Raw genomic sequence first — 144,179 nt, 5'->3', positions numbered from 1 at the left:
AACTGAACATTCTAGAAAGCTAAATTTAGAGAAGAAATATTTAGTCCTAAAAACTAACAGCTATCAGAGTTGTTCCTTGAAAAGTGTTCTAACATCAAAAGAGTGAGCTCCAACCTTAGTTTCTGCACAAAGCTATCACGTGGGCATTTCTTTTCCATTAATGCTGTATGGCACAGAGATCAGCAAATAATTCTGCATGACAAGAGCTGCATTTTTAACATATGAAATGTTCTGCAACCAAGACAAGGTCTCCTGGCTATTGTTGGAGTTCCAGTTCATCGACCTTTTGCACCAACTATCCTAATGACCACTAGGCGCATTGGGAGTAGAGGTAACTAGTGAGGGTCTCCTTTACCTGTCCCTGCTTTCCTCTACTACTTCCTGTAGTGAGTCAGTCCTCTTCCTTTCCTCCTAGAGAGAAGATCGAAACATCTCACTCTCTCCCTAACTATTCATTATGTAGCTGATAGATAGGATAAGTCTTTCCTATCTCAAATGTAAGGTAAAGGAAAAGTGTGCTGTCTAGTCGGTGTCAATTCCTGGTGACCACAGAGTCATGTGGTTTTCTTTGGAAGAATACAGGAGGGATTTACCATTGCCTCCTCCCATGCAGTATGAGATGATGCCTTTAGGCATCTTCCTATATCGCTGCTGCCTGATATAGGTGTTTCCCATAGTCTGGGAAACATACCAGCAGAAATTTGAACCGGCAACCTTCTGCTTGTTAGTCAAGCATTGTACTTAACCAATAAATCAATTTAGTTTAGACTCTGCAGTGATCTCCATGCGTGTTACTTAAATAGCGGCAACAACTAAACTCTGCACTCTGTAACTGGAGGGGTAGCTTCCTTGGTCTTTGCTACGAGGGCCCCATTTACTGAGAAATGAAACTTAGATTTCCATCCCTTGAGCTAAAGCAAGACAAGTTGTGTCAAGCTGTGGCCACAAAGTGGTCCACCTCTGCTACCTTTCAAAGAAGTGCATTTCCTAGAAACAAGCAAGGACAGGCTTTTGCACACTGGAGGCATGTTAAGCTATCTGCCCTCAGTCAGTGGTTGGCCATTCATGAGTCAGGCTGTAAGAGATGCTGTGTAGATAAGGCAGGCTGCTCCTCCTCCTCCTCCTCCTCCACCCTATGCCAGAACTTGCATGTTCATGCTTTAGGGGTACCTCTCTTCATGCAAAGGCCACCTAGACCACAAACCAGGACTAAATTATAATTTTGGAATGGATGTTAGTCAGCAAGTGTAGCAATTGGCCCTTCCTTACCCTAAAGAGTTAACTGGAAGTAAACCCTGTCCTGTCTGTCAGGCAGTGACCTCTAGGGATCAGCCACTCAGCACACAGTGACCAGGACCTAGAGGGGCCTTGAGGCAAGACGTGAAGAGGTTCTTTGTTCTCGTTGAGTTGGAGCCAGGCAGGGGAAGTAACAGGTTGGCTGGCAAAGCTATGGCAGCAACCAGGAACTCTGGAGGGGCCTGAAGTCTCTACCATGGTTTTGGTGAATTCAGGGGGAAAGCCAGGGCTTGGCTTCGGAGAAAGGTTTAACTAGGGAACCATGTGTTAGGTAGCTGGTGTCAGATTTCTTTATTTTAGTGCTTTGCAAGTCCTTAAAACTGGTTTATTGTGTAGCAACGCTAGCCTGAATCCTTTCTTTCGAACAGAGGGGCTTTTGTATTTTCTTGCATTTATGTTCTATGCAACTTAGTAACCACAATATTTAAAGAGCGCCACTTCAAACAAACCAGCCCGAGTGCTTTTTGGAGGTAATCTAGTAAAGTACCGAGTGTTTCTTTTTCCTGTAATGGAAGCTGCTAAAGCCTCAGACCAAAGCAGTCTGTAGTCTTTTGAATAAAGTTTTCTCTTTTTATGCTTTGTAATTTCTCCTGCCTCTGAGTGGATTTTTAACTCAAGAAAAGGGGGTTTTACTCTGGTGCAAACATGCCTCAAGGTTAATTGTTCAGCAACCTACCAAGTTTTCTCACCATGTGTAGGCTGCAGTTGGCAGGTATTTTTCCATTTGGTAAAAGAGAGTTTTCCTGGAATTTTGCCCACACCAGGGAGGGATTGAACTCTGTTAAAAAGTGGGTGTGGTGCAGCAATACCAGAGGAACAACATTTTGTTGAGCAAATATGGAGGGAATGAATCACCATTTTTCTTCCCCCTACGTGGGCTGGCTTTGAGACGAAGCCTGGGCCTAAACCCGCCATTCGCTAGTCGCTACAGTAAGGACATTTCTCCTAAAGAAAAACCTGCTCTATTTACTTTCAGTTAACCATAAGTCTTCTCTGAAATGCCAAAATTGGGAATAATTCAACTGATACAAAGGAATATTGATTGATTGATTGATTTGATTTGTATACCGCCCTTCCAAAATGGCTCAGGGCAGTTAATACTCAAGGAAAATTTCAGAGGAATATTCCAGCAGATAATATACGGTAGAAGCCCATCAGAGGAGAGGAAGAGCCCATCTGCTTCCCATTCAGTACTGCCTGGTGTGTGTGTGTGTGCGCGCGCTGTTGGCTCCTTCTGCTGTTTCTTGCCTGCTCCTTGCTTCCCTTGTTGTACTGCAGTCTGCTGCCTCTGTGGAACATCTGTGGGGAGTGCAGGACTGGGGCCAGGGGTGAGTGACTCAGCAGTTCCTGGTACCATCTGCCCAGCTCTGGGCCTTTTATAGGAGCGCTGCCTGTGGCAGCGGGCCTGCCACTGAAGGGGCAACACCAAAGGGTTGCCCCTTTGGGGGAACCACTTTGGGGGATAACGAGGGCAAGCAGTCTGTCTGGCTCAGGATTCTTCATGGGTGTGTCAAAGTGGGTGGCTATTTTCATTCGGTTTCTGTTTTAAATCCTGGGTGAGTTTACTTTTAATGTGTCTGGTTCTGGAGATGGGGAGACAGGGGGTGTATCCACTAATTATGGGGCAGCTATCCCACTGGTGGTGGGGAATAGAAGAAGTAACATTGACAGCTCAGCAGGCTGTTGCAGGGGAAGGGAAATCAGAAACATAATTGCTGTTCCCCCTTCTGGCTGTCCTGCCAGCTCTTTGACCTTGGAAAGCAATGCCAACCACTCACAGAGCCTCGCCTTGTTCCTTTGTAATGCCAGGTCAGTCCAGAATAAACCTGAAATCATCAGGTTTGGATTCTGGATGAAGGATCTGATCTGGTATGTATCACAGAGACTTGGTTAGGGAGGCTGGTGGCCCAGTCTGGGTACTCTGTTGCGCAGGAGAGGGGATGTGGGCAGGGTGGTGGAGTGGCTATTGTTTATAAGAACATCTCCCTTGCCAGGATCCCTGTTGAAGTGTCTGACCATATTGAATGTGTGTATTTAAGTTTGGGGACCAGGGATGGACTGGAACTTCTGTTGGTGTACCAACAGAGTCCCTAACTGAGCTGACAGAATTGGTTTCAGGGCTGGTATTGGAGTCTCCCAGGCTTGTAGTGGTGGTGGACTTCAATGTTCCCTTTGGGGCCAATTTGTCTGGGGCAGCTCAGGAGTTCATAGCGGCCATGACAATGATGGGCCTATCCCAAGTGGTCTCAGGACCAATGCACATTGCAGGTCACACACTTGATCTCGTCTTTCACTCTGAACAGGGAGGTGTTTCATGGGTGGGGACTCCTGTAATTTCCCCATTGTCATGGATGGACCACCATCTGGTTAAGGTTGAACTCATGACATCCCACCTCTGCAGTGGTGAAGAGCCCATTAGGATGGTCTGCCCGAGAAGGTTATTGGATCCAATAGGATTCCAAGAAGCCTTGGAGGGATTTAGTGTTGGCTCTGCCAGTGACCCTGTTGACACTCTGGTGGAGGATTGGAACAACCAACCCAGTGAGGTACACATCTTGTCAGTACAATGAAGGGCCTGTATCCAGGTTCCCTTCTAAAATGAACACAGGTGCAGTCATTCACACAAACACACATATGAGTGTACAGACATCTGTACACTCATACAGCATAATGTCTGAATTGGGCTATTACGCACTGCTAATGTGATTCTCTTCCACTCCCTGTTTATCTCCAACAACCTTTTGAGGTACCTTATGTAGCTCTTCACATTGCTGAGCCAAAAGGTTTGTTGTAGGCCTGTGCACTTGGATATATCCAAAATCTATATTGGAACGATACTGGCAATTTTGGATATATTGGAAATAATTCCAATATGATATTTAGAAGCCTATATATCATATAGGAATTATTGGAACTGCTCTTGGAATATAGGGGAAATTATTGGAAATATACTAGAAACACTGGAAATATAAAATGGCATCCACAGCCTGCTTTTGGCTCCTGACTAAAGTTAGAGCAAGTTTTTGTTTTGTTTTTTAAAAATAATTCACAGTTTGAAAAATGGCTGCTAGGGGTGTGCATGAACTGGTCGATGCCAAACCGGTTCACCTCGAACCGGGTTGGTTAAGTGGTCTGATCATGAACCAACCCGGAGGTGGTTTGATCCATGATCGAACCAAACCAAGACCGGTTCAGGTGGACTGGTTCAGCATCCAAAAGGTGTTTGTGTATGCGCGCACGCACAAAAGATGTAAAGTTCTTACCAGGCTGGCATGGCTGCTGGCACTGCAGCTCACGCCCCTACCCCCAGCACAGCCCAAGCACACGGCAATCCCCCTTCAGTAAGCCACCTGTGCGGCAGCGGCACGGTTCCAGTCTCCGCTCATGCACATCCACGGAGGCCAGAAGAGGGATTGCTGCGCAATTGGGCTGTGCCAGGGTGGTGAGCAGTGGTGCTGGCAACTACGCCGGGCTGGTAAGAACTTTAAACTACTTCTCTTGCTGCCCCACCCCCACCCCCCGTTGAGCTTTAGAGGATTACTCCACCCCTTTGCCTGTAAAGGGGAATCCTCACTGGAGGATTCCCCTTGAACAGCCAGACCAGCCAGTCAATTCAACCAAACCAGTTCGCGGGCACGTGGTTCAGTTCGAATTCGAATCAAACCACGATTTTATGTTTGTGCTCGCTCCTAATGGCTGCCATCGTCTGCCAGCTGCCTGCCTGCTTGCCTGCACAGTTACCCATATTTTTATGAATATGACCCACAGGTGAGTATAATACACAGCTGATTGTTATGCAAACACCCTGCATAGTACATACCCCAGCATAATATCATTTTGTTTGTATTGGATGCTCCTCCTGAATGAGTACAGATGGCAGGAGCCATGATGACCTCTATTATTCACCACCCCTTCCCCCTCCCCCCACAAGGTTATCCATTGCATAATATGCACTCTTGCCTTACATACTACACATTTTCTTTGTATTATTTGCTTCTCCTGAATAAGTACAGCTGGCAGCAGCAATGATTCGCATATTGTTCACCCAAAGTTTCTTTTGGTTGTTTCTTGCATACCCATGCTGCTACAAAAGGCTCTCCTTCATGCTTTAATGAAAGCAATCTTTTACAGCAGTGTGTGGGTGCAAGAACACCTTGCTAAGCAAGGACAACAACAACAAAAACTTTGGGTGAACAATTCCACCAATCGCAGCTGCTGCCAACTGTACTCATTTGGGAGGAGTGGATAATATAAAGGGAAATGCATAGTTTGCAAGGCTTGCAAAGGAGTACCTTGTCAAACAAGCAAACAAATCAGTTAACAGTAGTGGTGATCATGGCTGCTACTATCTGTACTCATTTGAGAGGAAAGGACAGTACAAAGAAAATGCCTATCATGCCGGGATGAATACTATGTAGGGCTGCATATTGTGCAGAGATGCCATCTATGTAAAAATTATCCTGTGTACCCCACTCAATTCCTTACACACACCCTCCTGGGATGCAAAATCTTGTATAACCCACAGATTATAGTTGTGAAAATACATTATTTAATTATTTAACCTTAAAAAAAAAAAGTAATGTAGTCTTGGGTGTGACATCACTTTAACTGTGATTCTCGGAAAATCAATAAATGGTCCGATTTACTTAAAATTAAATACGCAGAGTTCAGTCATCCTGTATTACACATGTTCCAGATCAGAGTTCTCTGAACAGCCATTCCGACTTTCCCCCCCAATTTCCCCACAGACCTCTGTGGGGAATATTTCCAACTTTTATTGGAAACCCGATAATGATATGATATCTGATATGATTAAAAGTCCTTAAATCAGATTCAGATACTTATCGTATTGGATCAGATCCAATATTTTTGGGCAGGCACACGCCTAGTATATGCTGATCCTTCTCTAGCCACCAACCAGTTATAATGGTCTCTGTCTACCAATGGCTGCAATTCTTCTATTGGCTCTAGTGATCATTTTTCTCCCCCATACTCTTATTGCCTCTCTTCATCTATCCAAAAGTCAGAAACATATCTCAGCAAGCACACACATACACAGATTGAAAAAGGAATTAAAATATATACCTTTGCATAGTCACTCTAGGAGTGACAACTAGTTTTGTTGTTGTTTTTGTTTGTAGTTTTGGGGAGCAAAGGGATGGCAAACAATATTAGGGGAATGAGAATCTTGCTATACATTGAGGCTATTCATGTGTACGTGTAAAACCAGGCTAAGGGAGCCCAGCCTGGCTTTCATGTGCAGGTGAACCGCCGGGATTGGGCTGATCCCATCGGCACCATGTCGGCGCCCCGCCTACAAAGCCTCCCTTCAAAATGAGGTTAAGGGAGCAAGCGCTCCTTAACCTCGTGTGACCAATTGTCTGTCAGCTGTGGGTGGAAGCAGCTATGGCTAGAAGGCTCAGGGAGGGGAGGAGGATCCCCATAATGCACCCTGACACCCCGACCCTCAGAGCAAGCGGCAGCAGCTGGTGATCATCTGGCCGAGTGACCCGCCCGCCCAGAGGCAAGGACTTGATCAGCTGTGAGGAGGCAAGCTTTTCACAGCTTCCTCCCCTTGCCCCGTTGGAGCCCTTTCCCTGCTTGCGAGAAAGGGCTCATTAAATACACTGCTAAGAAAAAAAAAAGGTGAACCCCTAGGATGATCTGCATGTTTGCCCAATTCTTATTCAAAACAAGGTTAGATCCTAAGCTAAACCATGGGAACCTCACTGAATAAGTAACTCAGGCAAAAATGATATATTTTGAATATTCATCTAACAGAAAGATTAAACAAACATCCTTGTGTGAAAAAGTATGTGAACCCTTCATTCAGTAACTGGTGGGACCTCCTTGAGTAGCAATAACTGCAACAAAACGTTTCCTGATTATCAGTATCTCACATCAGCTTGGAGGAATCTTGGCCCATTCTTCCATAAAAAAACTGTTCCAGCTCTGTGACACTGAAGGACTTGCTTGCATGAAGAGCTCACTTCAGGTCTTCCCACAACATTTCAATAGGGTTTAGGTTGGGACTTTGACTTGGCCATTCCAAAACACAGAATCTCTTCTTCTTCAGTCATTCTGTGGTAGACTTACTTGAATGTTTAGGGTCATCGTCCTGCTGCATGACCCACTTTCAGCTGAGCTTCAGCTCTTGGACAGATGGGCTGACATTGTTCTCTAGAATTTTTTGATATGCAGCCAAATTCATGGTTTCATCAATGATGACAAGCTGTCTGGCTCTTCTCTTCTCCCAGGAAGAGACCGTTAATTGGCGGGCACCTTTGAATGGAGCGCTACCTCCCCCATCCTCCTCCCCATGCACGCACACTCCTTCCCACTCAAGTAAGCCCCCTTCCCTTTCCCCCTTTTCTGTCTGTGAAGGGCCAAGCAGCTCTCCCTACACCTGTCTCTGCTTTGGGGGGGGGCTCCCTATCCTCCTTTGCCCCCCAGGGACAGTACCCCCTCCCTGAGTGGGGGGACAGCCTCCCATTTCCTAATTAGTATTTCACATTTTCTGCAGGGGAGAGCATGGCTTATCCTTTCTTCTCTATTCTTTGGTGCTTCAGGGCCATACTCCCCACCCCCCAGCCTTTGGGTGGGAGCAGCATCTCTTCCTCTAAGTGGGGGGTCCTGTCCCCTGCTTTTAAACAAACTACTGAGGCCTCCCCCATTTGAGACTTAAAGGGGCAATAGCCCCCTCCTTGTGGGTGGAGAAAGGGCCAGAGGGCGGCTTTTTCCCTATGAAATTTTTGATGCAATTTCTCCCCTAAGTGGTGTGGGTGCTTTTCTGCCTCTCCTTGCCTGTCCTGCAGGGAGTGAATTGCAAAATCTCCGGGGGGGGGGAGACTGCCTCTCCCCTTTGAAACTGGGGTAGGGATGTGAGTTTCTTTTCAGATAAAAAACGTTTTGTGCCCAAAACAGGCCATTTCGGCTGTTTTGTAGCCAAAACAAAACACCCAATGCTCAAAACAGAAAATTTTGTAGCCAAAACAAAACGTCCCTGTTTCGGATACAAAATGTTTTGGCTGTTTTAGAACTCCATTTTGCAATCACAAAAAGTCTTTCTCCTTCAGTCTCCATTTTGAGTTTTGACATCTGTTTGAATTTCCGGCCCTTCCAGCCTGCAGATTGGCCAGCGAAAGCATGGGCTGATCTGCTGGCAATTGCCTCCTTATTCCTTTTAAGGAAATTTAAGGGTAAAATATACCCTCATTGGCCAGTGAGCACACTGCGTGGGGCAGTGTGCTTTTCACTGTTGTTGTTTCACACTGTTGTGTGTAGATCAATTGCATTTCTGGGGGGGGGGGATGTGGATGTGCATGACCTTTAGAAATCTGCCTGATCTTTTCCAAAGCTCTGCTGTTGTTGATGATGTGTGATGTTGATGTTATTTGGGGTGGATTTGGGGCAGAAAGGAGGCTCTGGGGGCAGAAGAGTGGGTCAGGTGGTAGTGCCCCAATGGGTGCCTGCTGCCACCCAGATTCCAAAGGAATTAGAGAAAGGGCTGATTTTTAAAGAATTCCTGAAGTTTACATGTCTTTGGGGCAGATTTGGGGCAGAAAGGGGGCCTGAGGGGCAAAACAGTGGGTTGATGTGCAAATAAATATTTGTCGTATTCGTAATGTTGCCATAAAACCTAATGAGAGCAATTTTCTTAATGTGTAGAAATTTAAAACATATTTATTTCAACAAACCCATGAAAGGCCCTTGAAAGGAAAACAAACTATCTAAGGAGACCTCCCCCAAAGATACTGAGTCAGTGTGGGCTTCACTATTAGTTCGCAAATCTTCAACTGTAAATATAGGGTTTGGGGGACGACCCATCTATGGTGTTTTGGTTTCATGTGTGCTTTTCAACTTCTGCTCCTCATACCCTAGTCTTTTAATGAATCTGTGGGAAAATGACTGACACACTTGTTCAGCAGGCAATTCTGAACTTTAAAAGGCTTTGAGAAACCACAAAAGGTCATGATGGTGGGGAGGTTGGGTGAAACAACATGATATAATACTGTTTAACCTTTCCGCCTATAGTATACTTAGTATCTATGTTATAAGCAAATTTTGAGCAGAGCCTCTGAAGATGGGTTTGGGGCAACGTGTTAGATGCAGAAGTGAACAAAAGGCCTTTCCTCATCTGGCATTGACTTGGTGCATGTGTGTTTGAATCTTGGGAGGAGCAACAGCAGGTGACAAGGAAAGAGGGCCTGATACTTTAAGAAGAAAATGAGGCGATTCTCACGATTGCCCCAAAGCGGGCTAAGGGAGCCTAGCCTGCTTTTGGGTGGTCATGTTCAGCAACGGGAGCCATGCAGCTCCTGGCAGCTAACTGCCCGAAGTACCCCTCCCCTAAGACAAGGTTAAGGGAGTGAGCGTTCCGTTAAACCTCCTCTTTTTGCTCGTGTGTTGCCATGGCACACGGCAACACATGAGTAGATCCCCAATCAGGAGGCTGCAAGCAGCCTCCTGGGCTCGGGGTTCTTTCCAGAATGCTTCTTCCGTGCAGTCTCTCTGTGCGGCCTCCGACCCCCGCAGCCCCCGCCAGCTCTGTGACAGAGCCGGCAGTAATGTGGGCAGCCGATACGGCCAACCAGGGCTAAGCCCACTCTCCCTGCAAACCCCCTTCCAGCAAGTCTCACTGATCGTGAGACTCGCCTCTATGTCAGGTAACAAAAGAATGCCAGGTGTGGGTCAGCCACCAACTGTCTGACACTGTAGGATAAAAGGCAGTGATAGACAAGGAGGAAATGGGATCAATGAATGGCGAGTGGAACTGTAAGGTAGGCAAGCAATGAAAAAGCTCTGTTGGGGTTGGACTCACTATTAGACCAAGGAAGAATACTTTAAGATTCTCTCCTCCCTTGTAGACAATTCTGTGTTAAATCTCTTCCACAACGGTTCTGAAGCACCAAGATTTTAAGTTATTGATGCTAAGGTGGGAATGGCCGGGCAGTGAGGATATATTAGAAGAACAAGCAGGTTTCAGAGCAGGTCAGTCCACCATAGTTCAATACCTGATTTTAAAGCATTTGGCAGAAAAATATATTTTGAGACCCCAGGGAGCTTTATTTGTGGCTTTTGTTGGGTTTTAAAATTGGTATTTGACTCCAAATCTATGGATAGATTCTGGGCAAAACTGGAGGCCTCTGTTATGGATTGCTGGTTACTTGCAGGCCTCCGTATGCTATATAACAACATCAACAACTATTGAAGGTGACATGCAAGTAGGGCCACTTATCACGTTCAATTCCTGTGCAGAGGGGAGTGAAACAGGCATGCATACGGGTCCCCTTATTTAATTATTACATCAATTCACTGGTACAATTTCTATTAAATTCTCACTTCCATCCACCAAAGTTGGCATCTCACCCAATTTCTGCACTGCTATATGCATATCTTATCCTTCACTGAAATAGGCCAAATCCATTGGCCACTCCAAATCCATTTAAATTCAATTCAAATTATGGTATTTGCCAAGAGATTTATCGAACATAAGTGCTTATTAATGATTAATGCTTATGAGATTGAACAAGTTAAATTATAAAAGTACCTATGTGTAGTTTTCCAGGTCAATGGTTCATGGAGGGCCCAGTCAGCATATGTTACTCAAAAGGTGCAAAGAAGTGCTTTACCCCTACTAAAGTGGATTACAGCCTTTGTCTCAGAGCAAGCTCATGCGAGGGAAAGAAATGCTGAATAATCTCTGCTTGAGCTGCCTGGCTAGGCTTCTCCTAAAACTATTCTATATTCCCAGTAAGTTTAAAATGCTGCCGCTGCCACCCATCTTATCAACAGAGCTTGAACCTCTCTGTGCTTGGTGTGGAATCCCAGGGAAACTCTCTTTGTTTTGCTCTTGGGCAAGTACAAAAATCTCCCATGTGCAAGCCTGCACATGGTGAGAAAACTGATAGTTTCTGACCATTTGAGGATGTGATTGCACCAGAGGAATCCCCATCCCCCCCCCCCGTTTCCTGAGTTAAAAACCAACTCAGAGAGCCTTGTAAAAAGAAAAGAACTAAAAATACCCAGTTTTATTCTATTACTACAGATTGTTTCTGTCTGAGGCTTTCTCAGCTTTTAAATACAGTTAAAAATACTTGGAATGTTACAAAAAAATAGGTTGTCTTTTATTCACGCTTAACTGTTTTAAGGGTCTTTTGCAATGCCCTAGGTAGGATGGGCGTAGGCTAGTGCATCTTATTTTAATTATGTTACAGGTAAGCAATAATAGACCAGTATCAGGAATACGAAAAACCATGCACACAAAAGAAATAGAAATTCTAATGCAAAGTCTGACTCAACAGACTTTTCTCTAAATTAATCTTCCTGAAGCTAAAGCCCAGGCTTCCTTTCCTTGAACTCACCAAACTCCAGATGAGAATTCAAGCTTCCTTGCCCTCCTTTCTTTCAACAATCTACAGAGTCATTCTCCTGCTGCCAACTTCCATGGCCGCATGTCATCCTGTACACCTCCCGCCTAGCTTCTTTCTCTAACAAAGACCTCCCTTCATCCTGGCAACGGCTCTCTAGATCCCACCCACCTGGTATGCCAGTTGGCTGAACCCTGGATTTCACCAGCCTGTCAGTCAAGACAGGGTTCACTTCAAGTTAACTCTTTAGGGGGAGGGGAGTCTGATCACTACACTTACTTAGTTAGGGTTTCCCCCCCACCCCTATGGAAGTAGGCCTACATATATCCTCAGGGATTCAAGTCTTCCAGGACAAGGTGGTGGCTCAGTTAACCTATGGTGCACAGCTGTGTATTTATAGAGATTTTCACCCCCTGGAAGTAATACAATCTAAGTTTCCTAGAACAATCCTGGGAGCACCCAGCTGTGCTTCTAATGCCACTCTCAGAATCGGAGTGGGACTAGTCTCACTTGAGGCTTGTATTCGTCATTATAATCAACTATTGGCTTAAACTAAAATTTAACTCTATTGGGCTGATCCTCTCCATCCTAATAGACAGTTATGAGTCTGGTTGGAGGAAAGCAGTAGGGGAGAAACTTCAGAGCTACAGATTTTCTCCACTGGTGCCAATTACCTTAGATTTTTTTAAAGGCAAAGGAAATTCTGCAGGATGTACCCTTGAAGGAGGCAAGGGTCTGGATTATGTGTTCTGCCTCTGTAGGGAATTTTAGCACAACGTTTGCTCTGGCAAAATACCTATAAGACCTTTCTCTCCCAGGATCATGGAGAGTGTTTATGTTGGCACGCTTCAGTGTGTTGTCTTCTGCCCTTCTGGAGGGGAGATATTTATGCATACCTTATTCCCAATGTTTGTGCCCCTGTAGTTAGGTTATACATTAATCAGGAGAGCATTATTTTACTTTACTGTTTGTTCTATGAGGACATCTATTCTTCATTTATATTTCCAATTTTGACAGATTACCTGGGCAAGACAGATGATTTTTATATACTCATCTCCTTCTTTCTGACACCAATGTTGAAATTATAAAGTTGTAAGATTTTTCTCTATGACATGTAGTAGAAGGAAGCAACAGGTTCTCAATTAATTGTATACAGACTGGTTTTTTTGTTTGTTTTTTTGGTGGCACTGGGTATTGTATTTGATTTGTTGTATTGGTACTAATATTCTTGTGATTTTTGTTGACTGGTATTGGACCAGAATAAAGATTGATGCTAAGCGTGGTGGTGTGGACTCAAAAGCTGCCACTAATACTATAAAGAGAACCCGAATTTTTTTAAAAAGTGATCAATGAATAGCATAGATCTTCAAAGACTGAGAGCAAAACAAAACAGGTTTTCTTTTTAGAAATTTAATGTCAAGACTGGTGTATAAATACATAAAGACATAAATGAAGACATGAAGTATGCTAGATAGAATCTAGCAATTTCCTTTTCTTTCCTTTACATCCCATCTCAGTTGCCATACAACCCAAAACAGTCTCCATGAATGGGTCAAAATTCAGCTTTTCTGTTTTTGTATCTTCTGGGGTAGTTATGAATAGTTTCTTATGACACAAATGCCTACTTTGTCTGCAGCCAAAGTTTTCCTGGATCCCCCTGCAGAGTAAGACGTGTGGCTAAGCAAAGGAAAGGTTGGTGTTGAATTTAAAATGAAGATTCATTTCAGGCCTTTTTTGATTATTTCATTGTCAGAACTCAAGTCATGGGTATCTGATGGGCTTCCTACAGAAACAATCATTATAGCCCATCTTTGTAGACCAGGTTGTCCCACGTAGTGGCTTGTGTTGCTCAGGATTCCCAACAGTCTGTATGATTGTGCTAGATTGTTGTTCTTTCTAAAGCATATACAAGCCAAAGAAGGTTTTTGACTCTTCAAAATTCACCAGTGTGACTTCAGAGACACTCACGTACAGACTGTCTTGCCTGGAAAGGTTGAATATGGCACCCAGGTAGCTACTTCTGCCCCACATGTGTCTTGCCACGCAGTAGTTAATTTTTCTGTCTTCCATCAGCACTTGAATGTCAGGATACGTTGGATTTCTTTTGAAAATCATGTGTTGAAGAGGTTGGTTGGTGCAGGTCTGGCCTCGAAAGAACACTTTGGAATACACAAAGTAGAGTCCAGCTTCATCAATCACCAGGCCCTTGTTTTCAAACCAAACACCAGAGAGGAAGGCATGTCCATAGGTGCTCTCCCATTCCAGTGGAAGAGACTTCTGGTTTGCTTTGCCTAGACACATGAAATGTCATTGTGAAAATATGGCAACAAGGAGTTTTTTCCTCAAGCCCCACTATTGTGCAAGACATTCTAATATTTCTGGGGCAGTACTTGTGGTAAAAGAATGGTTTTCTATAGAACACTGAAGGGTGCTGAACTGTAAACCTTGATCCTGAAAACCTGGTGTTCCTTCCAGGACAAAACTCATAAGAGCCTATCCCTGCAAGCAGGTATGGCTCACCCAGGACCCCATCCTTCTACCTGCCTGCATGCCAGAGTCAAAAGTTAGCCCTGCCCATCCCCTCCAAAAGCAGATGCTTCCAGAGCAGCTGCCAGGCTTTGCCTGAATCACTGGCTATTGAGGACTTCTTCTCTGCACCCAGCCAATCCCTCTGGTAGCCTAGAATCTTTCCATACAGCAATAAAGTATGGAATATTCAAAGCTTCTGTGCAAGTTCCAAGCGCAACCATACCCCCTTACACATTTTATTTATTTATTTATCATATCTTTATACCACCTGATATGTACATACTGCTTCTTCCCCTCTGCACACAGACTGAGCAGGGATCTTGCACAATTTTCACAACACTGCCAAGCTAGCTTTTGCATTCCAACAGCCCACCCTTTTTCATTACCACTCTTGTGGTATTTAGGAAAAAGAGTGGGCTCTTCTCAGAAGGCAAGAGCTCTCTGGGAGGTGGGTGCTGCAAATCCTGCACGAGATCTCCAGCTGGTGTGTGTACAGATGGTAAAATCCTGCTAGGAAGGAGAGTGGAAGCCTGCGTATATGTGGGGAGTAAGATCGTACTTGGAATTTGTGTGAAAGCTCTGAATATGCCACACTTTATTAACATATGGAAAGATCCCTCAACTCACACCTGGATTCTAACTTCTCCCATCAGCAGGATTCAAGCATTTGTTTGGGCCAAGTAAAAACTTGTAACATAGGCTCCCCTCCCCTACTCCACATCATCCCACTTACATACAATCTCACAAGTCATGAAATGCATTATTTAAAAAAAAATATTGCCATTTTTGAGCCATGGCCCAGGTGGGCTTTTCTATTCCCCAGATCACTCCCCCACCTCTTTTTAAAGACGTCCTGCCTGAAGAACAATAGCATTTGGAAACTTAGTACCTATTTTGTAACTTGCTTGTTGCTAGTCAATCCGCAACATAGACACTTGCTGTATACCAAGTCAGACCATTGGTGTACCTAGCTCACTATTGTGGACTCTGAGTCAGGATTTTATCATTGCCCAACCTGGAGATGCCAGGGACTGAATAAGCCAGTCTTTTTATATCATTTCTCTGCTGGAAATCTTACATTTGAGAAGAAAAGCGAGAAAGAAAATACAGGAAGAAAATTATGCCCATCTTATTTTGGTCCTGACCTTTTTAGTTTCCACATTTGTTCAGCGGTCAGGATACCAGATAGATTCTATCTCTCAAAAACTTGGTTATGTGTTAAGGGCTGGGTCTTTGAAAAAACATGCATCAGAGTGTAGAGCACTACTAACTCTTCAGAATATTGCTTGTCCTACTTGATTTGCTCCAGCAAATCTCACAGTGGATACCCCATAGGTCAGTGGTGTAGTGAGAACACAGGCTGCCCCCATCTTCACACACCAACTGATGGTGAGGGGGGCCCTGATCACCTGCTGGCTGATCTGCCATCCCTGCTGCCGCCACTTGCTGTCCTGCCCACTCCCCTGGCACCCAGGTGGTGAGAAGTGGGAAAGCCCCAAATGTGGCCTTCTTGCTTCCCAGCAGCCCAGAGCTTGCTAGGAATGCAGGATGTGCATGCACTGCAGGTCTTGCATTCCCAGCAAGCTGTGGGCTGCTGGGGAGTGAGAAGACCCCATTTAGGCCTTTCCTACTAGGGAAGTGCACAAAACCAGTTTGCCCAGTTCGGTTCAAGTCCAAATTGGACTCGAACTGAACCAGACATATTTGTTTTTGGCATCCCTGAACTTGGGGCCCAGTTTTGTTCAAATTCAAACCTGTTTGGACCCGGTTCAGGGGTGCCAGACACGTTAAAATTAGGTGGTTGTTTTTTAAAAGGCAGACAATGGCTTTGGGTTCTCAGGGGGTGCTGCTGTGGGAGGGGATTTCTCTGGTGGTCCCCCCTGCCCCCACTGGCCTCCCCCAATCTCCTATGGGCCATTTTGGCCATCTGTGAGTGCATGGTGGCCATTTTTAAGGCCGCTGTGCTTGCACGCAGGCCATTTGCGTGGCCGGATTTCAACCTGCGCAAGCGTAGTAGCCTAAAAATGGCTGCCAAACACTCACAAAGGCCTGGAACAGCCCATAAGAGACTGGGGGGAGGCCGAACCACCAGAGACACCCCTCTCCAGCTGCAGCAGCAGCACCCGTTGAGGCCCCCAAAGCCCTCTGCAGTAGTAAGTCTGCCTTTTAAAAAAAAGACTTTTAATGTATCTGGCACCCCCCAAGCCGGGCCCAACCTGGCCCGGGGGCTTTGGCTCGACCTCAGGCCAAACTGGGCTCAATTCAGTTTGAGACTGAGCCACTCGAACTGAGGTTCAAGCTCGAGCTGGCTCGAAGTTGAGCCAGCTTGCACACCCCTGTTTCCCACTTCCCACCAGCCCAGGAGCCAGGTGAGCGGGCAGGATGGTGAGAGGTGGGATGGCCAGGTGAGTGGCCAGCTGGCTGGTGTAGGGAGAGGTGAGGTGAGCCAGGGGAGTGAGTGGATGGGCCACCGAGCAGCGGGCTGGCCCAGCCGCAAGATGGCCAGACAGCCAACGACTAACTGGCATAGGAAACTCGTTTTTGTCTCTTGTTCTTAGTATATGTCTGCCCAATTATAGCTTCACCCCTGCCATAGGTAATACATACCTTTCCATAAGTATCCTCAAGCATGATTTACAAATTGTAGGTCACTAGGACTAAACTGTACAGATATGTACAACTTAGCCTTAGGTTTTTTCCCTTCATTATAATAGGGTTGCTGCTTTGGCCCAGTTCATGTGCTTGGACCTGGTAGTAGTCATACTTGCACCAGCTTCTGAATGATGTGCACCAATCTCTGCTCTCTGGTGGATCAGCCCTATTGCTATTGCCATGACCTAGGTCTAGCAAAGACATGCCTAGGCTTACTCAACCTCGACAATATCACCCACAACTCAGCACTTAATCTGGGGGGCATTTACTAGCCAACTAGCCAATCTGGGGGGCATTAACTAGCCAACCCCGCACAGAGAATCTGTGCAGTCTTTGGGGCCGGCGGTTACCTTCCCCCCCCCGCCTTCTGCCCCAGTCTCTGCTTCCGGGCCCAGCCCCCTCCCCTCCCCACTGCCACTTCTGCCGCCACCACCCCCGCCACTTTCTTTCCCCCCTCCTGGGCCTTGCCTCCGTAGCCTGGCAAGGCACCTCTGGCCTCCACGGCTGGGCCGCCCCGGCAACCAATCCTCCTGGATGCCTCAGCCAATCAGGTGCATCCGCCGCCCAGCCAATCATCTGGGCTCTGGGACGCACATTCCAAGGCACACCCTGGAGAATTAATAATATAGATGTAGCAATGTGGCAAGGAACACCACCTCAAAGATGCAGCTCCCACTTTTAAACTGAGCTGCCAGAATACCATAAAGATTCCAAGAGCACATCTACGGGCAGCTGTACCTCAATTGAGCTCACAGACTGCCCTATTGTCCAGGGCAAAGCATGATGTCAGAGGGGCTCAACTGTGTCATGTTGTCCCTTCTCTTTGGGGTAATATGTCCTGGGCTTCCAATTTGGCAAGTAATGGCTACATCTGGAGAAAAGGACATTCAAAATTACTCTAAGAAGTCACATAGTGGAGGTCAAGCTCCTTAACGAATAGATGTTGACTCAATGGGCTTCTTAAGAAATGTTTCTTCAAATGCCGTAGACAAGCAGAGCCCCAGCAACTTTTTTCCTGCTGCTACCACAACTTCGGAAGTGGGACTCAGATTTGTGAGCCCCAGAAAGCTTCTGCTCTGTGAACACAGCCCACAGAGCTCTCTCACCTTTTCCGGGCAAACCTGTGGAGGAAACTGCTCTCTTCCCCCAATGATTACAAAGCAGAACTTGTTAATGCAGGATAGTAATTGTGGTCTGCATAGTAAAGCTAGGACCCCAAGAGAGCTCCTTGTGCCTCTGAGGGTTGCCCCGATGGGAGATTACAACTTTTTGCAGTATAGTGCTGGGAAGAGCCACACCAGGTGGGACTTGCCTTTCCTTCCTGAGGGGGCTTCTTTTCTGTAGGGGCTCTACCAGGATCTGGGCCTGGCAGCCTTAGTTGTCTGAGGGCCAAACTGGTAACAGACCAGTGTTTAGGAACCTGGAGGACCTTTCCCATCTAAAAAGTGGTGTGTGGGGTGAGGAAGACATGGTTTAGAGGAGAAATAGGGGGTGGGAAAGGAAGATATGCTTAATATTTCCCTCCATCTCCCCTGCACTCCCCCACCCCCATTTCCAGATTTCCAGAACTGTCTTGTACAAGCAAGAGATAAATACTGCTGGGAGTATGTGGAATGCAAGGGGGAAAGAGCCCCGCCCTTTCTCACCTCCGCTGTTTCTCCCCTCTACCCACTGCTTTTAGAGATTCAGTGGAGATTGCAGAACATCGTTTTATTCCAAGAACATTTTCAAGGTAACCAAGAGGACATCAATCCTGCCACCCCAATAGGTTCCATAGCTGCATTAGCCTTCTATGTCATCACTGTCTGAAGGATGACTTGTTACCCTTTATGCTGCACACCTGTTAAATGTGCTCTCCTCTTGACTTTCTTTTCTGCTGTTCCATTCCGAAGTCCTGTATTATAGTAGAGAAAAAGGGGGGAAAGGTAATTAGATACTGTGTCAGCTTGGAACATAACACAGGATTATATCAGGAATAACAATGAACAAGACAAGGAACTGAAAACTTAAGACTAGCTATGCATGTTCCCTCTTCTGGGTGGGTCTAGGGATGTGCAAAACATTTCAATGTTGAAATGTTTTGACTCAAAATGGGCTGTTTTGAGTATTTTGAGCTTGAAACAAAACACCCTTAAATAAAGGGCCTGTTTCAAGCTAGGAACAAAATGCCATTTCAATTTGAAATGTTTTGACGTTTCAAGTGCCATTTTGGAGGCCCGTTTTTCCCTTGCAGATTGGTTTTCTGGCACTATTTTCCGACTGGCTTGTGATCTCCTTGATTTTTAAAAATTTGTTTAAAATCACTTGCTTGCCCATTTCTTTTGTGGTTGGGTGGTAGGTAGCACCCATCATTAGAGAAGTGTGAACAGTTTTGATGTTTGAAAAGTTTGAAGTCGAACCGATTAGAAGGTTCAGGGTTGAACCAAACCAGACCGAACACCCCCTGACTGTTTGGGGGGGTTGCGAAAGGTTATTTTAAAAAAAAAATAAAAATAAAAATGTTTTACCTTATCCCCCTTGGGGATATCCCCCTCGGGTAGTTCCTGGAGCTGGGGGGGTCTGCAGAGGTTCCCCCTCCCCCTGCCAGCTCTCTTTATGGCCCCCTCCGGCCAGTTTGGCCAATCTTCGGCCGGTTTCCAGCCTTCTCCCCTCAGCGTGGTGGCCATTTAGAGGCTGTGTGCCTGCGCAATTGGCCTCTGCGTGGCCTGGGAGACACGGAGATGTGGCGTGTGCACATTGCGGAGACATGACGTGCGCACAATGTGCACACGCACAAAAGGCTTTCTGAAGCCTTTTGCTGCCAAGAGGGGGAAGGGGTGGCAGGGAGGTATCCGGCTGCCCCAAATGCTTCCCAAAAAATGTGCGCTGGTGGGGGGAAAGTGGCGGGAGGGGTAATTACACCCTCCCCCCACCCTTAAAGGAACCCCCACCCCGGTGTTCGAACTAACAGACCACCCCATGATCAGACCGGTCTGGAGGTCGTGCACATCACTAAAATGGATGTCTAGAATGACCTGACAGATGACACAACAAAGTCACTCATTACAGTCCAGAAGCAGGAGTCTTGGGTGGGGAGCAAGCGCTTCCCTTCAGAGCAAAAAAAGCTACTTCCTCTTATCTTCCCACAGAAAATGTTGCCAATGCTACAATGACTAGGCCAAAATTAAAAAAGTTAAGGACTGTGCCTCAAGGACTAGGAAGATATTCAAGACTGGGAACCATCACCTGCATCCTGTTTCTTTTTCATTTACGCACATGGCCCTCTTGGGCTAAGGGGAAAAGTCAGGCCAGATCTGCAGATATCTCAGAAGGAAAATGGATGCAGAAGTAACATGAAACAGAAAGCATTTCCTTTGCCAATTTCACTGTCCACAATAGGCAGGAAGCTAGTGAGCTGTACAGTAGTTGCTGCTACTGTGTTTGTGGCCCCAAGAGCAGCCTCTTGTGAGGAGCACTGCCCGAGAAGCAGTTCATGATCTTTTCGCCTTCCTCTCCAATCATCCACTCTCATGGGACTGTGCAGGAGCTGAAGGGGTCCGTCCAGGGGTGTAACTATAATAGGGCAAGGGGAGATAGTTGTCTGGGGGCCCACTTGTCTGGGGGCCAGAGGCAAGTCACATGCCTGACTCCCCCAGCTACACACCCGCCTGGGCTTCCTTCAGGCATATTTATCCTCTGAAATTGATGTGTGTTAAGACCTGGAGCTACCAGAACAGCATGTCTTTATCTAGTACCATTAAATGACTTGCATCATGCACAATTAACAAAACCTTTTAAAAAATAATTTAGGATGATGTTCTATTGTGGCACATAGGTGTTTATATATATATATATATATATATATATATATATATATATATATATATATATATATATATATACACATACACATATACATACACACACACACACACACACACACACACACACTGCTTTTTGTTATCACTATTCAGCCTCATTTAAGATTTATTTACTTAGCTGAGCTTCAGTGAGGGGGGGGCATTTTAAAATCTTATATCTAGGCCCACTCCAACCTTGCTACGCCCCTGGGTCCATCTCAGCAAACCCTTTTATCTACTGCAGGCAAGACTGCTTGCAGAGTTGCTGAATAGGAAAATCTTTGTGCTTGTGGTGGCTAATTGTAGCTGGGCTTTCTTTCTATAAAGTGGTGATCAAAATAATCCTCTGCTCTCAAATCAGTTCCTTTCTAAAATTGCACAACGAAACATCTGGAAGTCCACTGTGGATCACTGAGAGTTCTCTGACACGAGGCATTCAAGCTGCCTATATAAACAGGATGGAAGAGCAAGAGGAAGGCTTCGTCTCCCCTACATACCCTGCCTGGGGAAGGTCAGTTTGAGCCAAGAGTTTGAACCTAGGAGTGGAATTCTAACTCAAGCTGCCTAGGTCCAGCACTGCATTCACAACACCTTCTGGTTTAAAGGTTTAATATACTAACAGCCATTTTTTACTCCCCCGCCCCCACCCACAGACTATCATGTGCACAAGAATATCATGTGCTGTATCAAGACAATAAACTAGCAAATTATATTTAAGACACAGAACCACAGTGCTGTCCAATCAGATACTCTCTTGATAAAATATCCAGTCATTCCAAATACTCACTCGTAGTGGATAAAACATACCCTTCCTCAAACCCACTCATTGTTTCAGAGCAGCACAGGCAATTTATAAAGAGTAGAAAGGGAGAAGCTAAATCTGCAATCAGAATACTCCCAGAGTTTTTTGATACTTAGACCTGACTGTTTCATAGAATGTCACTCAAATAATGCAGTTAAAATGGCCCGGGTTTCCTTTGCTGTCAGAAATATACAATTACTATTCCAGACAAAAAAATAAATCTGAAGATCATAAAAAACACAACTAGAGTGTTGAGAAACTCAGGGACCACATCAATCAGGACACAAGAGACTCTGTCAGATGCCTTGTGCTGCTGCTGCCGCCACCCCTCCCCCCCCACCCCAAACAAGGACTTCTCACCTTTGAGCATCTCAGGCGATTGAGGCACATGTCCAGAGCTGGAAAGCTGTCAAGGTAAGAGTCAAACATTTATACTTAGGAAGAAAAACTACCCCATACCATTTTTAATGAGGGGCCCCACATCCTCAGGATCTGCAAATCCAGGTAAGCTTCAGTGGCACAGGATAACCCTTTGCCCAGTTCAAGATGTGCCCCCAGGTGCCTCCTCTTAATTTTTTCATGCACTCAGGTAAGTGAGTGGTAATTACCTCTTTCATTGACTCGAGTTCCTGCTGCAGATGGAGGATTTGAAACATTGCCAACCCAACCCCAGTGAGGGCAAAGAAGGTCAGCAAAAAAACCACCAGGAAGCAGAGACACGTGCCATCCCTCTTGTTCTGCCTATGCTTTTTCCTCTTTGGCACAGGCAGAGGGGGGCGGGCATCCTGATGGGGCACAATTCCAATGGGACACAACCCTGGCGAGGGAAAGTCAGAGCCAGAAACTGCACTGCTGTTTGTCCAGAAGACCTGGGGATACATATAATGCTGGTTCTGTTGCATGGCCAGGAGACACTCAAATTGGATACCCGAGACTCTGAATTCTTCACTCACTCCTGCTGAGCCAAGTTCAGATGCTGCATCAAAGAAATGTTCTCTTCCTGTGCTGCATCCCTCACACGACACCTGCACCCACCACTGCAAAGCGTTTTGGCTGACAGCAGAAAACCTCAGAGAGTGTACACCCACTGCTCTGATGCATGATAGTGTAGCCCTGCCTGCAGAGAGTGAAGAACATGAGCAAGCCCCAAGGCAACTCCAGCAACTGTAATGGAAAAGATGCCCAAGCAAGCTGTTTATGTGGAGCCCAACATGGTAACACTGTCGTTACACACCTGCTCCCCTGCTAACTGGGCAAAGAGGCACATTTCTAATGTGGTGATTCTCTTTATTTAGCAGGGGGAGAGTAACTGGCCCTATCCACCCTCGGCACAGTATTTCCAGTGACTGTTGCTGGTGTCTGTCTTATGTTTCTTTTTAGATTGTGATCCCTTTGGGGACAGGGAACCATCTTATTTATTTATTATTTCTCTGTATAAACTGCTTTGGAAACTTTTGTTGAAAAGTGGTATATAAATAGTTGTTGTTGTTGCTCCCCATTTTGCTGAGGAGTGAGAAGTTCCAGTGGTGCAACCCGACTCTGACCCTTGGAGATCACTGGAGGCTTATGGTGCCTTTGTAATATTTGAACCTAGGAAGCTCAGAGCTGCCTTGTACCAAGTCAGAGCACTAGTCCATCTAGCTCAGTATTGTCTACATAGACTGGCAGCAGCCTCTCCAAGGTTGCAGGCAGGCATCTCTCTCAACCCTATCTTGGAGATGCCAAGGAGGGGAACTGGAATCTTCTGCATGCAAGCACACTGGTGCTCTTCCCAGACTGGCCCCATCCCCTAAGGGATCGTATAGTGCTCACACATGCAGTCTCCCATTCAAATATAAACCAGAGCATACCCTGCTTAGCAAAGGGGACAATTCATGCTTGTTACCACAAGACCAGCTCTCTCTTTTGCTAATAACCAGATTAGGCAATAGATTGAATTTAAACAGCAAAGCATTCCTACAAGTCAAGCAACAGGTTACATCAATTCCTGGGGAGCAGACCCTTGCACCCAAAGTAGACCTTCAGTTCCCTGCTCAGCTTCTTCAGATTCCAGAGTCTCCAAATCTGTCGTGTACTGAATCTCAACAAACCTGCTGTTTCTTTTCACAGACCACAAAAAAACTTGGCTGGGGGAGAGAAGGAGGATGGGTCACGTCACTCACTCACTCACACCCACCAGGTAAAGGATGTGTGTCCTCTTATAAGACCTTTGATGGCTTCCCCCATCTGGGTACCCACAAGTAGGAGTGTGTCCGAACCGGTCTGGAGGCCGGTCTGGAGGCCTCCGAACTGCCGGACAGGTTCGGACCTGGCCGGTCTGGGTCCGGGTGGGGGGGCCTTTCTTTTAGGGCGGGGAGGGCTTACTTACCCCTCCCGCCTCTTTGCCCCCGCCAGAGGCCGTATTGTACCTCGTAAATGGGGCGCTGGAAACCAGCCTCCCCCGCCGCCCCCCCCCCCGCGAGCGGATGAGGGCCAAAAATTAGTAAAGTACTGCCACCGTCCCACCCTCCCTCCCTCTCTCACCCCGCCCCCCCCCCGAGTGCTCACCGCATTGTTTCCAGAAAAAGAGAGGAGCTCGCGAACAGAGCTCCTCTCTCGGCAAAGTCTGTAGCCCAACTGGGGCCTGGGGCACGCGCGCGCTACGACATCTAAAGGAACTTCCGCCGGTGGCCCGATCTACCCGGCCTCATCCCGCTGGGTAGACCAGGCCTCCGGCGGAAGTTCCTTTAGATGTCGTATCACGCGCCCCAGGCCCCAGTTGGGCCACAGACTTTGCCGAGAGAGGAGCTCTGTTCGCGAGCTCCTCTCTTTTTCTGGAAACAATGCGGTGAGCACTCGGGGGGTGGGGGGGAGGGAGGGAGGGGGGAGGGCGGGACGGTGGCAGTACTTTACTAATTTTTGGCCCTAATCCACTCGCGGGGGGGGCGGCTGGTTTCCAGCGCCCCATTTACGAGGTACAATACGGCCTCTGACGGGGGCAAAGAGGCGGGAGGGGTAAGTAAGCCCTCCCCGCCCTAAAAGAAAGGCCCCCCTTCGGTGCTGGTCCGGACTGCTCCGGACCATGCACATCCCTACCCACAAGTTCACTACACTATGAAGATACTAAGTTAGGAGCTGAAAGTTTTGTTTCCAATTCATGGTTCTGGTTCAGTCACTTGCAGCAGAACAGCATTTTGTTTCCTGATCTCTTCCCTTAGAACTTGAATACTTGTTGCCTGCAATATATTCTACCACTTTCAGCCTGCTGATTCAAAGTAGCTGGAGCTTTCCAATCATGGAAACACCCTGCATCAGCTTACGGCCTTTGCCTCTTCAGGTGAAGACTGTAAATGTGATGGACCCTCCCAGCAGGGAAGAATGGCTGGTGCACGAGGGGCAGGGGAGGGGAGACTTCCACCTCATTTTTTGAATGTAACATCTGGATGAAGCTCGTGTGGATGTGGAATGTGTTTGAGGTCCTTATCTGAGCTGTTTCCTCACACTCACATTTTAAAAAGCTCCTTCCCAATTGCTTAGCAGGAAAGAATATGGAGATGGAAAACAGGAGGGGTGGGATTGAGTCCTGTGATTGGGCATTGGGGAATATTAATTATACTGCTCTGAGGGGTTGACAAACCATCTCTGACTAATTTTGGGGCTTGTGTGAGGAACCCTCAGATCTAAAGTGAGCAGCTCTTTACAGAATAAATATGTGCCAAGCTTCGGTCTTGGAAATGACTGACAGAGAACTGTAGTTCAAATACACCCAGGTTTATTTGAGGGTTTAGGGGTACAGAAGAGAAATTTTGATTAATAAGCAACACAGTATTAACTAGTAAAACTAACAAGGCTAATAAATCAATAGGACTAAATTGAAGCTACGAAGAGGCACTTTGGCTTGAGGTCAGAATTAAATCTATTCAACGCTGATCAGATAAACAGTCTTAGAGAACAGCTTTAGACTTTAAAGGGGATCAGGAAAAGAAGGGAGCTGAGATTTCAGGGTAGGGATTAGTATACCTCACTTCCTTCCAGTGGTGTGTATGGACACTTGTTGTTTGGCTGATGCTGAGGAACCTTTCTCCTCAGGGGCAGGCAGGGAGGCAAGGAGGCAGGAACAGAGACCTGGGTAACCCTCATGGGTCAAGCGTGCTGCACAGATCAAGCTTGGGAAAAGGGCTGATCTGGGAGGCGGAAGTGGGATGGGCACAAGAGTCCAGGCACAGCACGGTAGTATAGCAGATGCCCAGGCACATGAACATGAAACAAGTAAGAAGAGACACACCACTTGGTGGTCTCAAGGACAGAAATAGGCCACATCTTGCCCTATGGCCAAATGTTGACCATACCTTTCTGCTGAAAAGGGTGACATCTGTGATGGACAAAATAATACATTCTGTTCTGTTCAAACTTTGTTGGGTGTGCTCTAGAAGCACAATGAAGTGAATAGGCTTGTGGAGGGAATGGGCACATTAGAGCTTATCTCATGTGGTCAAGATAACCTTGATAGGTGCTGGAATGTTTTAACAAGTGTACCTCCTGAGCCTTGGGTCTATTAACGCTTCTGTTAGAGATTGATGAGGCTGCAACCTCATTATTCTTAACATTATTCTTTCCTGTGAAGGCTAAAAGCTCAAAGCTAATCTGATGTGCCAACATAGAGGAGAGTATTTGGCCATTCTTGTTGGAAGAATAGCACTTAATTACCTTGTGTCTAAATTGGCTTCCTCACCTGGGCTAAAATCAGAGAGGGGAGGAGAGGAATAGTCCTCTTTCAGTACATACCCGTGTGACTTAGCTCATGTAAGCAAAATGGTGAGCCCCTGATCTCGTGAGTTCAGAGAGACAAAATGGAAACTACAAGCCTGTTGCTTCAAATCAGATGTAAGGGTGCTCCTGGGAGCCCCTAAAGAGGTTATCTTGGCAACAGGAATGAAGACAAAAATGCCTGGATAGCAACAATGACATCAGAGGCAAAAATAGAAAAATAAGATGGAGTGTGGTGGGACAGACAGGACTAGAACCACAGCTCACACTCCACAAAGCATCCCTCTCACCACACAGCCACAGAAGCAAGAAGCCTAGAGCACTGATCCAGTATTGAATACCAGGACTAGTGGGGGGGATATAGATGAAACTAATGCCCACTTTACCATGCAAAATGACTCAGAGCTTTGAACTCTGGATGTGGCTTCTGAGCAGAAAGGGCTGCGGGAACACCCCCCCCCACACACACACACACAGGCTCACCTAAGACAGTGCTGTGCTAGAGGCAGAGGAAGTCATGCACAGACCAACTGTACTGATTAAATAATGTTTGTTATTTTTAAAAAAGAGTCAAATGTTGAGTTAAAATATAACAAAATAAAGTACTGTGTTCACTACATGCTTCCTGTGCTGATTATTTAAACATACATCATCTCAAGGCACCAAGTAGTTCTTTGGTGCAGACAAACTAGTTACTGAGGCTAGTCTCTTGAACAACAGTGAGGTACCCTGCTACTTGCAGTGGATGAAAGGCTGGTGGTAAACCTAAGGTTAAGAAGCAGGGGCCTTGAGAACTGAGTACCTAGACTGCAGGCTGACACACAGTTCTCCTGATCTCCAATTCCGGCTTCGCCAGAGTGGCGAGTTGTATTTATTCTCAGTGTCCTATTTTTAGCTAAATATGTCTGCAATAATAGTCATAATGTATATTATGCCAGTTAATATATGTAAATTTTATGCAATTTGTTACTGCAAAGTGGGGACTTGTGGGGTGAATAGCACTCACCGTTTTCACTTTTTTGGCAATGGATTGCAACTATTTTTGCCCTCTGGACCTGGCAAAAGGGGCTTGCAAGGAATTGCTTCCCAAAACATCGATTCACCCCAAATGTGACTATTTCCTGTAAATAGCTGCTTCAGGAGCAAATGTCTGCTTTAATTAAAAGGTAATTACCTTTAAAGCCCAAAACAGATTAGGACCAGGTTACCTGGGAGAGCGCCTTCTTCTGCAGGATCCCCACCGCACATTAAGGTCATCGAGAGAGGCCCGTCTCTGGATGCCGCCAGCTCATCCAGCAGCGCCTCAGGAGTGGGCCTTCTCTGTAGTCACTCTGGGCTGTGGAAAGCACTCCCTATAAACATTTGTAGCTTAACTTATGTATCAGCTTTTGAAAGAGCTCTTATACAGAAGAAAACAGAAATCGGTCTAAAGGGTTATGCGGCACTAGATGGGAAAATAAAGGAGAAAGTGAAGGAGTACAAAAGTGAACGGGTTTTCATGAATCCTTCAAGCTGCAGGAACGTAAGCAGCTGACTATGAAGATGGTGTAATTGATTAATCAAAATAATGTTTGAATATTTTAAATTGTGTTAAATCATTGCAGGTTTAATCGTTTGTTTTATTGTGGTGTCGTATTTATGGTTGTGAACTGCCTAGAGCTTTGGAGTCAGGCAGTATATTAAATAAAAATTAATTAAATAATTAAATAAAGGGGAAATGTCTGTTGGAAAACGCTCCTGTGGGAAAGTGCTAACTTCTCTCCCCACCTGTTTGAAGTCCTGGTCCTCTCCCCAACTCCATGGCTGTTTTTTGTGGGGGAGGGACACTTCTGGTATTATGTCAGTCTCTTCGTGATAGGCTTAATTTAACATGTAGTTTGGCCCATCTTTCTGAAAATAGTTTTGTCTATTTAGCCTAACATGTCATTATTTACATGTATTTAGCCCAACATGTCAGGAGTACGCTTTCATTGAAGTTGAACTAGTGAAGACACCGACTAGTGCTTATGCCACCCAGCAATACCAAGCTGAGGGAGATTGACCTCAGTCTGGAAACAGTGAGTTTCATCTGCCCACAGTAGTTTGTGATCTGGCCTGTGTGCATCAGGGATTCCACAAGCCTTGGAACAATTTGACCATTAATACCTCTGAAGTCATTCCATGCCATTTCTGTTTTCCATTTTCTATTTACTGCTAGAGTTTCTTTGTATTATTGAACTGAAAGAGGGAAAAATATGTTCTCTATCATGAAGCATACTTACTTTAAAAAATAAAATCACAATTTCAGCAAGAGGAAACCAGAACAAGAGGCATTCAAGCCAACATTTGGCTTGTAAAACTTTAGTTGAACTCTAGCACAATTAAATCCCCACGGCCCTTTTCTTGAAGGACTGAGGGAGAATCTCTCTCCCCCTCCTCATCCTGTGCTCTCTGTCTCTCTCTGCCCCCCCCCCCACTTGTTTCCGTTTCTCTCATGCTGCCTACCTACTTCTCTGCTCCAGCCCTCTCCCCTCCATCATGCCATCTGACTGACACAGGAGAGACAGCTACTACTCTTTCCAGAGCTGCCGCTCTCTCTTCCTCAGGCTCAGGTCCCACCCCAGCTTGCCATCTAGTCTGACATGCAACTTCAGGGAACACATGCTCCTTCTCAAAGCGCCTGCACGATATCTTTCTCTTGCAGGATAGGAGAGGCTGTCCCTGACCACAGCATCCATGCTGCCACCACTTCCCAGCTGGTCTTGTGGTAGGCAGCAACACCTTTGCTAAGCAGTACACACACTAGTTTGCATTTGGATGGGAGACCACATGTGAGTGCTGTAAGATATTCTCTTTAGGGGGTGGGGCCGCTCTGGGAAGAGCACCTGCATGCTTGCATGCAGAAGGCTCCAGGTTCCCTCCCTGGCATCTCAACCTTGGTGAAGCTGCTGCCAGTCTGTGTACACAAAACTGAGCTAGATGGACCAATGGTCTGACTCAGTAGGAGGCAGCTTTCTATTTTCTTGTCATTACTGGAAGCAACCATCTGTTGCCATTTTGTTCAACTGTAATTGCATGGCCATTACCTCCTGGACCACAAATGCAGCTGCCCCAACTGCTCTGCTTTCCTGCTCATTCTAAGGCCATGTCCCCTTTCCATCTGAGCTTGCATGCTCGCTCTCTCCCTTTTGTGCTCACCCTTCTTTCCACTCACCTACATATGCATTTGCCATGGTTTTCACCCTCCCACCTCCTCCAGGCTGACTCATATGCTGTTCGTGACAAGACTTCACCACCACAAGCACAAGTGTTGTGTTATGCCCACTGAGGAGAACTGGGGGTACAGGCCCCTGTTTGTTAAATCCTTCACACTCCCCTAAGTTTCCACTACTATCGACTGTTTCCAGGGAGGCTGGCCTCCTATGCGCCTCTCTGAACCCCCCCAAACAAGACCAAGGGCCACTTTGGACATTTCCTGGTGGAGCATAAGGGAATTCTCCACCCTGCCCCCAATTCTCAGTCACACGTAACCAAGCAGTCCATGGTAGAGCAAGTGTAGTATAAAACCCAGCAGTCCAATGTTATAGTAAAAAAGTAAGCAGTTTAGTTTATTATAACAAAAAAGATACAGAGTTTACAGGCAGGAAAAAATAGTACAAAAACTCAAAAATATCTTTTCCTGACTTCCTGATCCGGATGTTATTTAATCAGGAGGCAATTTTCTTGATGTTGCAAAAGGTAATTCAGAATCTAGTTCTAAGCAGGGCTGGGGCCTTTGCCCCTTGCCAGGAACCAAGACAGGCCACTTCCCTGGCAAGGCCCAGCAAAGCCTCTGAGTCCCTTCTCTTAGGAAAAGAACTCCCCGAAGAGCCTCTCAAAAGATGCCTATCCCATTTTCCTTACTTAAAGGGAACACATCATGAGAAGCTTAACTGAGCAGGGAGGGGGTGGGGGGGAAGGCTGACTTGGGGTGGGCAGGGTGGGTATGGGGAGTGGGGGGAAATGTTTGTAAACCACATAATGCCAAAAACTGTAAATAAAAAAGTGAGGGGGAACAGATGTGTAGGATGAGCAGGTTCTATGGTAGGGGCTGGCTCTGCTGTCCAAAGAACGGGAACGGGAACAGGCTCTACGCAGTCCATCATAGTGGCTTGTCTGGTTCTTTCCATAGGAATGATGTTCCAAGTCTGTGTAAGAGTCTTCTCAGTGCCAATACTCCTCTCGTTGTCGTACTGTGCAGTAATTCTGCTGGCATAAGTCATAGGGATTCTCCAGCCTGAAACTGCTCCTATTGCGGTAATAAGTACAGTAGTCTTGCTCCCATCCACGATGTGTTCCATTCCATCCCCATCCCCATCCCCACCTTTGGAATAGAAAGTCTTTAGGAGAGTGATTCCTCCTGCATTCCTTCAAGCAGTATTGGCTTTCATAAGAGGAGGCATATCTGTCCCAATCTTGAGCTCTGAAAATTCATTTGTTAATCCAGGCATTAGATCAGGTTTCCTCCAGATGTTGTTGAACTACAACTCCCATCACCCCCAGCCACATTAAATTGTAGCTGGGAATGATGGGAGTTGTAGTTCAGCAACATCTGGGAGGAACCTTGATTGGGAACCATGGCATTAGGTTGTATTTAATTCAATGGTTTTAATGTGTATATATTAACTTTGTAATTGCGGTTCTTTGACATAGTCTCTGTCTTTTACACAAAGACAGAGATCATTACACAAAAATGTTCAATTGATCATTGCTCATCTCTGAGGAATCCAATGCAGGCTTCTTCAGAACTGGTCTAATAATTGCCTCCTAACACTGCTTAGTGAGTATGTTGGCCATAGTCCCTCCACTCTTTCTCAAAGAATTCTCATGAGAAGTTCAGTGCTTCTAAGCAGCAGCCAGATGGACCTCAGAAAGTAGAACTCTGAAGAGTATTCCAATACTCAGGCCTCAATATGGTATGTTAAAAGGTAGGTGACAGGAAACACCTCAGATTTTTTGCAGAAGATACTGCCTTTCACCTTGTGTTTGATTTAAGGCCCTCATCCTAACCTTCTTGAAGGTAATCTAGAATATGTCAAGCATTTGCTTTAGTGGGGCAAGTGTTTTAAATCTCAGTCCCACAAAGGTCCTCCACATAGCATTGTAAATCCTGTATAAGTTGTCTGTGTCATTGGGGTGGCAGGTCTGAATGTCTTATTCTGAATAATCACAAGTCTTGTATGCTGTCCTATGAGATACCAAGCAAACCCAGTAAGTGTGGATTGAAATGGAGAATTGGACTTTGTGATATAAAGGGACACTCTATCCTTAATCTGAAGCGAGTCCTCATACTCATTTTTAGGAGTTTGGAGAAATTGAGGCAGTTCCCATGATCAGTGGGAGCCACCTGGGGAGGGTTTGCGGGGAGAGTAGGCTTAGCCCGCTCTCCCCACAGACGAGCAGTCAGTCTGCTCCGGGCAGCAGCAGTGGCCACCCACATGACTGTGGGCTCTGTCACAGAGCCGCAGGGGGCTGGGGAGCTTGGAGGGCCATGCGGCCACCGGAAGCTCCAGCATGCGAGCGCGCAGGGCATGCTAGAGAGACCCCCGAGCCAGGAGACTGCTTTTCAGCCTCCCGGTGGGGGTGGGGTCTACTCGCGGCAACTCATGATTGCAAAAACCAGGTTTGCGGAGCTCTTTGCGGGTGACCTTCTTAAGAACAACTGGGCTCGCAGCCAAGCCTAGTGGTTCTCACAATGGTAGAAAATCGGGCTAGCCCAATTTTCTACCATCATGTGAATAGCCTCATTATGTCCTACCTGATCAATGTAACTTGTGCTTCTTGATTTTTATAAGAACTTCATTCTAGATTGGAAGCAGAGGAAAAGCATAAGGAAACCTCCTTAACCAACTCTAGGGCAAGCTTTCTACTTACAGAGTTAATGAATCTCTATGCTTGCTGAAAAATATTTTAAAAAATATTTTCTCTGGAAGTGAAAGGGTCCATGGATTTTTGTAGGGCTTGTTCTGTCTCAAATATTTCCTATTCAAAAGACCACTCTTTTGGATCTAACCCTTTACAGCTTGGCAAACTTGCTTTGATGTTCAGACCTTTAACGTGAATATTAATTGATATCAAATAAATGAGAGCAGAATTGTTTCCTTGTTAAGTCTATACCGCCCTTCCAAAAAGTGGCTACGGGAGGTTTACACAGAGAAATAATAAAAAAACTAGCTGACCCCGCACAGAGCATCTGTGCAGTTGTGCACTGAGCCTGTGGCATCCCCCCGCAGCTCGCACGCACTCACCCCCCCTGCAGCTCTCTCACCCCCTCCACAGCTAATGCACGCTCTCGCCGCCCCCCACAGCTCGCTCATTTAATTCACACAACGGCATCCCCCTTCTCCTGAAGGGGCTCCTTTCTCCCTCACGACCCATCTTTTTGCAGACTCCTGCCTGCTATCCTTTTATAGATAGATAGATTCTTTTCCTCTACAATCAAGAACATCTTCTGACCAGTAACAGTTGCATTCCAACTGACCTTAACCATCATAAGCTCCTCTACCTTATCTGCATAGGAAATCCCCACTGCCCAATCAGGTGCTTCTGCTTGCAAACTCTGTCAGCCAATTGCCTCCTTTCTACCACGTCCCCACACATGGCCTATCTTGGAGAATTAATAGTATAGATAAGATGGATCCCTGCGCCCAAAGGACTCACAGTCTAAAAAGTAACATAAGATAGACACCAGCAACAGTCACTGGAGGTCCTGTGCTGGGGGTGGATAGGGCCAGTTACTCTTCCCCTGCTAAATAAAGAGAATCATCATGGTAAAAGGTGCCTCTTTGCCAAGTTAGCAGAGGTTTACCACTTAAGGTGGTCATCCTTCTGTACTAGAATCCTTTGAGGCTGTAGGCAGGGGTTCTCAAACTTGATTTCCAAATGTCTGCAACTCTCATCCCACCCACAATGGTAAGTTGTCCACTGTCATTTCCCCCAACTGTCCCAGGAGAGAAGTCATTTGATCTGGCATATGCTGATTATCACTTCCAGATTCTGGAAGTACTATACTGATGAGGTGGAACCAAAAGCACTTGTCTACACATCCCTGCTTCTTATCTCATCTGATGGTGACCTGATGAGCATGTCATTGAGGTAGAAATGGGTGTGTCTCCAAACAAGAGGTGGGCCACTATTGTAACTATCCGTTTGTAACTTTTGGAGTGGGAAGGGAAGATTTGTATCATTTCTCTTGGTAGGCGAAGTAAGGGACCACGATTCAAATAAGAACATGGAGGTACGTTTGTCTAAGCCTGGCCTATTGAGGCAAGGGAATCATCTGGTTTGAACACTTCTGCTTTCCACTTTCCAGTGTCCTACCTGGAAACACCTGCACTCAACAAATTCAGGAATTTGAGCTCTAATGTCACTCTTTTTTTTCCCCCCAGTACTGTGAACAATTATGGAGTAAATGCTTAATGCTTGGTGTGACAATACTGCCTCCATTGCTCCAATTGCCAGAAGATCTCATAGCACCTGTGGTACAAAGGTATTTTTCTAGGAGAAGTCAGTTATTGGTTGGGTGGTGGGGAAATGAGCACGCTAGTAAATCAGCCTCCGCCATCTTTCATATCCAGTGCTCTATGGAGCAAAGTTCCATGTGAGGGAAACAGTGGTAGCACTAGAGAGAGAAAAAACTGAGGGCACAGAAGGAGCAAAGTACACTTATAGGTAGATGAGCTGTGCCCTACATATTAATTTCTAAAACAGAAATGGAGGCACCAGGGGAAGGGGAAAACAAGCTACTTGGGGGTATACTTGCCCACCCCTGGAGCCACTGTTGGAGGGAACATCCAGTAACTGGCCACCTCTCCCAATTGACTCTAGTGGTCTGAGAATAGGAAAGACACTGGGGAATGACTTTATTCCCCTGGATCTTTTTAAAGCAAACACTGGCTGGTGGCTACTGGTCTTGGCCTCCCTGTTTACCTTTGACTGAACAGCCTATCTCCCTAAGGATTGCAGAGTGGCCATTATAATTCCTATTTATAAGAATGGCAACAGGGATGATCCCTCAAACTATAGATCTATTAGCCTCTTAAATGTTATCAGTAAACTGTATGCCAAACTTCTAGCCTGGAAGTTCAAAGACTGGATCGATCAGGAAAACATTCTAGAGCAGCAGCAAGCTGGTTTTAGACCAGGCAGATTGACTACTGATCATTGCTTGGTGTTACAGCAGCTAGTTGAAAAGTATGTGATCAGTCCAAAAGGCTCACTTCATTCCACATTTGTTGATTTTAAGGCGGCTTTTGATTCAATCTCCCATACTTCTCTCTGGTCCAAACTTAGCAACTTGACAATTGATAAACGTTTACTGCTCTTAATTTATAAACTTCATGACGGATCCTCTTTAAGAGTTAGATGCAATCGTGCTGGACTCCTCTCCAACATTATACCCACTAACAGAGGTGTCCCCTACGGCTGTATATTGGCCCCAACCATGTTTAACGTTTATATCAATTCATTTATTCAGCACTTACAAAGCTTAGATATACATGCCTCTAAACTGGCAAGCAGGTGTCTTCCAATTCTGCTATATGCGGATGATGCAATCATCCTTTCTCAAACTCGGGTGGGTTTGAAGAGAGCCATTGGTGCTTTGGATCAACATTGTAAAGAGGAATTCTTGGTCATTAATGACCAAAAAACCAATATAATGTCGCCCCCCCCCAACATACCTAAGGTCTATAAGTGGACCATTGACAATCACATAATTGCCAGCGGAAAGAGGGCTGCCCATGCCAAATACATTGCTGATCCTGCCCACAGGAGTGCAACAGCTATCCTAAGGTGGTATCATACTCAAGGCAACAGCTTTTTGCCTACTGCTATTAAACTCTTCCAGGCCACATTGGCACAACTCCTATATGATATGTCACTCAGCTCATATATCAACTTTGCGCCGCTTGAGTATGTGCAATCTAGGTTTCTCCAGTCCCTTTTTGTTACACCCAAGTGTGTCATCAATGCTGCACACAGAGTGGAGGCTGGCCTGGTGACAGACCAGATTATGGATAACAGCAGTTAATTATTGGCATAGACTGAATAGTATGCCTTTGGGGCTGATTCTTCTTACTCTAAGTGACAATTTCCATTCTAGCTGGTGGAATGTATCACCCACAAACTCCTTACTTGTAGCCTATCTCCGGGCAATCTCTGCATGTTAAACAGGGAGAGGGCCAAATAATTGATTGCACAATGTTTTTTTGATCTAGAACAGCAATTCAAATTTGATTCACATTCCTATGTTTTGCAAGACCCTAACTGAAATTGATGGGGGAGCAATGGCACCCTACCTTTATACTCTGACATACCCGGAATATTGCAGGGGTTTCTCAAGGTCAAGATTTAATGTCCTCCCCTTGGCACTCCTTGAGGACAGATATAGTAAAATCCCCACTGTATGTCATCTGTGTCCTTGTGACATGGAAGAAATAGAAACACCACATGTGCTTTTGTATTGTAGATTTTATTCTGATATGCGTTATAATTAGATTTTGCCCTTTTTACTGAAATATCCTGGTCACACTGATGACTTATGTTAAATTGCTTTTAGCAGATCAAAGGTATCACGTCACCTATAAAATTGCTAACGTTTGCTTTTTAGCTTCTAGACTGTGGCGGACTGACAGTAAATTGACTAGTTCTGTTCTGCTTTTGATGTATAAACAGGTTGCTCACCTGGAACAAATTATCTGGAGGTGATCCATTGTATTCATAAAGAATGGGTTCTGCGCCTGTGCAGGGACCTCGCAGACTGATTGACTAGCTCCTCGTGCCGCCACCAACTGCCCTGCACGTGATCGTGCTTCCATTAAACAAGGCAGTTGCAGCGTGTCTTCCTCAGTTTCTGTCGACCACCAGTGACAGTTTCCATACTGACGATCTCTTTTGCTATTTTCCATTCCTTTGCCTTGATTCCACGGGGAGGCTGGGTGGGTATTATAAATACAACGGATCACCTCCAAATCATCTGTTACAGGTGAGCAACCTGTTTATCTGGATAGTGATCTGTTGCATTCATAAAGAATGGGTGACTAGCCAGCTTCCCCTTCTGGCGGCGGGTCATCAAGGCAGGACTCTCTTAAGAACACTTCAGCCAAACTCCACATCCTTTGATTGCCGAATGTCTAGAACATAGTGCTTTACAAATGGATGGCATGTCTTCCAAGTAGCCGCCTTACAGATATCCGGCATTGGCATCCCCGCCAAATTTGCAGCCGATGTTGCATAAGCCCTCGTGGAATGTGCTCTTATTGATCTTGGGGGCTCTACACCTTGAGAGTTGTACGCCAGCCTTATTGCTCGTGTTATCCATTGGGAAAATCATTGACGCGTGACCAAGGTGCCCTTAGTCTTCCCTCGATAAAGTACAAACAGCTTGTTTGTCTTTCTTATTGACCTGGTAGCTTGAAGATAGTGTAGCAATGCCCTCCTCACATCCAGTGAGTGCATTCTTTTTTCCAACTGTGACTGAGGACCCTGGAAGAACGCAGGTAGCACAATATCCTGATTTATATGAAACTCAGTGACAACCCTGGGTCTGAATCTTGGGTCTAAGTGCATAATGACTTTTTGCGGGTAAATCAGGGTATAAGGGCGGTCAGCATGCATCGCTGCCAACTCGCCTACCCAACGTGCTGACATCACTGCAATTAAGAACACTGTCTTTAACGTCACAACTCTTAATGTGGCCGCTGCCAGCAGTTCGAATGGCTGTTCTGTCAGCGCATTTAAAACTTAACGTCAGATCCCATTGCTGCATGGGCCGCCTCAACGGCGGGTACAGATTATTCAGTCCTTTCAGGAATTTCTTACTTTCAGGATGTGAAAAAACTGCTGTCCCATCCCAGCCTTTATGCTCTGCCGATATTGCCACTAAGTGCACACGGGGAGAGGTGTTCACCAAACCAGACATCTTTAATGTAGTCCTATAGAGTAGAACTTGTTTGATTGTCGCCTTCCTTGGGAAGAACCCCTGACATCTTGCATAGATCTTGTATCCCTGCCACTTACTTGTATAATTACGTCTGGTCGAAACTCTCCTACTAAGTAGTATTTTACGCATTAACCTATTTTTTAATTATTACATTTACATTAACCTATTTGCCAAGCCGTCAACTTCAGTGTGTTTAGTTGTGGGTGCAGTATCAGTCCTTGGGCCCGGCTTAACAAGTCTGGGTATTCTGGAAACCAATGATATCGCCCACGGGATAGCCTTAGCAAGAGTGCAAACCATGGTTGCCTGGGCCACCATGGGGTTAGTAGAATCCCCCTCGTTCCATCTTGGAGTATCTGCGACAGCACCCGGGATATCAGTGGTTGCGGAGGAAACATATAAAAGAAACCCTTGGTCCATAGATGTTGGAACGCATCGCCCAGAGAGTTCTCGCCATGTCCTGCACATGAACAAAACCTCTGACATTTTCTGTTCACAACAGTCGCAAACAAGTCTATCTCTGGCCTGCCCCATTTTTGAAAACTGGTTGAAGGTAAACCTCGTTTATCTCCCACTCATGATGCTGGTTCCGTTGCAATTTCCGGCTTAGCTCGTGCGCCTGGACATTGTCCTCCCCCCTGATATGTAACGCTGTGGGGAATATATCCTGTGCCATGCTCCAGTCCCATATCTGCTTCCTCAGCTGACACAGGGATCGGGACACCGTGCCCCCTTGCTTGTTTAAATAAGCAATGGCGGTAGTATTGTCCAAATTTACTTGTACCACACCCCCTGTCAACTGGGGTTTGAAGGCCTTCAACGCTAAGAACATAGCTAGGAATTCCAGGTAATTTATGTGTCTGCGCTTCTGCTCCTGGGTCCACTAACCCTGAACTTGATGATGGCCAAAATGCGCTCCCCAACCCCAAAGGGAGGCATCAGTCATCACCCAATGCGTTGGCGCTCTGGGTTGGAACGCTATCCCCGCATGTAGATTGTTGCGCTGGGTCCACCACTGAAGTGACTCTAACACATGACCCGGGATCAGCAGCAACTTCCTCTGATTGTCCAGGTTTGGGCGAAAACTCCATAGGTACCACAACTGGAGGTCGCGCATGCGAAGACGGGTGTAGGCCACGGTTGTGTTGCAAGATGCCATCAACCCCAGCATCTTCTGAATGGCTTCCGCCGGTTGTTGCAGCATTCTTTCGAACAAGAACACCAGGGCTCTGATTTGTTGGTATCTGGACTCTGGCAAATACGCCTTCTTTTCCTCCATATTCAGCACTGCTCCTATGCAATCCACCTGCCTTTGAGGGATCAAGTTTGATTTTTTCCAATTCACATTGATTCCTAATGTGCCCAGGGGCTGCAGGACAAGCTGGATCTGAGAAAGTAACTTTTCTCTGTTGCTGTTCACAATGAGCCAGTCGTCCAAATACGGATATATCATCACACCCCTTGTTCTTAAGAATGCTATGACAACTGCCATCACCTTTGTAAATACACGCGGGGCCGTTGAGAGGCCGAACGGCAAAACCACATACCGGTATGCTATATCGCCTACTGTGAAGTGAAGGTATTTCTGGTGCCCTTCACGGATCCCCACATGAAAGTAAGTGTCCTTCAGATCCAGAGTGATAGCCCACTCTTCCTTCGCCAGGAATTGTAAAATTCCCTGTAGAGTTATCATTCTGAATTTCCTTGTATCTATAAAGCAATTTAGATCTCTCAAGTCCATTATCGCCCAAATCCCCCCATCCTTCTTGGGGATTTGAAAATATCTGGAGTAAAAACCCCTCATTCTGTCCACCCACTGCACTTGCACAACTGCCTGTTTCGCGAGTAGTACCTCCACTTCCTCTCTTAACACCTGCGTTGACCTGGTGTATTTTACACCTTGAAAAGGTGGCAAATTCTTGAACTCTATTATGATTTTCAGTACCCATTGATCTGATGTTATGTTGTGCCACGCTTGGGCATGGCTTGCCAATTTGATGGAAACATTGGCCATCACAAGGCTGGTGTTGGGAGCCTCGGGTACTGAGCTTGGTGTTACTATGTGCTTGTGCTGTGGATGGACTTGAACTTCAAAGAGACTGCTTTGTCTGCTCTTTGGTTGGTTTCTGGCCCTTCGATTTCTGAAAATAGGGCTTGTTTCTTTGGTAAGGTCTATTCTGTTTCCTGTACTCCTTCCTCTCCTGCCTATAAGAATAATGGTTTTGCTGTCTCCCATAGGAGCGTCCACGAGATTGCTGTCCTGTTGAAGTTGTAGCCACCATAAAGGACTTAGCTGTGAACTTCATCTTCTTCCATGACTCCATCGTGTCATCAGTTGATTCCGCAAACAATCCTTTCCCATCAAAAGGTAAGTGCTCTATCTTATCCTTCATTTCCGGTTGCAAGTTTGTTGATCTGAGCCACGCATGGCGTCGCAAAGTAATAGCTGTGGCCATGGCCCGCAACTCAGTCTCAGCCAGATGTTTACAGGTACTAAGCAAGTGCCTAGTCACCACAGTCGCTTATTCATAAGTCTGTGCTAACATCCTCTGCACGTCTTCAGGGGACATTGACGACGAGTCCTGGAAGAATACGTCACAGAGGTGGTGTGCATCATACAGGCAGAGTAATTTGCTATCTTGATAGCGAGACTAGAAGTGGAATACACTCTCCGCCCTAAAACACTGAGCTTTCTTCCCTCTTTGTCGGCGGGAGTAGTGTGGCGCTGTCCACTCTTCGTAGATGCACACTCAACTACTATTGAGTTCTGATCTGGATACCTCACGAGGTAGGTGCTCCCCTCTTGTATCACCTTCCAACTTTCTCGAAGTGGCCGTAGATGTCTGCAACACCTCCCACGCGGACTGAGCTGCTTTAGATATAGCTGGTATCATTGGGAGAGATACTGGGTAGGTAAGCTTCACTTTCGCCATCATATTGTATACGGGATCCTTCAGGTCCAATTCAAGCAATTTAACCTCAAGGCCCAAGGCCTCCGCCATTTCCCGTATTTGAGCGTGATATGCCTTCAACTCCTCTGTGGGAGAAATGGAAGTTTTCGGCGCTACCTCTGAAGGGGGGTCAGGCTCATTAGGCTCAGGCAACTCACCCCCTTCAGTGTCTGACACATAAGAGGTATCCGCGTCACTACCCCTACTGCTCAAAGTGTTATGCGCAGAAGCAACACTACCCCTAGGAGCAAGACCGGTAGGGATCGAAGGCAAAGCCTTCTGCTGGTCTTGCAAAACAGCCTTTGGCTGGTTTGTCGGTTTAGAAATGTCGGTTGGCTTTTATGGCTCTACAAGCCGCTCCTGCGCCCTCGGTAGCAGTGGAATCGAATGGGAATGACGAAGTTCCTGCTGTGCCTTCCAGACTTTATATTCTGCATAGTCTGGCGGACAGATTATTTCAGGGCTATGTCTGAATCCACAAGTATGTGTGATGCGCCCAATGTCCATCAAGATGGCTGCAGCCGCATAAGTCGGGTGCGCTAACATAGGCATGGGTCTAGGAAGACTGTGACGCTCAGTTGTCGGGCCACTAAAAGTCTAATTGGGCTCGTTGAAGCAGACACGAGGCGATTTGACTCTTGTGGCCGCAGCGGCACCCTCACCGGTGACAAAGAAGGAGTTTTGGGAACCTCAGCAGTAGCTACACTGAGGGAAATAAGTATTTGATCCCCTGCTGATTTTGTCCGTTTGCCCTCTGACACAGAAATGACCAGGCTATAATTGGAATGGTAGGTTTATTGTAGCTGTGAGAGACAGAACAACAACAAACAAAGCCTCAAAAGCCCAGTGCCCAAAAGTCAGCGATGGATTTGCATTGTAGTGAGGGAAATAAGTATTCGATCCCTTCACAAAAGTTGTCTTAGTACTTGGTGGCAAAACCCTTGTTGGCAATCACAGAGGTCAGACGTTTCTTGTAGTTGGCCACCAGGTTTGGACACAACCCAGGAGGGATGTTGTCCCACTCCTCTTTGCAGATCCTCTCCAAGTCAGAAAGGTTTCGAGGCTGATGTTTGGTAACCTGAACCTTCAGCTCCCTCCACAGATTTTCTATGGGATTAAGGTCTGGAGACTGGCTGGGCCACTCCAGGACCTTCATGTGCTTCTTCTTGAGCCACTCCTTTGTTGCCTTGGCTGTGTGTTTTGGGTCATTGTCATGCTGGAATACCCATCCATGACCCATTCTCAATGCCCTGGCTGAAGGAAGGAGGTGCTCACCCAAGATCTGACGGTACATGGTCCCGTCCATCGTCCCTTCGATGCGGTGAAGGTGTCCTGTCCCCTTAGCAGAAAAACACCCCCAAAGCATAATGTGTCCACCTCCATGTTTGACGGTGGGGATGGTGTTCTTGGGCTCATAGGCAGCATTCCTCCTCCTCCACACACGGCGAGTTGAGTTGATGCCAAAGAGCTCGATTTTGGTCTCATCTGACCACAACACTTTCGCCCAGTTCTCCTCTGGATCATTCAGATGTGCATTGGCAAACTGCAGACGGGCCTGTACATGTGCTGCCTTGAGCAGGGGGACCTTGCAGGCACTGCAAGATTTCAGTCCTTCACGGCGTAGTGTGTTACCAATTGTTTTCTTGGTGACTATGGTTCCAGCTGCCCTGAGATCATTGACAAGTGTCCCCCGTGTAGTTCTGGGCTGCTTTGTCACCGTTCTCATGATCATTGCAACTCCACGAGGTGAGATCTTGCATGGAGCCCCAGACCGAGGGAGATTGACAGTTATTTTGTGTTTCTTCCATTTGCGAGTTATCGTGCCAACTGTAGTCACCTTCTCACCAAGCTGCTTGGCGATAGTCTTGTAGCCCAGTCCAGCCTTGTGCAGGTCTACAACCTTGTCCCTGACATCCTTCGACAGCTCTTTGGTCTTGGGCATGGTGGTGAGTTTGGAAGCTGAGTGATTGCTTGCTTCTATGGACAGGTGTCTTTTATACAGGTACTGTAACAAGCTGGGATTAGGAGCACTCCCTTACAGAGGGTGTTCCTCATCTCAGCTCGTTACCTGCATATAGTGAAAAGACACCTGGGAGCCTGAAATCTTGCTGGTTGATAGGGGATCGAATACTTATTTCCCTCACTACAATGCAAATCCATCGCTGACTTTTGGGCACTGGGCTTTTGAGGCTTTGTTTGTTGTTGTTCTGTCTCTCACAGCTACAATAAACCTACCATTCCAATTATAGCCTGGTCATTTCTGTGTCAGAGGGCAAATGGACAAAATCAGCAGGGGATCAAATACTTATTTCCCTCACTGTAACTGTTCCAACATCTCTACAGCAGCAAAACCATGGAAGGTCGACTCCGATGGTGTGCCCTCACTAGACTCCAACAGAGCCATCAGGGAAGTCCTAGCCTTAGGTAGAGCCATCTCTTCCTCTAACACCCCTTCTCCAAAGTCCATAAACTCCTCTGGCCGATAAGTAATCAGGGGTGTTGCTGCTGGAGACTGAAAGGGTGTCCGTGCAGGAGTCAAGTCCTTCGCTGCTCGATGCTGCACCATGGGTTGTACTTCCTTTAATGTCGTAGCTATCGATATTGACATGCACGGAGCATTCAGTCCCTCCATGGGCGCTGATCTCTGTGTTGACGCCGAAGCTGATGTCAACATTACTGGCTCCGTTGATATCAACCCCAGTGCTTCCATCGATACCAAGTTCGGTACAGCCCTTATTGCCGATGCTGCCGCCGCAACCGATCTCGACGCCGATCTCAATGCTGAGGGCGAACCGTCCGATGACGGGGAGCTCTGCAGCACCCAAGGTGACGGGGTTATCTGCAAAGTAGTGTCCCAATCCTCAGCCTCGGCTTGCATATCTATAGGCGAAGGTGTTCTACTGTGAATATGAGTTTTTTAAAAGTATTTTTCTAGGTGGTGAGGAATTGCCCTCCTCATCCGTGGAGGAGTAACGAGCCTTCTTGTGCTTATGCCGCTTCTTCCTCACGGCTTCAGGATGTTTAAACTCCTGCTCCATAGTGGCTTTAGACTGCACACTTGCAGAGTCCACTAACAGAGGAACCGATGCTGAAGACACTGTCTCACCCGACACCGACCTCGATGCCGAAGGTCTCGTCGTTGGGGGTCGAAGCGCATCCTCATAAAGTGCCGCCCGCAATCTCAGTGCCCAATTCTTAAGAGTGTTTAGAAAAAGAGCAGCAGATTTTGCAGTTCACCGGGTTGTGCTGCTCTCCCAGGCATAGCAAGCAGGCGTCATGGGTATTGGTAGAAGTTAACTTCGCTCGGCAGTCAATACACCTTTTAAATGTTGTTTTACCCGCCGGCTTTGACGCCATAGTCCGATCAGCCTCACGGCTAATCCTAAGCCCGAAGGCTATTATTTAGGGGAAACCAAATACGTGTCCTATAAAACAGTCCAAAATCGAGTACCAGTACGTTGTTCCGAATCCGTTCCAAGTCTTTTGCCGTAGTATCAAGAATAATTTCCGAGGAGCTAAGTGATCCGAGGTCTAGATGCAATGGAGGTCTAAAAGAAACTGAGGAAGACACGCCCCAACTGCCTTGTTTAACGGAAGCACGATTACATGCAGGGCAGTTGGTGGTGGCATGAGGAGCTAGTCAATCGGTCCACGAGGTCCCTGCGTAGGCGCAGAACCCATTCTTTATGAATGTAATGGATCACTATCCAGATCATCTGTTATTTTTAACTGTGTGCCTTCTTGATCTCCTGCTGAGCAAAGAGGCACCTTTTAAAAGTGGGGATTCTTATTTAGTGGGGGAGAGCAACTGGCCCTATCCCTCCAGTGGCTGTTGCTGGTGTCTTTCTTATGTTTATTTTTAGATTGTGAGCCCTTTGGTGACAGGGAGCCATTTAATTTATTTATTAATTTATTTCTGTATGTAAACCGCTTTGGGAACTTTGGTTGAAAAGCAGTATATAAAAATATTTGTTGTATTGTATTCTTGCTGGCATCTGGCCATAATAAAGATTGGATTGGACATTATTGGTCTGGTGTCAGTTATGCAATCTGCAAACTCCTTCTGGGGATTCTGGAGGGCTTTACTAGGCTGAGACACTAGCAATACCTCTGTTTGGACCAAGAGAGCATTTAGGTTCCCTGGTCTTGTTGAATGCAGTCAGGGGACAGATGGGCTTTGTGTAGTGTCTAGGAGCCTTGCACCTATGCATGGCAGAGGAACTGTGCAGCATTCCAGTGCCTAGTGGCAAGTGTTCCCTCTTTAGTATTCTGCTCTGCCAAGCTTTTCAGGCATTCAGGAGGACTCTTTCCCTCTTTGGGAGGCAAATGTGAACTATAGTGTACGAGAAAGATCTGGTTGCCCTCTAGCAGCTCAGCATGTTTCCAAGATGGGGTTGCTCTCTAGGAACTCAGCATGCTTCCATCATGCCTGTTGAAGGTGGCCCCAAAACATTACTCCCTCCAGTTATCTGCCTAACTCACACAGTGGGAAGGGGAAAGTTGGAAAGGCTGCGCAGGGGGATGGGGGGGGATAAGATGCAGGACCTGCCAAAAAATGGAGCCCCCCCCAAACCCTACTCTTGTTGTCCAAGGCAGGACAACAATTAACAGATGTTCCTCCAACTACTGAATTGGTAAGTTGAAATGAACTCCAAGTTCACCCATTGAGAAATCTTACCACTAGATTAATTTACAAAAGAAAAATACACCATACATTTTAAAGACAAGTGTTCAGATTTATTTGGAAATTCACAGTTTCTAAATGGCACTACAAATTTGTAGTTATTACAAGTTCTAGTGCCACATTTTGTATGCTTCACTCAAATAGTATAACTCTTCGATTTCATTCTGGTTTGGACCCCCTTTCTCAATCCATGTTCTAAAAAAAAAAAAAAAGAGAGAGAGAGAGAGAGAGAAAGAAAACAAAAACCTAGGTCCATGTCTGACTGGCTAGCTGTGCAGACTAAGTACATCACTGTAAAAAGGACTAACATGAAAGCTGCAAAACAAAGTCACATTATGCATGATATCCAGGAAAGGCATTAGCTCTTTAAGAAAAATAAAACCAGGAGGTACTACTGAAAGTGCTCAATAAATTAAACTTCCACAACATGAACACCAAACCTCTCAGAAGGGCTTTCCTTCACATTCACTCTGATGTACTCACACATTCCAACTATGCAATAAAAAATTAATTCATATAAAGTACACACACCCACACGTGTTAGTCAATACAAAAAACAAACATTAGGGACATACCTTTTGGAACAGAATATAGATCTTGAAACTTGACAAATTCACTGGTGCATTTCTACGTATGGCCATACGTGTACACAGAACCGGTGTAAATTAGTTCTTTTGCTTGATTTTTTTTTAGTGCAGGAAGGCTACTAAAGATCACAATGGTGATTATCGTGGTTAATAAAGTCAGTCTAGGTAACAAAGGCATGTATGTTAGTATCACATCCTGCAGGGGTGCTGTACCATGAGAGAAGGCTATCAACTGCTACATCAGATGTACGTGGTATTGGCCACAAGCAAGTCTGCAAAACAAAGATCTGAAGAGAATGTCTACCCTGACCTGCTTCCCACAGTATCCAAGCCAGATTACTGAATCTCACTGGAGGCCAACATATTCTTCTATAGCACTGTAGTGTTTCATTTTCAGAAGACTAAAGATACAAATACAATTGTTCCTCCTTCCAGTGGCATTATAAATAGACAAAAGGCACATAAATATGGGAAGGTGCTAGAAATAGGAACACAGCAAAATGGGAAAGGTTTATGCTTTCAACTCTGTTCCACCCAACAAATAGGGTTTCAAGACCTTAGCAATTCTGAAAAACACTGTATAAAATGAGCCCTCATCCCACAATCTCCACCCCTCCTAAAGATGTCCATAATAGGAAATCAGCTCTGAAAAAGCTGAAGCTTTTTAACCAAGCATGGTTATTTATGCTATCCTATCTTTTTTCTCTTTAAAGTCACCATAATTTACGAATGCTTCCCAATGAACCAGCCTCTTCCTCCCAGACAGTCACTCAAATACAAGATTTGTCATACAAAAGCTCTCATTGTGAAGAGTTCAATTAGCTTTAAAGGTGCCCAGAAACAGTTGTGACACCAAGTGTTCCCACAGTTAAATCCTTGTTTCCTTTGATGATATCATGCAGGCTTGGCAAGGACCCCGTCTTAGTCTGCATTAAAGTTTTTATGAGCTTCTCCTGTTCTGGGGCTTTAGATCGCCTTCGTTTGAGTGCTCTCTTCTCAGTTTTTGTCTTTTGGATTTGTCCATTGCACAAACTTGTGCATGCTGAAATGCCACAAAAATAGGACTCTTCAGACTGTGATGAAGTTTCTGAGCTTCCTTCTGACGGGGGACCTTTGTAGGAAGAATGGTATACCTCGCCAATATTAGAGAAGTCTCTCTGGTTTGTAAAAGGCTTCCTGCCTTTTATTTCTCCATTGGCTATTGGATGTACTGGCTCTGCTACTGGCTTGACAGTTTCGATTTTTTCACTTTTATATTTGCAACGTTTTTTCTAAAAAGAGAAAGAGGAATAGGTAAGCAGCAACCTTTCAAGGTTGTTTAGCTCAGAGGCATGTCCACTTTTGTCACCTTCTGCACATTCTCCTATTCAAGCAGGGACTGCCATGGGGTGGAAACACCATGCTCTATTTAGTTACAATAGATTAAAAATAACACACACACAGAAACTGGGCAAGTTAAGAAAAGCTAGTCTACTGGTGTTCTCCTTTGTAAGATGGTATGACAGACTAGCCTTAGCATTTCCCATGGAGAACAGCCATGTGATTTAGGAAGCAGGTGTGGCCCAATTTCCTCCCTGGAAGCAATAGGTGGGAAGGGGAGGAGCCTAAGCTCTACAAAATGGTTTAATCCAAGCACCAGGGCTTTCTGGCCAGCAGTGTGATGTGTTTTGTATTTGCTTGGCTATTGTTCTTGCTGTTGCTGTTCAGGATATTTGTATAGAAGCTATTATATACTTTGAAAAGTTTGTGGGTGTGTTTGTGTGAAATAGACATAATTTCCGATTGACATCAAATTTTGCATACACAATCCTGCCACTGAAATTAGTTGAATGAACTACTTTTTTTTCACCAGAATCTGTTGGGGGCAAGGCTTAAATATTTTTTTGGGGTGTATTTATTTTTAGAAGAAATCCTGAATATAATCATCAGATTGAACTGTTATTGTTCTGAACAGATTTTTAACACTCAATTAAAACACATCATACCCAAGAGAAACATAAGATCTTTCTCAGATTCCAACTTTACCATATATGGCAATTATTCAATAAAATGAATAATAATGTTTGAAGTCGACATCCTACAAATTTCAAACTGTTTTTACTTCCCTTTTGCCAGCATATTACATAAATTTCTTGAGTGTTCCTATATGTTAGATATAGGAAGATGCTGAAAGGCATCATCTCATACTGCGCGGGAGATGGCAATAGTAAACCCCTCCTGTATTCTACCAAAGAAAACCACATGGCTCTGTGGTTGCCGCGAACAGACACCGATTTGACGGCATAACTTTATCTTTACTCTACACAAAATGACTTTGCCTGGTCAACGACAGGCCTCACCTACTAGTATATAAATTTTGGCCAAGGAAACATAATACATCTGTTTGGATTTACTTTCGTAGTTTGTTTTTGAGACTAGCACAATGGCAGGCTAGCCACTACACAAAGTACCTTTTTTTCTGGTGAAAACTTCAGTGGTTCTACAATGTACAACTCATCTGGGCCCACTAAAAGGAAAGGAAAGTTATACAAATACATTATTATTTTCACACAGTTGATTATTCTTCATTTAGTAATTTAAGATAACATTAAAATTGAATGCAACTAGAAAAACTCATCTTGAAGGACCAGATATGAATGAAACTACAACTCAGTTCTGAACATGTTCTTAAATCAGAACACGCACTATTATGCACATGGCCTTAACACAGTACCTATTGCTTGAAAGATCTCAAGAGGAAGAATGCAATAATTAGTAGCCTTCTCTTGCAATACTTGATTGCAAGTACTCTGTGCCCAAGATCTAGGGAGCTTGCTATTTGGGAAAACCCTGCTCACCAGGTAGGAGCAAGTTGCATTCACTGTGACAGCACATTAAAAAGGTCACTTGATAAATAAATCCAAAATAATTGCCACCCGCTGGTTTTGTACACAGGCATTCACAAGCATGAAAAAGAAGGATGGGAAAACCCCGCTCTTCCCAGTCTTTATCTGGGGAATTCTAGTCTCAAATCAGCATTTGTTTAGGAGCATTAAAGGGTTACCAACTTCCACAATTATGCTGAATATATGCAAAGACCAGAAGATCTTTTCTACATGCAACATGGAAGCCAACAAACAGACAAAATACAGACAGAAATTAGTATGATGGGGAATTGTGACAAAATGAAGATCTCCATCTTAGCTCGAGAATGCCTGATACTTCCGTTCCACTTGAGTGCTCTGAATGGGGGACATTCCTCCCTTTTATTACTGAATGAGGACGCTACTAGCCTTTTGTCACTGAAGCTACTGAGCCATCAAGCTATAGTCTTAAGCTTTTTTTCACGATAGTGACCAGTTCAAAGCAGTAACATGTGAGTTCAGACCCATAAATGAAGAACCACCAGTTTGAAGGGAAAACGTCAACCCTGGATTGGCCTAAAACCACTATTCCATCAGAGAGACACTGGCTCTTTCCACTGGATCCTAGAGCTGTCTGTCTCTGGAAGAGTGGGAAAGTCAAAGGGCCAAGACTCCCCAGCCTTTCTACCACTAGTCCAATCATGAGTTGCCAGTAACCAAGCTGCTATTGGTGTTGTAAGGGAGATGTAGTAGAGATTAATGCTCTCAGCCAAGAACTTGCCTACTGCAAGACTAAGGTAAAACTCAGTGCTAGGTAGTTTATTAATGGTCTTGTATTTTCTTTTGAATTCCTGTGTGCCTCTTTAACTCTCCATTTCCCCCACTACCTTATTCGGGGTGCAACCTTTATTTAATAAAATTTACACACATAGATGTGGCTTCAGTGGGTTACTTGCAAAACTCTTCCCTATGTGCCTTGTAAGGTCAAACGCTACTTACTGTTGGTTTGTTCTTAGAATAAATATATTGGTTGTTTAAAGCTGGGTTGTGTGGACTCCAGCTGTACAGTGCCTGTTAAGTATCAAGCCAGACAATTCTAAGATTGTTGCAATTAGTGTCTAAGCCTGGTCAGTAGCTTTAGACCAGCCTTTAACTGGTGGCAGCCTACCCTGAAGGAGTGGCATGCTCCTAAAACTGGGATCAGAGCATCTCTCTTCTGAGGGTAGAACCTAGGAAAGCACAGAGTAACCCCTGAGTCTGTCACAGGAATAAGCTGCATAACCACAGGAATAGCTCCCTGACTAATCTAATACTCTGCATAACCACAGGAATAAGCTGTGGTTGTGCAGAGTATTAGATTAGTCAGGGAGCTGCACTTCGGGTCAATGGGAGCCATCACTGGCTCCTGGGGCTTACAATAAAGAACACCGGAATTTAAGTAGCCTACTACCTACCACCACCTATATACTGCTTTCCAACAACAACAACAACAACAACAACAACAACAGGTCCAAAAGCAGTTTACATTTAATAAGAATATTGAGAAGATGGTTCCCTGTCTGCAAAGGTATCACAGTCTACAAAGAAACACAAGAAAGATACCAGCAACAGCCACTGGAAAGATGCTGTGCTTGAATATGAGTAGTTGCCCTCTCCCTGCTTAATATACAGAGAATCGCCACTTTGAAAGGTGCTTCTTTGCTTACTTAGCAGCCTAGCTGTGTGCAAGATTTGAGCTTATGGATAAAATGAGGAAGAAAAGTGATTTGCTGAAATGCAAGAAACAAGTATGATGTCACAGGAATTGCTGACAAGTAAAGCTATTTGACAGGAGAAGACCAGAAAATTGTGATTACACTATTAAATTACATTTTATTCCACTCTTCCTCCAAGGAGCTCAGAGCAACATACATAGTCCTTTCCTCTTTATCCTCTCGCAGCAATCTTGTGAGGTGTGTTATGCCAGGGGCGGGGGGGAGAAAGAGGGAGAGATTGGTCTAGTAGGCTTCATGGCTGAATGCAGATTTGAACCCAGATTTCTCCATTTCTAATGGGACACTCTAATTACACTGACACTAAGGTAATGTGCTTTGAACAAACAAAACCACTGTTACATCTGAACACTGTTACATCTGAAATAAGGAACAGTGCTTTGATGAGTTTCAGAAGTGCAATGCTATAAAACCATACAAAAGCTCTCTTCCCAAAGAGCTTTGTCTTTAACATTCATGCATTTTAAGTAACTTTCCACTATCAGTTCTCAGTAAAAGAATGAAGTAGTAGCTAAATTGCTTATTCTCTTACAACTGTGTTTCCCAACTTCAGAAGGGAAGTGGAAGCCCCTCCGATTGCACAGTGCTGCCACGACAACTAAAAAATCCCTCTGGTGAGGAGGGGCTGCCTAGGCCAGAGGCATGTGGTGGAACTCAGCTGTGCAGCTACCCAATCAGGCGAACTCTGGAAAACCTGGCCATCTAGTGGAGGCATTTAACTTAGCAGACAGCCAAATACAACTGAGCTCTTACACTACCACAAAATGAAGGCTGTCCTGTAGTTGAATACAGTACAGATTTTATAGCAACAAATACGTGAACGACTGACATTCCTACCTTCTTTGTTGTTTAGCTGAAAAGACTGAGATCTAGTGAGCGGAAAGGAGGTTCTTCTTTTCAAACTCATATCATCATAGGAAGACACACATCTGTAGGCAAACACACACAGAATAGCTTCATCTGCAGCTGGGGAATAAACATCCTCTCCTTCCTGTCAATCCTTAGAATTTCTCTGCCCTAACCCCAGCAAGCCACCCACATAGGAAAGATGATCAGAAACCCCATAAGATCTGTCATTTAGACTTTTCCACTCCCCTTAATACAGGAGCTTAGCGCAAAAACATTTCACTTCCAGCTACATACTGTAGGCATATGCAAGTTTATAAGTGACCCAAGAGAACTGTCTCATAGAGCTTAGGTAAGCAGATAAGCCCAGAGATCAATAGGACTACCCAAAAGCACATTTGAAGAGTTGCATCTCTATTGTGAGAGACCCATCCAACTAGGGATATCTTAACACATCGTTCCAAATCTTTGCTGCACTAACAGTATTGATGGTACTGCATATGGCCTTGTGAACATCTCCTTCAAATGTAGCAATGGTAACCTCATGAATGAGAGAATTAGTTCTTTCAGACAGGTTTTGATGATGCCTCTAAATCTATGTTCTGTGAGGAGAGATACACTTATGAAAAATTAATGTGTGTATCAATGTTTGGTACTGGTACAGATACTGTATATGTGCACATGCAGCAAAACTTGAAGATGAGCAACATCATGCCAAGCTACACTCTACAGAGCTGCACACTTGTTGCCTCAGTAACATAATATTGCGTGTGTGCACGCACGCGCACACACACACACCAAATATGGAACAACCCCCAATTCATACCTCTAGGTTATCATACCTTGACAAACTTGTTCATAATTGGGTCTAAGAGCTCGAATTTGGAGACAGAGTGCATGTAAAAGCACAACTATTTATGCTAGGTTTTCATCAGGGTAAAGTTGATCAAGAGTTGTGCTATATTTGAAGTGGATGTCTACAATGTGATCCCTGTGAAAATATCATCAGCAATGATGGGATCTGTCTAGCTTGTGCAGCAAAGATTCTTTGAAAATACATATTTGATTAATATTCCAAGTTTAATAGGTTTTTCACCAGAAGACACAGCTATTTACATTTATTCAAGATAGGCCTATTGATCTTAATAAGTTACCTCTCCTGGTGATCTGCAAACTTCCACATGGGTATAATTTCTATCCCCAGTATGCAGTGGATATTTAAAAATGAAATATTTTGGCCCTACCCGTTGCCAAGTTTCTGAACTACAGTTAAAAGCCTCTGTAATAATCACTCCACCAAGATGAATTGATTTCAGATGACCTATAGAAATATAGTGATGCTGTACATTTCTGGCCTCATTCTACTGCTTCCAATATCCTGGCTAAGCAGAGGGAGTATTTTGTAATAAATGATGAGTGAAGAGATGTGTTGGCATACAAACAACAGAAAATGCTTCAAATGCTAGAAACATAAAAGTTGAAAAAGGATAAGTTACCTTTTGGGACTGGGATAGTGGTTACTTCTGGGAACTTTTGAGAAGTAATCATCATTCAACTCGGACTTATTTTTGCAACGCTGCACAAAAAGCATCAAACCTAAGATGGCACAGAGTATCAAGGAAATCACAAGATAGCTTTGTCGATCAGAACCCTAAAAAAAAAGAAAAAGATTTAACATGTGATTGAGCAGGTGCAACACGAGAGTCTTCATTTACAGAGTAAGAAAAAGGGCCAATAGTCAACCTACAGTTTTAATGTTTGTATTTCCAATTTCTGATTCTGGAGACCACTAAACACACAGGTCTAATTTCTTTAGTGTACTGGAGCATGTGCCTTGAACCAGGCCTCTCAGTGATCAGGTTCTGGTGTCTAACCAACTCTCAGTTCCCACTGCAAGCCTGCCAGATTGAATTCTGTGCACTAAGGGAATGATACATATTGTAGTCCTAGCTTGCTCATGTACTTCAACCCGCAAGTGCCTGGTTTTGACTGCACACTTGCTTCTGGACCAACTGAATTGACAGCTCCCAGAACCTAATAAGACCAGACATTCAAAAACAAAACAAAACACCCCAAAACAATTTTTTCCTCTTCTGAAGTCTCTGGGTTAGCTTCTAGCTCATCAGGATGTCTACCATGGATGAACTACACATTACACAATACCTGCAGGCAATCATAGTTCAGAAGCTGCAAATTTCCTGGAGGCGGGAGCAGCACTTTGCAGCAGAGAAGGGGTGGGGCAGAAGGGATACTTCCCCTGCAGCCATTTCCACCCCCAGCAAAACTCCCTACTCCCTTGTCATTGTTTATCTTACAAAAACTGGTCTGGAAACAAACAAGGGAGGAGAAACAAGCATTCCTAACCCCAAAGCAAAGCTCCTTATCTCAAGAGTGCGTTGTAACAGTGCGGGCCATTACAAATTACATATAATTTGGCCCCTAGATTCTAGGCCAGTTACTGACTCTAGAGGGCCAGTAACTTTGCCACAGAATTCTTCAAATGCTGAGATATGAAAATGAAGCACACCTTTTAAAAAGCCAAGTCTTGTTTGTCAGAGATAAACAACAGCTTGCCATCATCAAGCTCACAAGTACAAATATTCTAGATGAAATGCCTAACACCACATTTTTTTAAAAGTGCTTGTTTCAATCCAGTAAAGTACAGCCTATTCAAAGAGAGATTGTTGTGTTGCAAACTACCTCACCAGACAAGGGGGGAGAAAATACTCCTATACCCAGCAGCTTGGGCTGCATACATAATTCTGACCTCTAGCAAAAGAAACCAGCAGCAAGCTGTAGCCATTCCCCCTACTGGAGAACCTCTGCAGACACCTCCTTCCAAGTGGACAATAGAAGGTGTTTTGAATTTGAGGCCATTTGTAATCTTGAAGTGAACATACTTTACATGTGCATTTATTTACAGTGTATGTGACCAATCACTGACAAGCATCCAGACGAAATATGCACAACGGGAGGAACAATTTTTGCCAACCTCTTTTCCTCTGCAGCCCATTGCATCCCCTGAAATTATGTCCTTGTGGGTTGTATATTTTTGGGTGGTGCAGAGGGAAGGGGAGAGTAACAAAAACTGCTCCTCTTCTGTTGCACACCCAGAACATTTTTTGGTACATGCAACATTAGTCTGGATGTCAGTCATGGTCTCAAACGAAGTTTTTACATTTTCTCCCATCCTTCCCATAAGGAGGATGCTACAAACTGTGTGTTAGATCTCCCTGCCCTTGAAATAATTACAATTCCCAGGTTTCTTTGGAGACCGATACTTCGTTTTTGGAAACTAGCTCTACTTTTGTACTGTAGACATGCCCTTAAAAAGAAGAAAGAGCTCATAATGACAGACCAAGATCTTCATCAGGAATCTTACTCATTCAGTCTTTAACAGAAACTCTTAACAGAACTTATCTTAACAGAAGAGGCACAAATGTGCCATTTTCAATTTGTCCTCAGTTTGGGTAGAGGTCTTCCCTTTACCCTAATGCTGTACTTAAAACTTCAGCCAGTTAATGTCTGTGGTACCTGTTCTGTTCTAGAAATGTGGAAGCCAAAGCGTGCACATTCTCTCACACTCACTCACTTTTTCGGAAGGAAGAATAGTTTCCCCTTTTTCTCTTCGCCACGAAACAAAGGCTGGATAATATATATTTTATATTTTAAGAAAGTTAAATACTTAGGAGGGACTTTCTTATATAGGATGATCAATGGTATTATGTTGGTTACATTATTAGAGTGTTAGATTTTGATCTCTCTCTCTCCAGAACAGGAGTTCCTTCTTACTAAAAATGTTTCGTTTACCACAATATCATTTTAACATCTATCACACCTTTACGTGTTAGAACAAAGGACAAGACAGGTTACAATGAATAAAAATTACTACCACAGATTATCAAAGCACTGAATGGTTAGTGTGCCAATTTGGACAATATACCCAAGCTGGCCCCCCCATGAGCATGTTCCCCTCCCTCTACCAGTGTGCCTTCCCCTTTTTAATCATGTGATTGGTGGGAGGGGGGCTCAGGGTCACTGTGAGAAGGAGGTTCAAACAACTCTCTCATACAATTAGAAGGAAAAGTCACACTGGTCGTGCTTATGCACATCTAAGTGCCCGGCAGGTGGACTGGTTTTGACATATTGTCTAAACTAGTCCTCTACGTTCAACTTATTTATCCACTAGGAAAAGGACATACTTTTGTAACAGAGCACAGTAGTAATGCTCACACTGGGTATATTTGTAACTGAGTAAAGAAAGTAGCATAATCCAAATACTAGTTTACAACCTCATTTGCTACATTGTACACAGTGGTCTGCACCCAAACTGTGAGGTTACAGTCGCTCTGGACTTGCAGAGCTTTGCTGAACAGCAGCTCTCCAATGCTGAATGACAAATAGCCTTCAAGAGTGAGGGGAGTTTCATATTTAGCTTGGGATACAGCAAGGGGCCACTTGTTCCAACTAAAGATTTCCAATGAGGTACCACAAGGTGCTTGCTTGAACCTCAGGCTTAAATCCCAGCTAATGCTATTTCATTTTCTTAAAATGGAAAGCAAACTTTATGTCAGCAGAACATATTTCCTAAAATGTTGCCTTTGGGAAGATTTTTCTCCACAGCTTCAAAAGATTTTTCATCTCTATTTAGTGGTTTAGATTTTTCCCAACAGTCTAATCCCACAAGTACATCATCAGAGATAGCTATTTGCAAGGGGGGGGGGGAGGCTGAAACTTTCCTAGGCCAATGGATGCCTTCTACTGGGGGCGGGGGGAGAGACACACACACTAGGTGAATGTGCACAGCAAGCAAGCAGTAGCTTTTGAAGAGTGAGAGGCTCCACCAGAACTGGATTGTCTTGTCACGACACCATTCAGATGGACTCTGGTGCCATTATGCTTTCAGAAAATGCTCATACAACCATGAAGTGCAGGATATGCTTAAACACTTTCAGCCTGTCCAGTTCCATCAGTATTCCTGTGCACAGAAACAACTGCAGCTATCACAGGATAGGGAAGAGGGGCAAGAATCCTTGCTTACCAAGATAGAACCCAGATGATGATTCATGGTTGCTAGGCACTGCCCTCTCTCAGAAATGGTAGGGGGCTTGGATACTCCAGCCCACACAATATAGCAAATAAAAATGGGTTGTCTAACATTTCAGCAGTCCTCATGCACCTCTCTTGTTTTCAGAGCAGAATATCTAGCAGCTAGTCGCTACAGTGGACCCATGGCACAATCTATTTATAGATGATCACTAATCTAGTGGCCAAGTGAGAATCTGTTTAGTTTGAGAGGTTCAGGAAGAGATATTTTCACCTCCTGTGAGTCTTGTTCTATGGAACATTTTTGCCCAGGAGCCATATGGGCCAACTTGGCCCAAATCTGATCTATGGCATCAGCCACCCACCCCACTACCCGCCAAACATAGTAAGAATGTTGTTGTATATAACACACACAAGTATTGCATTGCAATCTACAGCAGAAGTTCCAAGCTTATCATCCCATATGCAAGGCACTTTGTCTGCCACACGATTCAAACGTTTACCTCTCTCTTCAGTTCAGCCACTGTTGATGACAGATTAGAAACAAGTTGTGTCATGTTGGTCAGCTGTGCTTGTAGAAGTTGGATGGCCTCAGTCTGCTTTAAGTCCTATGTGAAGAGAAGAAATTAAATATTTTCCTCTTTCATTAACTATTTCACTGAACATGAATGTTCCTTTGTTGTCAAAGATGGACAGCAACATGAGCCATAAGGTTTAAGTGCCAAGGAAAAGAATAAAATGATCTATTTGTGGCTCCACTTAAGACTAGACCAGACCATCTTGACCTTTTGCTAGAAGACGTTTTTGTATGTTGTGTACTATGTACACAAATTCAAGATCACAGCTCCATTTAACCCCCTTAAAAACCAAGATTCTAACAGTTCAAGAAACAAAACAGGAATTAGCCAGACATCTTGAAGCCACAGAGAGACTAGGCAGGAATTCCGTAAGTCAAGGAGGGTGATCTGGGGGCCCTTTACAGCAACTTCTCTAATGGTTGGCAGAGTGAAATATGTTTGCATAACTTATTCAGAGAATAGAAAAACTATGCAAGACTTCTCCATAGGCTGCTGCACTAAAAGTGAATCACAAGATGTTGCTATAGGCAGCAAAAATGATTTGGTATGATCCTGAGAAAGGACTTTTCATTTTCCCAAGTTAACAAAAATTAGAGCAAATGTTATCACAGTTGACTGCAGACTCTCTGTCATCATAATCAAAAGTTTAAAAATAAGACAGTTGTGTATGTGTGTTACGCTTTAGGCTTAGATGGGTGGTCTTTGCTAGTTTTTAAACCAGGAGCCACTTTGGCAAAAACACACACACACACACACACACACACACACACACACACACACACACACCCTTCGATGCAAGAGCCACTTCCCACTGAGCTGACCTCTGCACAGTGTTACACTTTTCTCAGTGCTGGGTGGAACCTTTAAGAGACGGAGTGCTCTCTCTCTCTCAGGAAAACACTGGCAAGGGGTACTCTTCCCAGCACTCCATGCACACCTTCCAAGACAGTGCAGGGGCTCAAGGGCGCTCACTTCTCTGAAAGGAGCCTCCCGGCACCGGGCAAAGTGCACGGTGAGAATGGCAGTTTTCCGTGTAGTGCCACTGGACTGTGCAGTCTTTAGGTTTAGCCAAAGCTTCTCACTGGCCCAAGCAATTAGTCAGGGAGTTGCACTGAGGGTTGTTGGGCACCACCGTTGATCTTTGGGCCTCACAATAAAGAATACTGGGTTAGGTTAACAGACTGGATGAGTCAAGGTGCAGTCTTGTTCTCTTGAATGAAAATAAATCCACTGGACAGTAAGAGGAAAGCGACAGCTATTAGATAAAGGGGAAAGAACCACCATTACTTCAGTCTCACCACTTCCAAAACAGAAACAGGGAAACTATCCAAACAAACCACGCATTGATGGCTTCCTATAAACCTATGTGAACTGAAGTGGTAAACAAATCAGAACTTCACTCCACAGACTGATGTTATTTTATGGCCATGCCCCTTTTGTGTTGCTACCAGCCTCTAAACATACCTGTTGTTCTGCTAGGCGTGAAGTGTTCTGAAGTTTCATTATAGTTTTATTAAAAGCCTTCTGCATTTCTTCCATTTGTTTGCGGTATCTAAAAAGTGAGTCAGATACAATTTTAGAGAGCACCCACTCTTCCATCTTCTATTAACCCAACTTCTCCCACATCACCACCACATAATGAGAAGGGCAATTGACCTTTTGAGCCAGTTTCTTGCACTTGCCCCCTTCCTTAAGCGGATATGGAAACATCCGATCTTGATTAACGAAGAAGAATCCTTTCCCAAGCAATCAGCTTGCATATACATGCTTAAGGTTCCGACATGTCAGATGTACTACTTATGCAAGTGTAAAGGGTAGGAAACCCAACCCTATTGCAATGGGCCAGATATTTCTGCATATTTTACAAGCTCCTGAATTCTGCTTCATAGTACAAAAGGTCTGTCTTTTGTACCATAAAGCAACATTCAGATGCTTGTAATAATATGTAGAAAAATTTGGCCCTTTGTAATAGGGCTGGGTTTCCTACCCTTTACACTTGCATGAGTAGTACATCTGACATGTGCAAATGCCAAACTCTGATCATATCTGTTGTGGGCATGCCTGCTCTTATTCAGAAGCTTCGAGACCACATGTAAAAAGCTTTTCAATGCATAGCGGAGCCAAGTGAGCAAATATTCCCTTTAAAATGTTTCAAACAAATTCGCTCACACACAGATTAAAGATAACCTCAGTAAATCCAAACTAAGTTAAGAAAAAAATATCAATTTTTCAAGTAAGAAAGATCTCTTATTCCTGAAAATAAGGAAGACTCCCATTGCTACTCATACCTTTGACTAAGTTCTTCCAAATAGCGGCTGCTGAGAGACATATTTACTTCCAGGGCTTTAATACGGTTGTTAAGTCTCATAAAGACAGACTCTTTTTGGTTGGATCCATGAACAAGATTTCCATTAGCATAACCCAAGTCTGTGGAATTCTGCAACTCGGCATAGAAGTCCGTAGCAGTTCGTGGCAATCCACCAGGAACAGGAATAGAAAGAAATGTTTCCTCAACTGTCTGTTCATCATCTTTGATTTCCAATGATGACGATTCTATAATATGAGACACCACTTGCTTATCTATTTCTGAAGAATCAACTTTTGGTTCTTTGTCATAGCTTTCTATGGCAATTGTACATTCAGATTGTGGAACAGTCTCTGTTGGCTTTGAGATCATTTCAGTAGAGGCAGTTTCTTTTGTCCTAGTTTCCATGAATTCAGTTACAATGCTGGTTGTAGACTGCTTCTCTGTAACAGAACCTACAACTCCATCTTCAGAAGGGATTTCTTCTGGGGGAGGCACTTCCGGGGTTTCCAATACAGCTTCATGTTTTGTAGGCTCTGAAGACACCTCAGTTGTAGACAGTGACTTAGCTTCTGTTGTAACATCCAAGAGGATAGACTGAGACACAGTCTGTGGATGGCTAGGCTCCAGTTCAAAAGTACCCTCTGTCTGATTGGCCAGCGTCTCATTCACCACAATATTTAAGACCCCTACAATAGTTTCGGATAGTTCTGCAATTAAAGTGTCCAGTTTTTCTGGAGAATGTTCATATACTGAAATATGCAAAGATTTGGTCGGAATTAGCTGGGCCTGCCAAGATGCTACAGAGTGGTATTTTTCCCAACTGGTATCCATTTTGGTGTGGTGGCGTTCCAGAGTCATTATTGCTGAACACCATTTGTATAAATATTCTGAAAAGCTGGAAATGCAACAAACTGTCACCAACTCATAACAATAGATTTGCGTTTCAGACTCAAACCATGACATTTCTTCCTCTTGTTCATCACTGGGTAGCAGGGTCACTGTTGACTGACTTGCTTCTTCTTCATATTCATGGACTAGCTGAACAATTGGGCTTTCTTTTGTCATATCTACGACTAATGGGTCCTTATCAGTTTGTGGTATCTCTGAAGTAACAAGCCTATAAACAGAAGTTAAAAATTAGATTATCAAGATGCAGCACATCCCTAGGTTGGCTGGCCAGGGCGGGGGGAGGGGGGAGAGAAAGAGAAAGGAGTACCAATTTCCTTGAATCAGCCAACTCAGTAGTTACAATTATTGTTACTGTGACTGAGGTCACTTGAAATTATTTTCAACCAACTACTAGAATGTACAATTCTTACATTTTTATCAGTTTGATTACAATTGTTTTGGCAGAAAGGTTGATTGCCCAATGTGAGCCTAGATGCCTGGCCTGAACTGGGTAGGGTAGATTTTGCTCTCTGCCAGGCAGTCTTCCTCATGGTTATTCTGCTATGTCCAGTGGTCTTTGACTCCTTAGACCAGAATGCTATGGGGTCGCTGCCCACTTTATGGGGCTCAGATGCCAAGGCTGTCCACTCAGACAAAGAGCTATATAGCAAGTAGGAAGAGCCCTTTCCACCTCAGAGTCTCCAGCAGCAAATTTAAAAAACAACTCCAACTCCAATTTAATTCAGAGGGAGGTGGGAGAAAGAACACTTGCCCCTCAAAACAAACAAGTTTGATAGAGTTCTGCTGAAGCCCTGTTCCTTGGAGTAAGGCAGGACCAGAACTGGGAGTGGCTATCTTCCACTCGATGAAGGGAAGAATCTAAGTGTGCACAGCCCTTTCTTCTGGAGCAAACAGGAAGTACAACCTGCTCAAAAAAGGTCCCCTCCTCCACTGTAAGAGAAACAAGCTTTCTCTGGTGCAAGACAAGATTGAATGGTAGAATGGGGATTTAAAGTGCTTGAGCATTTTGAGGTTGACTGTTGGGATGGAGGGGAAAGAAAAAGAAATTATAAGTTTAGGGTGGGGACCAGGGAAAGGGTACTTAAGCTGCAGACACGTGGGAGAGAAGAGGTAGGAAAAAAGGACAGAAGAGAATGAGGTGAAGGCTAACACATTTTCTTGTCTAATCTTAATGTTAGTTCCTCTTGTGTTTGAATTCATTCATCTACTAAGATCCTCTGGGGCTGGGCAGACTAAACATCCAATACATACACCACTTACTCTAAGGAAGGAATGGTGGTTGGCTCTGGAAGTTTGGGTGTCACCCTGGCAGTGGCAGTTGTATTTTCAGGGATACTTTCATTTCCTGTTTAAAAAACAAAATCAAGAGAACCAAATTCAACAGAAAGGAATCATCAACTAAAGAAGATTAGAAGAAGTGAATGGGCTGCAAATAGACCAAAATAGATCAAAACTTGTTTTTTTAAAAAACCAATTTGTCAAATTAAACTTAAGTATAAAAAAGAAACACAGGTTGCTTACCCGTAACAGGTTATCTGGGATCATTCACATTAAGGGTAATGCACCTGCGCAATAGCCCCACAGAAGGGTTTCATAGTTCTCTAGGTGCTCTGAAGCTCCACTCTGTGTGTACAGAGCGCAAGCTCACCACCAAAGAGGTGGCAAGAGAATGTTCTGGGCGAAAAATGCAACGAGGTTATTAAAAACCTTTCTTTAAAATTGCCTGTCCAAAATTAGCCTCAGCCACTGTTTGGACATCAGTGGCATAGTGCTTTATGAATGATAGGTTAAAAGGCCATGTGGCTGCTTTACAAATGTCCATAATGCTAATTCCTTGAAGTTTGTAACACAGGGAAATGAGTTCTACAAGCTAATGAGAAATTTTTTTGTCTGGAAATAGTATTGCCCTTGTTATGACCTCTGAAGGCCTCTGTCTTCCTGAAGCCTTTGGTTCTGTCCATATAGAAAAGAATGGCTCTATGGACATCCATAGAGTGGAGGGATCGTTCCAGAGCAGATTCAAGAAAAACACAGGAAGAACGATATCCTGGTTGACATGGAAGTCAGAAACTATTTTAGGCATAAAAGAGATCAGTTCTCATTACTTCTTTGTCAGGAAAGAATTGGGGGGGGGGGTTTGTAACCTTAATGCCATTTTTAGGGTTATCAATTTCAGCAAGGAAGAGGCTTGAATGGTGCCTCTGTCAAAGAAGAAAATACTAAAGAAAGGCTCCAAGGTTCTATGTGTTTCCTCAGTGGGGGAAACAAATTCATAACACCTCTTAGGAACCTCTTGGAGTCAGGGTGAAGGTTGAAGGATAGATTTTCCCCCAGTTAACCTGGATACCAAGGTCTTGGAGCACTGTCAAAATGTACTGGGTGTGGTAATTTAAGGAGTCTTTCATTGTGCAAGTCACCAGACAGTTGTCCAGGTACGGAAAGATGGAGACACCTTGAGTTCTCAGATAGGCATTGACAACACTCATGAACTTTGTGAAAACATGAGGTACAGTGGAGAGACTAAAAGGGGAGAACAGTATATTGGTAGGCTAGTTGTCCCAAGGTGAAACATAGAAATATTCTGTGTTTGGGGCGAGTACCAATGTGAAAATAAGTGCCTTTCATGTCCAAAGTCACGAGCCATTCTTTTTCTTGTGACTTCTTCTAGTACTGGGAGGATGCCTTGTAAAGTGACCATTTGGAACTTTTTTGGATGGACAAATTTGTTGATCCAGCAAATAAGTCTAGGATTGGACAGAGGCCTCCGTCTCTTCTGGGAACTTGAAGTAAAATCCCTTCCTTTGTTCTTTTAGAGCAGGGATGGGGAACCATGGCCCTCCAGCTGTTTTTGAACTACAACTCCCACCATCCCCAGCCACAATGAGAACTTTCACTTTTTTAAAGTAGGAGTTGTGTGGGTGTATTTCATCCTCAGGAAGGTGGGTATAGTAGTGAATCTGATTGTGTATCTGGGGGAGATGATACTTAATACTCAAGCATTGGATGTGATGGCTCTCCAGCCAGGGACAAGTCTGGTGGAAGACTGGTCTGTAGAAATAGGTACTGTTTTGACTGGTCCTGCTTTTTGGGATTTGTTTTGTTTTTTTAAAATCTGTTTCTGGTTTTGGCCATAGGAATGTCTGGGTTTGTACTAGAAAGGCCTTCTGTAGTCCTTGCAGTCTGAGTTGTACTGGAACTTTTGTTTCCCATACTTCCTGATCAGTTGAGAATAAGATTGTGGCATAGAGAAAGATGTAAAGTCTTGGCCATGTACTTTGATTTTTTCAATTTCTCCATGGTATCATTCATTTGGGAGCTGAAAACATAGTCTCCGTCGAATTGGAGGTCTTCTATTTTCTCTCTCATGTCCAATTGAAGATTTGTAGATCGTAGCCAAGCATGGTGTTGAAGAAATATGGTTCCTGCTAGTGAGTGTGATTCCATTTCAGTCAGATGTTTCGCTGTGCTCAAATGCTGGCAGATTTGTATAGTACATCTTTAAACTTCAATTTCAGAATTTGAGGGGTATCCCTGAGGTCATTTTTAAAGTTTTCCCATATGGAATAATGATATTTTGCCATACAGACCAATTAGCAATCTTGATGGTGAGGCAAGAAACTAAACTGCATCCCATGGAGTCCAGTTTTCACCGCTTTCTACTGCAGCTGAGTGTGTTCTGCTAGATTTGCTACTAGCAGAAAAGTAAGTTTGGGGCAGGATGTTTAAAAAGAAGAGGAGAATCCCTCTCTTGTAACCTATAAAAATTCTCAAGATGCTTAGATGCCTAGGTGGATTTGGAGGAATTGGCAAGAACTGGTAACATTGGTAATGCAGAGTTAGATGCCAGGAAGTTTTAAACCAGATCCTTGACTTCTGGGGCTTGGAATTTTAATTCCAAGCCCAAGACTCAGGTAATTTCAGCCACTTGTATATGGTATGACTTTGTTTCCTCTACTGGGGAATTGGAAGGTGGGTTTGGGACATTCTCATCTGGTGAAGGGTTGGAAGGATTCTTCGTTTGTACAAAGCCACCTTAAGGAATGGATAAACAGGAATAGCAGTAGTTTTGAAAGAAAGAAGAACCTGCCAGGAGCAACGCAGGACTGTAAGAACTGGGCGGGGTCATCCCCGTCGAGCTCTAAAGGCTTCTATTTAGCTAATTAGCATAGTCCTGCCCAGGAGCACGTGACAGGGATAACCCATCGAGATGCCTTGATTGCAGCAACCAAGAACCTGAGGTGTACTCATCGTCCAATTTATTTTCTTCAGGAACTGTGGGCTGATTCTGATCCCTCAAAGGAGGAAGGATCTGGACATCTGGAGACTTTGGGTGAGTTTGAGAATCCCCTTTTGGACCTTTAGGAGGTTCTAAGGAGGGTTGAGGAATGGGAGGTGGATTTGGTGGCTTTTAAAAAGTGGTAAGTTACTTCTCCTGAGCCTGTGGAGTAGTTAACTTTGGGTTTTTTCAGCTTCTACAGTCATTGTCATATGGGAAGAATGGAGATGACCTGAAATAAGGATCTCTAAATTTACCAAATGTGTAAATATAGCCAAGATCCAGGGCTCCCAGGAAGCTCCTGTAGTCCATATGTTTCCTAAAGGAAGAATAGAATAGTGCTATCTCTCCTTCCAAGGGTAAGTAAGCATGCAGGATGGAGAGGAGGATCTCTCTTTTAAAACTATGTGTTACTCTAGTAGGAGATGCTGACTGGGTTTTTGGAATCTGTACTAGACCTGAGCCCAGGTCTATCAACATCGAGATCATGTATGGAAAATCCTTTGAAGGTGGAACCAGAGGGTGTATTATTTGTAGAACCCAGAACTGATTCTATATCCTGTAAGAGAAGATGATCTTTGGCTATTGAAGGTGTAAAAGGAAAGTTGATGCCAAAACTGGGAGTAAGCGTAGCACTCTTTGCAGGCACAGCATGGGCTTCAGGCTGTATTGTGGAGGTGCTGACAGTCCCTACATTTATATGTTTCTTATTTCTGCTTGACAAACATACATTGTCCAGGTCTGCTTTTTATTACAGGATAAATTTATTTAAACACAGTGCTTGCCCTGTTTTACTCTATAAGTGTGTGTATACAAACATTCCTTTGCTTGGCATTTTTTCCAGTCTACCTCTCTTTCTTTTGGAAGCATCTTTCCAAAAGATAGATAACTCCCTTCTGCTTCCATTATCTATACTGTATTATAGTTCTTCTATTTGACAACATGTTTTCAAATCTCTCTACTCTATTTAAGATACATTCTTATTGTTTCTCTCCCCCCACAAATCTTTCCTGGATTAAATAATGTTATTTGATTGCCTTCTCCTGGGGTTCAATTTATGCTGCTGCTGAGGGCATAGGTGCCGAGAAGAGTATGAACACTCTTTTAGGGAAAAGCAGAGAGAAACCCCCTATTTGTGCAAAGCAACCACAGCTATTTTGAAAAACAGTTTAATCCAACAAGTTGTCTTTATTTACCTTGATCAGTAGAGTGCTCTTCAGTTTTTGCTCCAAGTATATTAGCAGCAATATTCACCATATTTAAAATGGCATCTAAAAGAGAGAAAGAGAGCGATTGATTAATGAGGTGTCTTCTCTTTCCCTGCCACCAACTAAGAAAGCTTGTAGAAAACTGGTCTTTTCTAATGTTGCTCCTTTCCACTGGTATTTTTGCCCCGCTGTTTGGCATGCAGGTCTTTTTTTAAACAGGAAGTCATGTACACTAAGTAAGAGTGTGCATGCTAAATGTGGGTCTCCATAACAAGGAGTGGTCAGGACATCCGTTTAGATGTTTAACATTAAACTGGAGCGGGCTGGATAGAATGCACTCTGTCTTCTGTATTCAATGACAAACAAAAATGAACTGGAAGGGAACACTGCTTCAGCAATCATGTCAAGCTATCACCAAGCTTACAATCACCATCCAGAACAATAAGCCATTTGCCAGGGTACTTAGAAGAAAACTTATCTTCATTGAAAAGCAAACTATTGCCTGCACCGAGATCCAAGAAGTCAAGTTAAGAGAGAGATTTGGAGAGACCAGAAAGTAAACAAGTACAGAACCAGAACTTAACATCTGTTGCCTTGAGTCCAAACCAGAACAGAATATACCTACCCACAAAGGAAGTTGATTCAAAATAAGTGGTTCAGTTGTCAGGTATTCTAAAGGTGCTGCCAGAGAGGGCTCTCTGGGACTAATACTTTTATCTCATTTATATACCTTGGTACAAATGCCGGTTCCCTTTCAATAAAGAGTATTTTTGTACTCTAAGACCTGTACTCACTTGTGGCAGAACCAAGAAGATTTTTTGAAGACTTCTCTTCCCCCACATTGTAGTCCAAAGGATAATCTGTTCAAGAGGGAAGAAAGTAGAAGTAAGTCACAAACATCCTTACCTTGAAGGACATTTCAAAACAGTCTGACCCATATCTGTCTACTTAAGAGTAAGAACAGACTAGAATAGCTGAGGCTGGATCAAATTCCCATTTTTTTTAAAAACAAAAAAGCCCTGTAAATTGTATTTCCCACTAACACACCAAAGTCAACACAATAAAACATTTTCATATTAAAATCCATGTCAAAATTTGGCAGTGGACTATGGCTGTCACTGCAGCCCATCTGTGGGTTACAGCTCTGGGGAGGAGAGATCAGGCCAGGCCAATGTTCCCTGCCTGTCACAAGCAGAAGTGGCAGCAGCTATGCTTCAGAACAAAGCAGTTACTGCAAAGAAAAGAGCGTGAAGGAAGACATGGTGTTACCACTGCAACCCACCATGGCAGGTCTTGTGCCTTGCCATGGGAGCATCACTAGGAGCTGTCCAGCCCAGAGTTTCAGATCCCTCTTTCTACAGAAAGATGGGGCTGGTAGTTCAGCACAATTTGTAAAATTCAGTAATTCCCCTTTTCTCCCCAGCCAAACAGTTCCCAGTTAGGGTTTCCAAGCCCTGAACCAAAAAGGGCACAAACATATTTTTAGAAGGAAAGTTTTCACTAGGTGTAGCTTGTGTTATCAGTGTTATAGTGAAGGGAGAAGTTACAGTGTCTCCCCTTTGCAAATTTTAAGACTGTGCCATTGCAACAGGAGGGTCTGGCCCCCTTGGCGATATACTGAGACCCACCTGTTTTCAGTTTACTTAGTCAGTGTTTAGCCCTTTTACTTTTGAAGACAGAAAAACATGCAGAAAATACCAAACACTCATTAAGAAATACATCTACTCTTACCTTCAACAGTCCTGACCAATGAGTGCAAAAGGTGCTTGGATAACTGACCAGCACTAGAAACTTACTTTTAAATTGTACTAAATGAATGTTATAGGTCATATAATTAAATCACTTCAGATGTATCAGACTATCTGTATTTACGCACGCAATGTTCTGCAGTGGATTGGACTGCTCCCTTGGGCTACTATATCACACGGTTATTGGAAAGGGGTCTGCAAAGCTGAGCCCCCAAGGCTGGGTTCTAAAAGCAGAATTCTGAGCTAAAGCAAGCTGAATCCTGCTAGTTGCAGGCTGCCAAAGTTACACATATTTGAATAGTTTATTCTGTTTCTGCTTATCTTGCAGAGAGTAGAGGGGCTATGCAAGGCGCTGAAGCCTTGGCCTCGGGCTCATGGAAGTCTTATTCAACTATTTCTCTGACTTGCAGGATTTCATCAGGTATGGGATAAAAATGCTGTAGTGACCCATCTTTCCTCCCTCTAAAGAGTTAACAGGAAGTGAACACCTGTCTTGACTGATAGGCTGGTGAACTCCAGAGCTCAACTAATCAGTCCAACAGGTAGCTGGGGCCATAGAGTTGTTGTTGGAATTTCTGGGAACAAGAAAGGAAGTCTTTGCGGACTAGCAAGAGGTCAGATGCCTCATGACGGAGCTGCAGGATAATCTTTCAGGGTGAGAGACTGGTAGGAGGCTTGATTCTCATCTTGGTAAGTTCCAGGGGAACAGGAAGCCAAGCCTAGTGGCTTCAGAGGTTTAGAGCAGGAGAAAGTGTTAGACTTTGCATTAGAAACTTATATTTCTTTGTGTGTGCACTTTGCATTTCCCTAAATATAATTTATACAGCCCTAAACAGCTTGGGCCCTGGGTATTTAAAAGAACGTCTTCTTCGTTATGAACCCCAACACCCTTTGAGATAATCAGGAGAGGTCCGTCTGCAGTTTTAGCTTTTTGTTTGTTTGTTGTAAACTGCCCAGAGACATGAGTTTCGGGTGGTATAGAGGTGTGTCAAACAAACAAGCAAACAAACAGTTATTTGCAACTAAGTAATTAAATTTTGAAGTGTGCCACCCCAGCATCACTGGAGGGGCTCTTGAAGTATTTTGTAACTAATTAAGTATTTTATAGTGTTTCTAAGAATCTAAAATCCTCAGACAGAACCAGTCTGTAGTAATTGAATAAATGTTTTTCTTTGTTCTTTTTACCTTTTACAAGCCTCCATGGGTGGTCGGGGGGTGGGTGGGGAGAGATGTCCCTCTGATGCAGAAACACATCTCAAACAGCTTGGCCAAATTAACAATTAATTCCAGGCACAGGCAGACGCACGCAGGGAAGATTTACTCTTGCCTGCTGGCAAGGGGGAGGAAAAAAGGTCATGGGGATTGCTAGTCACCACAAACGCCATTGGAAAAGACTTTCTAAAGCAGTGACGTGGTGGCAGTGAGATTTACCCTACCAGTCTTTTTCTTAGCTTTCTAGACTTGGAAAATTAAAGATTTTTTAAGCCAGCCAGTCTGCATCTCAAGGGATGACTCAGTGCTAGACACAGACCAATTTTATTTGGAAATTATGCTGGTCAATTTTAAACCTGTAAATTTCAGATAATGTGGCGAAGTTCTGTTTTGTGGCGTCGAAGCTCCGTAAAGACTGTATTAGTAATTTGAATAGTTTGTGATTTTGTAAACTTTTGAAATTTTTGAATTTTCTTAATTATTATTTGTTAATCTGGTCTGTGACCGCAATAAACATATTACTCCTCCTCCTCAGTGCTAGAGTCTTTCCTCGTGCTGCAGAGCTGACTCAGACTGGTCAGTGAGTTAAGCATTAACTTGCTGAGGCAGGTAGGAGAGGAAAATTCCTTCTAGCCTATAATAATTTGCTACATATGCCTTAAAGCATACTTTCAGAGCTGTAAAGGCTGGGAACTTGCTTTGGTGTATTGACCACCCCACCCTCTACCTCTGTGGAAGCTGAATTCAGCACCCAGTACCATTGCTGTTGTGCAGAATTTCAGCATCCTCCAATTTCCAACTCTTCACCAGCCTTTTCCTCCCAAGTTCCCACTCTCGTTTAGATACCCTGCCTGCCCAGCACTCCTGCCTCTCTAATTCAAAACAATGAGCCCATCAAGGAATCTGCAGCCTTCCTTCCAGAAGACAAGAAAGCAAATGCAACTAAGTTTAGTCTTAAGAAATGACCTATTGGTTTCTTACCATAGTCTTCATCAAAGAGCTCTTGTCTTTCAGACTGGTACTGTGAATCGGCTATTTCTTCATATTCTTCAACCATACTAGTTCCAAATACCCTGTAAACCACATTTTAATTACTGAGCAAAAATGTGGCAAATGTGGCCAGAGAAAGTTGGTAAAAGCTAACTGACATCTTATGTCAAACAGGTACATTGCATCTACCTCAATTTTCATATTTCAAGCCTTAGCTACTCCCATTTATTTCTTCATCTAGTCATAAACCACTTTATCTGTAGGTATGCTTATACATAACTTGTTTACAAGCTTCCATACTACTATTTTTTAATATGAGTTTTCTCTACAAATTCAGTAAGTTCCTAAGATATCTGTTAGAAAAACTTGAAAAATTCAATCCATGTACATGGCTTCTGCAAATAATGTCAAGGATAAAGCCCAATGGTGGTGTTTTGTTTTTTTTTTTTTTTTTTGCATTAGCAACAGAATACCATGTTTCAGGGGCTCTTGTGAATAATTAACATCTGCTTGAACATTTCATGGTAAGTTACCTTATAAGGCTTAAAGGACAAAAATGTTCTGATCCAAAGTGAGACACCAACTCCACCTAAAGAACAAAAAGGATTTAATGACAGGCCTTAGAAAGGGTGAATTAACAGTTCTTGTTCAAAAATCAAACTCAAGTCTGCAGTTGATGTTTATATTAGCCGTGTGATTATAACAGAAAGAACTGTAAGAAGCTTTAGTCTTGCCATGCATTAGTGTGCTGAGCCACAGAATATACCCAAGCCCTAGGCATTCCACGTTTATGAAGATGTTGCTAACCTTTAAGTACTTGATGAACATCTGAAGCAAGAGAAAGGGGAAAAAAGTGTCAGTAGACTGTATGCATGCCACAGGCAATATTGGCTACTTATGCAACCAAGAACTATACAACTGTCTCCCCCCACCCCCCAAAAAATCACACCTAAAAAAGATAAAGTTTCAGGGAAGAAAAAAAGATACATACTAGGCCTACTACATGCAGAGTCAACAAATTTCAGTTTCTTGTTATAGGACCACACACTGACATACGTCATACTTTATAGTGAACAAGAAAAAAGTGCCAATTTGCTATTCCCCAAGCCTCTATCATCTTTGGGATGCAATCTAAATACATTCCATTGGACAAAAAATAATTGTTTGGGAAGACATTTGGATGAAATCTAAGGAAAACCATAATGCCGCTTGCTAGTATAAGCTACTGATTTCTACCCAATTAAAATGGGTTCTATATTTTTAAAAAGCAACTTCAATTTGTGCATGAATATATTCCGTTTAAGAGGTCATGTTAAAACTACAAGACTGGAGCTCATAGCAGAACACATGCTTTGCATGCAGAAGGTTCCCAGCATCTCCTGGTAGTGCTGGGGGAAATCCCCTGTCTGAAACCTAGGAGAGCCAATGCCAGTCACTGTAGACCATACAAAATAAATGGTAAATAAATCTATGGTCATCTTCAAGAGGATGAAACTTGTGGGGGAAAATTGCTAGCTTTGCTAAATTAAAATAAATAATTCTCTTTCACCAAATATATTGCATTTATTTTTTATTTTCTAGATTGCTGTGTCTTTTCTGGAAGATTTGTACTGCAGTCAATAGTTCTTTACCTTGAAGGATTTTTATGTTTGCACTCACATTCAGATTTCTTCTTATTTCTTACAATTTATGTTTTGACATGATTATTCTCCTTATGGCCAAGTTCAGAAGGAACACTAAACTACTACTACTATGAATATTTATATACCGCTCTTCAACTAAAGTTCTCAAAGCAGCTTACATAGGAAAATTCATAAATAATATGTTGGCCTGTCCCCAAGGAGCTCACAATCTAAAAAAGAAACATAAGAGACCAGCAACGGCCACTGGAGTGATGCTGTGCTGAGGTTGGAAAGGACCGATTGCTCTCCCTCTACTAAATATAAGAGAATCACCACTTTAAAAGGTGTCTTTTTGCTCAGTTAGAAGGGGATTAAACCACCATTTAGTGCAGGGCTGCTCTGCTTCAGCCCTCCTGCAGATGTTGGCCTACAACACCCATAACCCCTGGCTATTGGCCACTGTGGCTGGGGATTATGGTAGTTGTAGTCCCAAGACAGCTGGGAGTCCTAAATTGAGCAGGCCTGATTTAATGTTACTTTTTGAAGCCTCTGACTTGTTCACTCTCCACTCCCCTTTCTGTAAAGTCAAGTCAAGTTTTATTTACGGTCCTAGAACAAACAACACTCCCCTTTCTGCATGAGGGAAAAATATTTGCTGCTTTTGTTCTTGCTTAAAAACCAACTATGATTTGTCACTGCATCTGGATAGGGCAAAGCATGGTTTGTTCTAACTAGAGTTAGTGAACAAGCCAGGATATCAATATGTGATATATTGATATCACATATGTGATCAGCAGTCTCAACAGCAACTACTTTGGGAAAAACAGCCAGCCAGTGCCAGGAAAGACAGCCCAGGCAGTGACTTTGTTGTTATTTGTAGCCAGAAAAAGCAAAGCTCCTGTGACAGCAGATAGAAAGCAGCACAAATGGTTCTCTCCTTTGAAGGAACAGAGCAAGGAAGTACTGAAAGAAGCTACTCCAAGTCACAGGCAACAGCTGTCAGAACTAGTGCCTAGCATAAGTGCTTTAGAGCTGCCTCATTAAACAGCCAATATACTGCCCCAGAATTTTAAATTGTCATTAGGCAATGACAAATAATATTCACACCAATATTGGTTCAAGAATACTCAAAATAGCCTGTATTGAGTCTGAGGCATAAATTTTCTCATTGCTCAGACAATATGAATTACAGGCATGTATTGCTCATTTTTGGAGCGGTCTTTGTAAGGGGAGTATTGCTTGAACTGTGTCTATGAGTATACTATATCATATTACGGCGTGCTCTCTTGCTGCAAATACAATGGGTCCAGTTTGGTAGATGTGTCAACTGTCCCTGCCATACTGAACATGAATCCTGTGTCTATCCATGTGAGAAACTTGCAGACATCGCAAGCAAGTTACCTTTACATATTTGGCGTACATCTGTTCATCCAGAGGAAAACTCTGGACATTTCTTTCATCTCTAGCATGAAAAGTGCCTAGCTTGACCCATTTATTTGTTGGGTACCTAGAATATAAAAATCACACATATAAAAGAATTAATAAGTATGCACAGTGATTCTCATAGCTCAGCCAGTTCATAATCCTCCTTGAAAGTGTAACCAAAAAAGCATTGTTACTGAAGTAGCTGTACCGTGCATTCAACTTCACGCACACAATTAAAACAGACAGTGCTTAAGCCAGCTAAAGCCCCCTAGCCTGAATTGATTAATAAGAGTGATTCAGTGATTGCTGCAGTATAGCCTGGCTCTAAAGCCAGCTATTTTACAGCTATATATTTCTCAGGTCAAGCACTACATACTCATTCACTTGCCGTGTGTGTGTGTGTGTGTGTGTGTGTGTGTGTGTGTGTGAAATGGGAGGCAAGGAAGACTGATAAGAAACGTTTTGTTTAATCTAACAATTTGCAATGTATTGTAAACCTCTAACACGGGGTACTAGATGTACCCATCTACAGTATGGACATCATGAAGTCACTACAATGGAGATTTTTTGCTTTGCTGGACTTTGTGGAGGCAGATATTACATTCATAATTAGTACTATGAGACAAACCTGTCACTGATAGAAACCAGAAAGTCCTTGGGAGTAGATGAAAATAATTCATGATTGGCAATGTCCAGCTGTTTTACTTGAATTGGTTCACACAGTTCAACGACAAACCTTCAAGACAAGTAGAACACACAATATGGAGTGAAGGCAAAGGGCAATTTCTAACAAACAGAAAAAGCATCCTTGGAACAGTAGAATTCGGCCATAGAAATGAACTTCAAACTGCCCCTATAAAAAGTGTCTCCAGTTGATTTTTTCATATACAGATTACCAATACATTTTTATTTGTAACAGATTTCACATCCCTAGAGTACAGGAGTTAGCAAGCTTACCAGATTTTAGTACTGCATGGATTCAGCATGTAAAGGTCCATGTTCTCCATTAGTATAGCTGATGTACTCTTCGTAGAATGAGAAGAGAGAGTGAGAAGACCGTTAATCAGAAACATTAAAAAGCAGTTTGAGCAAGGGTGGGCAAACTCGGCACGCCAGCTGTTGTGGTTGGGGGTGATGGAACTGCAGTTCAACACCAGCTGGAGAGCCAAGTTTGCCCACCCTGAGTTAGAGTGAATATTTTCCTTTTCTGACTCACTTGTATTTCTATTGTTTTCAGAAGTCTCAGAATGCACAAGATAGAGTCCAGGGTACATTTATTTTGTTTATAATATTTGTATGCCACCTTTTTAGTAAAAATATACCCTGAAGATGGTTTGAAAAACATGAAAAATCTAACTGCAACAGAACCTAGCTTGTACAGAGAAGGACCGTAGCTCATTGACACAGCATCTCTTTTCCATGCAGAAAGGTTTTGGGTCCAACCCCTGGAATCTCCAGAGAGAACTGGGAAAGACAACTGCCTGAAACCCTGGAGACCTGCTGCCAGTCAGCATAGGCAATACTGACCTAGATGGATCAACTGTTTGATTCAGTACATGTTCACCTTATTGGAGTTTCTGGTAACATACACCTACTTAGATTCAGCACCTTCTTGCTTAATGGAAGTGTTCAGGTGGACACATTTTAATCAAGAAATAAATTTGTGTCCCAGGGGAAAGACCATTATGCAGGGCTCAAGAAATGTCTCTATTCACCAGCCAGTTTGAGTAAAATTTTTGTCTATGTTGGTACATTACTAGTCAGGATTCCTCCCCCCACCCCCCGCCCCACCCATCAGCGTCATTTTTCACTTGTCACAGAAAAGGAGGCTAGTGGATTTCCTGAGCCCTGCCAATGACCAATATATTTTGCTGGCCTTAGAGATCAGAATTCAATCCATCTCTGCTGTTGATTAGCTGAAGAGCCTTGGATAAGTTGTTTTCCAAGGAGCCCAGCTGCCCAGAAGTAAACATTTGTACAAGTGGATCAGATTTGCAAGTATTTTCCATTTGACCAGTGCTGTTTAATTTAAAAAACACCCTCCCCCATGCCCACCCCCGGGATGCGAATTTAGTTTATCAGTGCTGTAAGAGCCTTTGTCTCAGAATGAACTTTACTTCACTCTGCGCACAGCCCCATGCTTCAATGAATTAGTAGGACTGCTGAGGATGGGACTTCCCTACATAGCCTACAGAGAAGTTCCAGCACCCAGCTTTTCACATCCCTTTGTGGTGAAAACAAAGAATTGTGTGGCACCTTAAAGATAAGCACATTTATTCTGGTCTACATTTTTGTGGGATAGAGCTGCTGTTCAATAGCTCTTGCAGGCTCTCTTTGCCACACTGATCCAGATGCTGCCCTTTAATTGCCTTTCAAACCTCTGCATCAAGTTGTTGAGTGCCAGAGACACTCTACCCAAGTCAACAGTAATGGGAAGGTTCTCTAGGGAGAACAAAACCTGTTCTCACAGCCACATTTGCTCCAACCAATACGTATTTCAACTTTGATTGGTTTACTTACACAAGTAATCAATGCATCATTACAATCCAGATGCTCAATTAGAAAAATATATGATTGAGAGCCTTGTTCAAAAATATATACCATATTGTCTTTGAAGTGGCACAAGTTACCTTTGCTTCTGGGTTAGCTGCCAATATTTTAGCACCACACTCTACTGAAGCATAATTATTCCGATTTTTTTGGACCTTTTTTGTGGGATGCTGACCTCCATTGGAAGATGGATGCATTGACTGACCTGAATACAAGAAAAAGAAACAGGTTGCTTACCTGTAACTTCTTATTTCTGTGGGGATCTATGGTCACTCACAACTGGGGTCTTCTGCCCTTGCACGGGAGGCCCTTGGAAGAATCTATAGCTCCGTTTAGCCGCTCACTGGCCCTTTAAGGCGTAGTGATATCTGAGCCTATAAAGCCGGCTGTAGAGCATCGCCCTCTTCGGTTCCTGAATTGGCTGCTGCCAAGTGACTGACGACATTAAGAGATACTGAAGACAGCAGACAATCCACAGATGCAATCCAAACATCGTATATTAAGCTAGCAAAGGGGATGTCCGGGCGGATGTTATGAGTGACTACGGATCCCCACAGAGATCATATGTTACAGGTAAGCAACCTGCTTATCTCTGTAGGGATCCATGGTCCCTCACAACTGGGTGAGTGACTAGCTCCCATAAAAAGGAGGTGAGTGCTACCGGTTACAGTACTTTCTTCAAGACCGTCAGACCAGATGGCCTCTAAAGCAAAACACAAGTCCACAGCATAGTGACAGACAAAGGGCAGGTCCGAGAACCAGGTGGCAGCCCTGAAAATGTCCTTTGTACTGATGCCCAACATGTGGGCAGCTGAGGCAGCCATGGACCTAGTGGAATGTGCCCAAATTTTAGAGGGCGTCTGAGCACCTTGCTTCTTACAACCAAAGAAAATCAGTTCTACCAGCCAACTGGACAATCTTTGTGTAGAAATGGTGAAACCTTTACTAACTCCTGCATAGGAGATGAACAGTTTGTTAGAACACCTTTGTCCGATCTAGGAAATAAAGGAGACACCTGTGGACATCTAGGGTGTGCATAAAATGCTCAAGAGGTGAAGATGAATAACAGAAGAACTTAGCTAGTATTATGTCCTGGTCTGGGTGAAAGGCAGGATCTGGATGCAGGACCACCCTGACCGGGTAAAATTTAGCATATGGTGAGTCAGCCCTTAGAGCAGTGAGTTCACTTACAGATCTCGCAGATATGATGGCCACCAGGAAGGCAATCTTTAGACATAGCTGCTTCATCGAGGACAACAGCAGTTCCAAGGGGGCTTCCATGAGTGTGGACAGCATAAAGGAGAGGCTCCAAGGCCCAACCAGTGCCCACAAAAAAATGTGGCTTTCAAAAAACGTTTGAAGTCAAAGTGAACAAAAACAGACCTGCCATCCCAGCATGGGTGGCGAGCCGAGATAGCAGCAAGGTGAACCTTAAGGGAGGAGTTTGAGAAACCCAAACCCTTGAGAGGTGAGGTAGAGGAGTATTTGGCGGATCGAAGCTTGGAGCAGGTCAGAATCATAGGGTGTGAAATGCTTCCATTTGAACCCATCTAGCAGAGGCCTTTCTTTCATTTATTAGGATCTCCTCTAAAAGTTCAGCCTCCACACTGCAAGTGAGAGGGTCCGAAGGGCATGATGTAGGATTAGACCCCCATCCCTTGTGAGAAGGTCCAATTGAGGTGGAAGTCGAAGGTAAGCGCCCTTGCATAGCTGAAGGAAAGCTGGGAACCAGGGTTGCCTGGCCCACCAGGTGCAGACAAGGAAGCAATGTGTGCATTCTTACAATATCTTCCCCACCACTCTGGACTTTAGTGGAAAGGGGGGTGGGGAGGTAAAACAGTATGGCCTTCCATTGCAGCTGGAAGGCATCCTCTAGGGAGTTAGGGCCGATGCCTGCCCCAGAACAGAACAGAGAACACTTTGCATTTTGAGCAGTGGCAAAGAAGTGAATCGCAGCGACACCCCAAGAGTCAAACACGTCTGACAGAACAGAGTCATTTAACTCCCATTCATGGAGGATAGAAAAGAAGAGGTCCCATCTAAGCAAGTCAGCCAAGATGTTAGCTTCCCCCCTAATATGTATAGCCATGGAAAGGATGTCAAATCTCAGGCACCATTCTCACAACTGCAAGGCAAGATTATTCAGGGACTTCAATAAAGTGCCTCCCCGATGATTCGAGTAGGCAAGAACTGTAGTACTGTCGATATGAACCTGAAGCACCTGACCCTGGAGGACAGGTAGGAATGCCTTGAAAGCAAGAAAAACTGCCGGGAGCTCTAAAAGGTTGATATGGAGCTCCTGTTGCTGGGAGTTCCAAAGGCCCATTGCCTGGAGGGAACCACAGTGAGCACCCCAACCCTGCACTGAAGCATCAGTAGTTACTGATATTGTAGGGTTCAGTTCTTGAAAAGAGATCCCTTGCAAAAGGGGATCAGGCAGGGACCACCAGAGTAGATCTTGCAAAACATTCTCTGGAATGACTAACCATTTGTTCTGATTGTCTAGGTTTGGTTGAAAGAAAGAAGCCAGAGCTGCAGTCTCTGCATCCATAAGCATGTGTTCGCCAGTCATGGTGCACAAGGCCATAAGCCCAGCAGGCGCTGGATGGATCAAGCCTGCTGTCAGGGAGCTGCCTGGAAAGTGATCACCATGGAAGAGCTGACCTGGATACGCTCTACAGGTAGGTATGCATGTCTCTCCTTGGCATCCAAAGCTGCCCCGATGTACTGTATGGCATGCTGAGGGATTAAAATGGATTTCTTCCAATTGACACTGAGCCCCAGATCTGCCAGGAGAGAGTAAGCTTTAGGTTGAACAGTAGCACAGACCTTTCTTTGCTGTAAAAAGTCAGTCATCTAGGAATAGGAAAACTGAGATGCCTGGAATGTGAAGGTAGGCAATTACAGCCGTCATTCACTTAATGAAGACTCTAGCAGCAGTACAGAGACCGGAAAGGAGCACTTTGTACTGGTAGGCCTCTGTGCCCAGGCAGAAACACAAGAATTGGCAATACTGAGGCCTTATGGAGGTGTGGAAATAAGCATCCTTCAGGTCTAAGGGCACAAACCACTCCTCCTCCCCCAACAGCGGTAAAATAGACTGCAGAGAAATCATGCGAAAATTGGACATTCGGACAAACTTGTTCAGTTCTTGCAAGTCCAAGATGGGGCAGAGCCCACCATCATGCTTGGGTACCTGGAAGTATCTGGAGTAGAAGCCAGTGTGCATCAAGGAAGGAGGAACTGGTCCTACAGCATCAGTGTTCCCTCTAACAGGGATTCCCAGATGTTGTTGGCTACAACTCCCAGAATCCCCAGCCGCAATGGCTTTTGCTTAGGGATTCTGGGAGTTGTAGTCAACAACATCTGGGAATCCCTGTTAGAGGGAACACTGTATGGCATCCTTTTGGAGCAGTGAAGAAACTTCTTCAAGGATAGGAGATACATGGGTGTATTTTATTTATTTATTTATTATTAAGCATATTTTTATACCACCTCAAACGCAAGTTCTCTGGGCGGTTTACAAAACAATAAAACCAACCAATAAAAAAGATTAACATATTTCAACAATTAAAATTTAAAAAGTTAAAACTATTAAAGCACAATTAAAACACAGTTAAAACATATCTAATTAAAAGCCTTGGTGAACAAATGCATCTTGACTGCCCTTTTGGAAGTTGTAAGAGATGGGGAGGCTCTTATAGGTGGCTAGAGAGTCAAATTTGATAGCACAGCCTCTGGCCACTATGCACAACACCCAGACATCTGATGTCACTTGATGCCAGGAAGGGGGTGGGGCGGGTGCCAGTTGAAGGAACAGGGAGAGATACTTCCAGGTCCAAAATACTAGAACAACTGTTTAGATTGTTCCTGAGACTTGGGCTTTGTTAGTTGGCCCTTTTGTTGTTGATGGAAGGGGCGTCTGTTATACGGCCTGGTTCCTCAATGATAACCTCCTCGATCTTGAGTAAGCCGGTGCTGGTACCTATCTTTGAAAGAAGGACGATATCTCTGATAAGGAGATGGCTGGGACTGCATGAAGATCTTAGCAGCATAGTGTGACTTAAGTTTTTCCATCGTTTTGACGGTGTCCTTTAAGAACAACCCCTCACTGTCTTACAGGAGATTCTCAATCTTTTCTTTCATACTGGCTCCAGTGGTGTAGAACGGAGCCAGGCATGGCAACGAAGCACGATGGATTCAGCTAACACCTTTGATTCTGTCTTGGTCCGCTGTTTAGCTGTGCTTAACTGCTGTCGAGTAAGGCCTGCCGACTTAGGACAGGGTAGATAGGAACTTGCTCTTAAAAGGCTCAGGCAGGGCAGTAGCCTCATCTTTCAAGCCATCCCATAATGTATAAACTGCCCTGTGTAAACTGCCCTGAGCCATTTTTAAGGGTGGTATAGAAATCGAATTAATGATGATGATGATGATATGATGATTACAAAGATCTACAAATTGAAACTGAAAGGCTGTGGCAGAAGACGACCAAAATAATCCCAATGGTAATTAGCGCTCTAGGTGCAATTCCAAACAACTTGAAGAGCACCTCAACACCATAGGGGACACAGAAGTCACCGTCAGCAAATTACAAAAAGCAACATTACTGGGAACAGCCTATATTCTGAGACGATATCTATAACCAACAGTATTGATGATAAAATTCAGCCATCCCAGGTCCTTGGGAAGGACTCGATGTCTGGATAAAACAAACCAGTCAGTAACACTTGTCTGACTGTGTAAACAACAACAACGATGATGTTTGTTGATATTTGGCCAAGCAGGCCAAGTAGTTAGCCACCTTGCGAGAGACAGACATCCGGAAGAGTGAAATCTCTAAGCCATGGAGTCCAGTTTACAACCTTCCTTATCTATAGGGGCCGAATGTTTCCGACCAGACTTGGTTTGCAGTGTGCAGTCCACTACTAGAGAATTCAGTGCCCGAGGTTTGAAGAGAAAAGGGCAGGAAGATTCCTGGACCCAGTATAGGTTCTCCAGCTTTTTGCAAGGCCCAAAGCCCTCGCCATCTCTTGGGTTTGCATGCAATAAGATTTAGTTTCCTCAGAAAAGGAGTTTGATGGTTTGTGGATATCTCTCCTTTTTCTTGTGCAGCTCCCCCGACACAGAGCGATGGCGATCATGTTTATGTTTATGTGATCGCTCCTGCCCTCTTTCCTGAGGTTTCTTAAAGGCAGTCGAGTCCAAAGTCTATGGTGCCAAAGCCAACAGGCCAGATGCCGCAGTTTTTGGCAGGGACGGGAGACTCTGTCTTGGCGCCCCTGGGCAGAAAACATTCTCATACAAAGATGCCTTGAGGCGAAGTTCCTGACTTAGGCAGGTTTTCTTTTTAAAAGATAGACACACTTTACAAGCACTGGTATTGTGTGAGTCACCCAAGCTGATGAAGCAATTGGAATGCCCATCAGGAGGGTGGCATTGTGCCCCTACAAATAATGCAGTGTTTAAAACTCTTAGGAGTAGGCATAGCCAAATCCCCAAAACAGTCCAGAGTCAGTCAACAAGTCAGAAGTAAAATGCCTAAGCTGAAGGAGAAAATTAAGCAAAGTCCAGAAACAGTCCATGGTCAGAAATCCAAGCCAAAACCAGTCCAAAACACAAAGAGAACAGTCAAGAAACAGTCAGCCTGAAAGATCAAAATAATGCCACTATCTCTAACAGGAACGAGGGAAAACAGGAGTAGATCCTTCCCGAGGCAACATGAGCAGCGGACAAGAAGGAACTGAAGAGGGAAGTGCTCTACAGCGGCTTGGTAGGCTCCGATATCACTACGCCTTAAAGGGCCAGTGAATACCTAAATGGACCTATAGATTCTTCCGAGGGCCTCCTGAGCAGGCACTGAAGACCCTAGTTGTGAGGGACCATGGATCCCTACAGAGATCAAAAAAGGATTTAGAAGCACACTAAGAAAATATTCCCATCCTTCATGCTACAGCAGTTTGTATAACGTGAAAGCAGCATGATTCAATATCAACTAAAATTCATATGTAGTGTTTCTAATGCCACCTTTTTGTTACTTGGAACACTTGTTTTTCATTTTCTCAAAAAATACCTAAAGTTAAGTATTTTGTAGTTCTGTTAGACCAGTGAGTGAAGATATTTATCACACAAAAGTTTGTGTGAATCCCATCACACACGCACAGGTATGCACAGACGGCAGTTCAAGTACTGGCCCGAATTCAGACCAGTTCACAGTTCAGCCAAACAGGTTGAATTCTGAACTGCGAGCTGGTCTGAATTCAGACCAATACTTGAACTGCGGTCCATGCACACCCCTACATTCACACACACATCCTACGACATTAGCAACAGCAAATGGAGTGAAGCTATGCTGAATAAGGCATACTGGCTGCTCTCCCCGCTGCCAATAAGAGAACTACCACTTTAAAAGGTGCCTCGTTGCATAATTAGCCAGGGGAGGGGGGTTTGCCATACATATTTGCCAGCTGTATAATCTTTAGCAAATATTTATTTAAAAGCAATGCTTTGCTTATTATTATTTAGCCACAACTTTGATCTATCTACACATGCAGCAGAATGAACTGTTCGGACAGCAGAGGTTACTATTTGTAAATGCTCCCCCAGACATAAAATCGTCTGCAAGTACATGCCTGGATTCTCTACTTGTGTGTATGCTTTAGACAGTGAGCCCCCCTTTGGGACATGGAACCATTTTCTTAAACCTTTTGCTATGTAAACCACTTTGCAACTATTGTTGTTGTTGAAAAGCAATATATAATCTCACCCCCCCACCTACTACTACTGAAGACCTATAGCAAGAGCAAATTGTTTCCAAGTAAAAAATCAAAATCTGTCTGTCTTCTTAGCAGACAGTGTGCTGTGGTGTGTGCAAACCGTTTGGAGTCAGGCTGAACCACCCCCAGCTCAGCTTGACCCCAGACCAAACGAACACAGTTCAGGGGTTCAGACATTTGGAGGGGGCGTTAAACTTAGCCGAGTGGCCATGCAGGGTCCCACTGTGCAGGTGTGGTGTCCTCCAAAATGGCCACCGTGCCAGGGAATAGACAAGGGCCGAAGATGCCCGAACTGGGCAATTTTTAGAAAAAGGCCAGCGTGGGAGGGGGAACCTCTGCGGAACACCCGCCACCACCACCTTGGAGAAGCCCCCCCACCCGAACCATATGGGGGGGGGGGAGAGTTCGGAGACCAAGACCAAACTGGCCCAGTGAGGTTTAGTAGTGTGCATGGTTCGGTTCGGGCACTATTCAAAAGCCGACCGGTTCAGAAGTCCAGCGGTCCGGAGGTTCGGAAGGGCGGGGGAGTGTCTCTTTAAGGGGGTGGTGGTAGTACTTACCCCCACTCCGCCACTCTTCCCCCTCCGGTGCTGGTGCGTTTAAAAATCTTCTTGGGGCGGCAGAGTTCCTCCCTGCTGCCCCTGCCCCTGCCCCCGTCGTTGTCCTTCTAAGCCTGCAACGGAGTACAGCTAGCAGCGTGCATGCGCCCTACGCAGCGCGCGCTTGTCTCTGCCACTGGAGCGCGCGCCACATATGTCATGCAGCGTGCGCGCGCCAGCGACGCAGACAAGCGCGCGCCACTAGCTGTACTCCGTTGCAGGCTTTGAAGGACAACAACGGGGGCAGGGGCAGCAGGGAGGAACTCTGCCGCCCCAAGAAGATTTTTAAACGCACCAGCGCTGGGGGGGGGGAGAGTACTACCACCACCACCCTTAAAGAGACACTCCCCCCAGTGCTGGACCACGCTTCTGTGGTTCCGTGCACATCCCTAGTGAGGTTCGGTATGAACTCAAACCCAGGTGGTTTTGTGCACACCTCTAGTTGTGTGCAGTGGGCATAGCTTGTGTTTGCTCAAAGCCAGAAACCACCATCAGCAGTTTTGGCTTATAAGAAAATGTTTCTGGGAAACAGCCAAAAATGAGAATTAGTTCAATAGTACATTGTGATGCAGGAATGCAGAATAGACCAGGACAACTAGGATAGTTCTCCCACCAAAGACTCTTGTATATAAAGTACACTAGCAAATATAATCTAAGAACTGAGTAAGTTCTCCTTGAACTCCTCAAGGAGAGGAGAGCTGGTCTTGTGGTAGCAAGCATGACTTGTCTCCTTAGCTAAGCAGGGTCTGCCCTGGTTGCATTTGAATGGGAGACTAGAAGTGTGAGCACTGTAAGATAGTCCCCTCAGGGGCAGAGTTGCCAGAACCTAAGGGGTATACTCGTGGGTCAAATGGGCCGTAAGCCAGAACGGCTTTTTTAAAGCCAAATCTGGCCACTTAGCTCAAGGGATGGAGCCGCTCTGGGAAGAGCAGAAGGTTCCCAGTTCCCTCCCTGGCATCTCCAAGATAGGGCTGAGAGAGATTCCTGCCTCTAACCATGGAGAAGCTGCTGCCAGTCTGTGAAGACAATACTGAGCTAGATGGACCAATGGTCTGACTCAGAATATGGCAGCTTCCTACGTTCCTATGAGCAGCCCCCAGAGGTAGTAATGCTGTGAGCAGCAAGATAAAACATGAGGAACAGCATATTCGACCTGTCCTAGCAAGATAATACATATTCAGGTTAATCTGACAGTCTAGGTCCATCAACAGAGATGACAAACCCAGTTAGCAGAGATGCGGGGTGGGACATTTTCAAAACAGATATTCCCCCCATATTTTCCCCACCCCATGTAAGAGTTTCCATTTCTAGAAATTCAGTGTCCCACATCCAGATGAGCACTGCACATGTGCAACAGTGCAAGTTCTAGACCAGCACTGCACTGTTGCTTGAGCAGGGGAAGGGGCAATGTTTGCCCACTGTCCATTGCAAAAATATGCCCCTGAAGGCTGCAACAACTCTCAGGAACATGTTCTGGTGACACACAGTGGGATTCGGAGGGAAAGAGGAATTCACGAAAAATGCCCATTCCCCCATTCAAGCACCAGCACAGTTGTAGTCTGAAACTCATACTGCTGCATAGGGGTGTGTGAGCCAGCTCGGCACGCTCTGATCGGGCTGAACTGAACCATGCCCGATCCAAGATCGGACTGGATCCAGTTTGGATCGATACCCCTTTACCAGTAAAGGGGGGACATGGAGCTTACGTAAAAGTAGAGAAGGCGGGAAGGAAGTGAAAGTGTACCTTAGAAATGCCGCTGGCAGCAGCTGGGGGGGTGCAGGGGGCTCCCCCACCCCCGCCGGCCTCCCCATGAGTAATCTGAGCTGATTTGGGCCTCTGTGCAAGTGCAGAGTCCATTTGGGTGACCTCCATGCTTGCACAGAGGCCACAATTGACCCAGGCTACTCAGGAGGAATCACTGCCACCAGCAATTCTAAGGTACATTTTTACTTCCCTCCCACCTGTTCTACTTTTACAGAAGATCCCCTGCCCCTGCCCCCCGCCCTTTATTAGTAAAGGGGAATCTTTATCCAAACCAACATTTCACAAGCAGGAGGGGCAGTTTTTACCCATTTCTTCTTCCCTCTACAGCCCACTGCGCCTCCAAAAAATGTCCATGATTACTGCAGAACCCTCAGGGACATATTTTCATGTGGCACAATGGGCTGCAGAGAGAAGGGGAGATGGGCAAAAGTGATCCCTCCCCCTGTTGCATGCACAAAGTGTTAATTTGGAAATCAGTTACTATTTTTCCTTAAAAGGAAAAGTACAAAACCCTTCATAGAGTTACAGCAAATATAAAAAACTGGATTTAAGGGGGAACTCACTCTTTTCTTTTTCGACTTCCATAACTTGCTTCTTCCATTCGTCAAAGGTGGGAATGTCTCCTGGATCCTTTGGAGTTATTACAGAAGTAGGGTCAATTTCTCCTGCTTTTCTCTGCACAAGGTTGCAAAATGGCAAGCGTCAAGATATTAGATATTTGTTTAAACAGACAGACGTAATATTGCATGCACCCAATTGTGTAAGGGCAAATGCTGCATATCACAGGTAAGTTTGATGGTAGAATGCCAATTCTGTTGCACTGCTGTGCCTTATGAAAAACCACAAATTGCCTCTGTTTTTAGGCAACTTGAAAATATCTAGTGCTCTATTGGCCCCGCAAAAGCCATTTAGGAACGTACAGAATATATCTTCTAGAGATCTTAAAAGATCTTAAAATAGCTGTTCCACTTGTTACCTATCGTGGGGGAGATAATCCAGTCATTTACAGTGTCAGATATAAAAACACCAAGGTAGCATAACATATTCGGAATGGTGAGTAAGAGGACCTTTATCTATTTGTAATTACACTGATTTTTCTGCTTTAACTCAGAGGACAAACAGTGGTCCTCAGCTGTCTTTGCAATTTGAAATATGGGGATCATCTGCTACTTTCTGAAAGGGAGCCATCACAGAAACAATGTAAGCAAAGACACGTTACTGTAAAGGATGTTCCCTAGAAAAATAACAGAGAAGCCATGAAATTGTAGAAAACAATGCATGTTTTGCTGTATTTACCACAACATTAACATTCACTTTAACCATTCACAGTTCAGAGTATTTTGTATTATACACATACCTCCCCTCTTACATTACCCGAAGTATTCAATGCAGATTTTGGATCTGTCTTTTGCTCAGCTGCAGCAACTTTGGGTTCAAATTCCGATTTAGTCATCTTTCCCTTGCTATGTGAAGATATATTTTCTATGTGTTGACCTACAAGGCTGAAGATATGCCAACATCAGTAATTCCATTTGGACTCCGCCATTAGGAGATCCACAGGTGAAGAAGAGCCACAGGGGAACCTCCTACACCAGTATTTGAGAAACTTTGCTAATAGCCAGTGAGTTGGAGGCATGTGAAGATAGTGACAATGCGACACCCAGTCACAAACTTCACTGCTCCTGGGACCTGGAGGTGGGGCCACATCTCTTCTCACCCCTACTCCAGGAAAGGACAACAATAGCTGCTGCCTGCTCCAGCAAGAGATCTGCTGCTACCTGACAGGACAGCCAGCACCTGTGTAAGATGGATATTAAGCGCCATGGGACTGAACAGATACAGAGGTCTCTTGAAGTAATGAACCCTGGTGCCAGGACTTAGTAGAGCCAACTGAATGTATGTCACTAACTGCTTACTGGTGTATATGCCAAATAAAGGAAAATTCAAGGAACCTAAACCATCTCCAGTACAATTTATGAAGAAGATCCACATCCAGGAACCATTTGATCTCCTGGGAGGCGCAGGACCCAAATCTCCCGCAGATACACATCCTGGTTTTTGCAGACATATAGGAGTAAAATATTTTACAGCGTTTCCCCATCATTTATTTTTCTGTGCAATTTTCTACTTCTAAAACAAGATACATTAGTACCGAATGGATGCCAACTTGGAAGTTTCAAAGTTGTAGTTAATGTTTTTCAGGTAATTAATCCTAGAAGTCCGAGAGACTACATATAAGTTTTGATTTGTAATGGGGGACGCAATATGGTCTGTCTGTCTCTCTGTCTGTCTCTGTCTCTCTCTCTCACACACACAGCCAAACTGTATCAATCTATGTAGGACATCAGAAAACTTTCATAGTATGATTTTGAGGAAAAATTTATGCAAGTGAGAAACAATTGCATGGGGGAAATGTTCCTAAAAGTTTTCCCATTCAAAATTTCCCAGAAAACCAACAGCTCTGAATTTTCATTTATAAGAGCCAGCGTGGTGTAGTGGTTAGAGTGCTGGACTAGGACCGGGGAGACCCGAGTTCAAATCCCCATTCAGCCATGATACTAGCTGGGTGACTCTGGGCCAGTCACTTCTCTCTCAGCCTAGCCTACTTCGCAGGGTTGTTGTGAAAGAGAAACTTAAGTATGTAGTACATCGCTCTGGGCTCCTTGGAGGAAGAGCAGGATATAAATATAATAATAATGATAATAATCATAATAATAATGATAATAATCATAATAATAATGATAATAATAATAATGATAATAATTATTATTATTATAAGCACATGGTTGCATAAAATGAGGAACACAAAACAGTTGTCACAAAATTAGAATAAATACATGGCCACACAATTATTTTAATACTCACCTCTCTGGTGAAGTCACAAGAGAGGAAGGCTCATTCTGAGGATCAGCCTCAAGTGCCCCACCAATATCACAGTCAGGTTCTGACTCTTCAGTTTCAGCAGAGCTGACTACAGGGATATCAGCACTGGCATTTTCTATTATCCTAAAGGAAAAACACACATGGACATTCTTCTTATTTCTGGAAGGGCTAAATCTCTACTAGTCAAAGAGAAAAAGCACACAGCAAACCAGGTTCAACCTCTACTATTAAGAATATTTATATACAGTACTATTTTTCAACAAAAAAGACACTCAAAGGAGTTTACACAGAAAATGCAATACTGGTGAGCCCTTTGGACAGCAAACTAACCAGTTTGTCACCAGCACCAACCACTGGAGAGATGCTGTACTGCTCTCCCTACCCCAAGTAAAAATAAGAGAGCCACCATTTGTTAAAGGTGCCTCTTTGTCCAGTTCACATGGGTTAGTTTCTCAAGGGAGAAATCAACTTTTTTAAAGTTTGCTTTGCAAAAGGTGCAAGCATATGTTTGCTTTCAGAAGTGCATCCCCAACTCAAAATAGGATTACAGGTGAAACTCGGAAAATTAGAATATCGTGCAAAAGTCCATTAATTTCAGTAATGCAAATTAAAAGGTGAAACTGATATATGAGCCAGACACATTACATGCAAAGCGAGATAAGTCAAGCCTTAATTTGTTATAATTGTGATGATCATGGTGTACAGCTCATGAAAACCCCAAATCCACAATCCCAGAAAATTAGAATATTACATGGAACCAAGAAGACAAGGATTGTAGAAGAGAACAATATCGGACCTCTGAAAAGTATAAGCATGCATATGTATTCAGTACTTGGTTTGGGCCCCTTTTGCAGCAATTACTGCCTCAATGTGGCGTGGCATGGATGCTATCAGCCTGTGGCACTGATGAGGTGTTATGGAAGACCAGGATGCTTCATTAGCGGCAATGCAGCTCTTCTGCATTGTTTGGTCTCATGTCTCTCATCCTTCTCTTGGCAATGCCCCATAGATTCTCTATGGTGTCAGGTCAGGCGAGTTTGCTGGCCAATCAAGCACAGTGCACTGTATACTTTTCAGAGGTCCGATATTGTTCTATTCTACAATCCTTGTCTTCTTGGTTCCATGTAATATTCTAATTTTCTGGGATTGTGGATTTGGGGTTTTCATGAGCTGTACGCCATGATCATCACAATTATAACAAATTAAGGCTTGACTTATCTCGCTTTGCATGTAATGCGTCTGGCTCATGTATCAGTTTCACCTTTTAATTTGCATTACTGAAATTAATAGACTTTTGCACGATATTCTAATTTTCCGAGTTTCACCTGTATAACAAGGTCTAAGAAACGTGTACAAGCTATGCTTTCAAGATTCAGGTTTTGGAAGAATTGTAGTGGGTTGTGGGATGGGAAGGGTAGCATGGAAGGGGTAAAAACAAGATGGAAGAATAATAGAGGCAAATCAGGGCCAAACAGAATACATATTAATGGAAATTTAGGTTTGGATGTCAATGACCAGAACAATGCGTCCATGCATTAAAACCTCCCTGTCCCTCACCTACTAGTTATTAACAAGCCACTTCCTTTAACCTCCATCTCTGCATTCATTTCACTTACCTCAATGTTGAAAAGCTCTGCCAAGGTTGTAGATCAGCAGATCAAATCATAATCCAGCACTGCATATTCAACACATTCCTTTATTTAGATATTTGTATCCTGCTTCAAAATTTAATAGAACCTGCATTGCTAGAATGTCATTTAACTAAGAACGAACTAAGCTGCCTTAAATGTACTTGCCAGCAATACAAGTTCTACAGCATTTTGGAAACCGACAGTCATTGTTCCAGCCTTCTGTGAGATGTCATTTCGATGTTCTTATATCCAAGAGTACTGGATATTATTATATTATCCAAAATAATATCCAATTATTTTGTGTATAATTAGGACTACATTGCACTCTGGCTTCACAAGCAGCAAGCTGAAGAAGAGAAGATTGACACTCTTTTGCAGCCCAGCTTATCAACAACAGGAGAACCAGTGTGGTGTAGTGGTTATTGTGTTGGACTAGGACCCGGGAGACCCAAGTTCAAATCCCCAATCAGCAATGAAATTCACTGGCTTGCTCTGGGCCAGTTATGTATCTCTCAGCCTAACCTACCTCACAGGGTTGTTGTGAGGATAAACATAAGTATGTACACCGCTCTGGACTCCTTGGAGGAAAAGTGCGATATAAATGTTTAAACGATTAAAAATAAAATATAAATAAAACAAGTTTGGAAGCTGAGCCTGTCAATACCTGGAGACTTTAAGCCTAATTTGTTAGTTACAGCACAGCTATGATAGCCTGTGCCAGGGATTTTCAACCAGAGGTATGCAAAACCCTGGGGGCATTTTAAAGATTTGTAGGGGATAGGTAGAGTTTGACAGACCCTGGTCAGCCACCAGCTCTCAATCTGAGAACCAGTCTTGCAAGTCGAGTCCACCCTTCCCTCATCGAGTCCACCCTTCCCTCATCGTGACTGACAAGCTCAGCAGTGAGGGAGATGCTGTCACTGAGCACCAGTAAGCATTTCCCTTGTTGCCAAGCCTGACAATCAGGCTGAAGGAAGAATGGGCCAGGCCTAAGCACCTAGCCAGCCAGACACAAGGAGTGGTGGAACAGGGGAGGCCAGGATATGCTGTGAATCTCTCTCCCTCTCTCAGATATTTGTATTGTTTGATATTTTTATATATTTTTAAGGGTCTGAGATTTATTCCAAGGTTCTCATCATCTTTTCTACTGAAAACTGAAGTGACCAATTGCACTATTCCTAGTGATGCCAAATTCTTGGAGTTCAGTCCCCAAAAATTATTTGGAGATTTCAGAAAGGTTCACCTTAAAGGAAAGGTTATTCCTTCTGGTCCCAACATTATTCTCTATTTAGAGAGATTCATCTGCACCACTCTTCCAGCTGTTTGCCTTGGAGGACTGGAAAGTAAAAGAGGTGTGTGTGGCGGGGGGGTGGGGTGGAGGTGGTGGGATAAGCTGCTTAAGGATGCAGGATTGGCAGGGTGGGTAGATCTTTTTCTGACTCTCAGAATTACTCGGAAAATTAGCTGCTTCTCCCACGCATCCCCGCACTGCAATTGTTGATGGGAAGAAATCAGATAACTTCCTAGCAACTCCAGTGGGGGTGGGGGTGTTCTAGCTCACCACTAATTATTCCTTGGTGAAAATACATGCCACAATTCAGCTGGCAACACAACACACATACACACACACACACACACCCGACGGCCACCACTAGTACTACTACTACAATTGTCAAGAGTAGAGCATCAGCTATGGAGCAATAGTCTGACTAAAGTTCCGTGAAGTCCAGGGAATATTTAAGCAGCTTCCAATAATGTGATTTGCCAATATGATTACGGCATCCATGGCACATCATGAATGAATGTTTGACAGAAGTCCAAATAAACGAAAAACAAACTTTCTTCGAGGAGCAACAATCTCCGAGTACTGATAGCTATGGCGGTCAAAAAGAAACTGATTGCAGAGACACCCAACCGCCGCTAGAGGCTACTACAGTCACGTGCGACAGGCGGTTGCTGGCGTCACGAGGAGCTAACGAATTCTACCCGAAGCTGATCTACGCAGGCGCATAACCCACTATTTATGGATGATGGAACCACTATCCAGATCAAGTGAGTTTCTCATAAAGATATAGAAGTACACAGAAATAGGCGAAGTGTCATACTTCTTCCAGTTTTCATTTAGAACAAATTCAAAAGAAGACACCTTGTATGATACAATGTGAACTAAACAACACACACTTACTTAGGCTGAGAGTCTGATGAGACCTCCGAGGTAGATATGCTGAGAGTATTCTCAGGGATAGCAGCTACGCTAAAGGAATCTTCATTCAAATCCATTGAAGGTTGAGGCTCAACCTCAGGAGTGTTTAATTCCCCCATGTCTATGCTCTGTTAAAAAAAAACACTTTAGAATCGGTTCTAGTATGCAGAAGTTTGCAGAATTTTCTTTTGGTTACTAAAAGCAAGGAAACATAACACAAGCTACAAATTTTCAATTTCACTTAAGTCTAAAACTAGGCTCTAAGGCAATTTTTTGTAAACACTACCTTGAATTCTTATAGTTGAGAACCTAATCTTATTCAAGTTAAATATCCTAAATGCTATTTCAGAACATATTTGTCTTTTGAGGGGGCTTAGTAGCAGAAAATAGTTATTTATATCCTAAGTAAGCTTGGTATCATGAACTTTTCTCCTAAGGAACCTTAAAGGATACCATATTGACAAATCTAATCAAATTCATAAGGGGGGGGGGAGATTATGATAGTCAAAAAAAGGAACAAAGCTTCAACAAATCCTTGATTTAATATCTCTTCTGGAAGGCAAAGACACCATTTGCACTTCCCCAATAACTTCCTATAAGTCGAGAAAGTAAAACTGCAATTCACTTGCTCAAAGCATCACTATGTACACCAATAGTGAATGCAGGTAATTAACCATGTATCAGTATGGTAATAAAGATGGGGCCACCCAAATTAGGGTAGACGTTTCTACATACATGTGTTCATTTTTTTTATTGTGAGATTCATCTTATTTCAGATGAATAATATTGTTGCAATATTATATAAATATTCTTATTTCAATATTGAGATTCATCTTATTTCTTTTTTAATGTAAGTTGCTTTTTTGTGGAAAAGTGGTATATAAGTATCATTACTACTACTACCACAAATTAAGAGAGAAAATGTTTTTAAAATCCAAAACACAGCTCTGAGAGCTTTCAGATCATATAGAATATTGAGGTCAAAGATAATTCATCTGATTGGAGAGAAAAACTTGCAGGAGTGGAGCAGGGGAAGAGAAGGGACATATTGCTGCAACTAAGAGCTTGGCTAAAAACTTGGATTTCTCCATTTCCTATAGTCCTGCTCTGGGGTGGCGAGGGGAGAAAGAATCTAAAGGCTACCAGAAGTAAGGCAGGGTGCATGAGGCTATTAAGTCTATTGTTGAAACATGGAATGGAAGGGTTCAGATTTGTTTGTTTTAAAGCAGGAAAATGCAGGGCAAGGAGAAAGGCAACTGGCCTGCTCATGCCCCCAACACTTCCCCTCTCCATGAACACACCCCCAACACACACACAAATACACACACACACGCACACGCAATAGCATGCTGAGATTCAGGACTAGCAGTCAGCCCCAAATCTGAATTCTAGTGAAATACAGCATAACAGAGGCAGCATCAAAAAGTGGGAAAGAAAGTGGTGTCTTTCCCCCCTTCACTAAACTTCCTCTCCACAGTGAAGCCTGAAGCACTATAATGGCTCCCATTCCAGGCGGGCTGGAGCTCCACACAGGAACATTCCTCTTAGGGGCCTGGGATACAATGCCACATTTTGTTGCAGATTACATGTGTTTTAAGAAAAACAAAGTGAAAAGACTTGCCTGTTTTTGCTTTATGCAGTCAACTGAACATTCTTCTTCAGGATAACTATTTGTATTCAAGTCAACCTGTTCTAAGGATTGTGTTCCAATGGATCTGTCAATCTCCTCCTAGTTGAAAGATGCAAACATGTATCTTCACTTAGATGCATCAGAAAAGTTTAAACTTTTACTTGAAACAATAGCTCTGGCATTTTTAACCCTAAAGATTATTCTGTGATCTTTTCTTTATGTTTTAGAACTGAAACCGAACTCTAAATAAAGCATAAAGATGATGGACAAGATGTGAGGAGAAAAAACTAACTCTGGAGACCAAATTGTGTCAGAGTAACACAACACTGTCTATGTATAGCAGGCCTGCTCAACATAGCCCCCCCCCACCAGTGTTTTTGGACTACAACTCCCATAATCCCCAGCCACAGTGGCCAATAGCCAGAGATTATGGGAGTTGTAGGCCAACATTTGCAGGAGGGTCAAGGTTGAGCAGCCCTGATGTACAGTAATATGGACATCTTCCAAAGTTATATGATCATGGACACCTTTGTAGTCCATAATCCATACTGCACTACACATTGATTGGGCTGCCCTTGAAGACAAGTCCAAAATGCAGGCAATTCATAACTAGTGCTAGTCACATGAAATTACTAATAGCACTTTCTGCCAGTTGCTTCCAGGTTAGGAACACAGCAAGCTGCCTTATACGGAGTCAGCTCATTGGTCCATCTAGCTCAGTATTTTCTACACAGAGTGGCAGTGGCTTCTCCAAGGTTACAGGCAGGAGTCTCAGCCCTATCTTGGAGATGTCAGGGAGGAAACTTGGAACCTTCTGCATGCAAGCATACAGATGTTCTTCCCAGAGCGGCCCCATCCCCTAAGGGGAATATCTTACAGTGCTCACATGTAGTCTCCCATTCAAATGTAAACCAGAGTGGACCCTGCTTAGCAAAGAGGACAATTCGTGCTTGTTACCACAAGAACAGCTCTCCTCCTTAGACCAGCTCTCCTCTTAAATTAAAGATGCTGGTATTGACATTTAAAGCCTTAAATGGCTTGGGCCCAGAGTACTTTTTAGAGGAGCACTTTCTCCTTTATAAACTTATTTGGACATTAAGATCTTCTAGTAAGGCCCCTGCACCAGGTGTCTTCCCATGATAGGGAGAGGTGTACATGCACAAGGAGCAGGGCCTTTTTGGTGATAGCACCCCAGTTGTGGAATGCTATTCCCTACAAGGAGTGCATAGTTTACTCCCCTCTGGTTTTTCAAAGGATAGATTTACCGTGTAATCTTAAACTTTAATAAGGCAATTCCACCATCGACTGACCTAGCATAAATCAGACAAGCACAAGGGAGGAGAAAAGCTGAAAAAAGCCACTACCTCAGTGTCCACAGGAAAACTGCCAACACCCTCCCATGGAAGGGGCCAAGGTACACAGAACAACATGCTCCCATGACATCAATACACCACACCATATACACAAAACAGTTTAGCTTTGGGGCACAAGGATGCCACAACATCTTCTAGTGCATGAGCTACTGTGGGGAAAGCAGCACGAGGATGGAAATAGCGAGCCAGCTCCACTGAGGGGGGTTTGTGAGCAGTATTCCCTCTAAGGTGTGCACATGTGCGTGCACTCACGAGTGTTTTGATGTCCTTTCAGTTAATTTTAGATCCTGCTCAGGTTGAATCAGGAAGGGACCATTCTGAATGCACATGCACACACATTGCCTTGATACTGCCACCCAGAACTAGGGATGTACATGGGTCCGGACCGGCACGGGGGGGCGCGGTCTACCTTTAAGGGCGGGGGGTGGGTAGAACTTACCCCTCCCACCACTCTTCCCCCTCTGGCGCTGCGTTTAAAATTGAAGTTTTCGGGGCGGCAGCGTTCCTCCCTGCCGCCCCTGCCCCCGTCGTTGCCCGGAAGAAGCTGTAATAGAAGCATGCATGCGCACAGGTCACACGCATGCTGTGTGTGATGTATGTGGTGCGCATGCACGCCAGCGACAAGCACACACCGCGCGCATGCGTGCTTCTATTACAGCTTCTTCTGGGCAACTATGGGGGCAGGGGTGGCAGGGAGGAACGCTGCCGCCCCGAAAACTTCAATTTTAAACGCAGCGCCAGAGGGGGAAGAGTGGTGGGAGGGGTAAGTTCTACCCACCCCCCGCCCTTAAAGGTAGACCCCCCCCTCGGTGCCGGACCGGTCCGTTTCCGAACCGGTTTGGAGGCCTCCAACATGGCCTCCGAACCAGTTCATGCACATCCCTACCCAGAACAAAAATCATTCTACCCACAGATGAAAAAGATTAGTGGGAACACTGGTTGTGAGTGTACTTAGACACTCACAAAGAAATACACTGCCTTTCTGAGCATACTTCACAAAGGGGAAAGACTTCCTTGGGGGGCAAGGCACATGCAAGACACACAGGCCTCCCCAGGGAAGGGTTCAAGTTCCCCTAGAGAAACACCACCCATTTGCAGGAAAGCACCTTTTCACCAGAAGAACCAGCACAAATGACAAAGGGAACTGAATTTGCACTCATGTGGGCGGAGGGGGGGGGGATGCTGATAGCTCACCACACAGAGACACTGCTCAAATGAAGTTCTCTCCCTCTGAAGCATTTACATTAAATTCATGATATTTACAGTAGAATTGAATTTGCTAAGGCAAGCTCTTAAGCAAAAATACAGTCAGGAAAAACTGAAAACAAGATTGCATGAATACAGACCAGTTCTACCTCCTGTTACTGCCTTAAGAGATTACATATCCACATTCTCAATTCTACATCACACAATTTCCATCAAGACTAAAAGCAGAAGCATGGAGTGACTGGACATTATGATCTGTTAGTTAACACCTTATACTGAATAAGATTTAGTAACCGTTTCACAGTTTTAAAAGAATGTGATAACTCTGTTGCCTTTGAGGGGTTTATGGAACTGTTTTAGAAGATCTGTAAATTAATTTCAATAATTTCACTTACATAAACAAAAGGTATACAAAACTAAAAGCCATTTGGACAGGATGGGCTGGTTCAGATAATTCAAAACCTTATCTTGCTCAATGACAAATGAGCCTGTGAATGGCCTCCTCCCTACCACTTGTTCACTCAGCTAAATGCAAACTTCATTTGTTAAACCAGTCATCTTTAACCACTTGCCACTGGCACCTGGAATTAAGGCTATGGTGAGGGGCACTGGAGAAGGTTCATTTTTGAAACAAACTTTTTTGCTATACCTCAGTGAATAATGGCAGCTTCAGCAGTGCTGATAAATTCTTTGCAGCTGGCTGCTGCCAATCATCATCATCTTTTTTTTTTTTTTAAGATCCAGAATGTGCCAGGAAGATACCCTTAAGATCAGGTTTAGGGGCATTTTCTGGCTCAACCTAGAGTTTAAAAGAGATGGAGATTAGCAGCAGCAATGTCATCAATGCCTCAAATGCTGCTGAAGCTGCTGCTCCCACCAACTGAGTAAACAATGAAAAAGAGTACCAAAAAGTTAATTCGTGTGAGGGTATGTGGGTAAGAAGGTTAAGTGCTCCCCTGCACCCTGAAGCACACAAATGTAGCCTTTTGCAGGCAAGAACAACTGGAGGGCTTAATTACAAAGCTGTGTTATACTACAGTTTCTTGTGATGTTCAAACCGGGAAACTATGATTGAAGTAATTCTAACAAACCAAGCTGTTTCTCCTTTCAAATATAAACTCTGAATAAACCTTTTAACAGAATTCTACAGAAAGGACATTTAGAGACACATTAATACCTGTGGTCAGGAAATGTGCACAATTTTACTTCTAAGAAAGTTTGAAAGTTTGCTCTATGCATACTGTAAAGTAAAGTGTGCCAGAGCCCTGTGGTTGTCTTTGGTAGAATACAGGAGGGGGTTACCATTGCCATCTCCCACACAGAGTGAGATGATGCCTTTCAGCGTCTTCCTATATTGCTGCCGCCCGACATAGGAGTATCCCATAGTCTGAGGAACATACCAGTGGGGATTCGAACTGGCAACCTCTGGCTTGCTAGTCAAGTCATTTCCCCGCTGCGCCATTATGTGGCTCTATGCATACTGTAGCATATAGTTATTACCTTTTCCTGGATGTTCTCATCTGCACTTGCCAAGGGACAGTTTTCTTGTGGTGAATACAAAGATGCAGATAAAGGACGCTCTTCACAAAAGACATGCCAGCTGGGAAGCCTATTAAAATAAGAATGAGCACCACACTTTTATATAATACAGATAGGTTGCTAGTTGTATTCATATCATATATGCTGCAATGGTAGGCAAAAGTGGTCAAGTATGACCTTCTGAAACATTAACCATTCTCAGCATTTTCTCTGTTCTTCCAGTCCCCAGGTTGCTAAGTGATATGTGCAGGACTAAGAATGATCTGGAGCAGGGCTGCTCAACTTAGGCCCTCCTGCAGATGTTGGCCTACAACTCCCATAATCCCTGGCTATTGGCCACTGTGGCTGGGGATTATGGGAGTTGCAGTCCAAAAACAGCTGGGGGGCCTTAGTTGAGCAGGCCTGATCTGGAGGTTGGTTATGAGGATATGAAGAGGGATTTCTAGGGGCAGTCAGAAATGTTTATAGTTGCCAAATGCAATGTATATTTATGTAGTGGTGGGGAGGTGTTAACACCGCTGTAATTATGCAGCTCTACTGCTTGACAGTTTAAGGAATGTTCTATTAGTTATTAGGGTACAACATTCCTCCTTAAGGGTCTCTAATCTTTTCAGTTTGACACATCTTAAAAGCATGAATACATGTTGCAAGTAAAAACTTTTAAACTTTTGTTTGAAGTGAGAATATGAAGAGCCTTTTGAAAACAACTTCATCAGATTTTTACACCACTCATGATATATAACAGAGGGAAAAGCAATGAACCCCAAAAATGTCTGTATTCCTGGATAAGAAGTCACTTAGATGAGCAAATGACTTGGAGACAGGGAGGAGAGCATGTTGGCTCTCACAACAGACACATCAATACCATAAAACATGTACCAGCCCACAAAAATAGTGAGGCCATTCACACGGCCTAGCCCGGTGGGGGGCTGGCTAAATTCCCCTTCCCCACCCCCAGACTGTTTTGTTGCTGGGAGCACAAACTGCGCTTCCAGACAATCCACGCTGAGTGCTGCAGTGTGGAGCTCTGGAGGCTAGGATGATGCATCCCGTCCACTGGAGATCCCACAATACACCATGCAACACACAATGCATTGGAGACTCTCCCCAGGAAATGGACACTCTAGGAACACACGATCCTGGAGCCCACTTCAAAGAGGAACTAGTCGGCGCTGCCCTGATTGGGCCTGATCCTGGCCGTTCTCATGCACAGCCTAACCCATCTGGGCTTCCCTAGCGGTGTACGTGAGAATAGCATCACTGGGTAAGACCTAGACTCAGTCATCACTGAAAAGAATGAGAAGTTAATGGGACTTAATTAGTCAGCACTCATTTAAACAGACTTGGCGGCACACGTTGCCTTTAGCCAAGACTTCGTCTGAATCCTGCCCACGGTTAACACTTCACATACCCATGTGTCACAGGACAGCTTTTTACATGGCAGCTTTCTACTGGCATCAGTGTCAGATTTAGGCACAAGCAAGCTAGAGCTTAGGGCCTCACACTATGAGGGGCCTCTGAATACAGAAAAAGACTAAATTGCAAGTTTTACGTAACTGGTTGAAAAAATAAAGGAGAAAGGAAAAATATCATCGAAGAGTGTATGCTTTATTACTGTGATGATTGAGGTAGTGTGCTGTTTTAAGAGATAATGTTACATTCAGGAGGGAAACATCGTGATATACAGAAGGAGGAGGAACAAAGGCCACAATACAGAAGGCTATAAGGGTGCTCGGTTAGACAAAGCGGTCAGTTTGGTGACTGGAACTGTAAATAAAGTATGTATAAACACCACAATTGCCATACATACATTGTGTTAAGTACAACATTGACATTCTATGTATCAGGGACATAGCAAGGCTGAAATAAGCCCCAGGGGAGGAAGCGGAGATGGGGCCCCTCGGCCCCTTGCCTTCTTCTTCTCCCCTGCACCTGGTGTCTCTGCTGTAGAAGAACTATATAGACTTGAGGGTGGGACGCATTCTTGGCATGCCTTCCCTCCTATGCAAATAACTACATACACTCGCCACACTAATCAGAAGCCAGTAGCTTGCCCCTGAGTGGGGGCGGGGGGGAGGCCCTTGGGTCCAGGACCACCACCCCATTGTTTTTCAATTCCGTAATGCTGAACTGTGTAACTGCTCTTGTGTTTTTGTACATTTTTAAACTTTTAAAGGAAGTTTTAAAGTAATAAATCATAATGTATTTTTAATAAAATACATTTCTAATGCAAATAGGCTGATTGCAAGATAACTGTTTTTCTTAGATGTATTAGTTTTTCATTGCATTTTTGTCAAGTATATATGAAAAAAGTAAACATTATAACAAAAAGGATAATAAAAATAGAAATATATTTTTTAATGCTATGGAGCCTCAAGCTTCACATTAGAGCCTCAGCATAGTTTAGGCCCTGCGTGGCACGCTAGGCTTCTCTTCCTAAAGGAACTGCTTGCCTTCATCATGTTGAAGTTCCATCAGAAATCCTCATCAGAAACTTGGCAAATACCTACAATTTGGAGTATTCACATTTCAATGGACCCTTATATGCTAGTGCAGGGAGCATGCTGCTGTTTGTAGGTAGCAAGGTGTTTTTCAACTTGCTTTACAGTTTTGTCTTATTAAATTCAAGGTCCAATCTCTCTTTCCAACCATGATTTGATTTTCTGTTTCAGGACAGAATCACAAAATGCTTAAATCTATTATTAAGAGTGTAGTCTCTCAACTGCAATGCCATTGAAATAATCCTACATAGGGATGTGCACGGAACTGGGTGGGGGAGGGTGCACTTACACCTCCCTTGGCTTTCCCCCCACCAGCGCTCCATTATTCAAGGCTCCTTTGGGGTGCAGCATATCTCCTGGTCCCCTCTTTGCCTGGAAGTACCCAAAAGTACCTGGCGCGTGTGTTGTGCACGCATGTCAAGAGGGCACATGCACCCAGCGTGCGCACACGAGGTACTTCCGAGCAAAGAGGGGACGGAGCGGCAGAAAGGTATGTTGCTGCCCCGAAGGAGCCTTGAGTGACAGAGCGCCGGTGGGTGAAAAGTGAAGGGAGGGGTAAGTGCATCCTCCCCCATGCTTAAAGTCCAATCCCCCTGCCTTCAGACCAGCCAAACAGCCGGTTGTTCGAGACAGTTCGGAGGCCCTTAAAAGGGCCTCCAACCAAGTTCGTGCACATCCCTAATCCTAGATGCTGGTTGTTCACTACATCATAGGGTTCTTATGATTAACATAGATGATAAGCAAACAAGGCCTCATTTCCAATTTACAAGCCAGGGAGGCAATCAGAAACAGAACTTGAAAGATGAGCTCTCTTTCAGTGTTTTCAATGGCTGCTTTATTGAGATTACTAAGAGCATGGGTCTCAGAGCATGGTCCAAGGACACACGATACAGTCACCTTGCTGAAACTAAGCAGGTCCTGGTGTGGTCAGTGCCCCTGGGTGGGAGACCCATGTATGCCACTTTTGGGGATGGGGCCATAGCTCAGAGGTAGAGCATCTGCATTACACGCAGACGGTCCCATGTTTAAATCCCTGGCATTTCTCCAGGGAGAGCTGGTAAAGACTCCTGCCTGAAACTTTGAAGAAAGCCACTGACTGTCAGTGTAGTGGCTGCACAACTTTGGCACTCCAGCTGCTGTTGGATGACAACTCCCATCATCCCCAACTTTTGGCCACTGTGGACAATACTGAGCTGGATGGACCAGTGGTATAAGGCAGCTTCCTATGTTGCTATCCATCCAGACTGTAATGTTGGGATGAAATAAAAGCCCCCATCAAGATGAGTGGGGCAATCCGATGCTGTTGCTCTGATGCACAGAGAGCCACAGTCTGCTTTCCAAATACAGTGGTCCCTCTACTTACGAAATTAATCCGTTCCGAATGCACATTTGTAAGTCGAAAAGTTCGTAAGTCGAAAAGCGGTTTCCCATAGGAATGCATTGGGAACGGATTAATGCGTTCCGGAGCCTAGAAAAAAGACCCAGACCCCCAGTAAGGCTTGCAAACTGCACAGGAACATTTCTTTTCAAGAATAAACAGGCAGTAAACAGGCAGGCAAGTCAAGGAAACCGCATGTAAAATTCGTAAGTCGAGGAAACCCCATCTAAAAATTTGTAAGTCGAAAAAACCGCATCTAAAACTGGATCTAAAACTGCCGTTTGTAACTCGAAAAATACTTATGTCGAGTAGTTCGTAAGTCGAGGGACCACTGTACTGGAAAAGATCAGCCCTCCTCCTCCTGAACCACTTGCCTGAGCCCACCCCAGTGTTCTCTCCGCACACCAAACCCAAAGCTCCTTCCCTCCACACTTCCAGAACACAGGGAGGGAACTAGAACCATTTGCCCTGATCAACTTCAAGAAGGCAGAGGATCCAAAGGGACAGATAGCTGCTACTAGTGCCAAGCTATTTTCCAGAACAATGCTAATGGCAGCTATTTCCTTTCTCCCTCCTGCATGTCTTTATTTATTTATTTATTTATTTATTTGAGACAAAAATGGCCTCCCAAAGCAGTTACAGTAAAATTCAATATACAGCACTGCGGATGGGGAGGCACTAAAAGTCCCTGCCCTGAGACTAGAAGAGAACAAGAAGTTCAGCTGGGACCAGGCTGGTCTTCCCACCTGGTGCTCTCCTGATGAGAGAAGTGATGCAACAATGTACTCATTGACCTCTGGTTCTCTAACCAGTGACAGAGGCCAGAGTGACCTTGTCCTACTGCAGTCCCAGGGCAACTGACAGTTGGAAGAGAGGAAGGAAGCAAACAAGCTTCATCTAACTGCTTCAAGTCTGAGAAGAAAAACCAGGCCCATAGAAAGTCTCCACAGTGCTGCTATAGGGACTAAGCATGTGCTTTCAGTCACAGGGGGAGACAGGGTAGAGAAAAAGCAAGAGACGTTGGCCCAATCCATCTGGGAAAGCACAACAGGACTTGTGGGGCTTGCATCCACTTCCTATCCTCCTAGAGGATAAAAATGGAGGAGAGAAACAGCCACACACTGCCTGCAGAGCAGAGCTGTGCTAAACAGGGCTCTGTTTAAGAGGCTGTTTCTTTCCCCTTTTCTGCAAAAGTATGGGAAGTCTTAAATGAGAGGCTGCACATAGGGCTACCTTGCTTGATCATCGGGGAATGGTTCTTACTCACCAGGCAAGCAGTTCTTTGCAAACCTCCACTTAGCTGCTCTCCAAAGGCAACAGTTGATCACCAGCAGTCAGACACCTTACCAGATCCACACAAGTGAACAAGCAGACAGACATTATACACCTGGATTATGGGCAGACCAGCAAAACTTAAGACCCGGGGGCCAGATCTGGCCCACAGGAACTTTTTTGCTGGCTCCAAGATAGGAGTATCCTACAGCAGGAACCATGAACAGCAGGATCCATGAAGAGCTCTAGGACTGCATGCTTAGAATTGGAGCTTAAAAGCAACTGTGATTGAGGAAGAGCAGGAGATGACTTGGTATTTATTTGGGGCTGGCATTATCTCCAGATGCCCCACTGACTGAGCAGGGATAGGGCCTATTTTATGGGCACTCTCCTTGATTAAAATTGTGGGCCCCTTGACAGGGCAAAAGATCCATAAGTAATTAATAGTTGCTTCCATTAATGTTTTTAATAATTTTAATGTCAAAATGCACTGAAAATTGACCTCGGCCCCTGCATGCCAACTCATGGTTGGTTCTGGCCCACTGGGGCATTTGTTGTACGCCCCTGATTATGGGGAACAGTGCCACCTTTAGCATGGCACAGGAGTCTTTTTTTCTTACGACTCACCCTATTTCCAGACATTTGAACACTCCTTGCTAGTAGTACATATTATTTCATCTCTATACATTTCTCACTGCGGATGAACTACACAAAGTGTGCCGCATAAAGAAGCCTCACACTAGCTAAAAGCATTATGGCAACTAGATACAAGCTATAATAAACTGTTCTATGGCAATGTAGTTTTTCTGGTCCTCCTGAACTGCAGGCTAGGCTCCTATTCATTGAGTTTCTCAATTTCGCCAGAGTTTACACATTTCAGGAGAATTTATGCAGATAAGACAACCTGCACACGATATTCACGACTACTAATCTGAGGACACAAGCATCTGCTTGTTCTCAATTAAACAGAAGATGTATAGAGTGGATAGATAACCCAATTAAATTTCAGCTGTAAGCTCTTCTTTTTAACATAACATAGTTTAACACAAAATGTAAACATGGCATCTTAAAACTAAGGACCTTCTTATGAACTTCTCCAACCTTCTCTCTTTTTAGTAAAGAGAAGGAACTGTGGCTGGCGGGTGGGGATCTCCACCAGTCATTACACAACAGAATTGCTAACATACTTTTATTAGTGGAAGGCCAAGAACTGGCAAGTCATCACAGGCCTCCTCATCTGATCCATCCAGGTGACTTTTTACTCCTCTCTTATGGCCAGAAAAAACCTGATCACTGTGACTGGCAGTACTCCAGTCATAAATATTTACTATCCTGACTACTTATCAAAATATTCAGTATTACCACTTTGTTAAATGTACTTTAGTTGCTGGAACCTGGCTTCAGTCGTTATAGTGCAAAAATCATCTTATGAAGCAGAATAGGGACGTGCCGGAACACAGCATGTGCAGAGGCCATGCGTGTCCTGGCGTCATGTGCAGGGGCATCTGGGAGACACCCCACCAGCATGAAAAGATATCCGGGAGGCGTGCTGAGATTAAGGAAGTGGTGACGAGTGGAAGGCGCAGCAGGTATGGACCTGCTCTCCCCCTCGTTAAAGGGCTGAGGAAGCCCACATTGGTGAAGGGAATGTGCCGGCAATTTGGATGCCAAATCACATTTCTGAATATCCCTAAAGCAGAGTCCTTCTGCTCAAAGAAATGGAACAGAAGAATCTATACCACGATATTTAGGACCAGTGATATGGACCTAAAGCTATCTCCACTAACTGATGGAGATTCCAAAACCATAACAAAGAAGCGGTACCAGGAACTAGCTCTCATACTACAGGCCTTGGCAAGTTCTCTTTGCATCTAGGAACCAGGCCAATAATTTAGGAGCCAGACAATGGACACCTGACCAAGTTACTGGACATAGTAACTGACACTGTGTGTGTGTGGCGGGGAGATAAATTAGCTTCTCTTTATCCCCTTACAGGTAACATAGTTGAAAACAGAAACAGGGCTGCCTGGAACAAATATGTTATTAACTGTACCTCTGAATATCCTAATAGTCAGCACCATGACTCCCTTGGCAGATGGGATCTATAAAGTCCTATCATAATATGTCTTATGTTCTATAACTGCAGAACCTACACAAACTGTGAAAACTCTCATTCCAAAATATTATTGGTTAATTTTTCTTGAGGCCAGAATTGTTCTTGAGGTCGAGGGAAGTGGAGAGCCTCCTTCCTGGTAGGAAGGTCACAAATACAAGTGTTAGCTCACATGCTTGGATATTTGTCATCTGGAGACACTGCAGATGCTTTGCAAGCCATGAACACTTCCAGGCTGTTTCCCTACCTTCCCTCTGTGTCTGCAGGAAAAGACACCTGGAAGACCCCACCAGCCACAACTGTGTTTCTATTTGTGGACTATTTTCAATGTTAGTTTTATTGATCTACCAATACACTATATAACCATGCTCATGCAACTTTTTCTTCTTCATTCTAATAGCTAATTATTTCTGGCCAACAAAAGGGTTATTAACAAAAGTAAATAACCCAACTTTTAACTTACTTCATACAAAGCAGGTTTTAACTTACTTCATACAAAGCAAAGCATCCTGCATACATGCCCACACTTAAGTGCTGACCAGTCACATGTTGGAATGTAGAAATGCTGCTATGGCAGTTTATTTTGTTCCATTTCTGAGCCTCTGGGGCACAATGCAATATCTCCAATTTCCCTCCCACACCGGATAGGTCAAACCATCATACTTCAGAAAGATCCTCAAGACTTCACAGACAGCCCACACCACAAATCAAGGAATTCCTTATAGGAGAGAACCAAACATTCTGGGGGCATATAACCCCTGCTAACTTGGCAAAGAGGCACCTTTTAACATGGTGATTCTCTTTTATTTAGCAGGGGGAGAGTAAATGGCGCTATCCACCCCCAGCACAGTACCTCCAATGACTGTTGCTGGTGTCTATTTTATGTTTCTTTTTAGATTGTGAGCCCTTTGGGGACAGGGATCCATCTTATTTATTATTTCTCTGTGTAAACCGCCCTGAGCCATTTTTTGAAGGGCAGTATAGAAATTGAATTAAATAAATAAATATACAAGATCATTTAAAGGTAAAGTGTGCCGTCAAGTCAATTTCGACTACTGGCGCCCACAGAGCCTGTGGTTTTCTTTTGGTAGAATACAGGAGAAGTTTACCATTGCCTCCTCCTGTGCAGTATAAGATTATGCTTTTCAGCATCTTCCTATACCGCTGCTGCCCAATATTGGTGTTTCCAATAGTCTGGGAAACATACCAGCTGGGATTCAAACCAGCAACCTTCAGCTTGTTAGTCAGGCATTTCCCCCTATGCCACTTAAGATTACTGTGGTACCTTTTAACCACCCTGAGATGCTCATAATCCAGTTTGGTTAAAAGTGACTTATTTCAGTTAGGACTGAATTGTTTAATAGTTTAAAACTCTTGCAGATAGATTAAAAAGGCATCCTCAACATTTTTAAAGTGTTAACTTTAAATACATACTCTCTTCAAAACTGCAGGTAGCAGATACCACCTTAGAAGAGGCACTTGTCTCTTCACTCCCACTCAGGTGGTGATGCCTCCTGACCAACAGATGATGCCTACTGTGACAAACATGTGACTTCCGCGAACAAAGAACATTTCCAAATCTGTTGGTCAAGTCTTGTACAAATACATGAAGATTTAATCAACTGATCTAATCAATCAACTAACATTAGTTGATTAACTGACTAAGATTTCTTTAATTAGGTAATAGCACTGCTTTCAGTGCTACAGATGGAATAATTCATTCTAGGATACATACTCAAGTCTAATGAGGATTAAGACTCCCTTAACCCAGTTAACCACTTTGTCACACTCCTGCTAGGATGGGCAAACCTCCCACACCAGGAAAAAATGTGTTATAGATCAGATGTTAGGAGCTGCATAAATCAAAACTAAGGTACAGTTAAAAGCCAATGATACCATTTAACAGCAAATTAATGTTAAAAAATGAACTGTAATTAGTTTATACTACAGGGTACAACCACAACCAGTTTGTAATGACACCAGTGTTAGATGGCACTGTATACCAAGCTCAGTTCTTAGAATTTACAAGCTAGAAACAAAAAGGTCAATAGCACACAATACTAAGAGTGTTTGAAGGCATGAACATGCCACAACCGTCAGTCACTTTTTAGAAAAGCATATTTGAGGTAATTTAGACCTCTGTCATACTTTTTATTTTCTTCAATTTAAATAGCACTTAACTCCAATTCCTCTTTCTGGCCACAAATAAATCATGGAGGATGATCAGTGGGGAGTTCAGTGAATATGTGCAAGAGCCGGTTTGACACCTCCTCTGGGAAGCACTAAACCGGCTCGGGCACTGGCATTCAAACCAGCTTGGCGGGATGGGGAGCATTTTCCTTAAACAGCCTTACCTGCTCGTCCCTGCCCTGCCGCTCCTCCGGTAGTGGCACCCGCTCTCCAAACAGCCACGTGGGGATGCAGTGCTGTTCCCTGCAGCTTTCGCTTGATGTCGGCATGGTGTTGCTGACCACGTAAATGGCCAGTGCACATGTGCACTGGCCATGTGCGTGCCTACACTGTGAGTGTGCCGATGCACTGTGAGTGTGCCAATGCAGAGGCTGCAGGAAACCATGGAGCAGGAACAAGCAGGTAAGGAGATCTTTAAAGGTAAAGTGTGTCCTCGAGTCGGTGTCAACTCCTGGCGACCACAGATCCCTGTGGTTTTTCTTTGGTAGAATACAGGAATAGTTTACTATTGCCATCTCCCGCACAGTATGAGATTATGCCTTTCAGCATCTTCCTATATCACTGCTACCCGATAGAGGTGCTTCCCATAGTCTGGGAAACATACCAACGGGGATTTGAAGCAGCAACCTCATGCTTGCTAGGCAAGTCATTTCCCTACTGTTCAGAGGAAACGGCTCCCTGCTGCCCGAGCCATCCCTGCACAAACCTAGAGTGCAGAACATAAACACCAAAGCAACAGAAAACTGGCTCTCATCACACTCCATCTGTATTCTTATTGTAAGTGTTACTGGATAGAGGAAATATTTTATATATTTTGATGCCCCTACATGTTAAAACTATGAATTTAGAGACATAGAAATACATATGTTTACATCTTTTCAGCCATGGCTTAGGAGTGAAGCAGGGATTACAGTCTACACTGAAAATTACTATAAGTAAGCAACTGGGGTGGGTGTACATTATAGTTATTCCACATTAATCAGGAGACACAAATACGTCTAAATAAGGAACAGAGCAGAATAGAGAGGGACTTTTTCACCCAGGGAATACACTGAGAAGTTATAACCCACACCAATTAATACCTGGAGCCCAGATCTGCCCTAAAGCCACGCCCGCGGAGACAAAAACCTAACCCCCCCCCCCCGCCTCCGCCATAGTATGGAAGGAAGGTAGTAAGCAGGAGGAGGCCATGGTGTGGAAAGGGCTCCACATCTCTCTCTCTCTCCGGCGCAATAGGGATACTAAGAGGGGAACACGGGCTGGGACTGAAGTTAAAGCCCCTGAGCAGGAACCGAGTCACTGATTCGAGACACCGACCAGGAGAGTCAGGAGTGGGACGCTACAAGTCCAAAAGCACAAGCAGACACGGCGTGACATGTACCGGGCTCGAGAGCCACGAGACGGAAGAGAGATCCGGGACTGGGAGCCTGGCCACGATCTCTACCCCCGCCACGTCTACACATGCAGCCGGCCGAGGGACTCACCCGAGCAGACAGCCAAGGAGGAAGCAGGAGGAGGCCAGGAGCAGAAGCCGGCGGGGCGGCTCCTTCATCGTCTCCCCCGTCTGCCTCTTCGGGCCAGGGAGCGGCGGCGCATCCTCTCGGCGGCGGTTGCTGCTGCTGCTGCTTGCGGAGTGGACGGGCCGAGGAGCGCCCTCTGACAGGACAGCCTCCCGGTGGGTTGGAGGCACTGGGGCACCCCCCTGACCGGCCCCTGCCTTCCCCCCGCGTCCCTCAGCGCAACTCGGCGGCGGCGGCGGCGCCCGTTGCTCTCGCTCAAGTCCTAACGCGATGAGGTGGAATGTGACGCGTCAGCCAGAGCGGAAAAGGGGAGGGTCGAAGAAAAGGGGTCACACGGCTGCGTACTGCGTTTCTTCCTTACGCCCCACCCTCCTCCTTCAAAAGTAAACGATCCGATGGCGACCACTGCCAGCCAATAGCCGCGCTTTCTCTCCAGAGGCGAACCCTGATTGGGTGAAATGTCTTTTTCCTTTCCTCTCGGTTGAAGCCGCTGGGCACGGCTGGAGGAAAGCATGTTCTCCTCTGCCTCTTGGTGACGCTCCGCAAAGGTGGGCTGAAGGTGGCGACAACAATGCCGGAGGCGCAATTCGCTTTGTAGATTCTCTCTCTCGAAAAATGGAGAAATACAGTAGCCAAAGAGGTGGCTTACACAAAACACTTTGGAAAGAATCAAGGAGCTGAGGATGTGGAGGAGTTAAATTTCTCTGATAAATTGGGCATTTTACAGTGTAGCCTAAAGAAAGCTGAGGGCCTTTTGGCGAATTGTTTTCAAGGATAAGGGGCGGGGCCCGTAGCAATTTAAATTAAATGTCCAGCCCCAAGAGTTGTTTGTTTTTTTTTTTTGCACAGGACACTTCGTTCGTATTCCCTCTGGTCCGGAATGGAGAATATGTGTGTGTTCGTGTTCATATATTGGCCAGGTTTCCCTCAAGTCCTTGCGCTCCGTCTGGTTGACTTAAAGGTTTTTCTTGTTGCTGCTGTTCTTTCTGTCCACTCTCACCCTGCGATTACTGGAGTGCAGAGGGGCACCTAGATAATTTTGGAGCCTGGACGTAAAGGCCTTTGGGCCTCACCCCACTGCAAGGTATTATCCCCCTACACACACCGTGACACACAGAGTATTTTTAACACATGGGTTCCTGAGGGCACAAACAGCAACTGAACTCACAAGAAAGTAAGAATATAAAACAGGTATATTTATGCAAATGGGCATTAGCAGAAACATTTCAACACATAACATATTCCCATCCCACATATTTCTTTCCCCACTCCCCGCTCTGACTCTAAAGCCGAGATCACAGCACTGCAGCAACCACGCCACCCAGGACAGACAAAAGAGGATATTATTATTATTATTATTATTATTATTATTATTATTACATTTATATCCCGCTCTTCCAACAAGGAGCCCAGAGCGGTGTACTACATACTTGAGTTTCTCTTTCACAACAACCCTGTGAAGTAGGTTAGGCTGAGAGAGACGTGACTGGCCCAGAGTCACCCAGCTAGTTTTTCATGGCTGAATGGGGATTTGAACTCGGGTCTCCCCGGTCCTAGTCCAGCACTCTAACCACTGGGGCCCACCCAGGGTGTGTGGAGGCCCTGGACTTTGGCCTGGAAGTCCAGGGGTAAGAGCACATCTGCTGGAATGCCTGTGTATTATGGATGGAGAGAGGTAAAATAGCATTATGTCATGTTTCATCTGATTTCCCCCCTGCCCCATGACCTATGGTGGTTTCTCAAAGCTTTCTTTTTGCACTCTTCATGCTATAAGGGGCATGCTAAAGTTCAAACGCACCTAACCGCCCTGAGCCATTTTTTGGAAGGGCGGTATATAAATTAAATAAATAAATAAATAAAATACTGAACAAGTGTGTCCGTTTTTGGTTGAATCCTCAGAAAAAATGGCTTAAGTTATGAGGAGCAGAAGTGGAAAAGCAGACATGAAACCTCAAGATGACGGCTGAGTCTTTTCCCCCTATCTTTACAATGGGACTTTTTGTATCCGAATAAGAAAATCCAGACTGACTCTGTTTCTTTGGGAAAGGTCTCTTTCAATAGTCTTCCACACTGCACCATTTCAGAGGTCGGTCAAAATAAATATGTTTTGAATGTCTACAAATTGTTATAGCATACTGTCAGATCTGCACGTGCTCAGATCAATAGAAATGTTCCTGAGTAGAAAAGGGGAGGGGAGACAAGGTTCTGTAGTAGTTGTTTTTAGCGCTAAAAAGAGCCAGGGATGGCTGGTGAAATCTTTCCCTGCTCCCAGAGACGGAGAAATGTCTTTAAAAGAAAGAGTAGCCATTACAGTTGAATGATTTAACTCATTCCTCTGAGGCAGATGTGGGTCAGGCTCAGTCACATAGGCTTCTGGCAGCGGCCTTCATTTTACCTCAGAACTGCTAGGCCTCCATGCTGGACTTGTGCTCAACTTTTATTCATCTCCAACTTTGTACCTCATAAGGGGGAAAGGCTACTTGCAAGGGCCAGAGGGCCCAGGACTTCTGTATGACAAGCAGACACTCAACAGGTACAACTTTGCCTAGTATATGAGAGTGCAAGTAACACTTGTGGATATTCTCCATGACAGTCAGAGCTTCAGTAGATAAAATTCCTATTTCTAAATGCTAGGGAAAACACCATCAACTGAATTTCTGTCTGACATTTAGTTCTTAGACATAGAAGAGCAGGCATGTTAGAAGCAAGTAATGCTTCAACTATAAAAATTATGAGTTTCCATGGTGCCTGCTATATTTTCCATTTTTTGTCAAATTTATGGCTTATTTTAACTTCAAGCACTCATACCTGCCTCTTTATAGCACCTGGCTATAAATGCTAAAGCAGAATTTTCACTTTCATTGTAATGAACACACTTGTACAGTGTAGTGCATATGAAATCCTCCATTTTAAAAAGCAAGCACATTCAGTTAAAGGTGAAAAAGCCTTTGGTTTACAAAGATAGTTGCGGGTGTGGCAGCCAACTGAGCTTCAAAAGATGCTGAAAAAATGCATGGTGTTGGCATGTACATGTCTGATGCTGCAGGGAACAGCACTGCAGTCCCGCACAACTGTTTGCAGAGCGGGTGCCATCAGTGGAAAAGTGGCAGCGTGGGGATGAGCAAGTAAGGAGCTCCTTACTTACTTTTTAAAGGAACCATTCCTTGCCCCACCGGTGGGTTCATGAATGGCTCATGCACATCCCTACTTTCGCATGCTGCAGTGCTGTGCTCTTGGCATTAACAGAGGGGCAATTTAATGGAATCTCACTGGAAAACCAACTTTTCTTGTGAAAAGAGTAATCTGGAGACATCTAGACTCCTAGTTCTCCCTGTCTCTCCCCACCCCCATCTTCATTTCGTCTTCAGCCCCAGTCTGTTCTCCCCCTCCCAGTGTGCTTTCTCTCACCGTCCTCTGGCAGTGCTTTCCACTTTCCCTCATCACCTGCCTGCCGGCACATTCCCTCATCACCGGCCAAGCCGCCATTTTCTCTCACTGCCCGTCAGCCGGCCTAGCCGCCGCTTTTCCTTTTCCCTTTTCCATGACAGCAAGCCTGGCTGTCATCCGCCCATCCCCACCGCTATCTGGCAGCTGCAAGTGAACTCTTGTGAGAGCTGCCATACATGGAATTAGCGACAGGTATGCCTGAGAGAGAGAGAGAGATAGGAGGAGGATTTGATCTTTCCTGTGTTATAGCATTTGCCTGGTAGGTTTTTATTAATTCATTTATTTATTTGATTTCTATACCGCCCTTCCAAAAATGGCTCAGGGTGGTGTACACAGAGAAATAATAAATACATAAGATGGATTCCTGTCCCCAAAGGGCTCACAATCTAAAAAGTAGCATAAGATAGACATCAGCAAGTTAGCAGGGGTAACTGCTGTTCCATTAAAATATTGTAAGGAGTTGGCTGATAAGCACATTACAATAAACATTTGTTGTTGTTTGGCCCTCAAGACAAGAACCCAACTTAGCATAGGAGTGCTAACATTCCTGGATATGTGGTTGGATTACTTAATAATTTTGTATGTAAGGATTTCTTGGGCAATCTGAATGTGTACTATCGAGTGTTTGCATTTTATTAAGATTATTACTAAGTCTGTGATCATAAAATAGATTATTTATTAATTCCTTAAGGATCTCAACAGCAAGAACACCAGAAACCTGGGCCAAGGCTTTAAATGATGTCCCCCAGCATCATAATTTTGTCTTTGCTGCCCCACCACGATAAATTTGTGTTAATCTTAGGTTTGGTTTGGTTTTGCTAGCCACTTTGATTATGGTCTTATAGAAAAGTGGCGTGAAAATCTATTACATAATTAAAAGCATCTGGTTTTAATACTTTTTGGTGAAACTTAGCTTCTTATCCCCTGTGCATGTATTAGGTGGGAAACATGAATTATACAACCCTGTATTACTGCATGCTTGGAGAAGAAGTCCCTTGTACCAGTGTACAGGTATCTGTGTTATGTTCACAGGTGGCAAGGACTGTACCCTGTGAAATGTGTATGAAGCTATGATGAATCTGAGATCTTATTGATTACCAATTTCATGATGTCACAGGCCAAGTGTGTTGCAGTAACCTGACCCAGTAACTTTACCTCTTAGAGCAAATGGACTTTGACATCCCTGTCATCAGATGTCCTGTGACCGGTGAGCTGTCCTCCAGCATGTCAGCTTTCAGCAATAAACCTGTTTCTCTTTAAAAGTGGTCTCACTTGAACTACTCAAATGCAGTGTCTGGTAATACTTGCCAGTACTGATTATTTATGTTGAATTTGGTTTAATTTACAACACTTAAACAAACCCTGATTATCAGTAACCTCAGAGCACTGAAAGGCCGTGGAAGAAATGGGTGCTGTTGAACTGAAATGCTTTTGGAGTCACTGAGAAGGGTAGTGGAAATGGTGAATTCATAGGATTCACTTCTGCTTAGCAACATGCTGGGAAGCTTAAACTCTCTTCAAGTATGTCCCAGCTCTGAACTGTCCACTGAAAAATGTATGAAGAGTTGGCCTCCCACAATACAAAGGCTGAAAAAGTTCATAATTAGTAGACCAGAGATTCCATGTAAAATCACTAGAGCACAGATTTTTAAACATGTACTCTGAGGATACTAGTGTTCGCTAGTGATAAACTCCTCAAAAATAATTATCATACAAAACATGTTTGCTTAGCATTAAGTCCCCTTGAGTTCAATGGGACTCCTTTTGTATGGGCACATGTCATGTGCAAAATTCATTGTGGTGATTATAAAGGGAGCTACTCAGCAAAATGATCTCTAGTGACTCACAGATAGCTCCTGTCCTTGATCCCCTAATGCTGAAGGGTGTGTGTGTGTGTATTTGACAAGAAGTTTCTGAAGATTTAGACAGGAGTAGGAGTGCCAATACTGGTCTATTATTCTCACCTTAATGTATATCAGAGACATGAGTTTTGGGCGGTATACAGGTGAAACTCGGAAAATTAGAATATCGTGCAAAAGTCCATTAATTTCAGTAATGCAAATTAAAAGGTGAAACTGATATATGAGACAGACGCATTACATGCAAAGCGAGATAAGTCAAGCCTTAATTTGTTATAATTGTGATGATCATGGCGTACAGCTCATGAAAACCCCAAATCCACAATCCCAGAAAATTAGAATATTACATGGAACCAAGAAGACAAGGATTGTAGAATAGAACAATATCGGACCTCTGAAAAGTATACAGTGTACTATGCTTGATTGGCCAGCAAACTCGCCTGACCTGACCCCATAGAGAATCTATGGGGCATTGCCAAGAGAAGGATGAGAGACATGAGACCAAACAATGCAGAAGAGCTGCATTGCCGCTAATGAAGCATCCTGGTCTTCCATAATACCTCATCAGTGCCACAGGCTGATAGCATCCATGCCACGCCGCATTGAGGCAGTAATTGCTGCAAAAGGGGCCCAAACCAAGTACTGAAAACATATGCATGCTTATACTTTTCAGAGGTCCGATATTGTTCTATTCTACAATCCTTGTCTTCTTGGTTCCATGTAATATTCTAATTTTCTGAGATTGTGGATTTGGGGTTTTCATGAGCTGTACGCCATGATCATCATAATTATAACAAATTAAGGCTTGACTTATCTCGCTTTGCATGTAATGCGTCTATCTCATATATCAGTTTCACCTTTTAATTTGCATTACTGAAATGAATGGACTTTTGCACGATATTCTAATTTTCCGAGTTTCACCTGTAGAAATGTGTTAAATAAATAAATATTTCCTATGTTATTCTGTATCTTTACATTCCTTATTATTGAACAAGTAGCAAGTCTCAATACTATTATTATTGTTTCATTAAAAACTGTTTATCCTTTTATAATTAGATGTGGCTAAAGATGTGCTATGGTGCTTTAATGCAGGGGTTATCCACTGACAACTTGGGTCCCCAGATGCTGGACTTACAATTCCTATCTTCCCCAGCCACAGTTGTAGTCCAACAATTTCGGGGACCCAGTTTGAGAACCTCTGCTTTAATGCAAACACAGTATTCAATTCCATCAAACTGAATTAAAAGCTGCTCAAATAAATAATTGCATGTGATTTTTTTGAGGTAAAAGTACAGTTTGATGGATGGAATTTGGAATGTAACAAGTAGGACTCTCAACAAAATCTGTTTTGCAGCTAACTCCAAATGCTTTAATACAATGGCACCATAGTGCCAAACTGTGCGGGTCTCGGGCTCAATGAGTAGCTTGCGCCACATTGAGTCTTGCACTGAACAGCACAGTACTGTAGCACTCAGATTTGGTGTTGGCTGAGCAGCATGTTTCTCTCCCTGTTTGCTTTGCTTTTCCTCCAAGGAGTTCAGAATGGTGTCCAAAAGGTACTATGTTACTCAGGTTTGGGGCTAAGCAAACTTCTCATTTATCCCCAAGCAAGATCAGTACATTATAGGGAGAGGAGTATTTCTACCTCCACACACTATATGGGAGAGTTCAAGGGAAACTGAAGATACACCCCTGCTGAATACATGTTCTTTGTGATACTTTTGTATGAAATTCTTTTCTTTCTGGCTGTCCAAGGCCCTGCCTGATAAGAGTGCGTGGAGTTTGCTGCAGAGAAGAGCCACTGAGCAGCTTGTGGGCAGAGCTACATCCCTTTGCTGGGCATTGCTCAGTTTGAGATCAGTGCTCTTGAGGAAAAGAGACAGGTCAGGGGAGTTTGCAAACAGGAATAAAGAAGTTTTGTGTGGGAGCAGGAAGGTGTGTGGGGGAGGAAGACCAAGTACTGAGGTGTTCTAAGCAACATAGCCAGCAGGGGAAGTGTGGTGGTGACCCACAGAGCATGTGCTATGTTCACATTAACTACTTGAAAATAACTTGAATTACAACTGATTCAAGTGGAAGTTAGCAGCCCTGAAGATGGAAGGGCTTGAGGCATGTGTTTCTTACACTGAAACCTATCAAGGAAGATGAGGAGTTCCTGGGCAGGACAGAAGAAGCTCTCTGGGAACAAGCACAGGAGGAGGATGTTTCCATGGAGGATGAAGTAATCTCAAGTTTTGGGCAGTATAGAAATATTTTAAATAAAATAAATAAAATTGTATTGGAGGAGGTTACTACATGGAAGCACATGGCACACAGGAGCAGGAGACTCGGGACATTCAGTGCAAGTGGTGCTGAACACACTTCACGCTACCTATGAAGCATGACCTGCTGCCACCTGGACAAGGATTGCTATCCCAGGCTGTAGAGAAGAAGGAGGAAGACACTCAAACCCCCAAGGCTGGGAGAAACCTAACGACTGCCCCTCGGAGTAGGGGTAGGTGGGTGACTCTGTTGAGAGTACTGGACATAGCTCTGTGCAGAGCTGACAAATCATCAAGGGAGATATGCTGTCTTCCTGGTGCATGCATCTGGAGTGTGATGGACAGGTTCCCAAGACTCATCAAAATGACCACCACCCTTTCTTGCTTATCTACGTGGGAACCAAAGATGCTGCCAGGAGAAACCTGAAACAGATCGACATATTTAATGGGTATAACTTGTTCAAAAGGAATACACCCAACAGAAAGGGAGGGGAAGTTGCATTATTATGTAAAGAAACTATAAATGTGCATAAACGTCTATGAATCTGAGCATTGTCAAAAAGGTCTTGATAAAAATAAAAGGAATGAGAAATAAAGGCAATTGTGGGAGTTTACTATAGACCACCTGGCCAAACAGAAGGCATGGACAATGCTTTTCTTCAGTCATCACATTTTCAAAGAGGCAGGTGTTAGTAGTAATGGGGGACTTAAACTATCCTGACATATGCTAGAAATGTAATTCTGCTACAAATTGGAGGTCCCATAGGTTTTTGAGTAATAAAAGAATGGCCTGAACCTACAGGGATGGTGTCAGGAAAGCTAAGGCACAGGATGAGCCTGAGGCTTTCAAGGAATGCCATACACAACAAAAGCCATTATTAGGTGAACTGCTCTTTATTTAAATGTGGTTAGTTTGATAGATTGACTGTACCCACTGAATGCTTGCTATGAACTGTAATTGTCAAGTATCGCAGTAGAGATTATCTGTTTAACAAAAGGGGTTTTACAAATATGTCCGAAACGAGATGCAGTACTTTTCCTTTTGATCCTAATTTGTGACATATACAGCCGTGGCTTACTTCAAGTAGTGGCCAATGATTACAAGCAATATTCAAGAATACTCAGGATTTTTATTTTTTTTTTGGCCAAGAATTGTCCATTCACTCAGTTGCCATTCCTCCCCCATGATGAGCCCTCAAACTCTCCTTACTGTAGCACAGCACTGCTCAACTTTGGCCCTCCTGCGGATATTGGGAGTTGTAGTCCAAAAACAGCTGAGGGGGGGCAAAGTTGAGCAGGCCTGCTGTAGCACCTGCTGCAGCTGTTGTGGTGATGGTGGAGAGGAGGCTTCTTAACCACTCTCTCCTCCCTAACCCTGAATGCTGCTATGGCAATAAAGCAGTCACCAGGGACCCTGGGCAGCAAGCCACTTGTTTCCCTTCCCTAACCACCTCCAAACACAGCAAAGATTGATGTCCACACTTTGCCCTCCTGCTGTCTGATTTCCCTGACTGCAATGTATAGGCCATTGTCTTTCCTTTGCAGGGTGTGAGGGTCCAATTTAGCTCTTTTTTACACACACACACCCCTCTAGTATTTTTCTGCAAACCTGAATTTTCTGTGGATGGCTCAATCTGGTATCCTGTTTGTCAGCAGAGAGCCACACAGTTTATGATTAGAGGGAATTATTAGTAGCAGGGGGAGGAAGGAAAGACTCTTTGGAATGTAGAGTCAGTGCATCTTCCAGCAAGTATTCTGGACTCGTTCTAGATGTTTTCCTATCTGAGAAATCAAAGAATGTTGGCTGACATCCAGACAAACTTTTCATGCGCATAAGGGGCAAGGAGCTACTGTATGTTTGCAAATGCACCCTGTCTTCTGAAAATGTCCCTGAGGGTCCTGCAAATTCAGCATTTTTCAGGAGGCACTGTGAGCTGCAAAAGAAGGGGAGATGGGCAAACATTGCCCCACCCTCATTGTACCTGCTAAACATTTTTCAGCACACAAACCATTAGTATAGGATGTCAGTCATGGATTGTAGTCTTAAGAAAACTTGTCTCAGGTGTTCTCCCTCTAGGCTTTTCTCTGACCCATTCTTATGGATCCACCTCCCACACACTCATCGCTTTAATATATATCTGAAGGAAAGACCCACTGGAATTGTAAAAGTCAAAGCAGTAGCAAAAAGGAGGAAGCAGACACAACTCTATGCATACCACAGAGTAGCTCTCTAACCACTGAAGAGAGCCTGACAAGTGGAGCTAATGTTTGTGGGATTGCTAATGGTTATAGACTGTTCATCTTTTGGATCTGTCTATTTTTTATGAAGTCAGGATGTTGTATCCAAACAAGCCTCAATCAGTCCTTTCATTTTCAAAACAGTGTTGGAGGGGGGGAAAGTCCTAGAGGCAGCAGAGATTAACAGGAAGTCTGCTTTCAAGATGCAAACCTACTAAAGGCGACAGAAATAGAATCCATAATGCTGTTATTTTGTATGCCATACCCAATCTGAACACCAACATTGTTGTGTAGTATCATAACAGACTATAATGACAATGGGCAATATTGACATTTTTCACATTCTGTATTTAATAATTTAAACTTCCATTATGTGTACACTAACTGGGGAATATCCCATTTAACTCAGGAATTCTGAGTAAATATTTATAGGACTATGCTGCAAAGCTATAATAGTGTGCATAGAAGCTAGTCCTTTTTCATCACATGCACTGAGTCCCTGACTGCAGCAAGTCTCCAAGATCGGCTGCTTGCACCAAATCCTCTCTAGCCAGTGTAATCTGAGTTTATTAATATTAATTAATTAATTAATTAATTAACTTTATTTGTTAGCTGCCCCATAACAAATTGTTCTCTGGCCAGCTCACAACACCGGATTAAAACACACAATAAAAATAATAATAACATTAAATCATAACAGACAAAAAGGGAGAAAAGAAAATACAACATAAAGCAGTTTTTAAACTCATTTTAAAATTAGTTAAATTCTGATTTGCAGATTTTATTTTTCACTGGGGAGGCTATTCCACAAACGGGGTGCAACCACCAAAAGGGCCGTCTCCCTAGTAGCCACCTGCCTCACCTCATTTGACAGGGGTATTCAGAGGAGGGCCTCTCAAAAAGATCTTAAGGTCTGGGTTGGGACATATGGGGTAAGGAGCTCTCTCAGATAACCTGGTCCCAAACCATTTAGGGCTTTAAAGCTTAACACTAGCACTAACAAACTAGGACCAACAAATGGAAGTACTTTTTCACACAATGCATAATCAACTTGTGGAATTCCCTGCCACAAGATGTGGTGACAGCCAACAACCTGGATGGCTTTAAGAGGGGTTTGGATAACTTCATGGAGGAGAGGTCTATCATTGGCTACTAGTCGGAGGGCTACAGGCCACCTCCAGCCTCAAAGGCAGGATGCCTCTGAGTACCAGTTGCAGGGGAGTAACAGCAGGAGAGAGGGCATGCCCTCAACTCCTGCCTGTAGGCTTCCAGCGGCATCTGGTGGGCCACTGTGAAACAGGATGCTGGACTAGATGGGCCTTGGGCCTGATCCAGCAGGGCTGTTCGTATGTTCTTATGTTCTTAATTGGGCCCAGAAATGGACTAGAAGCTAGTACAGCTGACAAAGCACTGGCATAATATGCTCAAAACAGCCAGTCCTACCCTATTTTGTACCAGCTGCCGTTTCTGGACCGTTTTTAAAGACAGCCCCGCATACAATGCATTGCAGTAATCTAAATGAGAGGTTACCTTGAGTAACTGGCCAAGCTTTCTCTGTCCAGGAAAGGTTGCAGTTGGCATATCAGCCGAAGCTGATAAAAGGTGCTCTGAGCCACAGAGGCCACCTGTGGATCCTAGCTGGATCCAGTGCTGGATCAGTAAGCACTCCCAGACTGCAAACCTGGTCTTTCAGGGAGAGTGGAACCCCATCTAGTTTAGGATTGCTCCTCTTGGCACCTAGATTTACCGAGGTTGCAATCCTGAAGTCCCACTCTTGTTGTACCACAGATACAATAAATACTTCTTTTAAGCATCACTAACATAAAATATGTGGAGGACTTTGAACTCCTGATACATCCTAATACATCCTATATAAAAGGATGTTATTGCTATCACTGAAAAATTACTGCCTGGAATACACTTTTTGGGCAGTCACAGTGCATTCATGTTCGGTTCTCAGATTGGCCTCCTCTGCTTTTGGCACAAGTGTCTTTGCCCTGCTTGAGAGTTGGATGAGATGTGAATCATCCCTGGCAGAGGCCTGGCAAAGTTGCTTCAGAAAGCTCCAAGGAAAGCAACACCACAGCATTCCTCAGCTGCTTCCCCCAGTGCTGCTTTTTCTCAGCTCTTAGTTGAGTAAAGGGTTTCCTAATGTGAAACCTCATTCAAACAGCTGATATTTATCCTAAAAATATCAAATGCACATCTTTTCCTTGGGTCCTCCAGCAATGTTGTTCCTACCTGGGTAGTGCTAGTGACTGCACTCTGTTGCCTTTATTTCCTTGTTTGTTGAATAGTATGAAGTTCCTCAGGAACTCTTTGGTGTATATAGTTCCAGGCCCATAGCATCAGTGCTTCATTTTTAAATTTTATTTCATTCATAGCCTGATCCTGAGCATGCCCATTCAGAAATGCATATTCTTGGGAGTCTGTCCTGTATAAATCAATAATACTAGTGGGCCCGGGCACAGAGCATCTGTGCCTCTAGTGCGGCTGGGCCCACCGCCGCCTGTGCTGCGGCCGGGCCCGCCACCTTACCTCCACGGCCAGGCCCGAGAGTGCCGCCTCCGGGCCCAAGAGTGCCGCCGCCGCGGCCCGGCCTGAGGGTGCCGCCGCCGGGCTGGAGAGTGCTGCCGCCGCCAGGCCCGCCGCCACGGCCGGGCCCGGCCAGGCCCTGCCAGGCCCGCCGCCTCGACTCCGCGGCCGGGCCCGCCTGGCTCCCCGGCCATGGCCGCCGCCGTTCTCCTGGGTGCGCCAGGACCAATCAGGCGCCCCCGCAGCCCAGCCAATCAGCTGGGCTGCCGGGACGCATTTCTCCTGGGCACACCCAGGAGAAATATATATATAGGATCTGGGATCCTTGGAGGAAGAGCGGGATATAAATGTAAAAATAAAAATAAAATAAATAAATAAATATAGATAATGTAATTTTGAGCCGTTCTCTTTGTTTCAGCTTCCTTGGAGGCTGTGTGCCTTCCAGTCCAGTGACCATCTCCTGTGTGTGTGTGTGTGTGTGTGTGAGAGAGAGAGAGAGAGAGAACTTGGAGCCCCTCCTGCAGTTGGCTAGCCCTCTAACCTCCACAGATGGGATGATACTATAGAGCTGTTAGGAGAGGCTGTGAGCCCATTGTGGAAAAGCCCTTGCAAGCCTATGCTTTGCCCAGCAGATGGCAGCCTAGATCCGATTGCCATTGCAAAGCCGGATGTCGCTCACCAGCAGAATTTCCGTCCTGAAGCAGACGAAGAGAGGAAGCTGCCGGGTGCACCAGGGGAAGGTAAGTATTTTATTCCAACCTCCCCCGCCCCCCTTTTGGCTGCTCTGGTTCATTAACATTGTTTGAAGCCACCTTGGATCTAATTGGAAAAAGGGGACATACTTTTAAAACGAATTGCTTAATTACTCAGTTAAGGGTGCCTGGCCTGCTTAGGAGGAATCCTGGCTTTCAGGCCTCCTGCACTGACTGTGGGGAGGAACACAGGAAGCTGCTGCCATATACTGAGTCAGACCACTGGTCTATCTAGCTCAGTATTGTCATCACAGACTGGCAACGGCTTCTCCAAGGTTGCAGGCAGGAATCTCTCTCAGCCCTGTCTTGGAGAAGCCAGGGAGGGAACTTGGAACCTGGATGCTCTTCCCAGAGCGGCTCCATCCCCTGAGGGGAATATCCTGCAGTGCTCACACATCAAGTCTCCCATTCAGATGCAATCAGGGCAGACCCTGCTTAGCTAAGGCGACAAGTCATGCTTGCTACCTCAAGACCAGCTCTCCTCTCCTCTGAGCTGTGCTGGCTCAGTTGCTGCATCTCATGCAGCAGATTGCACGTATGTTAACTTGCTAAATGGGAACAAAGACTTGGTTAGAACTAACCCTTCCACTTTAGGTACATTGACTCACATCTTGCTTTGGCTCGGGTACATTTCTACTTCAGGTGTGCAGTGGGGGAGGGGAATTCCTTCATTTCTGCTGCTCTGCACACACAGAGCTGTTCTTGTTTCCTGTTGTGTTACCTCTCACAGAGAACAGTTTGTTTGTTTTTAATGCTGAGAGAGAGGGCAAAAAATTATGCAGCACACAGCTTTGCAATGGTCAAGGAATGCTGCTCAGCATTTCTGTTCAGAAAGACCATGGGACTTGGGCTGAATTTCAGAAATCATGGAAGGCATAAGAAGGTCTGTTGTGCCACCTCTCTGTGCTATAGAGAGGGCAAAGTCTGCCAGTCTGTTTCCTATCCACTCTATTAATAACCTGTCCTCAGTATTTTGTTCTGGTAGGAAACACATGGAGGATATTTAACAACAAACCTTTAAGGATGTTTAATTGTTCATTGCAAGGAATACTGCGAACTGTAGTTTTATGAAGAAACAGAGACTTCAGTCTTTACAGGATAGTCCAGGGAGCTCTTTAGAGCACAATCAGTGGTAAATTAAATTGGTTTGTGTTTATACTGTATTGATGAGTTGAAGCACACAGAAATCTTACAGTAAATACTCTTGATGTTAGATGCACATTTTGTATTACCTGCATCTCTAAAATGGCTTTCTTCCACTTTCTGTGTACACACACCGGTAGGGATGTGCATGGTCCGGAGCGGTCCGGACCGGCACTGAAGGGGGGTCTCCCTTTAAGGGCGGGGAGGGTTTACTTACCCCTCCCGCCGCTTTGCCCCCTCCAGCGCCCGTATTCTTAGTAGAAGCCGCCCCTTCTGCCTCCTCCAGTGCCAATGCCGCCTGGGCGCGCGCGCGGCTTTGCTTTTAAAAGTTCCTTTTGCTGGCGCTGAGGGATTAAACACCAAACAGAAGCCGGCAGAGCACCGCGCCGGCCGGCGGCTCCCCCATGCTCAGCCGCCCAGCAGCCACTGAGAACGCCCAGCGAGGACGCGCCGTCGCCATCGCCGACGCGCCGCGGCCCCCAGGCAACCCTAACTTCCGGCTTCCATGCGACTTCCCCCAGCATACAGAGTGGCTGCATTCTGCCACTCTGTATGCGGGGGGAAGTCGCATGGAAGCCAGAAGTTAGGGTTGCCTGGGGGCCGCGGCGCGTCGGCGATGGCGACGGCGCGTCCTCGCTGGGCGTTCTCAGTGGCTGCTGGGCGGCTGAGCATGGGGGAGCCGCCGGCCGGCGTGGTGCTCTGCCGGCTTCTGTTTGGTGTTTAATCCCTCAGCGCCAGCAAAAGGAACTTTTTAAAGCAAAGCCGCGCGCGCGCCCAGGCGGCATTGGCACTGGAGGAGGCAGAAGGGGCGGCTTCTACTAAGAATACGGGCGCTGGAGGGGGCAAAGCGGCGGGAGGGGTAAGTAAACCCTCCCCGCCCTTAAGGGGAGACCCCCCACCCGAACCGAACCGGCCAGGGGACAGACCGGTCCGGACAGTTCGGAGGCCTTTGCAATGGCCTCCGAACTGGTCCGGACTCATCTCTACACACCGGCCACTTCCAGTAGGACGCTGACCAGGGCTGTAAGAAAGTATGCTGCAGCCCCACGGCAGCAATTTTGGGGAGAGCACTGGAGCGGGAAATGTGGTGGGGGAGGTAAGAACAGCCTTAAAGAAACTCCCCCCTGATCTCCTGAATATGTTCGTGAACATCCCTACTTCCTGGAGATGCCAGGGAGTGAACCTGGAGCCTTCTGCATACAAGCAGATGCTCAACAGACCCATCTCCTAAGGGGAATATCTTACAGCAGACAGTGCTCACATGTATTCACTCATCCAAATGCAAACCAGGGCAGACCCTGCCTAGCAAAGGGGACAGTTCAGTTCACAAGACCAGCTCTCCTAATCTCACAATTATATTGACTTGGAAGTCCTATTGACTGAGTAGTCCTATTGATTGTATTAAGATTTCATTCCAGGTAAGTGTGCTTAGGATCTCTGCCTGAGCCATGCTTCTTCAGAAATCATTTCTGCCATTGCAGTTATGCCAAAAGAGATCCTTGGCATAACACAGGAGAAACTGAAGTATCAGGCTATGAGGAGGGGCAGTTTGAAAAGGGAGTTCACCCAATTTCTAAAAACGCTCTACGTCTCAAAAGAACAAGTGGAATAACTACCAGTGTTGCAATGTCTGATGGAAGTGTTAAATGAAACCAAAACCAATGCATATATTGCTTATGTTTGAGGTTTAGTGCAATAAAATGTTAATAACAACAAACAAACAAACCCCAAACCATATATTTTTGCACAGTGGGCAAGGGGAACATCACAACCAATTGGAAACCTAGTTTGGGATAGTATCATTGAAACCTAGTTTAGGATGGTGGGGTTTGCCTTTACTTTAGTGCCTCTCATTACAAATGATGGGGTCTTCACCATGATGGGGAAGGCAGGTTCCTTTTGTTTCCATGAATATCTGCTGCCATTCTCCATTGCTCCAGAATTCTTGCTTTGGGGGCTTGATTGTCCATGGGCAGATGGAATTATTGAGACCAGAAATTCTTCAATGTGAACAGCAATTCTTGCTTTTATTGGTGACACTGCCATTTGTTTGTGTCTGTGGGGACTGGCTGAGTATTATTATTATTATTATTATTACATTTATATCCCGCTCTTCCTCCAAGGAGCCCAGAGCGGTGTACTACATACTTGAGTTTCTCTTTCACAACCACCCTGTGAAGTAGGTCAGGCTGAGAGAGAAGTGACTGGCCCAGAGTCACCCAGCTAGTACCATGGCTGAATGGGGATTTGAACTCGGGTCTCTCCGGTCCTAGTCCAGCACTCTAACCATTACACCATCTGCTGACTACTTGTTCTTGGTTTAGAAAACTTGACTTGATTATCTTATTTTGTTTTTTAGATGGAAGCAGTGATCTGTATAACCAGTGAGAAGTGAGGATAAGCATTTCAGCTTCCACTGATGCAATAAGGAATTCCAGTGAAAGAGATCCCTGAGGCAGTGGCTTGTCCAGGGAGCATGCTCTGTATCCAGCTGGAACAGGACACAAGGCAGCGCTGGCAGAAAGTGTTATACAAGAGGCAGTCATTTCCTGATAACTATGTAGACCAGAGCTTTCTAGAGAAGCTACGCAAGAATGTCCACGCACGCAAGTACCAGTACCAGGCAGTGGTGTTTGAATCTGGAGTAGTGATACAGCAGCTGTGCAGCGTCTGTGTCTTTGTTGTCATATGGTGGTACATGGATGTGGGATTGCTGGCACCCCACTGGTTATTTGGGGCTGCCCTGATCTCTTCCCTAATTGGTTATGTTCTCTTTGATGCAGTTGACTCAGGAACAGGGAGAAACAAGAGTGGGCGGACACGGTGGGCAGATCTGAAGAGTTCTGTGGTATTTGTGACCTTCACCTATGGCTTTTCCCCAGTGTTGAAGACCTTAACTGAATCCATCAGTACAGACACTATTTATGCTATGTCTGCCCTCATGCTCCTAGGACATCTGATCTTCTATGACTATGGGGCCAACGCTGCTATTGTGTCCAGTACACTTTCTCTCAACATGGCCATCTTTGCCTCTGTCTGCTTGGCCTCACGCTTGCCTCGCTCCTTACATGCTTTTGTCATGGTGACATTTGCTATCCAGATATTTGCTCTTTGGCCTATGCTGCAAAAGAAGCTTAAAGCTCAGACTCCCCACTGCTATGTGGTAGTCACTTTACTTTTTGCAGTGTCTGCATTGATAGGTCTGCTGACTATCTCCAGTGTTGGCACTGTTCTCTTTGCCCTCCTGCTGGTCTCTATCTCGTGCCTGTGCCCTTACTGCCTCATTCGGCTGCAGCTATTCAAGGACAACATTCATGGGCCTTGGGATGAAGCTGAAATCAAAGAAGATATCTCCAAGTTTCTCTTGTAGACCTTTAAACCTACAGAATGGACAGATTCTGTAAGAAAGTAGCCACTTTTGGTGCCAACATGAAAATATCTGTTCTGGAGAGAGAAAGTGATCGATCCTATGATCACAAAGGAACAGGGCAAAGGCTACATACTCTTCCCTCAGAGTGGGATTTGCTGATTTGAACTTTCTGTACTTGAATATTTTGTTTATTAATATTCTGGCTTCTACAGAGATAGATATAGTTACAACAGATATAGTTGCAGTTGCCATCCTATGAACAAGATTTAAGGCGGTAATTTCAGCATTTCTAAAGAGTGACTGGGATCTAGAAAAAAGTTTATTGTTAAAAATGGAAGATTAAATAGTCCCTTTAAAAAGAATTAAATCACTTGGTTTTGAGTCATTATGCTGAGAATAGTTTGCCTTGTGTTTACAGAACAAACTCTGGACTTCTTCCGTGGTTCTGGCCACTAACTCTCACTCTCATTATCTCTCAGCCTCAGTACCCCATAGGTAAAATGGTCATGATATAGTGACTTATCCCTACAGGATTTTTATGACAATAGAAACAATAAAAAGTTTAAACCATTTTGCATTGTAAGTGTTTATTTCTTCATTAAAGTTTTTGGTACAATGTTAACAGAGAAAGAGTCAGATAAGCTTTTCAACATCTGTGATGTCAAACCAATCAAACCAGAGCTCCTTGCAAGAGCTCAGTTACTCAGCAAGTTAATTAAGTTAAGCAGCTCAAAGTATTGCGGAAGTTGAGCTGCAAGTTTAGTAAACTAAATGAACAAAAAGAGTTAAACTAGGAAGTGAGAAGCTCCTATGAAAGTGTGCAATCCTATTCACAGCCCACACAATGGGAAGAAAACAGAGCACAATCTTCCAGTTTAGAACCTGAACCAACACTAATCTATCAACAGATGCTCTGATTTATTTATTTATTTATTTATTTTATTTATATACCGCCCTTCCAAAAATGGCTTAGGGCGGTTAATGTAATCTAGAGTAATATGATATATTACTCTAGATGTCATTGAAAAACAGAGTCTCCAAGCTGTCCCCTTGAGGATAGGGGAAAGCTTACAACAAGCTTTTTTAGACATATCAAGGAGTCAGGAGACCTCTTTATGAAAATACATAAAAATACAGACACATCTGATTGACTAAGTCCAGGATCATTACACGGGCACAGGACTGTCTGTGTACTGTGGGTGTAGAAGTAAAACAGCATTCCTTCATATTATTTCACTCTACCTCCCCCGTGACCTTGGTTTCTCAAAAATTTTCCTTTGGCTCTATTCATGATAGAACAGGCATTTTAAAGCTCAGAATCACCTGCTGAAGAAGTGTGTCAGTTTTTAATGACCCTGTGGGAAAACGGCCATGAAAAAAGGTTGGGGATGAGATTGTGTCATCGAGTCAGTGTTGACTCCTGACTACCACAGAGCCATGTGGTTTTCTTGGTGGTTTTCAGGAGCTGAAAAGCACATATTTTTTATTTTATTTATTTTTGCATTTATATACCGCCTTTCGTTAAAAAAATAACCCCAAGGCGGTTTACAAAAGTTAAAAACATACAATAAAAGACAATAAAAACATCATGTTAAAAGTATAAAAACATATAAAAACAATACAACAAATACAACAAATAAAAACACAAAGAAGCCGCAGTAGAAAACAATCATGTAAAAGCCTGGGTAAAAAGCCAAGTCTTTAAAAGCTTTCTAAAAGCCGTGATGGAGTCTGAGGAACGAATGGCCACTGGCCATATAAAATCCCAAATGGCCATATAAAATCCCAAAGTTGGGTTGCCCTGCCCTGCCATACTTTGGAGATTTGCTAACTAATAGTGGAGTCCATACTGACTCAATTTCTTTGGGAAAGAAATTGGGAAAGGTATCTTTTGATAGTCTGTCTTCCACGTGGCGGGACACACTCTGGATCTGGTTTTTGCCGACCAGGAAATAAATGATCTGGAGGTGGGGGAATTTGAGACCACTCCCTTGTCATGGACAGATCATCACCTGGTGGAGTTTAGTTTGACTGCTCCGTCTGCCCTCTGCAGGGGTGGTGGGCCGATTAAGATGGTCCGCCCCCGGAGGCTTATGGATCCGCTCGGATTTCAGACGGCCCTAGGGGAGTTTCCAGTGTCCAGAGCTGGTGACCCTGTCGAGGCCTTGGTTGATCTCTGGAATGGAGAGATGGCCCGGGCTGTTGACACGGTTGCTCCTAAACGCCCTCTCCAGCTTGGTGGAGCCCGTTCGGCTCCTTGGTTTTCTTCAGAGCTTAGGGCGATGAAGCAACTCGGGCGATGGCTGGAGCGACGCTGGAGGAAGAGTCGTCACGAATCCGACTGAATACGGGCTAGAGCCCATTTTAGGGACTATGCCGTGGCGATGGGGGCAGCGAAGAAATGCTTTTTCTCCGCCTCCATTGCGTCTGCTCAGTGCAGACAAACAGAGCTGTTTCGTGTGGTGAAAACCTTGCTCCACACATCCCCCCAGACAATGGGGGAGGAGTCATCTACAGCTCTTTGTGATCGGTTTGCCTGTTGCTTTGCAGATAAAGTCGCTTGCATCCGTGCTGACCTGGACTCCAGAGTTTTGGCAGTTCCGGCAGACGTGCCTTTGGTACCATCTGGTCCCGTTGTGTTGGATTCTTTTCGGTTGGTGCGGCCTGAGGATGTGGACAAGATCCTCGGCAGTGTGCGGGCGACTTCATGCGCTCTTGACCCTTGCCCTTCATGGTTAATAAAAGCTGCCAGGGAGGGGACAGGCAGATGGTTGGAGGTGATCGTTAATGCTTCATTAAGGGAGGGCAGGATGCCATCGTGCCTCAAGGAGGCGGTGGTAAGACCACTATTAAAAAAGCCCTCCCTTGATCCCTCCAACCTGGACAACTATAGACCTGTGTCTAACCTTCCCTTTTGGGGCAAGGTGATGGAGCGTGTGGTGGCGTCCCAGCTGCAGAGGGTCTTGGATGATACGGATTATCTGGACCCTTTTCAATCTGGCTTCCGCCCTGGGTATGGGACTGAGACTGCCTTGGTCGCTCTAGTGGATGACCTACCCCGGCAACTAGACAGGGGGAGAGCGTCCCTGTTGGTTCTGCTGGACCTCTCGGTGGCGTTCGATACCATCGACCATGGTATCCTTCTGGGCCGCCTCTCGAGTATGGGAATCAGAGGCACTGCATTGCAGTGGTTCCGGTCCTTTCTTGAGGGGAGGGTCCCGAAGGTGGTGCTGGGGGACTACTGCTCGGCCCCGTGACCGTTGGCCTGTGGGGTCCCGCAGGGATCGGTCTTGTCCCCCATGCTGTTTAACATCTACATGAAGCCTCTGGGAGAGGTCATCCGGGGATTTGGACTGAGTTGTCAGCAATATGCGGATGACACTCAGCTCTATCTCTCCTTGTCATCTGATCCTAGGGAAGCGGTGGATGTCCTGAATCGGGGGCTGGAGGCCGTGATGGGGTGGATGTGGGCTAACAAACTGAAATTGAATCTGGATAAGACGGAGGTACTGTTGGTCAGTAGGAGAGCCAATTGGGATGAGGAGATTTTACCGGTTCTGGATGGGGTTGCACTCCCCTTGAAGGAGCAAGAACGCACCTTGGGGGTACTACTGGACCCGGCTCTGCTTTTGGAAGCTCAGGTGGAGGCAGTGGCCAGGGGTGCCTTTGCACGGCTTCGGCTGGTGTGCCAGCTGCGTCCCTTTCTCGAGAAGGCAGATCTGGCCATGGTTACCCACGCCTTAGTCACGTCGCGGCTGGATTACTGTAACGTGCTCTACGTGGGGCTGCCCTTGAAGAATATCCAGAAACTGCAGCTAGTCCAAAACGCGGCAGCGAGGGTGTTATCTGGAGCTGCCCGTTGGGAACATATCACCCCCATTTTGAAAGAGCTGCACTGGCTGCCGGTTCATTTCCGGGTCCAATTCAAGGTGCTGGTTTTGACCTTTAAAGCCCTTAACGGTTTGGGCCCGGGGTATTTGAGGGACCGCCTGCTCCCAAGGGTTGCTGCCCGCTTGACAAGGACATTTGAGGGGGCCCTGCTCCGGGTGCCGACAATGAGGAGGCCCGGCTTTCGTGCACTCGGGACAGGGCCTTCTCTGTTGCTGCCCCTAGACTCTGGAATGCTCTCCCGGTGGCCATTCGTTCCTCAGACTCCATCACGGCTTTTAAAAAGCTTTTAAAGACTTGGCTTTTTACCCAGGCTTTTACATGATCATTTTTACTGCGGCTTCTCTGTGTTTTTATCTGTTATGCTGTCGTGTTTTTATGCTTGTTTATATGTTTTTAGCTTGATGTTTTTATTGCTTGATGTTTTTACTACTTTTATTGTATGTTTTAATTTTTGTAAACCGCCTTGGGGTTTTCTTTTAATGAAAGGCAGTATAGAAATGTAAAAATAAATAAATAAATAAATAAAATATGAGGGCCTTTCATGAGTTTGTCAAAATAGATATGCTTTGCATTTCTACAACTTAAGACAACTGCTCTCATTAGGTTCCATGGTATTGTCAGATTCACATGTGCTCAGTTCAGGCAGCCAAGAGTATTCTATGGAAAGGTTGGGAGGAGGGCTGGGGAGGGAAAACCTCACAGTTTAGTTGACTGGAGAGGAGGAAGGCAGAGGTATGTATTTTAATTGCTTTCTGTGTGTGTTGTGTACATGTGCACATGCTGAAATACACATTTCTGACCTTTGGCTAGTTGAAAAAGGTGATAAGAGAGTAGGGAAGATCACTAAAGCCAAAAGAAGAATTTAGGTCATGAGGGAAACAGAGACAATTATATCTGGTTGGTGGGGAATGGTCGATGAACCGCTTGGCTCAGCAATGTCAAGAGCTATCTGAGCTACCTTGCAGGGTTGTTGTTGGGGATAAGCAGGGAGTGGAAGGGAATCACATTAGCTGTGCATTTTCTCTCTCAAGCTAAGCTACCTCACATTGTTGTTTGCAGGGGGGATACTTTTAAAAATAATAATCCAAATGCACAGAATCGGTTGTTGGAGGCACGGTTGAAACCCAATTTTGCCTAAGGTTCTTGTAGTGTTAATAGTTATATGTACTTATTTTTTTAAAAAACTGCATGCACAACTAGAATGCAGCCACCATACAATGCAGAAAATGTCCTTTCTCCATATAATAAGCAAAATATACACACATGTCACTCTTCAACTGATGATCCTTGAGTGATCTGGGAGTATCACACACCTGGGTGATGCACATGCGCAGCAGCTCCCATCAGAAGACTTTCAAAGCTCCATGTGACAATATTGCTCCTGCTTCGCACTCATGCATGTCCATTAGGAGTGGCGGTTAGAGTATCATTGGATTCAGTTCCTGGGCAACAATCGCAGTGCAAACGATCATCCACTGTGGAACAAGAAAAACTTAAGTAAGAAATATTAGAGTTTGTAATACATTCACCATCACTTTTCTCCCTATAGCAGGGAGGTTGGGTGGGAATGTGTATATCAGCATGTGAATACTTCAGACAAGAATAATCAGTTACAGGTAAGCAACCTGTTTATCCTTGATGTGATCCTAGTTGTATTCACACAACTGGGTGATTATTACCGGTAAGTTCCCTGTATTGGGTACAGGTTCTAGCTTACCTTTCATCTCCCATTATTGCGAAAGAATGAGGGTAGAATTCTATCTTGATTGATATGAAAGCTTGTATTGAATTTTTGGCAAGAAGTTCATGTCCGTATGTAGAACCACTTTCTCCTTGTGGAAGCGTATGTATGGGATATCAGCTCTTAAAGCCTTTAATTGTTCAGTCTCTTAGCTGTGGTCACTGCAATTAAAAATGCTGTCTTAAGTGACAGAAATATCAGTGATGTTGTTGCTAATGGTTCAAATGGGCAGTCTGTCAGATATGTCAGAGCTACTGAGAGACTCCATTGACAAATTGGCCTCTTTATTGATGGGTATACATTTCCTAATCCCTTCAGAAACCTTTTGCACAGTGGATGTGAAAATACAGTGGCGGAATCTACACCTACATGACAGATGGAGATTGCAGCCAAGTAAACTTTGACAATCCACGCAACTTTAAAGTGGATAGGTAACTGATGTGTTACTGATGTGTTGGTTGGTCTGAAGGACTTGTTTGCATAGGTCCATTTCCATTTTGCAACATGTGTTTTTCTTGTTGAGAGTCTCTTCTCATTGAATAATGAGAATAATATTGTCCACCATCACCTGAACTGTTTTTCCCTGTACCATAGGTCTGAATGTCTTGAGCTCATGACAATTTCCAGAAACCTGGGTTGAAAACGTATGCCTGTGGTCAAGTTCATGTTGTTTTTCCACCATAGGAGAGAGTGTTTCACCTTCATGAGGATGGTCAAATTTTGTGATTGGTCTCCTGTTTGAAAACTGAATACTATTGAAAACCAATGCTGTAGGGGACACATTCTCAACTTCACATGTTATACTGCTGCCATGCAAGAGGCCATCAGTCCTAGTAAAATCTGGATTTGGAGGGCCAAGTCTACTTGCTGTCCTATCTCTTGGAGATTCTGTCTGCAGGCAGGAAGGTTTTTTGTTGATCTGCATCTAGAATTGAAGCTATGAATAGTATGGTTCTTGTGGATTGCATCTTGGACTTTTTGTGGCTGATTCTTATACCCAACTTGTTCAGTAGTGTCAGCATATCTCACAAGGCCTATTGTAGCTGAGCAGGTGAATGTGCTATTAGTAACCAATTGTCGAGCTATAGGAAAAGGTGCATGCCTCATCCCCGTAGGTAAGCAACTATGACAGGCATACATTTGGTGAATACTCTCAGGGCATAGATATGCCGAAGGGCAGCACCTTGTACTGGTATACGTCATTCCCTACAGTGAATCTGAGGTATTTTCTCTGATCTGGGCATAAACCTATGTCGAAGTATGCATCTCAAATCTATGGCCGCAAACCACCTGTCTCCTATTAAAAGGGGTAGTATGGCTTTTATTGATACCATTCTGCATTTTGTCATTTGGATAAAGTCATTCAAAGCCCTCAGGTCTAGTAGTGATTGTATACCCCCATCTTTTTTTAGTAACTGAAATTATCTGGAATAGAACCCCCCTATTTGTTGATTTGGAGGAACTATTTCTATGACATCTTTCTCTAAGAGTGTCACTGTTTCCCTCTAATAGGGCTGGAGTTGATTTGGTATATTTTGATACCCTGAAAAATTGGCCTTCTGTAGAACTCTATTGCATAGCCATTCTTGACAACTGAAAATACCCACTTGCCCAATTTTATTTGCTCCCAAATTTGGATAGTGATCTGCTAGGAGTGGAACCTGAGATGTGGGTACCTGTGACAGGTGAGGGAAGGCATCAAAGGCCTTGTTTAGCTCCATCACCTAGTTTCTGGTGGGAACACCTTGTTTTGTTCGTTGTACATAGAGTCAACTCTGTGGCCTTCCTGATTTCCTGTATTTTCTTTTATCCTGTCCGTTTGTATTGTTGCCTGTATCTCATAGGGTTGATTGGAAGAGTAAGGTTGTTTTGGTTTAGCAGAATAGCTTTGATGATTTGTTAGTGTTGGGAATTCTCTCTGGTAAGAGATACCCTTCTATTACAGCAGAGTGCACTCACGGAGGCACAATGCAGCAGAGTCTGCCTAAGCATGTGTGTATGCTGAGAGTAAAAGAAACTTGGAGCCAGTTCATAGTTTCAAATCAATATAAGGAGTCTGTATTGGAGAACTCCATTCTAGATAGGAAAGTGAAGAGATAGGATCTCTAATTTAGCTAGCTAGCTGGATGCAGAGGGATGGTTTCTGCATCTCTGCACACATGGTGCAGGGAGAGAGGAGCGTGCGTGTTGCAAGGGAGAAGAAAGGGGAAGGGGAAAAGGAAGAGGCAGGCAGGCAGGAAGTCCCTAAGAGTATCAATCTACATATCAAAGGGATAGTGTCAGAGCAGTAGAGAAGGGATGACCCATGTCTTGATCCCTCTAGCCCTCTGACTCACTAATTTGTCCCCTTCTGTCACTGAGGCAAAAGCCAGTGCAGAGTCCTTCACTTTCAACACTTAGAACCGCAAATGTCAGCTTTGATTTCTTCAACTTTTCAAGTGTGTCATCAGTTTCTTTGCTAAAGAGGCCTTCTCCCTCAAATGGAGGATCCTCTGGTTTCTCTTGTGTTTCATATTATAATGCAGAGGGGCAAAGCACTATCGCTCCTGCCAGGTTTTTGGACTCACAATCCATTACATGTTTAACTGTGCTGATTTGTTGCCTGGTAATGTCTGCTGATTTCACTTAGAAATTCCTTGATTTTACATTCAGCATTCTCTGGATACCTTTTTTTTGGCTGTCTCTTGAAGTTGTTCCCATAGAGCATGTTGGTACCTAGACATACATGACATATAACTGGCAATACACATCAACAGTGTAGAGGTGGAATCGAATCTACAATACAATCTATCCCATCTAATTTCCATCCTTCGCTGTCCACAGGGGCTGTATTTCCCCTGTTGGACTTGGATGATGAGATGCAGTCTACTACCAAAGAACCTGGATGTGGGTGTTTGAAGAGGTACGTGCAATTTTCTTCTTGAACCTTGTACATATCAGCTTCGCTGAGGCGATGTCCTCATGAGCTCTCTTTTTTACCTTGTTCTTAACTTCAATATCGGACACGGGGCAGGCACCGAAGTCAAAGTAGCCATTGAGGATGAAGTTGTAGATGTTGTGGTCAACTTCGAGGGACGCAAAGCCAAATTTTACAGGGGGTCTTTCAGACATAATTCCCAATTTTTGTGGGTTTGCTTGGAAATGACAGGTGGATTTGGCATACATTAATTTTGTGTTCCTAGGCAAGACACAATAGACAAAGCTCATGTCGGTTTCAGGTAGGCAATTTTGCTTTTCATTTTTCACAGTGTTCAAACGTTTTCTTTTCAGTCATGTATGTCAAAATATGCTCTGGCAACAGAGTGGGTGGACAGTTAAAACAAACCGTTTTCTCTCTTTCTTACACAGGTCCTTGACATAAAAACTCTCAAGAACCGGAGCTGTTGTTTCCTGATGCTGCTGCTGTGGTGGTTGGAAAAGAATTGAATCCAAGGACACTCTAACTGCCACTCCTAATGGAAGCGGATAAGCACAGAGTGGAGCAAGAGCATCGTGTGGAGCTTTGAAAGTGGCAGCTGCACATGTGCATTGCCCAGTTGTGTGAATACAACTGGGATCACAGCAAGGGTCTTCAGTTACAGGTAAGCAACCTGTTTTTCTGTGTTTTATTACATAAGAAAAATAGTTATATGCTCCTCCACCCCATTTAAAACAAGTCACAACTTTTTTTGATGTTTGTCAAAGTTGTAGCATGTTTTAAACCCAAGCACTCATGCTTGCTTCTTTATTATGCATGGCAGTGCTAAAGGCATAGAATTTATTATTATGCCATAATGTTATTATTCAATGTCAATGCTAAAGGCATAGCTTACAATGCTCGTATTTTCCTTGTTTTAAACACACTTATAGCACTGTTCACACATTATGTTCAACACTCTTACAATGAGTGCAAAGTGTACACTGGTACAAATCTGTACACAGGTACAGTTATTAATATTTTATGCTGAACCCAGGTACAGCAGTTTACTTCCTATCTGTACCCTGCATTTCAGGGACCTGTACTTGGCTTAACATTTAAAATGAACACAAGAACAGTCATGCATACAAAAGCATATATGAGTGTATAGACTCATATACACTTGTACAACATAATGTCTGAATAGGGCTTGTGTGGTGGATGTGGTATCCCCCATTATAAAAAGCAAGGAAATTCAATTAAAGCAAGAGCCCTTTGGTTTACAGGGATGTTTATGGGTGTGGCAACTCCAAATGAACTGCAAAAAGCAAAGAATCCCGATGGCCCATGATGTTCACCCCTTGGGAGCATGAGACCTGATGTCCAGTCTGAGATATTGTATTGGCCTACAAAATCATAACCATGGAAACACAAGTTGGCTATGTCCTTCATGCTCCAATCCATTGTCTGCCTAGGCTGGTGGCAGCAGCCAAACGGCTGGAACATTTGATAATGTGTGCCTCTGAGCATATGGTGAATTCTGTCACCTCTTTTACTAATTGTGCTGATTGTAGGTGTTGCCTGCTAAGGTAACAGCACTCACCATATGCTCAGAGGTACATTACCAAATTCTTCTTAAACACTGCTGTAATATCCAGTTATGATGTTGTAGGCCAGTACAATATTTCAGACTGGACATCAGCTCTCAAAGCATGGTCATGGCATGAACATCATGGGCCACTGAATTTTTGGAGCTGCTATGCCCATAACTATCCCTTAAAACCAAAGAGGGGTGGTGGGGTGTTGTTGTTGTTGTTGTTTTCGGGGGGGGGGGTGCTTTAATTGATTTTTAAAAAAATTATCCTAAATGGAATGGGAAAATCCAGAATATATCTGCCATAACATAATCAGTTACTGAATGGATGAGCTGAAGGATTGGGTTTTTTTTGTTTTTTTAAACACCTTGTTAATTACCTTCCTGTAAAATAATAACTCAAGGGAGGAGTAAAGAATAATAAAATAGTTCTTGCAATCCTGGACGTGGTTGCCAACATTCAAGTTTTACTGCTTTGGATCATGAATTTTGGTCACTGCTAATTCCTAGAGTTGCTTGCAAGCTGAGATTAGGTTTTTGACAATGCCACAAGATGGCTGGTTAGAATCAACGAGTCTGAACCTGTACAGTCTGCTTCAGCAGTGCTTCCTGACACTTTGGATTGATTTTAGGATGCTGTGATTACTCATGACTGAAGGGGGTGAGGGGGAGGAGAGAGTGTGAGATACAAGGTCATACATTCGTGGCAGCAATTACTCTAACCTCTAGTGGACAGCAGCAGGGGGAGCTCCAATCTGCTCCAAAGCCTGCTAGGTGAAAGAAACAGAAGAAAAACTTACACAAAATGTGTTTGCTTTGCCAGCTGCCACGTTCATGACTTGACTTGCATCTAAACCAAATTAAAAGAAAAGGGGAGAGGGGAGCACACAACACTCTATGATGAGAAGAATCTGTGGGCTTCTTAGACCTGGAAGCTCTCTGGAAAACTCTTTGGGTACAGGGCACATCATGCTTTTCTAGGCACATCCAGCTGCTAGGCAGGATGATACTTATTTTATCAGGATACATATATTTGGAAGGGTCTGCTGGATTCTTATCTCCAAAACCAGAACTTAGTAGATCTCCAGCTTCTGAAATTGCTGCCACACAGATAGTTTAATGTGAAATTGCCATCCTTTGTTCGCTCACTTCTTACAGAGGATCCAGACAATATCAGTGCCACAGTTAACCCAACACATTCCAGTGTTTTCTGTGTTGTCCTCCTATCTTTTTAAATTTAACATACAGTTGCAGTACCAGCCAACCTGCCTCGTGTAGATTGGGCAAAGCACCTTTGAAACTTTGTTTTTCAGTTCATGGTTCAAATAGTTAGTTAGTTAGTTAGTTAGTTAGTTAGTTAGTTAGTTAGTTAGACAGACTATCTGTCTAACTATCTATCTGTCTGTCTGTCTATCTATCTATCTTCTTCCTTGTTCCTTATTAAGTGCAGCAACATTTTTATTAATGAATATAGCCTCATAGAAAAATAGAATTTTGGAGTTGGAAAATACCTTGGAGATCTACAGCATCCCTGACAGATGCCTGCCCAGCCTCCATTTGGAAACCTCCAGAGCCCACCGCTGCATGAGGCAGGCTGTTCCACTGCCACATAGTGCTTACAGTTAGGAAATTCTTCCTAATGTCTAGCCTAAAGCTACTTCCTTGTAATTTCAACCCACTGGTTCTAGTCCTGCCTTCAGCAGCAACAGAGAACAAGTCAATTCCCCCTTCTTTGTGACAGCTCTTCAGATATTTGAAGACAGTCATTATTTTCCCCCTTAGTCTCCTTTTCTCCCAGCTGAACATGCACATCTCCTTTAACTGTTCCTCATTGGACTTAGTTTCAAGGCCCCTCACCATCTTCTGAACAGTTTATCAATATCTTTCTTAAAATGCAGGGCATAGAACTGGACACGGTATTCCAACTGAAGTCTGACTAGCGCAGAACAGAGTGGAACAATTACAGGTGGATCTCAGAATCCATAGAGGTTTGGTTCCCCAGTTCTAGTGTGGATAACAAAACTGTGGATACTGAGGCTTTGGGGAAATGGGGAAAGAGAGGTTAGGTTCCCGAAGGTCACAGATGGAGTGGGGGGAGCAAAAATGGCTGTAGAAACATGGGGGAAAGTTGTCTACCATGCTCTGTGTCCCCTGCATTCCAGAAATGCCCACCCCCCCAGACATGCCATGCCACCACTTTGGGGCAGAAAATCACCCCCCCTTTTCTTCTAAAAAACAGCTAAAATGGCCCTTTAAAGTGGGGGAAAGTTGCTTACCATGCTCTGTGGGTCTCCCACATTCCAGCAATGCCCTCCAAGAGCCACCAGGACAATACAAACTGAGCAAAGAAGCACATTTTAAAAGTGATGATTCTCTTTATTGAGCAGGGGGAGAGCAACTGACCCTATCCAGCCCCAGGACAACATCCCTCCAATGGCTATTGCTGGTGTCTATCTTATTATTCTTTTTAGATTGTGAGCCCGTTGGGGACATTAATCCATCTTTAATTATTTTTATTTCTCTGTGTAAACTGCTTTGGGAACTTTTGTGGAAAAGTGGTATAGAAATAATATCGTTGCCGTCCATTCTGCTGTTTTTGGGTGGAAAACCATGCCCCTCATTCTTTTTTTTAAAAACTGTGAAAATAGCCCTAGAAACATGGAGGAAAGTTGCCTACCATGCTCCGTGGGTCCCTCGCATTCCAGCAATGCCCCCATGACTCTTCATTCTGCTGTGTTTCAGCAGAAAATCACGGGTTTTACACTTTTTTCTTTTAAAACAAGGCCACAAAATGGCCCCTGCACTCAAAATGGTGGCTGGAAATGACCTCGGAGATCATTTCTGGTCACTCCTGATCCACGGATACAACCCTCATATACCAAGGTTGGATGTCAATCACCCAACCACGGATCTGCAGAACTGCGGGTGCCATATCCGCAAGTAATGAGGTTCTGTACTACTCTTGATCTGGACACTGTATTACTGTTAATGCATCCTAAGATTGCATTTGCTTTTTTTAGAACTGCATGACACTGCTGGCTCATGTTCAACTTGTTGCCCACTAAAGCACCTGAGCTCCTTTTACATGTACTGATGCCATGAGAAGAGGGCCCTAAAATACATCTTTTTACCCAGACTTTTGGCCATGGGTAACCAGGAGACCCAAATTCGGATCCCCATTCAGCCGTGAAACCCAAATGGCCAAACCTTTGGCCAGTCACTTATCTCTCAGGCTAATCAGTCTCACAGAGTTGTTGTGGGGATAAACTTAACTATGTACACTGCTCTGGACTCCTTGGAGGAAGAGTGGGATGTAAATGTAAACAAATAAATAAAATATCATTTTATCATATTTTATTTTCATCATGTAATTAATTGCTTTTAACTATTTATTTTATTCTGTTCTTAAATTATCTGTACACTGCCTAGATGTGGTATAAAAATGTAATTATAAATAAATAAGCCAGGTCTCCCCCAACCTGTATTTGTGCATTTGATTTTTCTTACTCAGGTGCAAGGGTTTACATTTGTCTTTGTTGAACTTCATCTTGTTGGATTTGATATTTGAACCTGTCCAAATCAGACTGAATCTTGATTCTACCTTCTAAGATGTTATGTAGCCCCCTCTCAGTTTTGTGTCTTTTGCAGATGTAATAAGCATCCATTTTGTTCTTTCCTCCAGGTATGAAGATGCTGAATGCCAGGACAGAGCCCTGTAGCACTGCACATGATATATTCCTCCAGGATGATGTGGAGCCATAATTGAGTACTCACTGGATACAGCTCTTCAACCAGTTGTGAACCCACCTAACAGTATTATCATCTAGCCCACATTTAACCAACATGTTTATCACAGGAGATTTGGTCAAATGCTTTGCTGTAATCAAGATACACTATGACCACAGCAGTGCCATGTTCTGATAAACTAGTAAGTGTGTTGAAAAAGGAGATGGAATTAGTCTGGCATGACTTGTCCTCAACAAATCTATGCTGGCTCCTACTATTCACCAGATTCTTTTCTAAGTGCTCTCAGACAGACTGCTTAATAAAACCATTCCAGAGAAAAATTCCTCCAGTATTGGGAGTTGATTCAATACCATACCAAATTGTATCAGTATGGTATTGAAATGATTGGTCCAATCGGATGGTGGAAGTGGGGCTTATGTTAAGCTGAGAGTGAGCTTCTGCAAAGAGTGGCTCCTTTGACTTGCCGACCTGGTATGAAGGTTGTGGATTTCACACATTATCTTGATAGGGTGGCAGATAGTGTTGGAGAGGAGTCAGCAGCCATGATGCATGATTTGGGACAATGTAAATGTTGGTATTCTGCAACCTTAATACAATTGCAGTTGTACAGGGAGTGAAAGCAGTTCCCAAGGACAAGATAAGGAGGGAAGGGGAGAAATAGCTTGGTGGAATGTGGATGAAGGAAGGGTGAGAGGTGGGGGGAAGAAGAAAGGAATAGAGAAAGAGAGAAAACTAACAGTGGTTTAATACCATTCCATATGCTGACATTTGTGATGCCAAAGAAGCAATGAGGTGCCAATACAACACTAAGTTCTGTGGCACATCATGTGCTCACCAGTGATGTAGTTGCAAATTCAAAAGTGCAGGTGCTCTCCATGACAGCCTTCATGGCCATGCCCACTTCAATAGCCAGAGAAGCCAAAAGGTACCGGCACTCCATCCCTGTGTGTCCCCCTTCCACTACACCCCTGGTGCTCACAGCTAGCAAAGAAGAGCACTGGGTTTCACAGGCAGTCAGGCACAAGGGTTAGCTCACAGCAAGCTCACATAGGGAATGGCCCAGCCTCAAAGGCTCTTAAATTTCATGCGGGAGTCTACAGCACCTTAGGCAGTGAGGGACGGGGATGGTCCCATGGGGACTGTACACAAAACATGATTCAAAGACTCTGGGGTCAGTCTAGGGCAACTCATTGCAGGCCTTCCCACAACAGGCGCATGCATGGAATGCTCAAGGATAGTGATTTCAGCTCAGTGAAGCCCAACTAGTGATTCAGCTCAAGGGGAAAGAGTTTGAAAGGTGTAGGTACTCAGCTTAGCTAGGGCAGTAGAGGGCAGTGTCTGCCACCAGGCTCCCATGACAGGACTTTGGCAGAATCCAACCCAGAGATCAATGCAGTTCTGAAGTCCAGATTTTTTAAAGGGTTCATTCTTATATAAAGTTTTAATGTGGGTAAACATTAAATTACAAAGGGGATTTCCAGGTACTGGACATGGGATGAGTGTGGAGGTGGCTATTCAGAGGAAGAACAGAACAAAAGGACATAACTGATGTAGGACTTGATTGCATTCTAGGGTGTTTATTTCTCAGGGGACTCTTTAAATTCTTTTTGGGGACTGTGTCAAAACCCTAGTTTTATTAAGGCATAGGATTTGGTGCAGGGGGCAGGGTACATCACCTTTCGCCAAGCAACTTTTGCACTGGTTCAGTATTAGCATCACACTGCTGTTTGATTCAACAGAGGCCAGGGTTTCATCTTGACATCAAACACTTGTCCATGCTCTGCTTCCTTGCTTCTATAGGAACCCAGAGTTCCCCAAAGAGCAGGGAGGAGACATCTGATAACAGCTCAGCCTGTTAAGCATAAGAACCATTCTAGGGGTACTTTTCACCCCCCGCCAAGCCACTTCCAAGAGGACAGCTGCAGGTGAGGAAAGAAGAACCAAAGTGATACACCTTTCTATTGTGGCAGACAGGTGTGCTTAGTGTAGATATGAGGTGGTGAGAGAGGTGACTCTTAATCTGGGTTACTTTGCAGGTATCTCTATTCACTTGGGCCTATGTCATCAGTTTAAAAGAAACCACATTCTAGCTAGTTTCCCCCTGAGAATATCCTAGCCTAAGGAGTTACTCTGCCCAACTAAACAACCAGATGACTTGTCTGAGGAGGAGCTTTGTGGATCTTGTGCCATCCATGGCAAAGACAGAAATGATTTGACTCTCTTCATTGTCAATCCACTCAGAAAGCCAAGGTCTTTGCTCGTGACTTGAATACAGTTGGAAGAAAGCCACTTGCCACAAGTGCAATTAATGAATACTGGCATGCATCATGGAAATGATTTCTATTTCCTTGCAGAAATCCACAGCATGCATAACTCAAAACAGCTTGAGGGGCAATGAAAAAAGTTACCTTCTGTCCCTACCACCTTCTATTCGTTGAATGAGGAACAATGGACAAGCAGGAGGTTTGTGGCTTATTTTGAAAGGGAATGTCTGTGATCAAAGGCAACTCAAATGAAGTCTGCGTTTTCTCATATGATAGGAGGTTGTTGCTTGCTAATGAGGAAGCAAATTCCTCAATCAAAATACATACTGAGCTGAGTAGTTGGAAGGATCACTCCCCTCAATGGGCTTTTTAATTATTTTGTTTTATACTGAAAATCAGCAGGAAAGGGGAAAGGAAAATTATAGGCTTGCCTCAAACGCTTCTGCTCTGGATTGAAGGAGCTAAAAGCTAAAGAGTATGTCCTGCTATATTTTCCTCTCAAAGAGCACAGTATATCCTTATGCATATTTATGAATCCTGACACATCCAGAATGGATGGTAAAAATGATAAGCAAAGAGAGCAGAGAAACCAGGCCAGATAAGGCAAAGCTTGGGCTAGACAAGCAATTTCTGCTCAGTATTTGTGTGACCATCAACTTTTGTATGCTGTGAAATTTTAAGGCAAATTTGGTGGTTTCTGCTTACCGAAACATCCAAGGAATTTAAAGGGAAACCAAAAGAGTTTCAATAAAACTAGCAAAATGTTTCAATTGTGGGCAGACAGTGGGAGGTCAGCGCCACTGTGAGACACCACCAGTTTTCACCTAAAGCAATATTATGAGGTAGATGGATAAGTTTTCTGCTCAGAAGAAACAGCCAATGAACTCTGGGGACAGAAAAGGTGACTAACAAAACTGGGTTCTGCCAACTGGGATTAATATCCTGCCTTTAACTGATGGAGTTCATAGCTCTAGCTGTAGCTATTACTAAAAGATGGTCTTGGTCTGCTCTTCAAGCATTCATCAGTTGTGAAAGCAACTAGTTGGCAGGTCTAGTCTAAACCAAAGATTGTCAGCTATGCAAAAACAACTAGTTTTGACAAGCATTGGGGAGGGCAGGAGAGATAGTATGTGGCCAACAAGCCATGGATGGACCAGGATCCATGAATTTGACAAGGCTAGACTAGCCTTTAGACTAGGGACTTTGGCACAAGGTACAGAACTCCTTGCTGTGGATCATACCACAAATGTTGCCCATCCCCAAGGAAAACCATGTATTCATGTCTGTAGTTGGATTTTTAGTCCTCGGGATGAGTAACACAAAATAGAAAGTAGGGATGTGCACAAACTGTGGTTCAAAGTTTGAGCACTTTTTGGGCAGGGGGACCAGGAACTTTAAGGAAAAAGGAGAGCAGGTCCTTACCTGCTCTCTGCTGCCCCGTGCAGCTTTCTGCTGGGGTGGTGTGCATCCCTAGAAGCCCCACATGGCGTCTGCACAGCCAGGTAAGGACCTGCTCTCCTTAAAGTTCCCAGCCCCTCTGCCCAAATAGTGCTCAAACCACGGTTTGTTCACATCTCTAATTGAAACACACAACAAAATCAACATAAAGTGACTCAGAAATGGACAGTGGAGATTTTTGGGCTCCAGTGCACTGACACCTTTAATGTCAGCATAGTGAAGTGAGGATCCTATACTGTACAGTCCCAGCAGCAAAGTTAAGGTGGGGGGAGCTTCTTTAGACAAGAGCATGTCTAAAGAATAACTTCTTTAGACTTGTCCATGGGCAACACTACCAAAGCACAACAATCACAGCAAATAGCTACTTTTGGGGAGCTATTTTCAATAGGACAGTGGTTCAGGGGAATTGTTACCTCCCCCTTCCCACATGTCACAGCCTTGAGTTATGTTGAATTTGTTGGAAGTGAAGGACTTTGCGCTGTCTCTTGTCTCGAAGACAGTGGAGGACAGACTAGTGAGTCAGAGGGCTAGAGGGTCAAGACATTGGTCATCCCTCCTCTACTGCTCTGACACTATCCCTTTGGAATGTAGATTGCTACGCTCATGGACACTTCCTTCCAGCCACTTCCTTCCTCTCTCTCTCCTCTTCCTGTTCTTTCTACCTTGCAACATGCAAGCTCTCCTCTCCCTGCACCATGTGTGCAGAGATGCAGAATCCATCTGCATCCAGCTAGCTAGCTAGATTAGAGATCCTAACTCCTCACTTTCCTATCTAGAATGGAGTTCTTTAATAAATGCCATATATATTGATTTGAAACTATGAACTGGCTCCAAGTTACTTTACTCTCAGCATACACGCATGCCAAATGAAATTCCACTGTGTTGTGCCTCTGTGCACTCTGCTATAATGAAAAAGGGATTCTCTTACCAGAGAGAATTCCCAACAGAATTCTCACACAGTTGCTTTTTGACAACAAAAGGGACACTTCCAGTCCTTGTTTTAAGTCTGCCTTTTAATGATGGGTTGAACATAACATGCAGTTTGGCCCTTTAAACAAAAACGGTGCAGTTGTTTTAGTTAATTGTTGCCCTGATTAATACATAGCCTATGTTACTTGCTCAAGAGCAGGATACAAATGCAATCATAATAACCATAAACTTTTTCAAATGCAATCATCATTTCAAAAACTGTTGACAAACAACGCCACTGAATATAGTTGCAAACAATTTTCCAGAAAAATGGAAGATAAACTTCTAATTTTATTAGGACTGCCTCTTTGCCAAAGAAATATTCTATAGTCCTTTAATTTTAAGATAGACATGCACTGCATACAGATGCCACAAAGGAGGATGAAGAGATGGCAGCAGACAAATCCAGTTAGATTCAGCAGACTGATGAGGAAGCCTCTGCTGCCCTCAATTTTTCAGTTAAGTGAAAAATAGAATATAGGCATTGTCATTAAACAGTCTTATAGAAGTGAATAATTCTGATATTTTTAATAGAAATGATCCCTGTGAATCCCTTGAGTAAGCGCCATATGCTTTGTATGAGGTGTTAAAAAACAAGAGGCTAAGCAGCCATCTGTCAGGGATCCTGCAGCAGATTCCACCACTGAGCAGGATGTTCAGGACTCCAAGGCTCCTTCCAGCTCGAAAAC

The 144,179-nt window shown here is 44.3% G+C and overlaps 3 protein-coding genes and 1 long non-coding RNA gene across 8 annotated transcripts; 2 read left to right on the top strand and 2 right to left on the bottom strand.

Annotated features, from left to right (window-relative positions):
- Window positions 1-13,060: 13,060 nt before the first annotated feature.
- FASLG (Fas ligand) lies at window positions 13,061-22,518 on the bottom strand. 2 transcript variants are annotated; one of them, XM_053247993.1, is made up of 4 exons: window positions 22,097-22,518; window positions 21,849-21,894; window positions 18,688-18,741; window positions 13,061-13,957 (listed from the first exon to the last, which is right to left on the bottom strand). In XM_053247993.1, the coding sequence occupies exons 1-4, from the start codon at window positions 22,388-22,390 to the stop codon at window positions 13,563-13,565; spliced, it is 789 nt and encodes a 262-aa protein (XP_053103968.1). In that variant the 5' UTR covers window positions 22,391-22,518; the 3' UTR covers window positions 13,061-13,562. The 2 variants fall into 2 exon arrangements, 1 of the variants encoding a protein (XP_053103968.1); XR_008306556.1 differs by lacking the exons at window positions 18,688-18,741; window positions 21,849-21,894; window positions 22,097-22,518 and adding an exon at window positions 16,803-17,234 and having other exon boundaries at window positions 13,822-13,957.
- Window positions 22,519-44,860: 22,342 nt separating this feature from the next.
- On the bottom strand, window positions 44,861-107,697 carry SUCO (SUN domain containing ossification factor). 2 transcript variants are annotated; one of them, XM_053245756.1, is made up of 24 exons: window positions 107,290-107,696; window positions 96,313-96,421; window positions 92,225-92,332; window positions 90,586-90,731; window positions 86,752-86,892; window positions 85,244-85,388; window positions 84,450-84,561; window positions 74,830-74,954; window positions 73,157-73,224; window positions 72,828-72,935; window positions 72,176-72,281; window positions 69,960-69,980; window positions 69,686-69,741; window positions 69,144-69,235; window positions 65,997-66,062; window positions 65,191-65,265; window positions 60,979-61,063; window positions 58,790-59,926; window positions 57,966-58,053; window positions 56,427-56,531; window positions 52,374-52,528; window positions 50,869-50,960; window positions 47,867-47,922; window positions 44,861-46,687 (listed from the first exon to the last, which is right to left on the bottom strand). In XM_053245756.1, the coding sequence occupies exons 1-24, from the start codon at window positions 107,355-107,357 to the stop codon at window positions 46,241-46,243; spliced, it is 3,711 nt and encodes a 1,236-aa protein (XP_053101731.1). In that variant the 5' UTR covers window positions 107,358-107,696; the 3' UTR covers window positions 44,861-46,240. The 2 variants fall into 2 exon arrangements, with proteins under 2 accessions (XP_053101731.1, XP_053101732.1); XM_053245757.1 differs by lacking the exon at window positions 69,960-69,980 and having other exon boundaries at window positions 107,290-107,697.
- Window positions 107,698-107,737: 40 nt separating this feature from the next.
- PIGC (phosphatidylinositol glycan anchor biosynthesis class C) lies at window positions 107,738-125,501 on the top strand. 3 transcript variants are annotated; one of them, XM_053245758.1, is made up of 5 exons: window positions 107,738-107,873; window positions 108,175-108,409; window positions 109,225-109,411; window positions 120,084-120,405; window positions 123,920-125,501. In XM_053245758.1, the coding sequence occupies exon 5, from the start codon at window positions 124,037-124,039 to the stop codon at window positions 124,928-124,930; it is 894 nt and encodes a 297-aa protein (XP_053101733.1). In that variant the 5' UTR covers window positions 107,738-107,873; window positions 108,175-108,409; window positions 109,225-109,411; window positions 120,084-120,405; window positions 123,920-124,036; the 3' UTR covers window positions 124,931-125,501. The 3 variants fall into 3 exon arrangements, with proteins under 3 accessions (XP_053101733.1, XP_053101734.1, XP_053101735.1); XM_053245759.1 differs by lacking the exon at window positions 107,738-107,873 and adding an exon at window positions 107,947-107,965; XM_053245760.1 differs by lacking the exons at window positions 107,738-107,873; window positions 108,175-108,409; window positions 109,225-109,411; window positions 120,084-120,405 and adding an exon at window positions 122,563-122,656.
- A 7,883-nt stretch (window positions 125,502-133,384) lies between these two features.
- On the top strand, window positions 133,385-138,876 carry LOC128322436 (uncharacterized). Its single transcript, XR_008305713.1, has 3 exons — window positions 133,385-133,464; window positions 133,911-134,143; window positions 138,735-138,876. It is a non-coding gene; the product is annotated as an uncharacterized LOC128322436 (long non-coding RNA).
- Window positions 138,877-144,179: the final 5,303 nt, after the last annotated feature.

The sequence above is a fragment of the Hemicordylus capensis genome, chromosome 4, assembly GCF_027244095.1.
Source record: "Hemicordylus capensis ecotype Gifberg chromosome 4, rHemCap1.1.pri, whole genome shotgun sequence".
Lineage (NCBI taxonomy): Eukaryota > Metazoa > Chordata > Lepidosauria > Squamata > Cordylidae > Hemicordylus > Hemicordylus capensis.
This window is presented reverse-complemented; position numbering and strand designations above follow the sequence as displayed.

What these genes read in the sequence shown, in the direction of transcription:
- FASLG (XM_053247993.1), bottom strand. Translation starts at nt 22,390, where the DNA reads ATGCAACAGAACCAGCATTATATGTATCCCCAGGTCTTCTGGACAAAC. An exon ending in ATCGCCTGAGATGCTCAAAG is followed by an intron (nt 18,742 to 21,848) that starts GTGAGAAGTCCT and finishes ACTATAATACAG; the next exon opens with GACTTCGGAATGGAACAGCA. An exon ending in GAGGAGAGCACATTTAACAG is followed by an intron (nt 13,958 to 18,687) that starts GTGTGCAGCATA and finishes TCATGTGTCTAG; the next exon opens with GCAAAGCAAACCAGAAGTCT.
- SUCO (XM_053245756.1), bottom strand. Translation starts at nt 107,357, where the DNA reads ATGAAGGAGCCGCCCCGCCGGCTTCTGCTCCTGGCCTCCTCCTGCTTC. An exon ending in CTCCTTGGCTGTCTGCTCGG is followed by an intron (nt 96,422 to 107,289) that starts GTGAGTCCCTCG and finishes TTATTTTAATAG; the next exon opens with GCTTCCCAGCTGGCATGTCT. An exon ending in CCATGCAGTACTAAAATCTG is followed by an intron (nt 72,936 to 73,156) that starts GTAAGCTTGCTA and finishes CTTGTCTTGAAG; the next exon opens with GTTTGTCGTTGAACTGTGTG.
- PIGC (XM_053245758.1), top strand. Translation starts at nt 124,037, where the DNA reads ATGCTCTGTATCCAGCTGGAACAGGACACAAGGCAGCGCTGGCAGAAA.